General features: G+C 42.4%; 1 protein-coding gene across 1 annotated transcript; it reads left to right on the top strand.

Annotated features, from left to right (window-relative positions):
* The first annotated feature begins 26660 nt into the window (after positions 1 to 26660).
* On the top strand, positions 26661 to 99964 carry SLC7A11 (solute carrier family 7 member 11). The gene is made up of 12 exons (XM_056855206.1): positions 26661 to 27007; positions 30542 to 30668; positions 38296 to 38411; positions 45880 to 46005; positions 50120 to 50219; positions 50838 to 50882; positions 89209 to 89332; positions 89688 to 89791; positions 90577 to 90673; positions 92605 to 92754; positions 95452 to 95629; positions 99876 to 99964. Exons 1-12 carry the CDS (start codon positions 26731 to 26733, stop codon positions 99941 to 99943), a joined length of 1512 nt encoding a protein of 503 aa, XP_056711184.1. The 5' UTR covers positions 26661 to 26730; the 3' UTR covers positions 99944 to 99964.
* Positions 99965 to 144179: the final 44215 nt, after the last annotated feature.

The raw sequence follows: 144179 nt of genomic DNA, 5'->3' as shown, positions 1-144179 counted from the left end.
CACCCACAACTATAAGGCTATCATTTAATTTTTATTAATTTTTATTTCTTAACACATTGTCTAATGTTTTAGGGGCCCACCCTTCTTGAATTCCCTTCTCCTTAAGTATTTCTGACCATGGGATTCTACTTAGCATAAGTTTAAGTTTGTTAAAATTTGCTCTTTTAAAGTCCAACCTATATGTCTGACTACGTACAGGTTTTCCTTTCCCCAAGATTGTAAATTCCAAGAGTACGTGGTCACTACTACTCAGGGTGCCTACTACTTTAACCTCATCGACCAGTTCTTCCCTGTTGGTGAGAATCAAGTGCAGATCCCCTTGTTTCCCTGTCCACTTTCTGGAATAGGAAGTTGTCAGCAAGACAAGTCAGGAATTTATTGGATCTTGCATTTTTAGCAGCGTTGGACTTCCAACAGATATCCGGGTAATTAAAAGGGATTGTGTTGGATTATAATCACTTCCTCCTTCCACTGGACAAATTTTATGCTGATTAATTTCCTTAATGGCATCTTCCTTCCAAAAACAAAAAAAACACATTACTAATGCAGTTTACCACTCTGCGCCACAGGGCTCTCTAATCAAGTATTTGGAACACTTTATGCTTTACAAAGTAGAGAAAAGCCTTCCCACCAGTTTCTTTTTGTTCTTCTAATTGGCATTTTGGTGGTCTTTCCCTGGAAGAAAAGTAAAAAAAATGTGTGACTTTTAAGTGTATTTTTTCTGTCTGGCTATAACTTGCCAAGAAGAGTGAATGTTGAAACATACAAAAGTGATCACCATGCTTCTAGCCACACTTAAGGAAACATTTGAAGTAGGTCAATAAAGCATGTTGGGACAATGGTATTGTAATCCAAATGCTGTAAATTCCTGGAAGCAAAAGATTGACAGACATTTACAACACTTTTATTTTCTTTTATGGATTGCTGGCTAGAATGTTGTCATCACTCTATAGCTGGAAGCTTTCTCCCTCTCTTATCCCCCCCCCCCCCATTCTCCAGGACTATAATTTCCTTTTTGGAAGTAGTAAACTACAATGACAACTGCCCCCAAACCTTTGACTTCCCCTAAAATTAAATGTGTACATTAAAACATCAACAATTCAAGATTCCCTGTTCTTTTATTTAGAATTTTAGCCTGTCCGCTACAAGCTCTTGAGCTGAATAGTAACATAAATCCACATTTGGTAAGAAAATCACCAAATGGGTCTTCAGACATTAAAATATAGTATTGGATTTAAAATTGCTTCTCCCTTCTGCTTAGTACTTGTATCTGTTGCAGTGCTTGTAAACACGTTCCATGATATCTCTCAGAAGCCAGGCATACACATAAAATTGTTATATGAATTTGCCCCACCCATGATCCTTGGAAATGCCAGTGTTTAAGAAAAACTTGTCACCTGTATCAGCCAAATAAGTTTCACTGGTGACCCAAGGAGTAGAGTGCTTAAATAAATCTTAGAAATTTATTTTGCCATATAATGGACAACCTATACATTTCTTGATTAGAAATGACAGACTGAAGATGGCCATTTCTCCACTATCCACAATGACCACAAATACTTTCATTATATAATAAAAGCCAGAGAAGTAATATACATTAAATGATAAAAATGGAGGAAGAAGCAAGGTAAAACAATAATGTGAGAGAATATATATGAAGTATGTATGCTAATATGGATAGATTGTACAGGGAACAATGAATGTAATCATTCTTATGTAGTACTAGAACTATTGGTCTATGACGTTATCAAAAGGGCATTGTCTTCTACAGTGTTTATTTTGTAGATCCCTCCACCACCAGAGCAATGATAGCCAAAATAATAACTGGGGTCAACAAAATGGTGACTCACGGTAAACAACTGCTACTTCAATGGATGCTAAGGAAATCAATCCTAATGATTACTGCCAGAGGTTGAAACTGGATAGCAAGGAAAATGTTCCTCCCCTCTGCAGACCCCCCTTTCCCCAGGCTGCACCCCCCAAATCTCCAAGAATTTCCCAACCCAAAATTCTCAGCGCTATGAACCCACTTGCTTTTGGGTGTGGGGCTTGGTAAAACCATAGAGATTTTAGGGAACACTAGAGCAGGGGTGGGGAACCTTTTTTCTGCCAAGGGCCATTTGGATATTTATAACATCATTCGCGGGCCATACAAAATTATCAACTTAAAAATTAGCCTGCTATATTTGGTCAAACATTTAGCCAAGAGGCAAGACTGGAGACGGCTCCGAGTGTCTGCCACATACAGCGGCTCATGTTTGAGCTGGGCCCGTCCCCAGCTGGGCCAGAGAGATTCAGGCAGGGCAGCAAACGCAAGACAGAGTGAGTGACAAGCTGCTCAGAGCTTGTAGGCGAAGGAGCCCGGTCCAGTAACGCCCTGATCCGGCACTTTCCTGCCCTACGCATCTTTTGCAGGACTTAAAGGGGGAAAGAACCAGAAGGGAGAGGGGGTACCAACCAAGCCCCAAGCAGGCATCTGCCGAGATGACCCCCCCACGCGGGCAAGCAGGCAGGCATCCAACCGGTGGCGCACTCGTCCACCTGGTGGTACAGGATGGTCTGTTGCACCAGTCGGGCGTAGCCGTCCAGCTGCACGTTGGTGTTGCTCCTGCTCTGCATGGGCGGAGCCGGATTCTACAGCCGGCTCCTGCTACCTCCACCTGCAGGGATGAAATGAGGACACACTGGCTAAGAACTCCCCCCCCCCACGCATTCTGGCCCTGCCCCCTTTAACCCCTCCATTGTCACCACTTCCACCCCCAGCCCTCTTGTAGTACAGAGGGAATATGTTTCTCCACAGCCCGGGTGGGAAAGGGTTAACGCAGTTTCTTGGGCGGTCCTAGTAGCTCCACAGCTAATGACTTTTCTACAAGGGGAAAATAAAGTTTTCTCGGCAAAACAAACTCACATCCACCTTGAATAGAGGCTATTCCTGTCTGCGGGAGGGGGCGGATAGCCAGTCTTAGATCCTTCTAAGCTAGAGATCTGCCAGGACCCACGAAGGGCCAGACCAAATGGTTTCGCGGGCCTTATACGGCCCCGGGCCTGACGTTCCCCACCCCTGCACTAGAGCATGGTGGCAACAGATGATGTCACTTCCAGTTATTGCTATGGAAGCAGTTTCCAGAGGAGGTACATCATTAAGAGTGCAATCCTAAACAGAGTTACACTCTTTGAAGTCTATTGAAGTCGATGGCTTAGAAGGGTATAATTCTGTTTAGTGTTGCACTTGGAACCTGTTAGCTGAGATCTGGCCTGCTCAATAAGTATGCTTTTTTTTTTTTTTAAAAGGTCCTTGACAAATGAGTTGATGGTTACTATTTTGGAGTCCTTCACTTAGGGTTACCAACCGCCAGGTGAGGCCTGGCGATCTCACAGAATTACAACTGATTCCCAGACTAGAGATCAGTCCCCCTAGAGAAAATGGCTGCTTTGAAGGGTGGGCTGTATGGTATTATTCTCTGCTCAGGTTCCTCCCCTCTGCAGACCCCCCCTTTCCCCAGGCTGCACCCCCCCCAAATCTCCAAGAATTTCCCAACCTAAAATTCTCAGCCCTGTCTTTATTTGCTGCTTACTGTTTCGTTGTTTTAAGCATTGATCATACCACTGATCTCATGTTTGTAGATGTCTGATTTTAAATATGCTTATATTTTAAATAATTAAATCAACTAGGCCCTAGCACTGATTATAATACTTTTGCTGAAATAATCATTTTTAACATTCAACTCACTTATAATTTTCATAGTGCATACGTGCAGGCCCATTGGTTAGATGCATTGCAGGGCGTGGTTTAGTTTTAAAAGCCAAACCATGATAATTAGAGGTGCAAGTTTCTTGTAAAGTCTGGGCTATATTTTCATCTGCAAATGCCAATTAAAGTCAGTTTGTCCTTACATGTGCAAGGTACATGGTAATAAAACATTTTGATAGACAGGAAAATGTGGAGGGAGGTGGATTGTGGGAAGCCGAGGAGCCTATCTCACAAGCCCCATCCACGTGTTACAGTGAATGCATGTACATCTTACCTATATATGAATACATCTATTTGTAAGAAAGGGCCAATGAGCATTCCCAGTACAAATGAAACTGGGACCAGTACCTGGATAAATGTGGAGTTTCAATCACATGCTCATCTGTACATGTGTTGACTGTAACATGCATGTATAAAGAAAATAAAGTGTACACTTTACACTGAAGCATTGTTCACACATTACGGTGAATGCACATACATCCTGCATTTACATGTGTACATTTGTTTGTAAGGGAGAGCCAATCCTTGTTCACTTAGCAAATGAAACCAGGATAAATGTGTGGTTTCAGTCACATGTTCAGCTGTACCTGTGTTGAAATGCAACATGAAAATTATTCAACACATGTATAAAAAACAGTCAAGTGTACATTGTACACAGATTGTACATATATTCACTGTAATGTGTGAACAGCGATGAATTGAACATGTGTTCGGTGTAACTTGTGAATAGGGCTACAGTGCACCTGTATTTGTCAAATGCAGCTAATGAAAACATTATATTACAAATGAAAAATTAGAGCAGTGAGGGAAAAAACCCTCCTTTCTACCCTCAATTAAGTAAAAATTTTAAACAAAAAAAGCCGGTCAGTTCATAAATAGTAAACAACAATGAAAACATTAAAATACTAAAAATTCAAATTTTAACAAAAATATTTTTAAAATGCTTAGCATGAGAACTTAATTTTTTGTGAGAGGAGGAAAAAATATATATTCTCAGACCAAAAAACTCAGGATTATAACAGTTTGCCTTTAAAAAAATAATTCGTAATGCTTTGCTCTAAGTTATTTGGACCTTGTAATGTTTGGGGGCATTTTGTAGTGTATTTAGCAGTATTGGGTGCCTCAATATCATAAAAACCTCTTCATCTCTTTGGATTTGATTCAATATTGTAGCCAACCCCCCCCCCCCCAATCAAACACTGCTACTCCAGTTGATTCTAATTGGCTTAGAACCATGCCAAACTTTGTGTTGAAATCTGATCTGTTTCTCTAAGAATCTGTATGAAGAATTAGTTCATGGCTTGTGTGAACCAGGCAATGAATCTTGAAGACTTGGCATAATTATTTACCTTTGATGTGATTGCTGCTGGCGTCAGCTGTCTACATTGCATCTTCATTCCATATTAGAACACAAAAGAGTCTCCTAAGGCTATGAAAACTACCGCCAAGGTGACACGAGGTCATACAGTATTGAAAAAATGGATGCCTAAAGAAATTTGCTAAAGACCTCTCAGTCGAAAGTATGGAATACCAATATTTATATTACTTTGCTTGGGGAGTTTTCAGCAAAGAAATGTAGAGATCCTAATATTGCTTCTATTTCATTGCGTTTTGTGAGCTACGGCTGCAAGGCCAAGAATTATACACTGGATTTACCTTCTCTATAACAATAAAAGAGAATTGGCTTAGGCATTTTTTAAACTTAAAGAACCAAGGGCATGTTCCATCTCCCTGTGGGCGCACAGCTGGGAGAACTGCATAGAGCTCAATAGAGCCCTCTTTTCTCTTCCTTGTGATCCTTAGCCATGCCTATGCATGCATTATGCACCAGCTGCTAATTACATATTAAGTCCATACTTATTTCCTGTATGAAATCTTGCCATCTAGCTCTTGATTAAGGGATTCAAGAGCATTGGTCTCTCTACTAAGCTTTTTTTTGTGACCCTCTTTAACATTCACATTGTATGTATTTGAGCATAGCTTTGTAAACTGCATGGGTAGGGCTGCCAATTCTGGGTAAGGAAATTCCTGGAGATCTGGAGGGTAGATTCTAGGAAGGGCGTAGTTTGGGATAGGGAAGGACCTTAGTGGCATATAATGCCATATAGTCCACCCTCAAAGCAGCCATTTTCTCCAGAAGACTTATCTATTTAGTCTGAAGATAAACTGTAATTCTGGGAAACATCCAGTACCCACTTGGGGGTTGGGAACCCTATGCATAGGTCTACTATGGGTGAGAGGCATGTAACAAATAAATAAGGGATGAGGAAGAATGGGGAAAAACTTGAGGTGAGTTGAGACAAATTGATAAGTTTTTAGGTATCAGGCCTGTTTTGGCAGTTTTCCATGTCACCCTATGGAAGACCGTCTTTTTGATAGACTGTCTCTCTGGATATGAGTCCCTGCACCCTCTTTGGCACAGCAACACCTTTTGGTTGTTCCTCCCCACTCCAAGATGTGGTTAGCAACAGTACAGTAGCAGCAGCTGTGGCTCAGTGGAAGAGCCTCTGCTTTGCATGCAGAAGGTCCCAGGTTCAATCCTCAGCATCTCCAGTTAACAGGAGAGCTGGGCAATAGGTGGTGTGAAAGACCTCTATCTGAGACTCTGGAGAGGCCATCAGTCTGAACGGGCAATACTGACATTGATGGGCTGGTGCTCTGATTCAGTATAAGGCAACTTCATGCATGATACCCTTTCAACTTTTCTTGGTGGCTACCCGTGTTTTATGAAAAATCTTCCTACAGCAAGGGTGTCAAAGATAAGGCCCGAGGGCCAGATTCAGCCCTTTGAGCACTGTTATCTGGCCTGCGAGCCGAGCCGAAACAACCACCACCCTGCTCTCCCTGCTCGCGATCTGGGCTGTAGACACTGTTTACCTCTGCAGACAAAGAATCCTCCCTCTTAAAGTCCTTTTTGGTGGGAGTTGAGGGTGTGTTTGTGTGGAAGGGGTTGAACGATGTTGAACTGTGCCAATCGAGGCAGACATTGCATGGGGGCAAGTCACATTTAGCAAGAGAAATGGGAGTAAATTTCTCTATGAGAGATCAGTAGGACATCTTATACATGGGCAAAGTGGTTCTGTCTGTTTCTTTTCTTCGAATGCTTGTCCTGAAAGCTGGGAGAAGACAGAAAAAAGGTAAACTGGACATAGCGCACCAGGGCTGCCGTTTTGGCCTCAGGTGATCTTGGCCACTGGTCAGCCTGCTAGTCCCTGCCCCCTTTCCTTCCTCATTGGCCTTCCTGCCGATCAGCTGTTTGGCGGGTGAGCTGCCAGGTGTGGCATCAGGCCCCGCGGAGGGAGCTTCTATTTTTTGGTGGGCTCCTCCTGCTCTTCTTCTCCTTTCTGTGGTGCTCAGTACCACCCTTCGATCCATGCCGCTTGCCGGCTGGGACTTTCACATGGAGGTCCAAGCACGCAGATAGCAGGGATAGAAAGGTGGGAGCTCAAGCCCAGCATATAGATCTCCCTTCCCCCCCACCCCCAACCAGGGGCTGATGGTGAGGGTGATATACCCACAGGGCTTGCCCTTTTATTGCAGTAATCACAATGCCTCCTGCAGATTCTGCTGTATAGCACACTTGCTGTTGATGCTGCATGAGCTGGTGCTTAGCTGATTGAAGAAGCACATGTTGGTTGCCTAGCTAAGGTCAAACCGGCCATTTCCAATTCTCTCCCCATCAACAGTTTCTTAACTAGCGCTAGACATTCAGGAGCATAGCTCCTGCTTCTTCTGCCCCCCCCCCCAGTCTCTTACCCTGTTTTGATCAGGCTTCAGGAGCCTGTGTTTCTCCCTATGGAAGTAAAGAACACCTAACATTGGCTTTGCCTGTGTTTTCTATATCTCAGGTACCTGGCATTACAATTTATGGTACACATGGCCCGGCTCAACCAAGTGACATTTATGTCATATCCGGCTCTCCTAACAAATGAGTTTGATACCCCTGCCCTATAGAATTGAGAAAGGCTCCTCACCCTTATGGCATTGCAAAAGTGCTGTAAAAATGAAGCTTTCAAGAAGGCTTTTTTGAGGCCTTTTAATTTGTTTTAATTAATATTGTGTGTTTTAACATTGTTACCCTCCTGAGAGAAAGAGGAGTTTATACATATTTTACATAAATATACACACATTCTGAGAACCAGCATTTCTGAAAGCAGAGTAGTGATCTGCTCTGCAGGTAATGAAGACTAGGAGAATTTCTATGGCAATTAAATTCAAGCAACACACTTTATAGGAAATGTTTTGCTCTCTCATCCTTACAATTTATAGTATACACTGAGAAAGAGTAATGACAACTTGCAGTAGTTCATAACATTGGTCTGTTTTTGTCTGTGTTTTGCTTATATAGAGTTTTCCTGGCAATGTTTTACCTCTTTTCTGTTCCTTCATAGGTCCATGGGGACATCCTTATAAACCTCACTAGTTTTTGGTAATAAGCAAATTGTGCTGGTTGCATTTGAATATGAGCATCCTTTTCTTAAGTCATTAATAAAGAGTGTGCAGCACTGCTTCTATTATATTTCCCTTGGGGACATCACAGCTTAGCACTGTCTTTGCTTAAAATTGGCCTATTCAGTTTTTAAATCTATGATAGGACTTCATCGCTCTCCTTTCGATTCCCAAGGCTCCTTAACTGGCTGATGTGAGATGGTTTATAGAAAGGTTTGAAAATTTAAATTCACTTTATGCACCAGTGCTTTTTCCCTTTGGGACTTTCTAATTTAAGACTGTGAGACCGTGAGATGAGTAGTACTGTTGCATTTTATGGATGAGTCATTTTCCAATATTTAGGACTTGGTGGAAGTACTCTCAAGATCACACACTTTTTTATTCTAAATTAGCTGGATGGGGAAAGCTCTGAAAATCTGCCTGTCATGATTCGAGATGCCTCTCCAAGACAGAGTGTGGGCAGCAAGGTTCACTGGAGAATAGAGTTGCCCCCTCCTCCTCAGCTTTCCCTCCTTTTGGAAAACTCCTTATGCCTGTTTTATAGGAGAGGGCAGTAGCAGCTTGTCTGATACTTCAGTATAAGTCCTGTTGTAGATAAAGGAACTATTTTGTATGGCTGGTTGCTAATATCCTTGTACCTGGCTACTCAGCTGGGCCAGCTTTTTCAAGATATAGCGAGAGTTTGAGGGGGAAATGGCCTGAGGAAAAAGGTCGAACAGCTTCCAGCGTCCTCTGGTCTTCTGTTTAAAATGCCATCATTCAATGGCTGCTTTTCATTTCCCAAAAAAGTCAGAGCACAGTCACACACCACTGTGTATCCGTTATAGTCTGACCCTTAGTGGTTCAGACATTTGTGATACTCATACTTGCCTACCTATAAGATTTCTGTTGCCCAGCATCTTGTGTTTCTTTGGTCTAACTGGCAACTCTTATTCTTGATTTCTGATATTTAGCTGCAGTTCACCAGTACCTACTTTCTTCATATCCTAATTAAATCCTATTCTTCATTGAATTTACTATCACCCATCAGTTAGTTAGTTATTTTGAAAATGTTCATGCTCCCTCCCCAAGAGATCTGCTTGAGGTGGCTGACAACTAAAACAATTTCACAAAACGGTTAAAAACAAGTCAAAGTGCTAAAAGGGCATAAAGCTGCACAAAGCAACAATAGAACAGCCTAAAATGATATCCATAAAACAGGCCTTAGACTAGAAGCAGATCATAAAACACACACACACACACACAAAACGTACACACAAACAGATGGAACTCTTCAGTTAAAAAACGGTGTAAAAAGAGAAAAAAATGGCCTGGCATCTAAAAATAGGCACCAGGTGAGCCTTAAAAAGGATGGCATGCCAAAGGTGAGGCATCACCACCGACACTAGTTGGCATGGTTGGGGGCACTGGGTGGAAGGCATGAGAGGATACAATCATTGTTGGAATAGGTCTCTGATGTTCCCTGTATAAAGGAACCGCCTTTCCTGAATTCCAACAAGAAGAAGTAATTTTAGCTTTCTAATCACAAATTGCAACTGTTCATAAAGCACAACCCTATCACATACGCTGCTTTAAATTGTTCTGACATATGAAATCTCTGTGTAGCTTCAGTTTGTCAGTGAGTTCATTTGAACATTCCACGGCCACTAATTTGCTGATGCTGTATTTTCTGTATTGGTTGGCAGACACATTTTCAAATAAAGGCTTCAATTTTCAGTGAGACTGGAATTCCATCTGGCTTGAACATTATTATTTGAGACACAGTAACTTGACTGACCATAATGGAATTTTAAAAACGGGGGTCTTGTTTTTAGACTCTGCCTAGATAGGATAACAGGAGTGTAACTTGCTGAAAAGCACACATATACAATTACCTGTTCTTTTGAACTGGGAGGCTACATAATTAAGTTATCAATAAAATAAATACTGCCAATCTTAGTTGGCGGTGAACATACCTTTCCAGTCAGGGCAAGTGTATAATGAGATTCTTACCATTGGTTGTATGGTGAGGCTTAAGAATAACGTTCTGTTAAAATGACCCTTTAATAAAGGAACCTGATTACAGACACAGGGTTGGATTATATATATCACCTACAGAAGGCTTCTGTAGAGATGGATCTTCTCTGCCTGTCACCTCTTCAAGCAGCCACCAATGAGTGTCCAAAAGATTAGACTGAGGCTTGGGCAACCCACACAGATTAAAAACTAAGCTCGAGCAAGTGGTGGCTATACAACTTCAGGCAGTCTTGGAGGAGACAGATTATCTTTAGGAAGTAAAAAAAGGTCTGAGTTTAGGTATAACAGTTTTTTTTTTTTTTGGCTAGGTTTATGAAAACATTCCAAAGGAAGAGGAATCAACACTGAAATAAAACTCTCATTGGGTGTCTATGGGGCTTTTGTGAGATACTTTATCCATATTCAAACAGTATCTTACTGGCCTAGTCAAACATTCCTGCTTCCAATAAGTGAATGCCTTTTGTAGGGTTTAATTAATGAGGTTCGTTAAAGCTTGTGTGCAAATGGTACTGCAGAAGTAATTTTAACATGCGTAAATATCACAATGACCTCTTGGAATGGTCTTGTATACCCTTGGGTCTCACTTACCCTGGCTTATATTTCCAGCTTGTGAACAATATTGTATCTTAACAAGTGGTAACCTACAAAGACTTGTGAGAGGCATCTCATTTCCTCCACTTTTTCTTCTTTCCCTTTCCTGAATGCCCCCATAGTCTCTCCCCTTTCTCTGCTTCCCTCTTTCCTTCTAGGGTCGCCAACCTCCAAGTGAGGCCCAGAGATCTCCTGGAATCACAACAGGCCACCCAACTACAGAGAACAGTTCCCCCTTAGGGTTGCTAGCGCCACACAGAAAATACTGGAGACCTGGGGGTGGAGCCTTGGAAGGGCAAGGTATGGGGAGGGAAACAACCTCGGCAGGGCATACTGCTAAGAAGTCTACCCTCCAAAGCAGCCATTTTCTCCAGAGAAACTGATCTCTGTCATCTGGAGTTGTAATTCTGGGTGATCTCCAACTCCCCCCCCCGAAATTAGCATTTTCATTCCCATGGAAGAAATGGCTGCTTTGCAGGATGGAGTGTATGTCATTAAACCCTTCTGAGGTCTCACCCCTCCTCAAACCCCACCCTCTCTAGGCTTCACCCCCCAAATCTTCAGGTATTTCCTACCATGAAGAGAAGAAAAGAAGAAGAGCTGGTTTTTTATATGCTGACTTCCTCTGCCACTTAAGGGAGAATCAAACCGGCTTACAATCACCTTCCCTTCCCCACAGCAGACACCCTGTGAGGTAGGTGGGGCTGAGAGAGTGTGACTTGACCAAGGTCACCCAGATGGCTTCGTGTGTAGGAGTGGGGAAACAAATCTAGTTCACCAGATTAGCCTCTCACCGTTCATGTGGAGGAGTGGGGAATCAATCCTAGTTCTCCAGATCAGACTCCACTGCTCCAAACCACAGCTCTTAACCACTACACCATGCTGGAGTTGGCAACCCTCCTCCCCAACTAATAGTCTACCTACCTTCATCTGCCTCTCTGTCTTAAGCTTTCTCATTTCCCCTGGCAGACTCTATGTAGGAAAACTATGGCCCTGTTATGTGGCCACTGGGCAGGCCCACTGGCATGGTAGGGAACCCTCAAGGACCTGTGGCTTGGCACCAAACCTGCCCCTGTATTCCCCAGATCCTCTTCCCTTTCCCTGCCTCATACTCTCCTTCTCAGCTATTCACCAACATAACTTTTAACTGCCTCCCATCTTCACCTATATTTATTATTTATTTATTTCATTTATAATGCAATTTCCTCCACAGTGGGGACCAAAGCAGCTTATATTATTCTTGTCTCCTCTCCTCTTTTTTTCTCTCCTTATGACAACCCTGTGAGGTATGTTAGGCTGAAAGTATGTAACTGGTCCATAATCACCCATTGAGCTTCCACAGCAAGATGGGGATTCAAACCTGGGTCTCCCAGTCCCTACTCCGAACCTCTACCCCTACACCTAACTGGTTTTCATAGGGTGGCTGCTGTTGAACAGTAGCAAGCAGGTAGGCCTAGGTGAGTCCTGCAAGGCAGGTGGCATCAAGTCAACCAGTGGTTGCTGTCAGGCCTGGTTCCGATGATTCTTTCCTCAAAAGCCAAAACAGCCCCAGAAAGGACCCTGTCCCTCCCCTCCTTTTACTCACCGAAACCAAGCCTTGAAATGCTGTGGTTGTCTAGCAACAGCCACTAAAGGAATCTCTTTGTTAAAGCTACAGGTGCTCCTTTTTTCATTTTCTGATTTTTTTTTTAAACCCAAATGTATTTTTTTAAGATTTCAGATTTTTCTGCAAACCTGGGGCATTGGCTAACTTCATTATTATTATTAGATGAGTGCCCCTTCATGAAACTATATAGTTCCAATTCTGCAGAGTTTTAAAAAACAAATTAAATCAGATAGAAATTTGATGTCTCACTGGTGTAAAGGGCCTATTTGTTTTTATAAGAGAAGTAATAATGTATCCATAATTAGTTGCTCTCCTGTTTTCTATATAGTTCCAATTCTGAATTACTGTCTAGCACACTGCTGGCACTAAGACAGGTTGAACAGCAATAGTACACAATAATTTGCTTAATTAGATTGCTGGGTGGATGTTGACCTAAGGCTTTCTGTTTGATCCACATTGAAAGAATGCGACAACATGCACACAGCAGAGGTGTTAATAACTAACTTACAGATTTAAGGTGTTGCAATCTTGCCTTTTTTTTTCAGAGGGTTTTTCCTGTAGAGTACACCTTCTGAAACTTTGTGTAGTCCCACAATCTTAAAACATTACTCACACGGAAATGAAATTATCTAGAAGCAGATCAGACTAAGATGCAGGCAAGAAGAGGAAGGAATGGCTTTTGCTAGCAGGTTGAGCCTATTAAGTCTCTTTAATCATGTGGAACACAGTGCCTTGAAAATCTCTCAAAATGAGTCTCCACTACCTCTTAAGAACTGTTTAAAGCACTCCTTAATATTTCTGTAGTTTGCCTTCTGAATTATACTACTCAGTTCCGGGATCTCACAATAAAAACATCTAAGTTATGGTTTTATGTGAAATTATTTAATGTCTTATTCATAAGAGGTCTTTCATTAGAAACTGACATAATCGTAATTAACATTTGGAGGAACTGAAATAATAAGCAAGATGCTTTAAAGAAAATAACTGGATAGTTTTCCCAAGAGCTGAGCAAAATTTACTGTGAAGTCCTAAGCAGAGTTACACCCTTCTCAGCCCATTGACTTTAGCTGGAAATGAATGGACTTAACTGTGTTTAGGATTGTGCTTTTACAAGTTTGGCTTATTAAGCAGTTTCAGATATTGTTGATTATAAGGTGTGATAGGTATGGTCATCCTAAATGCTTGTTTTAATGGTTTGATTGTTCCTTGCCTTTGGGGGCCTAAGTTGAATGGAAACCATATAAATGTTTTCCCCCCAGCTGTCTAGTTGCAGCTGACTTATGGTGGCCCAGTAGGGTTTTCAAGGCAAGAGGAATTCAGAGGTGGTTTGCCATTGCCTGCATCTGCATCCCAACCCTGGACTTCCTTGGTGATCCCCCACCAAATAGTAACTAGGGCTGACCCTGCTTAGCTTCCAAGATTTGATGAGACCCGACCGTCCTGGTATATCTTGGTCAGGGCAAATGGTTTAAATAAACATAAACAAATAAAAACCTTAGCTGAAGTTTTGTGACTCTGCAAACAAGGAGAGCAAGACTAAGCAAGTCTACTAGGGTTGCCAACCTCCAGGTGGTGTGGAGAACACTAGTTAGCCTGCAGTATTGTGTTTTAGCAAACTTAAACCAGCAGTAATGCCCAAAACAATTATATTATCAAAGTGTATTTTACAACTGTGCATAAAAACCAAAATTATAACATAGCATAGACATTTTTTTTCTATTTTACAAAGCAGCCTTACTGTTAGGATTGCTTATTACATAGTTCAATAGTCCAATAGAAACTTTGTTACACCACCAGGACCATATAACAGCAAATAAGTGATCTTTTGAAGTGGCATTTCCCTGTTGTTCTTCACACTCAAGAATGAAATGTGGGGTGTATGGAAGCCATCAGTGTAAGTAGATGCGAGCAGTCAAGATGTGGGGTATCATGGCTTACAGGGGTCCAGTTATTGCTCTGTTTTGACCCCTCACCAAGGTCTTCTTCAGAAAGCAACACTGGCTATTCAATGATAAGCTCCTGTGTTGACCGGGGAATCATCGAGAAGGACTTGATTCTCCAAACCCCACCCTCCTCAGGCTCCGCCCCAAAAACCTCCAGGTATTTCCCAACCTGGATCTGGCAATCCTAAAGTCTATTCAGAAGTAAGTAACATTTTATTCAATAGTGCTTACTCCAGATAGAGTTGCCAGGTCCCTCTCTGCCACCAGTGGGAGGTTTTTGGGGTGGAGCCTAAGGGGGGCAGGTTTTGGGGAGGGGAGGGACTTCAGCGCTGTAGAGTCCAATTGCCAAAGCAACCATTTTCTCCAGGTGAACTGATCTCTATCAGGAGATAGAGATATCAGGAGATCTCCAGCTACCACCTGGAGGTTGGCAACCCTACTCCAAGAAGGTGTTCCTCAGATTGCAGCATGGGAATTCCATGCATGCAGAGGCTTCCTATTCTCTTCCAAGGGTGTGGAAATGCTTTGTGCTTTTAAAAAAATGTGCATACCAATGTTAGGGACTTTCTTCATAGAATGGAATGAAGTGGCTCTGGATCAGACATATCAGATGGAAGTCAGCCTTATGGGAAAGACAAGACTGCTTGTTCACAGAATGTGTTGCTTATTCTCTCCCTTCACAGGTGTAGAACTGCTTTCTTGCTTCCTTTTTCTCAGGCTTTCTTATTCTAATATGAAATGATGGAAGAATTAGAATTTTTGTTCGATAGTCAGTAGTTGAGATATAGTACTGCCGTATTTGTTTCTAAGGGTTCTTCCCCGCCTTCACCTGTCTTGACAGATCTCTTAAATAAATCATGAGAAAAATATTGGTTCAGTGAGTACAGTCCTGTAAAGTAATTGCGATACCCGATGTGCTGGCCACATGAGACTGTGTCATAGTGATAGTAGGTCCTGAAATGGTGCTTCCATTACAAGCATCTCATATGGAAGGTCTCATAAAGGCAAGCCGACTAGCCTGGAAAGTGAATGTTCATGTTATTTTTCTCCAGAGTTCATTGCTTTGTGCTGTATTGGAGGCCAACAGTTGAAAGAAAAGACAGGCAGCTGTGCTGCTTTATAACATAAAAACAGCAATCTAAACTAACAGTGTATTGGTTTGAAATGCATTTTTTTTCTACAGTTGTAAAACACCAGCCACCTTGTCCCCAAACGCTCTACTTTTCTGCAACAAGTAAAAGAATGTTTAAATAATGTTTGTTAGAAAATTGTGTTACTTATAGTGGGTGGCTTGCTAGGCCTCTCCTCCTCTTTTGGCCTTGGGCCGACAACAAAACCCCCTGGCTTGGATCCAGACTTATATTTCTATGGGTGCAAGGATATCTGCCCACAGATTTGGATTTTTCTGCCTCCTCTCTCCTGCAGCAGTCCAACCCCCTGAAATCCCTTGTGGCATTTTGGACTGCCACAGGTGGGGAGAGTTGGGAAAATCATGCTTCGCAGGTGAGAATTCTTGCACCTATGGAAATGTTAGTCTGGATCCAAGCCTCAATCATGTATCAATGCTGAAAAGCTTTCCTTCCAGTTCTTCTAGCCCCCTCCCTTTTTAGACCTGACATTTTTAGAAAGTCTGGAAGATTTGAAACAAAGCATTCCATCCCTTATCAGTTACTTGAACTGTCATTTTTGATTTGCAAATTTGAGGAATTTCTCTGCACAGTTTAATATGGCATAAAAGAAGGCCTTCAGTGAAATGGAGGTGGATATATGAAAGCCATGTTTGCTGCCCAATTTTTTTCCAGTGCCAGGTCTAGTCCCATTGCTTTAGCAGAGGGTAGTAACAAACTAGCAAATGAAATACAAAGTCAAAATACCCAGAAAATAAAACTTTTAAAAGATAAAAGAAGAAAAGGTTAGAAGCATATTCTACTGCTATGTATCAAATCCAAAGAGTGTCACAGTAGAGCCTTTTATATGTTAAGTGGTCTGTGATTTTACAGTAGAAAAGAGCAAGAGACCAGTAGCACCTGAAAGACTAACAAAATTTCTGGCAGGGTATGAGCTTTCGTGAGCCATAGCTCACTTCTTCAGATGATTTTACAGTCTTTCCTTCTCTAAACCTTACACTAAAATAGAATAATGCACTTGGGAAGTAGTCCTCTTTTTTACTTCTCTAATGTCAGTAGGGTTGCCAGGTCCCACTTCGCCTTTGGGGTGGAGCCTGAGGAGGGCAGGGTTTGGGGAGGGACTTCATTGCCATAGTGTCTAATTGCTAAAGTGTGAACTGATCTCGATTGGCTAGAGATCAGTTGTAATAGCAAGAGATCTCCAGCTAGTACCTGGAGGTTGGCAGCCCTAAGTGTCAGGGTTATTACATGTCCTTTCTGAGCATGGTATTGATAGTTTTTAGTAGATGTATGCTGTTGTTCACCCATGCTGATGGACACTGCCCATATTAGTAAACACAGACATGGTTTGTATCAAGAAGCCACTGCGGATCAACTCTTCACAGCTGTTTTCAAAACGGCTGCTGTAATGTCAAGCAAAAATATCAGTTTTTGTTGACTACTGCCTGTGACCTCCATATACATTGCCAGCATCCCGTGTAATATCGAGCCAATTTCCACTGCTGTTCTTTCAATTTAAAAGCTTTGTAGAATCAATAATGGAGCTATAGGCCTATTATTGTGCTCAGCACGAAGAGATGCTTCAAGAAGTTGATCTCCCCTGCTTCAAGGTTAATCTAAAGTGGGCGGGGAGTCAACATCTTCCAAAAGAGAGCAGCAGGCTCCTCCCTGATCATGTCATTGGCCATTTCCGCACAAATCACTTACAACAGACTATTCTCATGGTCGATTTGTGAGGTTTGGCAACGCATCCAATTTTTTTGTCTGCATGTTGCCTCTTTAGCCGTTGTATTAGTTCTTCCTGAGAACATTTTACCCTGTCCGCACTTTCCTTGAAAAGAACGATATGTTCCCCTGGGGAGCATGGTGTCATTCGTGACATTGCGGATGCACAGGGAGCTCTCCCTTCTTCCCCTCCTTTTGTTTTTTGTGTGCATGTGTTCTAGCGATGGTGCACAGTGGCTGCTGTCTCACCGAGTTCCATTTAATAAAAATGGATGCCACGACCCGAACTGCATTCCCTCCCACTCCTGACAAACGATCAGAGAGCCTCCATCCTCTCTGCTATGAAATTTGGGCTCATGACAGATGGAAACATTCAGAGTTCATTTGTTAGCATTCCTCCCCCTTCAATCTCTCAAGAGGAAAATCCTGGCCATAGGATTGTTTAGTGCGGGAATGACATACACTTAGCAAATAATCAAAACCAATCCCCCTTCATAGTCTGACAACACCCCCCCCTGCACTTACAAGAAATAAGATATCAGAAAATAGAAAAATCATAACCCTGCGCAAATCAATGGAGAGGGTTACGCCAATGCTCCAATGTACCTTCGCTAGTTAGGGTTGCCAACCTCCAGGTACTAGCTGGAGATCTCCTGCTATTACAACTGATCTCCAGCTGATAGGGATCAGTTCACCTGGATAAAATGGCCTCTTTGGCAGTTGGACTCTATGGCACCGAAATCCCTCCCTTCCCTGAACCCCGCCCTCCTCAGGCTCCGCCCCAAAAACCTCCCGCTGGTGGCCAAGGGGGACCTGGCAACCCCATCGCTAGTCAAAATTCAATATATAAAAAAATTAAAAAGCAGGGGAATGGTTGGTGGGTGGAGAGGAGGGGCATTGTTTCCCCAGCCATCCTGCACGAAAATCAGCTGGGAGGGGGAAATGTTGCTAAGCAGTCTAATGGGGAAAACAGTCAAGCCCTGTTAACAAGTTCCAGTGATCAGGGTTGCCAACCGCCAGGTACTAGCTGGAGAACTCCTGCTATTATAACTGATTTCTAGCCAATAAAGATCAGTTCACCTGGAGAAAATGGCCACTTTGGCAATTGGACTCTATGGCATTGAAGTCCCTCCCCTCCCCAATCCCCACCCTCTTCAGGCTCTGCCCCAAAAATCTCTCGCCGGTGGAGAAGAGGGACATGGCAACCCTATATTTACAGTGTACCTTGATTTTCCTTTGTATGTGTGTTGAGTAATTTTTATATTATGTTCAATGCATGCACAAATCAATGTGTGATTTAAATTCTGCATTTATCCAGGTACTACTCTGATTTCATTTGTAAAGCTCATTAGCTCTTTCTTAGAAACCGGTGTATGCACGTACATGCAGGATGTTCATGTGTTCACAAGTGAACAGAACTACTATGGTCTGGTGTAGGGTACTCACCAAGTTTTGATCCTGCCTTGAGAATGGATTCAGAGCTCTCTGTCTAAGACTTGGAGCAGCCTGATTTGAACTACCTAATCTCTTATGCTCCCAGCAGAGATCAGCCTAGGGAGAAAAGGAAAGGTTGACATGTATGTGCTGCCAGGCGGTAGGCCAGGCAAGGAGAAAGAGTCCAAAAAAAGACAAGGACGGTGTAGGCAGAGGAACAGAAATAAGCAACCAGACCATAGGGCATGGCCAAACGCGGCCAGGGTCAGCCCATCCACAAGGCACTTCAGGGCAGTGGCAAATTATGAGGTCAATCAGAATTGGCATGCTCACCCAGAATTCACACTGGGCTATAAGTAGCTCACACTGACAGACTCAGCCGGGAGGTAGGAGCTTTATATCTCCAACCCAGCCTTTCAGTCCGCTGTTCCGTGCAGCTTTATTGGATTCCTCCAGGCTAGATATGCTTCTTTGGCTGGCCATCTTGTGGAGAATACTGAGAAGCTGGGGAGATTGGCCAGAAGTTCTGAAAGCAGGCAACTGTGATGGCACATAGACCATGACTCTAGGGCACCTGGTGACGCTTGGTTGGGCAAAAACAAGACCACAACTTTAGTAATAATTGATTAAGTACAGTGGGGTTTTTTTGGTCTTGGCATGGACTCAGAGCAGCAGATCTTACTTACAGACCAACTAGTAAAAGTGAACCACCCAACCTCCCTGTTGGGGGAGTTATCAGGAGGTAAAAATGTTATATTGAAGAAGGGGGATTATTGCTTAGACCTAGTAACAGCAATCTGAGGGTGTGGTTATCACATCAGTCCATGACATAGGCTGGCTCATGAGCCTTATTCCCCAAGGTCATTAGAGTATCACCCCTGCTTACCAACTGACAATGGGCCTAGCCCTGGGACCAAATACCAAGGTAATTGTTGGAAACATACAGGATAACGAAACCAACAAATTTATTGCAAACAACCCTGAAGGATTTCTGCCAGTCAGTGCCTGGATAAATCCATATCAACCGCTGCCCCTGCTTCTAACCATGGAGCAATATTCCTACTATATTAGGCAGAAAATCAGTTTGTACTGTGTAGGAAGGTCACTTAGTGTCTGGTACAAGGTCTAGGCCCTCATTTGTCTGCCTGGAATGGAGCAGGAAGAAGTCCTCCTAGTTAGTCTAGCCCTCTTTTGACTGACTGCCAAGTGGAGTGAAAATGTGGGAACTGTTGGTAAGATCCCACATTTCAGGCTGTGTCGCCATCCTCATCATTCTGCCTCTCTAGGCACTGTGACAAGCTCAAAAGGATGGCCATGCTTATTCTGGGGAAACTTTCTTTCTGAGGTTTTGGGAATCTGGCTATACATACTTGGAATCAGGGACTAAATTCTAGCATGGGCATGCCGTTTTTTAACGAGCATTTGAAATACCTTATCAATCCAGCTGATCTGGTTGTGTCTAGTTAACAAACCCTCATTATAGCTTATCAACCTAGATGTTTGCAAATTGTTATAGTTTGCATATTTTATGGATTTCTAATTAGAAGCTTTCTTGTGATCGATTTTTTTTATTTAAAAAAGGGTGACACCCTAGAAGATTAAATGTAACGTTCCCTTCAGATATGTTAATACTGAATGGTAGGCTATTATCTGCTCAGTTGCATTTTCTCATGCGTCACATTGGTTATTACATTTATTTAAAAATATAGATAAATTCCAGTAGCAGTATGGTGAACTAAAAGAATTTTATAATTTCTGTACTTTCCTCTTATAGGGCAAAGTTGCTTCAACAGATATACCGGTATTCATGGAACTAACAGCATTTTATGTTAGCTGAGTCTGTAGGTGCAGCTGACTTTCCCTAAATAGAAAGGCCTTAAGTGGTTCCCTTAGGTGTTCTTTCTATAAAATTTAATTTTACAATAAAGAAGAGGCAAATGTGCACACCTAAAGCAATTCAACAAGTAAACATAATCCCATAATAATTGTTTTTTAAGTCTTGTAACCTAAAGTACAAGACTTTTCTGGATGTTGAGGTGGATTTGGAAGTATTCTGTAATATGTCTGGGAATACCTTGGGGTAGGGTTGGTTTCCTCTTTTCCTACAGTAGTGTGATGCTAACCGTTTAACTTCCAAGAGTTGCATCATGCCTAACACCACAACGTAAAGACCCATTTCGCAGTAAATTTTCCTATTAGATTGCGTGGATAAAGTTTGTTCAGAACATTCCCACTACTTCTTCCCACACACATTTGTGAAATAAGAGAGAAAAATGTGCCACTATATTCATTAATTTCTTATCTCAAAACCTATTTCTTGGTAAATATTTTTTTCAAATCATTCCTCTCATACCCTTATTCCTTAACACAATAAGACCACATGATAAAATTTCTATAGGAATTCTTCTAATTTGTATTTTCCAAAATGAGACTAGCAAGGTCAGAACATAAGAGCCGTTATACTGAACCAATAAAATTACACTAATGCAAATTATCCATATAATCCAGCATCATGTTTCACATAGTGGCCAAGCAGATACCCCTCACCCTGTTTTGCCTCCAGCACTGGGGCTCAGAGGAGTAAATTACTTTGAATATTGATCTTCCATTTAATCATCATGGCTAATAGCTGTCAATAGATCTGTCCTCCATTAATTTATATAATTACATTTTAAACCAACTTTACTTTACCTAGTGGCAGTGAATTCCATAAATTAATTACTTATTGAATAGAGAATTGCTTCCTTTTCCTCTATCCCAAGTCTACTGACTATCAACTCTACCTAGGGTTTGCAGCCTCCAGGTGGTGGCAGGAGATCTCCTGGTATTACAACTGATCAATAGAGATCAGCTCACCTGGAGAAAATGGCTGTGTTGTCAATTGGACTCTACGGCATTGAAGTCCCTCCCCAATCTTACCTCCTCAGGCTGTGCCCCAAAAACTTCCCGCCGGTGGTGAGGGACCTGGCAACCTTAACTCTACCAGGTGCCCCCAGATTATGAGAGAGATACTATCTCCATGCCAGACACATGTTTTTAAACCACCTACTCATCTTTTGTTTGAATTAAAAAAAAAGGTCCAACCTATTTAGCCTTTTCACACAGGAAAAATGCTCTAACCCAGTGGTCGGCAAACTCATTAGTCAACAGAGCCAAATATCAACAGTACAACGATTGAGATTTCTTTTGAGAGCCAAATTTCTTAAACTTAAACTTAAGCTTTGCCGCTCCGTAGATGCACATATTCCCCCATGCGCGTCCTCCAAACACAAAATTAAGCCCCCCCCCCCGCAGAGTTTTGAGAATTTGGATGGGGGGAAATGTGCATCTGTGTGTGTGTGTTAAGTGCCGTCAAGTCGTTCCAACTCATGGCGACCCTATGAATCAATGTCCTCCAAAGTGTCCTATCCTTAACAGCCTTGCTCAGATCTTGCAAACTGAGGGCCGTGGCTTCCTTGGAGTCCTTGGAGTCCGTGGAGTCCATCCATTCTCCGAGGACTGGCCAGCAGAGGGCTGAGACGCTCAAGCTGGAGCCCGGCCAATTGCGCGCCGTCGTGTCACCAAGAGGAAGCCTCCCGTGCGCCTGGTTGTTGTGTACACTTTGGGAAAGATCTCCAGGGGACCCAAAACACCGGGAGGCAGACAGAGGGAGGCAGCTCAAGATGGCGGGGGCAGGGAAAAGGCTGAGCCGCTGCAGATCCCAGCTGGGGAACGGCAGACTCACCAAAAGCGAGGCACAGACAGGGCAGCGTTGTGCAAAAGCGCTCCAAAAAGAGAAGGCGGCGTAAAGGAGGGGGGGAAAACTACAATTAATAGGAGGGTCACAGAGCGGACAAAGGGGTTTCAATGCTGTTGACATGCGGCACCGAAACCGTTCCAGCAGATCTGCAAAGCTCCTTCCTTGGGAAGGGTTCATTTAGCTTGAAGATGACCAGACTCTGTTAGGGGGTGGGGGGGACAAAAAGTGAACTTGACCAGGCGACGGGAACAGGGCAGTTGTTCTGCATGGGGAGCTGCGGAGGATTTTGCCTTTGCCTACCTTGGGTGCAGCCGACTCCCCGCGGCTCCTCGCCCTCTGGCTCCAGGGGGTGTGCTTCCCCAGCCCTTCCTCCGGCCAGCCGGCCCGGCCTGCCTGGGCCGCGACCCCGCACCTCCGCCCCCTGGCGGAGGGCCGTGAGCCAGGGGGGATAGAGGCAAGCGAGGAGCCGCAGCACGCCTCCTCCTCCTCCTCGAGAGCCGCACTCAAGGGGCCAAAGAGCCGCATGCGGCTCACGAGCCGTGGTTTGCCCACCACTGTTCTAACCCATTAATCATTTTGGTTGCCCCTTTCTGTACTTTTCCCAGTTCTACAATATACTTTTAAAGATGCAGACACCAAAATTGCACAATATTCCAAATGTACCCTACAAGGACATTATGAATACAGTCCTAAGAACACTTTCCTGGGAGTACAACCCACTGAATAATCTGGGACTTCTGAGTAGGTCGGTTCAGGATTGTGCTCTTAATGGTGTTGGCTGTTTTGTTTTCAATCCCTTTCCAAATAATCCTTAGCACAGAATATGTTTTTTTCATTGCTGCTTTATGCTGAGTTGACATTTTGATTGAACTATCCGCCATGAGTTTAACATCTCTTTCTTGCTCAGTTACCACTAGTTCACACTCTATTAGTATATATGTAAAGTTATTATTTTGGTCCTAATGTGAACTGGCATATTTTCTGACTGGAAGAAGATGGAAAAGGAGTTTTAGGGACCAAATCTGGTTTTCAAAAGGCTTCCTATCTTGGCCATTGCCATAACCTCTGATCTCATTTATCCACACAATCCTATTTTCCTAAATGGAGACAGAGACGATTAGCTTTGTAAACCTCTCTCATAAAATGTGAACAGAAAATAGACAGTCTGGAGTGTTAAAATTGGGGTTAGCTGAATAAGTGAAAAGATTCTTTAATAAATTTAGATGTACAAAGTTCTGAGGAAAACTATACATATATTTCCCCTAAATTAGGGACCACTTTTTAAAAAAGTACTTGGAGCAAGAATCGGCAGTAGATCATTTGCTGTGCGTACAGGCCCTAGGTTCAGTCATAGGCATTTCCAGTTGAAAGGTGACTTGAAACCCTGGAGAGTCGCTTCATATCAGAGTAGACAGTACTGAACTTGATAGGCAAATGGTGTGACAGAGTATAAAGCAACTTCATGTGTATGCATGATTCCATTCTGTCAGGTTCCCAAGCCATTTCCTATTTCTTATCCTCTGAAAAATAAGAAAGGATGAGAAGGACCTGGCTAGGAAGGCCCATTTTGCTAATGCTCCCTGATGCTCCTTTATTTTTGTGCAGAAGTGAGGAACGATTGCGCTCCTGCTCTTTGATCCTTCCAAAGTACACTCTCAATTTTTAGTGGAAGAAGTTATTAGGAAAAGTGATAATAATAGGAGGACTGGAGTCATCTGGAATCACGAAAGCCTCTTAGGGCCTGACTGAAAGCTATACGAAATGCAAATGGCTGTCCATTAAAGCTCTTAAAATGGGAGCGGAGCTCAAGTATGGATAGACTTGATTTTCTACTCAAATTTATGGTAATGTCAAAGAAGAAAACTGTCAAAGTACCAAGCTGAGTTATTGAACTTTTGACTATTATCTGGATCCCTTTTTGATGTATTTCTGCCTCACAGGGGCTTGCAGCCTGTGTGTCTCTGCAATGAGAAAAAAAATATGGCACTCTGATACTGGACATAACTATCTGGTTTACACAGTGTCAGCCATCTGTGCTGACTAAAAAGAGTCCTTTTAAATAACTTCAGAAATGTACCTCCAGTTTACAAATGGGCACCAGTTATGAAAGAGTGAATGCTTTAGCATGTGCAGGTTTTGTAGCGGGACCCAACTTTTGATTCACTTTGCACTGACATATCGCATGCATGGCTAGAAGTATGGAAGTTAGTTAAATTAAGCAATAGTAGTGAAACTTCTAATGTAACCAACTACCTTTGAATAGGGTTGCCAGGTTTGCCTCCGGCGGGAGGTTTTTGGGGCGGAGCCTGAGGAGGGTGGGGTTTGGGGAGGGGAGGGACTTCAATGCCGTAGAGTCCAATTACCAAAGTGGCCATTTTCTCCAGGTGAACTGATCTCTATTGGCTGGAGATCAGTTGCAATAGCAGGAGATCTCCAGCTACTACCTGGAGGTTGGCAACCCTACCTCTGAAGCTGCCCTATGTTAAAGATAATTAATGGACTGTTTGGAAGACTGGTGACTAGTTTCGTGGAAAAGAGGAATTGCACACCTAATTCAGAGGCAATGCACACATTATGTCTGTGGACAGTTATGTCTGTGGATTGGGGCCACACTGACAGAAAACAGATAGTTCAGCAAACTTGAGGGACACCCCCCCTCAGGTTTCAGAAAAATATGAAAACTTAAAAAAACCCTCCCTACATGAGCATAAGTACAGACAATGCAGCTGCTGTGGCATTATGGGTTGGTGAACTGGCAAGGTAGGGTTGCCAGGTCCCTCTTTGCCACCAGCGGGAGGATTTTGGGCAGAGCCTGAGGAGGGTGAGGTTTGGGGAGGGACTTCAATGCCACAGAGTCCAATTGCCAAAGCAGCCATTTTTTTCAGGTGAACCGATTTCTATTGGCTGGAGAACAGTTGTAATAGCAGGAGATCTTCAGTTCGTACCTGGAGGTTGGCAACCCTATGGAAGGGCATGTTGGAAAGAATGAACTACTGTCAGAAGAGGAGTCAGCTCAGCCATAAGATTTATTCTCAGCTCAGCCTGCTGTGCCTGGGAGGCACTGCATGGATGATGCGAGGGTGCAGGCAAGTGCCTCATTGATGGCCAGGTCCATACTTGCTATCTCTCTGGCTGCAATACACCAGGTGGGGGTAGGGTTGCCAGGTGGGGGTAGGGTTGCCAGGGTGGGTTTTGGAGAGGAGAGGGGCTTCATTACCATAGAATCCAATTGCCAAAGTGGCCATATTCTCCAGGTTAACTGATCTCTATCGGCTGAAGATCAGTTGTAATAGCAGGAGATCTCCAGCTAGTACCTGGAGTTTGGCAACCCTGGGTGGGGGTGGAGAGGAGGAGCTATTGCAGTCAGCAGCAAGCAGGGGAGGGGGAGGAAAAGAGACAATCAGTGACACTGTCCCCTGGTCATTCTTTTAAAAAGTTGGGGTACAAGACAAAGAGATTTGGTTATGACTGAAAGGGCATTTTCATTACTGAGGGATCCATTAAAAAGACATGCAAGCACCAAAATACATATGAGAATTTCCAAATTATAGGAGCAACGCAGGCTTCATTTGACTGAGTTGGCTGTGTTGCTAGGCAACATGGGGTAGCAAAGAGGTTGGCATGCACTTGCTTATGTAAATGTATGTGGTCTTTATATAAAAGGATGAGTTAGATCAAACAAAAATGACTGCCTGTCACCTCTATTAGCCTTTAATAGTTCGGATAAAACATTTGGAAAGGAACTATAAAATGAAACATTCTCCTCGTTTTGTTCCCGTTACAAGCTACGCAGTACTGTGTTTGAAAACAGATATTTGTTTCTCACTGGGAGTCAGCAAATATTTGGGAGTGTGCCCACAGTAACTCGCGAACTAAGGATTGGTTAGAATTCCTTTGTTCCCTCTAAGGAGCTCAGGTTAGTTGCACAACATCCTGCTACTCTGAACAGGATAAGTGCTGAGTAATGCTAGAGCCCTTTTTTCCCCCCTATGGCTGATGCAAACCTGAAGAATTTGCATCATCATTCAGCAAGAGTAACTTGGTATGACAGGAGCTTATATACAAGTCCACGCGGAAGCTGAGCTGGCTTCCAGCAGAACGACACCGACGTAGCTGTGTGAAAGAGCAGGTGCTCCTGAGGATCATTAAGATAGCAGCACAAAAAAAGTCCGGGACACCTGAAGAGTTTTCTACCTGTTGGCCCGCTGGTTAAAAGGCTAGAGGCGGTGAGTTTGTGTGTGTAAAAGCAATTAGCCGCTCAGAGGCAGAGAGAGGAACGGGATACCTGAGGTGCCTGTTGGGGAGTTTTTAAAATTCTTTTGTCTTGGGTGAGTTGGCAGTGTTGAAGCATGTTTAGGAAAACGACTGCGCCGGCAGTCTCTAATGGCGGCTACCTGGAGGAGCAATCAAATGGCAAGTTGGTCTCCATGTGCAACTCCAAGGCGGTGCAGGAAGACAAAGTGGTCCTGAAGAAGAAAATCACTTTACTGAGAGGGGTCTCCATTATAATTGGCACCATCATTGGAGCGGGAATATTCATCTCTCCCAAAGGAATACTCGAAAACACGGGCAGCGTGGGAATGTCCTTGACTGTCTGGACTGTCTGCGGCATCCTTTCACTCTTTGGTAAGTTTGCAAAAGTTTATAATTGATCCTTGGAGGCAGCGGGTGGATTTTAAAAATGTTTGATACTGGATGTGCAAAGCCTGGTTGCAGACTCTGGACTAAGTCCGCTCCAGTATTTGGGGGGCTGTTTTGCTTCTTGTCAGGTGCTATAAACAGTGCCGATTCTCGTGCAAAACTCTGCTGAACAGTGTTATAAGGACCAAATGGGATTGCTTATGACCCCCTGAAGTAGCTGGAGAGAGGAGTTTCCTTTATCGCATGGTAAACTTGCCAATTGTGTTAGCTGGCTGCTTGAGCTCTACGAACAAGTCTGAACACCTGTGAAATGTGTACCTAGATTGACCTGGTTGCCCATTGGATAAATCAAATGGAGTAAAAAGTCTACTGCACAATTTGCTGGCAAGAAGGCAGGAGTGGTGTGAGAAGATTTACATTGTTTAAAAGGCCATTGAAAAGGTTCTGGTCTGCCTGGAACTTGTGCATGCTGACCTCTAACCCTCTCCCCTTGAAGTTTGCTCTAGTCCATGAAAGTTTATGACCCAATAAATCTGTTAAGGTGCTGCCAGTCTCCTGGTTGTATTTGCTGTAACAGACTAACAGCCCATTCCTGACTTCTGAGGACGAAAGTCCTCAGGAGGCCAGGAAGGGGCTGCGCCAGCATTAGCCCCATCCCCGCCAGTGCCTGGGCTATTTATGCTGCCGTGAATGGCCCCAACAGTGGCGGGGAGGCTCGGACACAGGTCTCCCAACGCCGCCCAGGGACAGTGGCTGGGCCTTCTGCCCGTGTCCCACTGGCGCAAATCCCCGCGTCGGCATTCCAGGGGGCATGCCGGCGTCGGGGCGTTCCTGGGGTGTGCTGAGGGTTGGAGCTGCCTTTAGGCAGCCTCCTATCCCCTTTCACCCTAGGTATGCCACCGGGATGAACAGCAAGGCAAGTGCAGCCTCGTTGTTCCCAATGGGATGAAAAGCCCCCCTTTAAAAACAAAAAGCCTCTAAAAGTCTTTTTTCAACGTTTTGGTGACCAGGGAATGGCTTTGGAGGCACCACAGTGGCGCCTCGGCCATGCCGTCCCTGGCCACTGAAATCTCAGGAATGAACTGTAATGCTCTAGAATTTGTTGCCTTAATATATAGTTGAAAACAATAGACAACAGTCTATATATGCCTAGAAATGCTGTTACATTGGTAGTTCCCGCACTGAGTCCTGACATGTGAAGAAGGATGTAGAGCTCTCAGATTAGGTCTTAAGAGCCAGTATTATTTGTTGACTTGGCTGTTTTTAAAATTGACAACACTGGGCTTCTTTAAAGAAAGAAAAAACCAGGTTTCCCCATGTATTTATCAACTACACAAAGAATACAAAGAATTACATTCAGATCAGTTGTATCAAACAATGGGTCCCTTGACTGCTTTAATAAGTTAATCTGAAAGAAGTTGAAGACCCGCATGACTACTGGCGTCCTGATTAGCCCAGACTACTTATTTTCTGTGGGCAACAAGAGTGAGTGTCAAATATCCACTTTGGAAAGGTGGAACATGTGAATGTCTGCCTGTGTAAACTTGTGCACTTCGAACTTCACAGACAGGACTTCATCCATCCTTGCTAAACATACAGCTGAACCAAGTCAAAAGGGATTTTCCTCAGAAACTGAACATATTGTCATTGCTCCAGCAATAATCTAGAGGGACATTTTAGGGATCAGTCTCAAAACCAATAACGTTTTTATAAGCAGAAGACAGAATTTGTTTGTGTCCACGCTACATTTTAATTGACTGAAGTAACAGAAAGAAAAATGCCTTTTTCTGGGATTTGTAAAATTTAGAGTTTGTTCTAAATTCTGTTAGAAAGGTTTGTCTGATAAAAATCCTCTTAATGCTCTCTGAACATTTTTTACTACAATGGTATTGCTGCCGCCTTCAAACATTTCCACCTTCTCCCCATGGACTTTGGACAGAAAGTTCCAGTAATAGAATTTTAAAATAAAAAACAAATAGCTGTGTAACTCTTAAATCTAATTCTTCAACACATGCCTTATACAAGAACAGACCATTGGTCTCTCAAGGTCAGTATTGTTCACTTTGACTGGCAGCAGCTCCACAGAAAAATGAATAAATAAATACATGTGTATTCAGGATTATGAGAAATGTGACATATTAGGCTTTTCATCTATCTTTGGATAACGCCAGTATTTGGCAGATGCAGGTCTTGAGCAGATCTAAACCTGCTCCAACAGAAGGTACCAGTGCTGCTGCTCTTGCTGCTCCAGATCTCCTCATAGGGAGGCCAGCCTCCAGGTGGGACTTGGGGACCCCCTGGAATTACAGCTCATCTCCAGACTACAGATATCATTCCCCCTTCAGAAAAATGGATGCTTTGCAAGGTGGACTCTATGGCATTGTACCCCACTGAGGTCCCTGTCCTCCCCAGACTCCATCCCCAAAACTCCAGGAGTTTCCCAACCTAGATATGGCAACTCTATCCCCCATCCCTGCAGGTGGCTGGGGGTGGGGTGGGGGTGGCAACCTTATCTCTTCAGCACCCTGTGGCTGAATGTATTTGGAAATAATGAACCAACATCTCCCAAGATCCCCTTCTGGAAGATCTGTGTCAAGACAAATCTGAGGACTAAACTGCTTTACTTGGGATTAGATCTCCTAACCATTTAAAACAATAAAACCTGAAATATCCCTGTGGGGCCTCTTGTTAGTGGTGTGAAGGACAGCAGTTTAGGATCCCAGCTTTAGTCTCATTTTGTTCCAGTACAATTAATTGGGATAAAAATATTTGCAAGTAATATATTTGAAAACAACATGTTTATTGACAACAAATAAGAGACCAACTTTTTTTAACCATTAATTATTGAGGTTTTTGATAAACATAGAGGTTTTGACTGATTTACTTTTCCAAACTACTTTTAATATAAACTATGGCAGCGTGTAGGGCCTTCATGTTGACCAGACTGAATATATTTCCTTCAGCTATGGTTAGTGGCAGATATAAGAAAGTACCACACGAGGAAAGGTTTTGTAGTTGTCGTCTTAAAGAACCAGATTCAGTCCATCATATCCTCTTGTGCTGTCCATTCTTTACTCAACAACATTTACAACTAATTAATCCTCGCCTTCAAGTCCAAAAAAATAATAAAAAAAATTCAGCAGACAAGAGCATCAAAGTCAATTTCAATTTCAATTTCAATACCTTTATTGGCATACCATCAAGAACATCAAAGTCACGAGCATGTCACTGAATTTCTTGCAATTGTTTCTTGCAATTGTTATAAGAACAGAGAGAGAGAGATAATATGAATATGATGGTATAGGACAAGAATGGTGACCATAGAGATGTATCAGTGTATTTGTTATTAAAGGGTCCAGATGGTTTTATTAGTTTGAAATATGAGAAGGAGATCTTTCATATGTTAGTTATATACTGATTTTAACTGATTGCCAGTTTATGATGGAACACGATTTTTCCTTTAAGGTGGTTATTATGCCAATAAAGGTTCACGTATGAATATAAACTATGTTTTCAAAGGTGCTCTCTGTTACGCTGAACTGGGAACAAGTATTAAGAAATCTGGAGGGCATTATACATACATCCTGGAAGCCTTTGGCCCATTGCCTGCATTTGTCAGAGTCTGGGTGGAGCTCCTTGTCATACGGTGAGTAAACTCTATTTACATTTTTCATCCTACTAGAGTGCAAATAACACTTTTACATAGCAGGTATGTGGACATAGTCAAACACGGTTTGTCTCTTAACCCGTGCTCCTCCTAGCTGCCTCCCAAAATATTTTTTTATTGTTGGGCCACACAACATAATTTATATCTTTGAGCCAAACTACACATTTTGCCATCCACTAGCTAAAATTTGTCATATAGGATACAGTCCTTTTTCTGGAACAAATGTTCTGAGGAATGTAAATCTTACTACAAAAGCTGCCAGAATTTCCAGTAATTGGCCAGAAATTGAAAAAGCATGACGCGAAATGGGGACTAATATCGGAATCCTATATTCCTGGCTTTTGGATTTATGAAGATTTGTCTACATTCATGATAAGACTATTTTCATTCACAGCGTCTCTATTCTCTTGAATGTTTCATACTGTTATCATTACTGTTCTGACATTGTGTTTTGTTTCATTTCCTTTGGAAAGATTGTTCTTTGCTTGTATTATTTACATTGCCTTGCAGTTTTGCATTGTTCTCATAAATGATTTAGCAACTATTTCATTTAATATTACTTGATGTTCATATATGCCATTAGTGCTTTTTTTTTTTAGCCACTTTCACCTTTTGGCACGAGTTCTTCTTTTTGAAAAACTACACATCATGGCAGACACGGCTTCAACCCATGGCTGCTGACGGTATTTTAGAGGAAAATCTGGCCATTTAAAAATTGCTGCAGGGGCCGTGTGGCCGTGGCACCAGGTGATTTTGTCCACCCACCCCCTGCACCTTTTCAAGTGCTGAAACAGTTGGGAGGGAGATCACTTGTTGCCACCCTGTCGAGAGCCTGAATTTCCCTCTAAAATGGTGTTGTGGTCACAAGTTGGGCCCGTGGCTGCCGTAACGTGTAATTTGGCTTTCTCAAACTGGGGTCAAGGGCCCCCTGGAGCTTCACAAAGCTACTCCAGGAGGTCCACCCAGGGGATCCACAAAGACAGAGGGAGAACCTCTTTCATACCCACCTGGTGAATGGGGAAATGAGCCTTCTCAGTTTTCTAGGAATGGGACAGTAGGTGTAGCGGTTAAATTGTTGAACTAGAGTCTGGAAGACTCAGATTCAAATTCCCACTCTGCCATGGAAACTTGCTAGGTGACCTTGGGCCAGTCATATACTCTCAGCCTAACTTACCTCTCAGGGTTGTTGTGATGATAAAACGGAGGAGAGGAGAATGATGTAAGCTGCTTTAGTATAAATAAATGAAGGCTAAGGAGAAGGGGGACAGAACTGATCTTTCAATGAGCAGGGCTAAGAACTGCCATGATTTGTAGTCAGCTGGCTTCCAGAGCAGAATGCTGTTTAGAAAACATGTTCATTGGTTGCTGAGATCCATTGGCTCAGCCCTATGAATTCTAATTGGTTGAGTGGCCCTAAGGATTACAGTCCCAATGCAGCTATTATAGGAATGACACCATTGTCACTGCCAAAGGAAGAGTCCTACCATTTTAGATAGGCAGCTCTTGTAAATCCCAACCAACCTCATCTCAGATAAGGTTGGTTTCCCTAGGAAGATGCTATTCATTGATCTCTGAACTCAAACAGGTTGATATGGGAGAACATGGTCCTTTAGGTACTTTGGATCTAAGCCATTTAGGCTTTAAATGTCAACATCAGCACTTTTAATTGAGCCCAGAAACAAATGAGTAATTCTTTAACAACTGAAGTTTCAAAGGCAGCACCACTTTCATCAGGTTACAGTAATCTAATCTGGATGTTATTACAGCATGTGTCATTGAGGCTAGGTCCACTTTCTTGAGGAACAGGCAAGACACTGTACTAGCCTGTGCATACAGGCTCAAGAATCATGGTAAATATGTGTAGGATTACTATGCTAGTATAGCTCTTGTGACATATCCAGAGTACGTGTAGGGTGAATATGTGAAGGGTAGTGAGATCACACTGATCTCAACCTTAATGTGTTTGGCTCTAGGGAAAGGTTTTAATCACATAAATCCTGTATGTATGAAGTGGACTTAGAAAGGGAAAGCTGTCCTACTACAGATATAGCATGTGCATACAATGCATAGACACTGTTCACCAAACCTTGGGGACAAGGACAATTTAGGCACAATCCTTCTCCCCCTTTATGTATTCAGCCTACTCGTTCTGATAAGTGCAAGTTGTGTTTCATGTTGTATTTCTACCTAGATAATACCGCCTTGGTAACATTTAAAAATTCAAAATTGATGTATATTTTGGCTCAGTTAGTGGGTTGGGTACAATAGACCTGTGGATCTCTATAGGTGGTTGCAGGTGGGTAGGCAGAGTGCTGGGACAGTAACCTAAAAGGAATTAAAGAAGGTGGTGACTGCCAGAGGTCCCTGAGCAGAGTCTGTTCATTTGGGTCCTTCTTGAACAAATGCACAACTTCATTTGTAGGTGTCTTTCAGTATAATGTGGAAAGCTGTATTATATTCACTTGGAAGTGTATTGGTTGCCCTCAGCAACTGAAAGATATTATGCTTCCTCTACCATTTTATTCCCTGTGTGGAAAAGAAGTAGATCTGACTAAACTGGTTCTGCAGTACTCCCCCCCCTCCGGGATACAACATTTTTAGATGGAGTCTTAGCTGACCAGGCATAATCTTGTCAAGTACAATTGATACTGCTAACCTCCTGCAGTGAACAATCCCACAATGTCCAGTTATGTGAATTACTTCACACATTTATGTGCTAAGTAAACAAATGTGGTTTAAGTGGCCAGCTAGCGAATCAAATGATCTGTCTGGGATTTAGCCCCTTGGTCTGTTTATCCTGGTTCTGTGTCTGATTGTCTCATGTTACTGAACATAATTAACCCAACTGAAGCAAGCTTGCCTATTCATTTCCTCCCACCCCAGTCCTGACAGCTCTTATTGCTACATGCACAAACGTAACAAGCCATAGTACTGAATGATTCGGCTAACCAAACAAAGCAAAACAATAGTGCTAAGTCATGATGAAACTGACATTTCTTTCAAATGAGTCACTCTCCCAGCAATATTATGAAAACACTAAATTAATTATCAAATACTAACATGGATGTCCCAGCTAGCCTGATCTTGTCAGGTTAAGCAGGGTTAGTCCTGGTTAGTACTTGGAGAGGAAACCACCATAGGAATACCCAGTTTGTTATGCAGAGGAAGGCAATGGCAAACCACCTCTGTTAGTCTCTTCCCTTGAAAACCCTACTGGGTTGCCATACGTTGGCTGCAATTTGATGGCACTTTACACACACAGAACATGGGTTTCCCAGAGCATGCAAATGATGCATAAAAAGAAAGGAAAGACCTTTTCTGATGATAAAAATTGCCATGTGACTTGGGAGGTATACTGTAGTTGTCTAACAGTGTCATCCTAAGAACACTTATCTGGGAGTGAGCTCCACTGATAGACGAGTAGGATTATTAATAAATGTGTTTAGGATTTGCACTGAAAATCTCTCTCTTTCTCTGCTTTAGCTATGCATAGATTTCTGATTTCCATTATCAATTACAAGAAAAGTTTGTCCCCTATTATACCTCAGTATACCTCAGTATACATTCCCAGAGGCTAAAAGTAAGTCAGTTTAGAGAGACTGTAATTTTGAGCAAATAAGTAGGGAGTGGTTACTTAACCCTTTATTTAAGTTTATACTCTACATCACAATCCCAGGTGCTTTCCCTTTCCTGGGCACCAAAATGTATGGGAGATGACATGGAACCTACACACCACAATTGCCTCAGAGCTGAGTAGGAGGTACATGGGCCTTTTATGCATGTGTTGTTCCCATCGTGATCACCCTCAACTACTTCAGGGCTTCATTTTAATTATGCATGTATTTTCCGACCTTCAGAAGTAACCTTGCTCTCTTCTCGCATTTTCCCTGCGTTTTCAGAATGCTGTTTTATCCTGAGTTTAAAGTCTGCCTTGATCCCAAACAGAAAGCTGGTCCTGTGCATACTTATCACTTTGGGTTTTTCTCCCCACTCCCATTCTCACTTTTCCCTCCCACTTGCCTGTCCCACTCATCCAACCCCTCCTCCTGAAGCCATTATTGAGAGTACTAGCGAAAGAATAATGTTGAGGCTATTGGTTAGTTTCACAGCCCGTGTGGCTCAGCTTCAGATTGAACAGTTGAGAGAACGCTGAAATAATCACAGACAACCTATGCGGCTGCTTTTGGTCAGTTTCACAGCAAGTGTGGGTCAGTTTCAGTTCTTGGCAGGATGGAATAGAGCCACCCTTCCCATATACACATCACCTTATAGGTGTGAAAGTCTCTCTCTCTCTCTCTCTCTCTCTCTCTCTCTCTCTCTCTCTCTCTTTTTGTGAGTACAAGACTACAGATGGGACAATGAATGTCACAAATGACCCTGTGAGAGTTTTTATGTTCTTATGACCCCTGCATTGAGTTACACAGAAACACATTGGTTGGATGGGGTTGTCTGGACCCTTCTCTGCTTTGGCTGTTAAATGGCCAGTCAGTTCAGCTCAAATGAAAGAATCCTGCTATGGGGCTGGCGGGGGCTGGTGATACACCACAGGTAATTACGAAGCAGCATTTTCAGGGGGAAGGGGCTCACACGTTGTTCAGAAGTTCCACATTTTCACTAGGGATGCATAATTGACCACAAGGTACTCCTGGAATTTCTTCAGGGCAAAAAGCCCCATGTGCATAGTGTTTTGAGAATTTGACTGCAAATACTGCGCAGCTAGAGAGCAGCAGATTCAGTGGAAACAAACCATGCCACTGGAACCTGGTTCCCCCAACACCCATCTTGGCCAGTCAGTCCAAAAAGATGCCAGGATCAGTGGTAACAAAAGTCACCAGGAAATCCAGGAGATTCAATAGGGTCACCCTCCCCCGTCCCTCTCTCAGAGAGAGGTCATCCATCAAGGTAACCAAAAGGTCATCCATCAAGGTAACCAAAGCAGTTTCAAAATCAATCTGGAAATTAATTAAAACTGGTCTGTAATCTGCCTAATCCAAGAAATCTTGCACTCTTATCATGCACTTGGGTATCTCATCCCCCCAGGGAATATTTGCTACTGAATTATAGTTATTTAATCAGCATGGGTGGTTTCTCCAGAGGGGTTTCACAGCCACCTCCCACAAGATGGTTGTCTTTAGCCCCCTTTCAGTCAGGTATTTATTACTCCTGAACTCATCTCCATTGGCAAGAAGTAACTAGCTAGCTTTGATGAGAAGGGCTGTCCCGGGGCGAGCCCCTCCCAGAGGCTCCCGGGCTGTCCGAGGTCTCCCCCCCCTGGAGAAGAGTCCCCACTCACCGGGGAAAGGAGAAGACCCGAAGGCGAAGCGGCCCTGCCCGCCGACGGCAGGCTTGTCGGCGGAATCTCCGCCCTGGCTTCCTCTCCGGGACCCACCGGAGAGGACGGCCCGAGGCGCCCAGCCGCAGCGCCGGCTGCGGCAGGGCCGGCCCACGCGCCTACACCCCGCCCTGCTCAACAGCTGAGCCGCGGGAGGGCGCGGGCGGGCCCGAAGAGGGCGCGCCGGCTCCCCGCATCAAGGCCAGCCACGTGGCCCTGCTGCGGCCCTTATTTGGGCATTCCGGGGCGGGCCTTGAGGAGGAAGGGGCGGGGCCTCTCTGGCCTGGAGGGGATATAAGGCCAGAGAGGAGCCTGGGCCAGGGAGAAGCAGCAGCAATAGGTGGCAAGGGCTGAGCTGACCCAGAGCCACCTGGCTGCCTCCAAGGGGGAGACAAGTTCTGATTCCCCCTCGGACTGGTCTGAGGCCGAAGAGGCTCCTCCGGTCAGACCCTCCTCCAGGGCAGAGACCCCAAAAGCGCCGCCGCCGCCGGGGAGGCGCGACAAGGGCTGAGCACCACTCCACAAGCTTCAATACCTAAAAGCCACTATGGCTCATCTGAGCCTTAGTAACATCCTGTGATTGAACAACAGAATTACTGGCATCTATATTGTAACGGAAGCCACAGCCTTCAATTTGCAAGATCTGAGCAAGGCTAAGCAAGGCTGTCAGAGATAGGACATTTTGGAGGACTTTCATTCATAGGGTCGCCATGAGTTGGAAGTGACTTGATGGCACTTAACACACACACACATATTGTAATGGATATAAGAAATTTTATCAGTGAAACGCTTAGCAAACAAGTCACAGCTAGCCTCCACATTTTGTATAACCAGGGGCTTGATGAAGTGCTTAGTTGGACTGCTTTACACAGACACACTGGTGGCAAAGAAGTAGGAATGCTTTCTTGCCACTGCTGCCATAGAGTACACCCAAAGGTGAGTTCTTATCAGTGCTGGGTTGTATTTCTCTGAGTTCTCCTCCACTTATACTCATACTTATGCTCATAATTTCATCGCCCCAAACTCCATAGTAAGTCAAAGTGCAGAGTGGCCTCTGCAAGATGGTAGGAGCTCCTAGGGGCAATCATGTCTACCCACAAATTGACCAGGGCTTAATGATCGACCGTGACAGAGGTTGACTGAGATATTGTGGTTTGTCCTAATTTTGTAATACTTTGTTCACGTGTTATACCAATACCTGGTTTATGCTAACCATCATTTGCAATATAAATCGCAGTTTGATTTTCCAAATAATCAGGCAAGCAATGTTTAGCATCTGGCGGTGACTTCCAGGGGTTCAGTAATGACTTTATGGTTTGATAGCCCAGACACCTTCAAACCATGGCTCTTGATATTGATTTGCTGCTGATTGCTAAACCACTATTGTTTATACTGAACCCACGGTATTTACCAGTATCGAGGACAAAATGTGCATCTTGCACAGGAGTGTAAACAAACTAGCAATAATTCTAGGCATAGCATGTTACCTCACTCTTACTGATAAGTGTAGTTTACAGCTCACTTTCCCCATCCCATATAGCACTGGCATTTGTTTCATTGTTTTCTGTCACTTGTTGTTGTGCTTCTGGACTGACTAGTAATGGATAGGAGGAGAAGGAAGATCAGATAGTAGCAGGAGTGTGGCAAGAGCTAAAAGGAATGGGGCTAGGTGGGGAAACAAACCCTAAAGTGAAGAGTAGTGTCAGTCTTGAATTGTATTTCTTCAGAGTGGAGTTACTTTCTGGTTTTGAACTGTGCTTTTCCCCTTTAAAAATGCACAGACTACTTGCACAATCAGTTTTCTCTAAAAACAATAGGCCTCTCCCCCGGTTTCAAGGCTTGGTGACTTTATAGAAGAAACAGAAGGGAGGCTTATGAAAGGCTCAAGATTATGAATGGGATAAAAAACACACACCCAGTGACTCAGAAGCATTGAGACTGCGTCACATCAGCCATTACTTCTGCTTTCTAATGAAGAAACAGAGAAGAAAAATTGACGAAATCCTCAAGTCAATAAATTGTTAGTCTGGCTGGACAGTTTGCTCTTTTTTATTTTGATATAGTCTTTTGTCGGTTATTTCCCACTTGTTATGATTTTTGCTCTGTGTTAAGCTATCAAACTATTTGAGAAAGTATATTTTGTATATTAGGCCCAGAAGGTAATTTGTTGCATGCAATGTTTTTGATATAGCCTGCCCTTAATACAGGCATGTATAAAGTAGCATTTCTGTTCATTAGTAAAATGTCTGTTTCTTTCTTTTTCTCTGTTGTCAGCCCAGCTGCCACCTCAGTGATATCCCTGGCATTTGGACGCTACATTCTGGAACCGTTTTTCATGCAGTGTGAAATCCCAGATCTTGCTATTAAACTTATTACAGCTGTGGCCATCAGTAAGTGCCCGAGTTTAGAGAAAACAGAGTGAGGCAAGCAAAACAAAAGTTAATTCAACATCCAGTACTTTGACAAGATACATATTATTTGAGTCAGTCTTCTTGGCACCCAATTTAATACATATTAACATGTAACTTTGTAATTTTCCTGAATGGTTTCAGTTACCTCAAAACACCTGATTTTTGTAGATTCTTCACAGTGACCATACTGTACGTCTAAAATTATAGGAGATGTAAGTGAATCTATAAGAGTAGAGTTGGGAAGGGTGTGGAATATATTCACTTTTAGCAGTGAATAGCAGAATTCACCACTCCTTCGTCCTGGTCAAGAGCTCGTGAGATGAAGTTGGTGATACGATGGGTTGGCAGCTGCTTAATCAAGTACAGCAGAATCCCAGTACAGATGAAAATAAGACTAGGTTAGGCAAGCTGAGGTACAAGTGCCAATGCAATAAAATGTAATGGCTCAGCGGCTGCAGGGAACCACAGTAGGCTAATCCCTTCTGCTAGTCAAACTGAGAGCTCCAAACATGAAATATGTACCCTTGAGGGAAGCAACATAAGTTATGTCAGTTAAATGGTCTTGTTAGCAGGCCTGAAAATTCCACGGTGAGAGGTATCATTTGGCAGTTTTAAGCTCCATATTACAGATGGGACAAAGAGGCTAATTGTGGCTTGCCTAGTGTGGCTAATTCGGGTTGCCAGCTCTGGGCTGGGAAATTCCTGGGTATTTGGTGGCAGGGCCTGGGGATGGTAGTACTTGGGAGGGGAGAAAGCTCAACAAGGACAGGATACCATAGAGTGCACCCTCCAAAGCTGCTATTTTCTCAAGGGAAACTGATCTCCGTAGTCAGATATCTGGATCAGAACTCCAGGCCCTGCCAGGATGGCAACCCTATGGAAATTATTTTTAAAAGATTGAAAAGTTTGAGTCTTTCATCGTTTCCTCCCAGTATTTCTAAGGTTTTTGTTGTAGCTGGGGTTGCCAACCACCAGGTACTAGCAGGAGATCTTCTGCTATTACAACTGATCTCCAGCCAATAGAGATCAGTTCACCTGGAGAAAATGGCCACTTTGGCAATTGGACTCTATGGCACTGAAGTCCTCCCCTCCCCAAACCCCACCCACCTCAGGCTCTGGCCCAAAACCTCCCACCGGTGGTGAAGAGGGACCTGGCAACTTTAGTTGTAGCTCATCATCTGTTGTTTGTTGGTCAACTGTGGGAACTAATGGGGTCCCACCTGATTTCCATAAATGTCTATTTTATGTTCTCTATTCCTGTACAATTAAACTCCATACTTCAGCTTCAGTATAGTGATGCAGAGATATAGTTGGAGACTAGATATGGAAAAGCTGACTGTAACGAAATCCAGCGAATTCTGAAATATTAATGTTTGAAGGTCCTGTGTGATGTAAAGAGCATGGACTCTTGCCATTGGTGGAATTTGGCCTTGTTTTGGAGGCCCACTGCAGGAAGCTTATTACACAAGTGTTTCCAAGTCAGCTTCTGGCTTTGTATAGCGTGCCAAGCAAAATATACTCTTGTTCCTTTTATTTAGACAGCTCTAAATAGCCTTGGCCCTAACATGTGTGAGAAATTCTCTCATTCCCTGCTTGTCATTCTAACTCATTATTGCAAAAAAGGAAAAAAAAAGGCTTATACTTCAGATAATGCTAAAATTAGGTGCCCATCTTTTTAGATAAGATTTAAAGTTTAGTGCATGCAGCAATGTCTAATACTAACAGAAAGAATAAGAAAAAAGACAGATCCACAATTTTTGTTTTCTTACATTTACACCTGCTGCACATATAACTTATCTATTACTGAAGCCTTGTTCATAGTACAATGCTGTGATAATAGGTTGGCCTCCCATACAAACATGCATTGGAAAGCAGCAACCAGGCTAGATACAAGAAAGAAAATAAAAAGCCCGAAAGAGTGGTGAAGTCATGCAAGACAATACTAGTTACATAAGGAAATGCACTCATTTGGCCTTTTCTCGAGTTGAGTTGACCTCGAACTTCCAGCCTCCAAAAGAAAGAAAGAAAGAAAGAACCACCAAGGGAAAAATAGGGAATGAATTGATACTGGCCTGCATTTATTTCTCTTCTAATTTATGTTAAAACTTGTAGATCCATCTGAATAATTGAATTAAGGTTGTGTTTTTGAGGTTAATGCTTAAAATATTTCATGGCTGCAAAATGGATGTTTGAAAACTGCAAGGTCTCTGAGAAAGAATAGGAAGAGGGGGAGGGGGCTTCCATTATAAATAGCTTCCTAAGCATATGTAATTTGCACCCAACAACAGAATCATCTGGTATGGGATTTCATTATGGTTAATGTGAAAATCTTTTGAGATAAACCAGGAGTTTATACAGTAATTTTTTATAAAAGAAATAATCAATACTGCTGGAGGGTGGAGTTTTCCTGTAATAATGACAGTTAGGAGTGAACAGCAAGTAGTTGCCATGGGGACCAACTAAGAGGCTGTGCCGAGCTAGGGAGATGACTTGCTGCTTCAGTGAAACTAGAGACTCCTTCAGGAAGCCCTTTGAGAGCAAACCATACCGCTCTCAGGAGAGGCTGTGAAAGACATGGGTGAGGAAGTAATTACAGCAAAGTGAAGTTAGATGACTCCTACAAGTGTGGGGTGCAACAAACTGCAGGGGGAAGTCAATTTGTCCTTGGAGAACAACAACAACAAAAATCTTTTGCACCTATGACTTAACATGGTAGTATGTCAGCCCCTAAGTTTACAAGTAAGAGCTAAGCTACAAAATCTAAACAAAGGCCCATATAGAGCTGAGCTACAAAATCTAAACAGGGTACACAGTTCGTGCATAAATTGGAACGGACATACACAAAACCTTAATGCAGGGTAATACAACATATTTTAGGGCCATCTTATTGCCACTGAGATTAATCTCTGTGCCAGAGAAAAAAGGATTTAAGGGGAAAGAATTAAAAAACCTAAAAGAAAAAAATATATTTGCCTGCCACTGAAATACTTCAAGAGAAGGCACGGGGTGAAGGGAAAGGGGGCTTTGTAAAGCAGGAAGGCCTGGGGATACAAGGAAGGGTCTGTAATGATGAATGTCCTAACCAGGCATAACTATATATTTTACCCACTGAGATCTAAATGACAATGTAATTTAAGCGAATTCCTTCTATTCTGGCTTGTTTCAGTGTTATGGACTGGTAGGAAATCAGTACAATTGCTGCTTCTCTGGTTATAGTCCATGTTCCACAAACTCAGGGCTGTGTAAGATTGGACTGAGAAATGTAACCAGACAAGTCCTTGTCATGTGTAATGATATATCCGTGGAGTCCTTCTCATGATCCAGATACCTTGTTTACGAAGCCTGCCTTTCCAAGTATGATGCTACCCACCTCTGCCTTTGGGCTTTAGTTGAAAAGCTACCATTAAGTTAGGAACATTGTGCAGCTGGCTGAGCAAACAGATGTAGTTACAAAAGCAAGCCTGTATGTTGTAATATTAATTATACCTTAACCCTCTTCATGTCAAACTGCAATGCCACCATAGAATAGCCACAGAAACAAACTGGCGGCTTCATGACTGGTCTGAACATGGTAGATCTTATAATCAAATCAAACTATAAATGCAGATAAACTGTTCTCATATGGAAGCTGGATTTTTCATTGAAAATAAGCATGATTCATGGCAGAAGCCGGATTTAGGATTCCTTTGCTCGATTGTTCAGATAGAAAGCCATAGGATACTCAGTTCAGGTCCTCCCTAGTTATTATCTACTGGTAAACCTTGTACATGCTTCTACAAGGTGGGTCACTTGTATTGAATTCAAAATGTTGTTTGAGGTCAGTTCTCACAAAAACAAAGCTGCTTCATGCAGCACATTCATATCTGAGTTGTATAACAGAGTTCAAGGCAGAGTAGCTGAACACATCATATTTAGGTGTTAACTTTACATAACAAGCTGGTATTTACCTCTTTACAAACACTTCATCATGGCTTCTGGTCAACCTCTCTTGCAAGCAGCCTTACTAACAGAGATGCTGACCTTTTTCACCACGGACCACATCCAGTCCACTGTGTCCCTGCTTCTTCCTTTCCCTCCTGTCCGATTATCACATGCTTGTGTCTGATACTTGCATTAGGGTTGCCAGACACTAGGTAATTATTAGGGTTGCAAACCTCCAGGTACTAGCTGGAGATCTCCTGCTATTAAAACTGATCTCCATCTGATAGAGATCAGTTCACCTGGAGAAAATGGCTGCTTTGGAAATTGAACCCTGCCCTCCTCAGGCTCCACCCCAAATATGTCCAGGTATTTCCCATCCTGGAGCTGGCAACCCTAGTAATGATGGACAATTGCCCATCAATTAAGGGGGTTTCCCACCACTCCTCAGCTGGCAGGAAGGCAGAAGCAGGCCAGCTGAAGGAGGGGGCATTAATATCACTTCTGGAGTAAACCATAGAGTTTCCGTAGAGTTTTTGGAGGTATGTGCTAGAGCATCCCCATCACTTCGGGGAAATTATTGCACTAATCGCCCCCCCCCCCCAACAGCCCCACCACAATAAAGCTCCCGCTGGTGACAAGGGAGGACCTGGCAACTCTAACTGGCATTCTAACCAAATATGCACTCTTTTTTTTTGGATCTAAAGTAAATCATGTAGTTCCAAAAGTGAGACTAAATTGTGAGTTTTGATATTTCATATAAAAGAACTAAGCTTGTATCATATCAAAAATGACACTAAGCACTGAGATACACTTAAGTTACGGTTGCCAGGTCTTTCTTCGCCACTGGCGGGAGATTTTTTGGGGCAGAACCTGAGGAGGACGGGGTTTGGCCAGGGGAGGGACTTCAATGCCATAGAGTCCAATTGCCAAAGCAGCCATTTTCTCCAGGTGATCTGATCTCTATCGGCTGGAGATCAGTTGTAAAAGCAGGGGATCTCCAGCTATTACTTGGAGGTTGGCAACCCTAACTTAAGTATGTGCTGTCTGTTAAGGTTTATCTTTCAGGGTTTTTCAAGTGAACAGTTTACATTTCTGTCATTATGATACAACTTCATGTGCTGGAAACAAATCTCCACGTTAAAAAGGCAGGTACATAATTTGTGTGTATTAGTACACACACAGCCCTGACCTGGATGGCCCAGGCTAGCCTGAACTTGTCAGATCTCAGAAGCTAAGCAGGGTCAGCCCTGGTTAGTATTTGGATGGGAGACCACTAAGGAAGTCCAGGGTTGCTGTGCAGAGGAAGGCACTGGCAAACCACCTCTGTTAGTCTCTTGCCATGAAAACCCCAAAAGGGGTTGCCATAAGTCGACTTGACGGCACTTTACACACACACACACAGTACACACACAAAGGCTGAGATAGACCATTGAACTGTCAACATCAGTATTGTCTACTCTGACTGACAGAAACCTGACGGTCAAGTGGCAGTCTTAAACATCACAATTAATCTTTGTTACTGACTGATACTGGTTTAACTGTTTTGACTTTTGACTTGAGTTTTAACACTCATTCCCAGGCATCAAAGAACCCTAGAAATTAGAAGAGTTTTGGGAAACCTTCTCAAATTATTATTTCCATATTTTTTGGACAAAGATGTGCACAGGTATAAAGCCAATATAAGTTCAGAATACCGGTACCCTAATAATATACCTTTCTAGGGCTGAGCTGAAAGTTGAAAGAGAGGCGGGGGAGTGTTTTATAAAAGTCTCTGCTCACCTACTTTGCTTCTGTTTCCATGGTCCAAGAAACGAAGCTGCACTTTGATGCTGCTGGCCATCCCTGTTGTTACCTGCTTTTAGCCAAGATATGCCATTGGGGGAGCAGGAAGCACCGGCTTCAACCTGCTTTATTACCACTTAGATCAGCTTGGCTACATGGTACCATCATGTTGCTAATTAAGATGAAGGCAGTACTTCCTACTGGGCCGTGGCTCAGTAGTTGAGCATCTGCTTGGCATGCAGAAGGTCCCAGGTTCAATCCCCGGCATCTCCAGTTAAAGGGACTAGGCAAGTAGGTGATGTGAAAGACCTCTGCCTGCCTGAGACCCTGGAGAGCCACTGCGGGTCTGAGTAGACAATACTGACTTGGATGGACCAAGGGTCTGGTTCAGTACAAGGCAGCTTCATGTGTTCATGTGTACTTTCACTCTGGCATCATTTGGTTGAAAACTGAGCAAAAGAAAAAGTACTTAGTGGCAGCAGAGAGTAGGGTTGTCAGTAGGGTTGCCAGCTCTGGGTTGGAGATTTTGGGGGTGGGGTCTGAGGAGTGGGGTTTGGAGAGGGGAGGGACTTCAGTGCCATAGAGTCCAATTGCCAAAGTGGTCGTTTTCTCCAGGGGAACTGATCTCTGTCGGCTGGAGATCAGTTACAGTGTGAGATCTCCAGCCACCACCTGGAGGTTGGCAATGCTAGTTTTCAGAGCATTGGGAAATTCCTGGAGATTTGGGGGTGGAGCCTGGGGAGAGTGGTATTTGGGGAGGGGAGGGGCCAAAGCAGGGTATAATGCTACAGAGGCCACCCTCCATAGCATCCATTTTCTTCAGGAAAACTGATCTCTGTCATGTGGAGATCAGTTGTAATTCCTGGAGTTCTCCAGGCCCACTTGGAAGTTGGCAAACCTAGCAGAGAATACAACTGTTGCTACCAGTTAGGAGCAATGAGCACTTTGCCCCTTTTAACAGCTCCCCTCCAGATTACCAAAAGAACAAACTGCAGGCTGTAAATGAGATATAAAATTGGGGAGAAGATATCAGTTCTGCCTTCCTTTTTTACAAGTGCTGACCTGCATGTGTCCAGGCCCTGCTACAGTTCTTAATGGGATAGAACCCAGTAAGAGAGCTTTAAGAGATCCACCTCTGCTATATATATTCCATATATAAGACCACTTTTACAGGAAACCAAGCAGGAGAAAATTAATGTGAGCATTAAACTTAAAGACAATGTTTTTGCAGGGCCATAATTGCGAGGACTTGAATGATTATTTTATTCAGTCTTTAATTTTTCAAATGACGTGGAAACCTACAGCTAAATCAAACAAAGATTACAAGTGAAAAGGGATGTGAAATTAATTTTCAGTTCAAAGGCAGAGTTATACCAGTCCATCAATTATCAACCCTGAGCGGTTCTTCCAGTGATGTGCGTGCGTGTGTGTGTGTGTGTGTGGGAGCTTTAATATCTTCCCTTGAAAGGCTGCAAAAAGATTTATGGTTGGGACAATGGGAGACAGAGAGAAAGAGAGTGTTCGCAAAGGCACGTTAAAGGAGAGTGCATGGGGAGAGGAGATGGGAAAAAATGAATTGCAAGAAGGCTGGTGAAGGAAACATTCTGAAAGGCAAGTCTCTTTCTTTTATGAATGCCCAGAATCTATGCTGGGGGAAAGTTCTCTCTGGACAGAGGGTATGGTGCTTTTGGAGAGACACAAGATTTCCTTTAACCATTCTCTCTCTCTTTCCTCCCCACTCCAGCACTTGTAATGCTTCTGAATAGCATGAGTGTCAGCTGGAGTGCCCGCATCCAGATTTTCCTCACCTTTTGCAAGCTCGGAGCAATTTTGATAATTATAGTCCCTGGAGTTTTGCAGCTAATTAAAGGTATGAACTGAAAAGTAAATGCTATTTTAAGTGCTTTTATCTCTCTCCCCCTTCCCGCCTGTGCCCCTACCAAATAATGCTTAAACCAGCAAAATTGCTTAATTAGTCACTGCTTGTTTAACTTAAGCTGCATACTGTCAGGTAAGTGACTGGAAGCGGAACTACACTGAGAATAACTTGTATTTACCACAGCATGCTGATGAGAGGATATTGGGGCTGGATCCATAAATTTTAAAGGACAAGAAAATTGGGCCTCTCAGCATAAATTGTATTGGGAGAATAATTTATTTTAAAGGAACAAAGCCCCTTTGCAATAGCAGATCCCCCAGATTTCTGTTTCTATAGTGGGTCTGTCTATTGACAGTGTAGTCCTGAAGCGGAGATAAGTCAATTGAAGTGAATAGCTTGAAGGTTATAGCTCTGCTTAGGATGGCAATGTTAGTATGTTGCTGGTATTATGAGGTTTTACTTGCTTGGAGTATGTTTGGTGGTGGAACTTGTATGACATGAAAACACAGCACTATCCATAGAGAAATATGCTGTTCACTATAAATCAAACATAAGGAAACCTGAAACCTGGTCCAAGAGTTTATTTATCTCCAGAGTGAGTTTCAGGAACATAGGTGGCTTGTGACTGAAGTACTTTTGCAGCAGTTGTAGTCTTTTTAACAGCCTTCCCTGACTGATCCACTTCAGTGCTCCCTGACTGATTCACTAGTCAAACTTTTGATCTAAAGTTTTCCATCTTCCTCTCTCAAGCTGACACTCCTCTTGATTGGTTTTTACTCTTTGTCTCAAAGCTTCTCTCAGGGTTTTATGCTTCTCTAGCAGATGCTTGACTTGTTAACTTCAAGCTGCTTGTGGGCCCAATGTCCAAGGGAACAGGAGGACAGCAAAGCAACCCACCACCAGGCATGCAAGAAACAGCACACTGCTGAGATGAAAATGGCCACAACTTTGTTGGTTACAGCTGACAGAGCCTTGGCGCTGCATATGAGGCAACAGATCTGGCCATTGGCCAATGCACCTGCCAGCTGATCTGCAGGCCACCTTCGCCAGCCCGCCTGCTGGGGGGAGAACCATGGGATGGCTGTCTGTGGGGCTCCATGTGGGAACAGGCTACTGTATGATTTCCCCTGCCACTTGAAGCGAGGGTGCCTTGACAGCCCCTGAACTGGACATATACTCACCCCCAAATCCCTTAAGAGGGTCCCCAAGATGGGAAAAAAATTCCCCCTCCAAATGGATCTGGCCCCATGCTGACACCACCACAAGAGGCAGGGACCCCAGAGAACCCGCCTGGCACCTGATAAAGCTCCTACAGTTGTAACCAAACCCACACACCATGATGAATCCCGTGAAGCCAGACGTCCTGACCCCATTCTGACAGGTGGATGCCATCTGACCAGAATAGTACCTCCTGCCAGAAGGAAATGTCTGGGTAGCAAATCAGGTGGATCCCCCAGGGTGACAACAACCTTGCCCACTGTGCTTGTAATCTTCCGCCTGGCCACATGCACCTTGTCTGTTCAAATAACCCCACGCCAGGACCACCTTTTCTATAGGTTGGACAGAAAAGCCTGGTGCCCAGCAGCTTAGAAGAAAGAGACTGCAAGTCCATTGCCACTTCTTGTGCCAAGTCCTTGCCCTTGTAGGTGCCCAGGTCATTTTTTCCCAGCTGCTTGACCAGGGCAGCAGGTAGGGTTGCCAACCTCCAGGTACTAGCTGGCGATCTCCTGCTATTATAACTGATCTCCAGCCAATAGAGATCAGTTCACCTGGAGCAAATGGCCACATTGGCAATTGGACTTTATGGCATTGAAGTCCCTCCCCAAAATCCACCCTCCTCAGGCTCCACCCCAAAAACCTCCCACCGATGGTGAAGAGGGACCTGGCAACCCTAGCGTCAGGAGTCCTGCACTGGTGGATGTGCTGCAGAACCCTGGGCAGGAGTGAGGCCTAATGCTTCCCTCACATTGCCAATCCAGGTGACACAAATGGCTCTTTCCAGTCCCAAGTATCCTCCAGCCCAGCGGACAATGCTGTGCTTGCAAATCCACACAGACTTCTGTTTGGGGAAAGGAGGGACTTCAATACCATAGAGTCCAATTGCCAAAGCAGCCATGTTCTCCAGGTGAACTGATCTCTATCTGCTGGAGATTAGTTGTAATAGCAGGCGATCTCCAGCTAGTACTTGGAGGTTGGCAACCCTACGCATGGGTCAGGATGGCTATCGACTTTGTTAAAGAAGGAAATGGCTGCTAGGTGCTTACCTATGGTTTTGGGGGTGAACCCCTGGTCCTGCATTGGAGCCAAGTATTGGAGGACTGTGACCGCAGACAGAGGCCAAGAGCTGGGGCCCTCAATGCTAGCAGAGAAGACAGAAAACTTGCTGCTGCTGTGGAATAACCCCACAGTGTGGATGGTGTGGCCAAATTGAATAGTCTCTGCATTATGGAGTGTTGCCAAGAGACCAACGCTCCTCTGGGAATGGATCTGGGTAGCATTTTGCGCTGGGTGCCAGGTTGTATAACCTCTTGAAGGCGAAACAAGGCATATGCAATGTTGTTATCTGCCCTTGCAACATGCTGTGCTGAGAATGTGATGTTAATTGATAAACCAGGACAAACCTGCCCACCAGGCACCTCACTTTCCCCTCTACCCCCACCCCACAATATTTCCTCTTTCCCTTCTCCTGCCTCATTCTCTCATCAGCCATTCACCAACCTACCTTTTATCTACCTGCCATCTTCAGCTATCATCTTCAGCTATATTTATTATTCATTTTCTTCCTTTTACTCCAGCTTTCTTCATAGTGGGGACCAAATCAGCTTACATTATTCTTCTGAGGTAGGCTAGATTGAAAGTATGTGACTGGTCCAAATTCATCCAGTGAGCTTCCACAGCGAGACGAGAATTCATACCTTTGCCTCCCAGACCTTACTCTGAAGCTCTAACCACTATACAACACTGGCTTTCATAGGGGGGGTGCTGTTGAACAGTAGCAAGTATATGATACAATGAAGCTGTTAACATATCTATGTACATTTGTGAATACTTTTTATTTCATCTTCTGAATATGTATAATTTTTAATGTTGAAAGTAACAAAGCGTGCTTTTTTTTTAAAAAAACCGTGATACTTTTTAAGCGTGCCTTTTTTTGGAGCTGTGAATTATACTGGAGAGTAAATATTCCAAACAGTTAGTGGCAAACCTGGGCACACAGCCCATTATTCTGTTTGTGCAACCATCTCTTCAGCACCCTTTCCAATATATTTACCCTTAGGTGTTTGTTTTGATGGTTGGAGAAGCTTTGCTTAATATAACATGGCTGCCGTCACTACATATTATGTGATCTTTATTTATTTAATTAATTCATTTATACCCTGCCTTTTCCCCAAATGGGGGCCCATAGTTCTTTATAAAATACTAGAATTGCTAATGTGGTATAAATAAAAAGTTAAACTAGAGGCCAAGGGGACATCTGGATCGTTAATCTTGACTTTTATTTATTGGATTGTTTTTTTGCCATCCAGACTCAGCTGACTTAAAGTGACCCTGTAGGCTTTTCAAGGCAAGAGATGTTCAGCGGTGTTTTGCCATTTCCTGCCTTCTAATATTCTTCTAATTCCCTTCCAAATACTAGCCAGAGTCAGGGCTGAGAGTGTGTGACTGGCCCAAGGTCACCCAGCAAGCATCCATGGCATGAGTGGGGATTTGAACCTGGGTTTCCCAGGGCCTAGTCTTATACCTTAACCACTATACCACACTGGCTCTCTGCTTATTGAATACACCACTGTAATATTCAATATTTGGTACTTCTTTATTATTGTCATGGTGCATGATAACCAATATGGTACATTTATTGCAAATCTGTAGTAGATCCATTGATGTCAAAGGAAAGAAGGAGAGTAAAAAGCACACGAAAAAGTCTATACACAAATCAAGTTCTCCTTTCATATGTTTATCCACCTGCTTCAGTTGATTTCTGAAACTGAAGAATGGGAGGTTGAGTAGTAACCGTGAATTAGTGCACTTTTTGTAAAATGGGTTCTTTTGCTGGTAAACTCCACCCTTAACAAGTAGCAATATTTTTTTAAAATCTGTTTTTCAGGTGAAACTCATCACTTTAAAGATGCATTCGTAGGAAATGCAGCCAGTGTCAAAGGATTACCTCTTGCTTTTTATTCGGGAATGTACGCCTACTCAGGCTGGTAAGTAGTGTGGCTGATTGTTTTATGTTGAAGGGTTGTTTGGCTATGAGGTTCAGTACAATTTATGGCCATTTTTAAGTTAGCATACAAAAGGTGGCTGTGATATAGAGATCAAATATACAGTATATCCATATACTTTATATGTGGGATGATTTCAAAGTTGTCATCCCTGCTGTTTCAACCAGAAAATCTATTTCTTTATTTTCATGCCATCTGTTTCATTGCACCATTTGCCCCGTATAATGAACAATTTTTTCAATGTTATTTGTATCAATCAATAAATATATGCATAAATACCATATAAATTGTGCATAAAATCTGTACATGTACAAATGAATCTACAAAACTAGTAGTGGAGATCTGAAACTGCTGGTGAAACAATTTCCATATGAAAAGAAACAAATCAGGTAACATTTGCTTATCTCTCATTGTACATTCCCTTTCCTATGATTAGTCTTCTTTACAAGTTTTTGGGCTGCTGCTGATAGGCTGTAATCTCTGCTCTAACCCTATCCTTCAGCACATTAGTATTGTGAAGATAAAGTCAGAATTGATCATCTTATTGGATGCTAGGAAACACTACGTAAACCACTATTAACATTAACATTGATCTTGTAGGTTTTACCTGAATTTTGTTACTGAAGAGGTGGAGAACCCTGAAAGGTATTTATTATCCCCCTTTCTCAAAATTATCTTAAATTTTCTGCTGCTAAAAAAAAAGGCATATGCAAATATCTGACAGACCAGTCAAGTTGCTCTTCCTCAGCAGAAGTAGCTGTTTGAAAGTGCTGTTGCTTATAGATTTGCTAATTTTTTTGTTGGCTTGACCTGAGGAGGTATATAGCTTTATTACTCATAGAAAATATCAAAGAAACAAGTTCTCCAGAGTGGGATCATTCAGTGGAAGTCACTAATGTCCTTGAGGGGGGAAGATCAGGCTCTGAATGCAGCCTTTTGTGAATGATTTTTGACTGTTCAAAGATTAATTCAAACTGCTAATTATATTGCATGTGTAGGTCAGCACAATCAAAAATGGGATTGTTGACCACTTTACGGTCTGATTTTAACATGGGAAAGCCACATGGAATGCACTGGGGTAAGGGTTTCTGTTGACGCTGCCTCATTTAAAAGGCACTTTGGGTATGCCTGCAGGCCATTCACATGCAATGTTAGTATGCCAACTGTCTGTGTTGCCTGGAAAAATCTGTTGCTGGCAGGCTAACCCTGCACACAAAATGGTCTGGTATACGCAGTGTTCCTTTAAATGAATTGGCAGCTATATGGAACAAAAATATGGATTAGAGTATTCTACATAGCCTTGTCAAGATCAAACAGGGCCTTCATACAGTCAAATAACGTTGTACACACCTACAGGAAAGTGATTTCTTTGTAGTCTTCTTATATTTCAGCTGTGCTTAAGTAATGAATCTAACCCTTATCTGGTTGTTTCAGTCCAGAACTTGTCTAGAACTGTATGGCTTTTGATTAAGTTATTTTGGTGACAATTTTAATAATTGTGTTTTCATATCCTTCTTATACACCGCTGCTACTGTGTTGGACCAAGAAATATAAAATAGGTATTAACTTTTATGGAATAAAAGTATAAGACTAGGAATCTGCAAACTTTCAAGTATATATAACTCTTCCTTAGGCGGAATGGAAATGTAACTAATTCCTCACTAGATGGGAACTATATATAACTGAACGGTTATATTTTCCCCAGTCACTGTGGATAGAGTGCTTTTATCACATTTCGGAGTGAGACTATGCATGCACGTAATCTATCAGTTAAGCTTAGTATCTTTCATTTCTGGGTGAGTAACTCTATGAACGTGCCACTCCCTGATCCTTTGGTCCTTACATATGAAAATCTATCTAGAGCAACACTTTAGAAACACTTATCTTGTTGAATACAAACCACCGCTGGATAGGCATCTTATATTTTCATTTGTCATTGTGTTAAATAGAAATTGTCTTCACTTCATCCTGATTTTAAAAAGGAGCCCCGTGGCGCAGAGTGGTAAGCTGCAGTACTGCAGTCCAAGCTCTGCTCATGACCTGAGTTCAATCCCATCCAAAGTTGGTTTCAGGTAGCCGGCTCAAGGTCGGTAAAATGAGTACCCAGCTTGCTAGGGGTAAAGGGAAGATGACTGGGAAAGGCACTGGCAAACCATCCCGTAAACAAAGTCTGCCTAGTAAACCTGATGTGATGTCACCCCATGGGTCAGGAATGACCCAGTGCTTGCACAGGGGACTACCTTTTACCTAATCCTGATTAGGAAGTACTTCTCCATAAAGAAAAAAAGATAGAGTCTTTTGTTGCTCTTCCTTTTGTTAGAAGAATGTTCTTTTCTTAATGGAAGGGCATCCATGGATCCACCTCTGTCTGTCTGTCTGTCTGTCTGTCTGGTGTATTATCCAGACCCAATGTTCTCCTGTGTGCCCAGAAATCTAGTTTAGAGCTAGCCTTCCAGGACTGTATTTTTGTGTTATTTTACACCCCCATTTTATTCATCAGACATTTTGTCATAACTTGCAGCTACTTTTTCCTACCAAGTAACTGCATGTTGCTTGTTCGGCCCTGACTCACTTGCCTTGAGGAGGAACTGAAGCTGAACATACTGCTGCTCAATACACATTGGATTGATTTGTGGTGTCATCAAAAACTGCAGCTTCATGCTAGCAGTAGAATGGCCAGATGACCCATTTGCACAATCAGGGAATTATCCCAGGCAAAGAACAAAAGCATCTGTCACAAACAGGGTGGTCACACATATTGTCCTTTAGCCCTTTTCACATTCTATTTCTTGAATCAGACTTTGAATTTTGCCTTGTTTGTGTAATCTGAGCTATCTATTATAGTTTTCCTGTCTAAGAAATGGTGCAGTCATCACAGTAGTCTGGTGGCAGGCTGCCATAAATAAGTGCTCATATAAGTGGCTTGATAGTGTGAGCAGTGTAATTGTCAAATGGGAAACTAATGGAAGATCTCAAGAGCTACTTTTATGAGAAGACACATGAGAAAGTGCAGTTTTTCTAATCAAAAAAGGAGCTGCTGTGATCTTGCACACCTAAAAAAGGATACTGCAGAGCTTGAGACGGTGCAAAAAAGAGCAACCAAAATGATCAGGAGGCTAGAGCAACTGTCCTATGAGAAGCAATTAAAACACTTAGGGCTGTTGAGCTTGAAAAGAGGGTGGTTAAAGGGAGACATGATAGAGATTTTTAAAATTATGGGGAGAGTGGACAGGGAGAAGCTTTTCTCCCTCTCTCATAATACTAGAACATGGGGTTATCTGAAGCTGAAGCTGGAGGGTGAGAGATTCAAAACAGATAAAAGGAAGTATTTCTTCACACAGCACATAGTTAAATAGTGGAACTCCCTGGCTCAGGATGTGGTGATGGGATTCTAGTGGTATCTCCGTATCCAACTAGCCTGGCATTTTTGTAGTGACAGAGGCACTTGCCTGAATCATGTCATTAAAAGGGCACTGGATGACAATAGTATTGCTCCATCACCTATTGAAACAAAATATAGTATTTTTAATGGATGTCATTCACTGTTGCCTGAGGCCTCTAATGAGAAGCTGGAGATATAAAGCTTGATTATCTGAACAGGCAGAGTTTGATTCTCTCAGACATAGGCATTAGAAACATAGAGCTGGAAGGTACCCCAAGAGCCATCTAGTTCAACCCACTGTCCAATGCAGGAAATTCAGACCTACCTACTCCCCCCACCAGTGACCCCTGCTGTATGTCCAGAACAAGGCAAGAAAACTCCAGGATCCCTGGGCCAATCTGGCCTGCAGGAAAATTCCTTCCTGGTCCCATACTGGCAATCAGCATAACCCTGGGCTTATAAGAAAAGGCCACAAGAGCCAAGCACTGGCTCATCTCTTCCTGCCCTCCCTCTCACGATCTGCTTAAATTCATAATGAGCCATAGAATCAGCATTGCTGTCAGATGGCAATCTAGCCTCTGCTTAAAAACTTCAAAAGAAGAAGAGGCCACCTCCTCCTGAAGAAGTCTGTTCCACTGGGGAACTGCTCTGTCAAGAAGTTCTTCCTAATGTTCATCCGAAAACTCTTTTGATTCAATTTCAACCCATTGGTTCTGGTCTGACCATCTGGGGCAACAGAAAACAACTCTGCTCCATCCTCTAAATGATAACCCTTCAAATATTTGAAGATGGCTATCATATCACCTCTCAATCTTCACCTCTCCAGGCTAAACATACCCAGCTCCTTCAGCCTTTTCTCATAGGACTTGGTCTCCAGACCCCTACTGTTAGTAGGTATAATAGGTAGTAGGTAATTTGTTTGCTTTATGATAGGTACTTTATTTAAATTTTCTGCAGAAGTTCTCATTGTACAGGTCTGCTGTAGAAGGTCTTCTTACAGATGGATTTAAATGGAGAATGGTTGCTATTGTTACTATTGAATAGAATCAGGTTTTTAATTCTTCCAGATGCATAATTGGTAATGTTTTGTAAAGAGCTATAGAGGCAAATTACTGCCTGGAACAAGAAAAAGTATAATGATTCCTTCTGTCTTGTGATTTGCCAAAGTAAATGCTTGCTTCAGAATCAGTCACAGTTGTATATTTCCAGGTGCACTTCACCACATAGGATAACTGGCGGCTGGTATTTCTATAATCAAATCATGCTCGAACTGTGATAATTAACCTTCTGCAATGTGTGGAATGAAAGTGTGCCTGAAAAGAATTATGGGGTGAACATGGATATCTATACCTAGTCCTAGTAAATCTCAATGCCATAGAGATATGTAGAATCGTTTTAAAAACTATTTTCTGTAGCTCTGCAACCACTGTATTCCCTCCCCCCACATTTGATTTGGACCAAACCTATGAGAAAAATAATGAGGTGGACAGATACCTAGTTGCAAAAGGCCAATGTCTGAATTTGTTAATGAGCATAATTATGCAGGCCTTCCAAGTCCACATCCAAGACAGTATGTAGCAGAGTACACTGGCCTTTGCATTAGGAAACTTCAAGCTATTTGCTATTTAGCAGGGAGACTTGGTGTCCCCCCCCCCACTTATACGTTAATTATGAGTTGTGGAGTAAGTACCACTATGGGAAACATGAAATAAACTGGGGTGCAATGTACAACATATAGCCATTATTGTATATAAAATATTTTATTGTAATAGAATAGAAAATACTGGCCACTGTGCATTCACAAATCAACCAAGGCAGCTTTGAGTAAATTTAGATTTAGATCTTTGCCGAATACATCACTTTGGGATTTGCTAGATTGGTATTTCTTAATTCTTGTTTTCTCATGTGACATGGATAGTTAATTAGGCAATCAAAATATATATAAGATAGTAGAGTGTGTGACAGTGATAATATAAGGACATGAAGAAAGGCATGATGCATAAACTATCCAATAGTAATAAAGGACTTGAAACTTAAATGCACACATTAATCAGTACTTCACATTAATTTTGTTCACATTTCTAAAACAATTTTTTTCAACTGGGGAACTTTAAAGTGAAGCTTCCCAAATATTTAGTACATTAAGCTATGAAAGTATAAACAAAGAAATGATAAGACCCAAAGGCAAATATTCTTTGAGACCTAGAGCAGCGGACACTTCTGGAAACACATTTTTGGAAATGCCTTTGATGTTGTAAAGACTTGCTAGCATTTGCTTTAAACATATATGTAGTAATTCTTTGTTTAAACATAAATAGGCCTTTTTTGAAGTTTGCAAATGTTCTGTTTCTGTTTGCTAAATAAGTTTGAGCCCATACAAGCAATCTATCTTTGTTTTAAAAGTTACACAGTGCAAAGAATGTATTATTGAGATGTATAGTGTTTGTAAGCCTACTCTCCAATTGATAAATCATGTCTAGCACCTGTTGGAATACAGAGAATGAATTGCTTTGCTATGACCTTGGGGTCTGAGATTAGTCAGTTTGTCTATTAGACTTTTCCAGCGCTCTTCTCACTTCATTTATTCCTTCTGTTCTGCCGAGCCAAGATGCAACAGACTTAGAGCAAGTTGCCAGGGCTTGATATCATCCGTCATGTCGGGAAAGCCGAAGATCAGAATGGCTTAAATAATTGTTGTGTTTTTTTAAAAAAAAATATCAGGTTTAAATAATCTGAGCGTCATATAAAATTAATACGCTGTCTGCTCCTAATTTATATTAATTAATGGCTGAAAGTCACATCATCTTGAGTCAATGAGAAATGAATTGAAGATGCATAATACCAGCTTTTTTTTTCAGACTTAAAGAAGGTGATCCAGACACAGATAAATGAGAGTCAAGCAGCTTCTAAAATGTCAGAGCTCTTACAACACATTGGTAGATTCCAGCCCTTTAAGTTTGGGCATACTTCATTTTGATGCACTATCACAGCTGTTTCAATCAATAACTCATATGATGCTTTAAATATCAATTCTGATGGGTTTAGCTTTTCGAAGAAACTTTTCTCAGCTGTACTGAGCTCCCTTGAAAACCAGGAGGGAGACAGAATGGGAACTGCTGGATGTTCAACATTTTTAGTAATGGCATTTACTGTGGGACCTGAATGTTAACAGATCTCCTTTAGAAGTCAGATTTATGCTTTAGGGGTTGAAGTCCTGAGAAGTTTGGTTATGATGACTTTGGAACATATAGGGGATGTAATTAAGCTGTGTTTATGAATAGTGTGTACACCAATACTAGCTTTATTCTAACTTCTTGTGATGTTGTCATCACATAATTGAGGAAGACAACCTCTTGGCTTGCCCAAACTTACCAACTACTTCTGGACCCAAACTGCTTCATTTCTAGAGCATTCACTCTATATCTAGTCACAGAGTACTCTCAGTAGCCAATGAGGGTGTGCTTGCTGTTGAATGGGGTCCTTGCAGAGAGGTTATTGGATATACTGCCTCATTTTAAACACTGTCTCTCACAATGCAGATCTGGGGAACACTCTTTCATTAATGTGTCCACCTTGTCTGCATGCATGAATTAATGACTTCCAAAATGTCCTATAGTTAACAGCCTTGCTCAAGTCTTGCAAACGGAGGGTTATATGTGGCTATATGTTCTACATATAGATTTAAGAGAAATTAATGTGCTTGTCCAATAGTTGCTCAAGTCTTTCATCTTTACAGGGACTGCTTTACAACAACACCTCACAATTTGGTATCTGAAACAGTTTGTTATACTGTCAGACTTCTTGAGTAGTCATATTTCCAGAGCTTGTGATCTTATCATGGAAGGGGCAGTGAGGTGTAGCACTGATTGATGAAGACTGTGCTTATTATCATGGGTTTGTTCTATGGGAGCTGTAGGATGGATTGTAAAAGCAGATTTAGGCTGTGTCCATAAGGTATCCTGTAAGTAGATCAGATATCCATCTCATTTTACTCTGATTCCTACAGACAAGATGCATGAGAGACTTGACCTCTCTGGTCCCACTCCATCCATATGGCAGATAAAGCTCATTGCAGGTCAAGCTCTACAGGTATACTGAGTGCCAGAGTATAAGGAGTGGGATGGGCTAACTCTCTCAGTCCATTTAAACTAGGGATTTAGTCTATAGAAAGGTTAATCCAACTCTGGGAAAATGAAATATACGAGGTGTTGGCTTGCGTAAACTTAAGGGATGGTCTGTTTTATTAGAGACTTCAATTGCTGTTTAAGCCATAAACAAGGTGTTTCCCCACTGTAGTTACACAATCAAGTTTTCCTGTACCTGTAATACAATTAACCCAAAAGAGAATCTGCACGATATAATATACAAAGCAGATTAATTTAAGAAATGCATTTCCTACCCAAATAACATAGTTGCTATTAACTGTTGAACACTCACGTGCTTTTTAATTCTGCATGTGAAAAGCGAGTGAATATGGTTTTAATGAAACTTATTGTATGAAATTAAAAAAGTTCTTTAAGAAAGGGGTATTCATGAAGGCTTTTGCCCAGAAAACTGGCTGATGGCCCAACACTAGCAAAATTAATGATCTGTTTGCATTTCCATTATAGCCACCTATCTTTAGAACTTTATAAATTGTCAATTAATTAGTTCTGCGAGTTGGCTTCTGAGCTCTAATTGGCTTTTGAAAAGCAAAGGGGGATGAGATAATCTGTTTGAAAACTGACAGTACAAAATTGTTAATTTAAATTTTCCCCACAATTTCGTATACTTTTAATGTTACATTTAGATTGTCTAATCTCGCACCTAGACCTGTTTTGGGTTAAACACACCACAAACATTTTTCGATGGTAGAAGAAAATCACCATGTGTTTTTAACCAGTCATCTATGCCTAATATACATTACAATGTTCCTGTACTGAACCATATATAATGTTAGGATCAGATCCCCACAGTGATTCAGCTTACGCAATACGGAAAGAGGAGATGAATGAGACAGGACAGCTTTCTGTGATGCAATTCCCACCTGGTCAAGAAAAGGCCAAGTGATGTGCATCAGCCATGTTGTTACATTATTCATGCCACATGGGCTTTGCATGTCTGTAGCTTCCTGTGAGGGAGACTATAGAAAGGTCTCACAATAAGCATGCAAAGCTCATGACTCATATGAACACAGCCCACCCACCATGCATGGGGGCCAAGGGCTTGATTGACTTTCTGCTGGTGCTGCTTGCTTAGAACTGCAGAAATGGTACATACACTCTATTGCCAATACAAGGCAAAATGCCTGTGAGCTAGATTTGGCTTTATGGGTTAAAGTTCTACAGCCCTGTATACCAGTCATTGTTAGCTGAAACTGTACTATTATGCCAATAATGGGTCTTTACCTACTCTGTGTGTTTCTTTCCTTCTCCTCCTTTTTCTTTTTCTAGGCTTTGTTGGTATATAAATCTGTGCAGGGAGTCATTTGCTGTAATGTCATACCATGTGAAATGGAAATTATCTCCAGTTGCAGCTTTGAGGCATTAGTAATCTCAGCCACTGGAGGGTACTTTCTGAAAAAAAAATTTGGGGGGAGAAAACAGCCAAAAGCACTTTAAAAATCAGATGACTTTCTAACCTTATATCTGCTGCTTCAACAACATTGTCTCTGTATTTTAATGTAAAAATTACAGTTATTCATGATAAAGACTAAGTTGCTCTGCCTATCAAGGTTGATATGTCACAGTGCCAATCTTCATTCCATGCTCTGTTTGAACTGTAGGTTGAATGAATATTAAGTTCAGTCCAAATTTATTTGTGACAGCAACAGCCAATCCATAGAGAGTTTAAAACTCTTTGGACACAAAAAGGTGTATCCCATGCAAAACCTCCACAGATGGGATTTCAACCAGTGGAGCAGGACTTCACCTCCTTCCTCCTTTCGCTTTGGTGCAAAATGGCCCTAAATTATTGCTTCTGGGAGATGGAGATCCCCAGGAACAGTAAAGGGGAGACATACAGTAGGTCTACTGCGGGAGGGGGGAAAGACTCCCTTTGTCAGAGGAAATGTGTCCTGGACCCAACCAGAGTAATGTAATATATGAGCAATATAGTTAGAACTATGGAATCACATACAAAATGCACATCTGGACAACTGGTTCATAAAACTTCATGTTTTACACTTCATAAAACTATCATGTTTCCATGTATCCACATCTCTAATTAGCAGAAATATTTGACAAGTTGACATAGTTTGTACACTTTATTATTTTTTAAAATCATGCAAAGATAAATAATTATATTGGAGTTTTGAAACATTCTAAAGAAAACAGTGTTACTCCCTAGGTTCTATACTGCAGCACTCATCCTGCTGGATAGGCTTTATCACTTGAGGTTCCATGGTCACACTTCTCTCTCTCACATAAACAATAAAGACTAAATGCATCTGAAGCAATGTTCAGCTAATGCAGATAAATAATTTTTATTTTGGCTGCGGAGGAAACCCCATGGACACTTCTCTTTTCCCTGAAAATCCTTTAAAAACCACACAACCCACCGTGAATCCCTAGAATGTGAGTGGACTGAATGTCCTAGCCATTAGTCACCTTTTATGAGCCTTCTAAAAGAAAGCTGAACAAGATTCACAAAAATCAGAATTCATTACACATTCACAATTTGACATTCATCATGCCCTCTAACTCAGTTGCTATGTGGTTCCATTTTATTATTAAACTTATTTGTAAAAATTTAGCTAAGCAAAAATGTGTAATTTTCCTGCACTGAGTAATTTTCAATCAGTTGATTCCTGAGGTGGCTAAAGCACGTGCGTGCGCGCATGCGTGCGCACACACACAAATAGAACTCATAGTAATATGACCATAAAGCTATAAAACTTCCAAAGTATTCAAACAACAAGCCAGCGCAGTAAAAAAATAAAGTGTTAAATAATGACCGGTCAGACAGCTTAAAACATTAAAACCAATTTGCAGCAGAAACCAACATAAAAGAAGTGTAGATATTTAAAAACAATTTTGCAGCATAAAACCAATATATATCAGAATCAACACGAAACAGAATCAACACGGGGCCATTTATAAAATAAACCCAACCAATATAAAAATCAAGCTGGGCCACAAAGACAACTAAGAGAAGCCCTGGTAAAGTTGATGCCAGAAACTTGGAAAATTCAGCACCAGACAGGTGGCTTTGGGGAAAGATCCTGTCCCTTGTAACCACTCACCCCTTTTCTGAAGGTAAGGGAACATGAAACAGTGCCCCTAGCAATGATTTTAATTGATGGTTCGGGTTATATATAGACAGTGCTTTAAATACCTGTTCATTCCCACTCCCTATGTTCCTTTCTCTTTCCATATTTCTCTTTAAAAAAACACCCTTACTATGCAACAAGAGTGAAGAGAAACTGGTGGGTGTGATGCCGATGTGGTCACTTTTGATTGGGTTGTGGCCTACAACCACCAACTGTATTTTGCAATTGACTAATTATTACTTAACTGTGATCTAGAGGAATGATGTTATCTGACTGAAGAAAACTGCTATATATTTCATCAAGTTTTGAGAACAGATAAAGGGATGTATTTCATTAATTCTGGGATGGCCAATATGGAACTCTTAGAACAATTTCTGTAGGCCCATCAGCACTGTTTTGAAATTATAGCCAGCTTGTCTTGGTTCCCCCCACCCCCAGCCTTGAGTTTCTCTTTTGTCTGACTGTGCTCCTAATGTATATCATGCCCAGTTATGAACTCTTGGTGTCAGCGTCTGCTGCCAAAGTGGGTCTTGAATTCTGTAGCAGGCATGTGAGAGTGTTGCTCTGAAATGCTGTAGTTTTTCCAACCTCTGTATCGTACGCTCTTAAAAGTGCTGTTATCCATTTTGATTTTAAACATACCTTGACAGCCAACTATTTAATCACTACTATGTATGTTTCAAGGGGCAAGCATACATATGTGAAGCAAAGTTTACTATTTAACTTAGATACTTCGGGCACTTGTCACCTATGGTCAAAAAGTTGAGATACTAAGTTATCTCTGTATCTTGAGCCAGATACTTAGCTTTGGATGTGTAAGTGTCTTATATGTTTATTTGCTATGATCTGTAAATGAATAGTAATGGCCAATTTCTTGTAGTGTTGGATCCTATCAGCCTTTATGTTGATGCAAGAGGGAGGAGAGGAAATCTTTCCCAATTCCCCTTCTCACTGCAGCCTGGGCTGGCCAATCCTCTAGTAGGACCTATGGCACCAGCAGTAAAGGGCTGCCAACCAGCCCTGTTATCCCTCCCTCATGCCCCTGCCTGCAGTGTCAGCCTGCTCCTTCCTTCCTGCTATTGGGGGAGGGGCAGCAGGCTCACTTCCTCCTTCCCTCCCCTGATGCATGGGGGCAAAAAGAATGTGCAGCAGCTTCCTGCCTCACCATGGTGTGATCAGGGGACGAGGATGGCAGGTGGTGCTTCAGTATGCCTTACCACAGTGCAAGGAGAGGGTGACAAAGGCCTTCTTGCCTTGTTGCACCTCTCGGTGGTGTAAGGGTTTTTTCAAGGGTGGATGGTGGCTTTCTGCCATACCTGTGCAGTGGGTGGCAAGGAGGATGAGGATAGGGATGCCAGCCTCCAGGTGGGGCCTGGGGATGTTCTGGAATTACAGCTCATCTCCAGACCAAGGAGAAAATGGATACTTTGGAGGGTGGCCTCTATGGCATTGTACCCCACTGAGGTCCCTGTCCTCCCCAGACTCCACACTTGGAATGTCCTGGCTTTTTTATATGGCAAAAAAGTTGAATATTTGTTGCAAAATCAATTTCAAGGTACTTAAACTGAATGCCCATCTACATAATATATAGTCAAAAATATTTTAAATTTCTAATTTCTTCAGTCTCAGGGGGAAAGTATTTATGTGCCAGAGTGCCTCTTCACTCCAGCACTATTTTGTCAAAATATCTAGCTTTCAATTCATTTGAAAGTTCCCTTAATGCTCATTAATACACACCCTTCCAAGCACCTATAGATGGTCATTTGAAATGCCTCAGCTACTAAAGTGGTAAATGATAGTTCTGTTTCCATGGAGTTTCTCGTTACCAGTAATGGTGCATTGAGTTTTTGTGAGGTTCGGTTTCTCGCGCAAAACATTCAGTGTTGAAGTATGAAAATGCTTGCCAACGCCAATCTCCACCTATTTTTAGTTGTATTTTAGCAGTATCACATATGCCTCTTGCTGCTGAGGTTCTATGGATTTGCTGCCACGTGGAAAGGAGAGGAACTTTCTCACTGTTGAATCCATGGTTTTGGGATGTGCCCCAAACTCACATTCTGCTGACAGTAACACAGTGCAGAAGAATACCATCTGAACTAAGATCCACATTGGGACGTGCTTAAAAATGCACATCGGAATGCTACTCCTCTACATTTCATGGCTTCCAAGGGCGCACACATTTGGATGCCCTTACCAATGCAATGGATTATTTTCTTGGCTGGTTTGGCAAAGCTAACGCACTCTTGGGAACGATTTCACACTCTTTTGCCAATAGGTGCAAAAGCTGGTGAAAAGCATGAATAGGCTTAGTGTGGATAAGGAGAAAGTGTAAAATGTCCCTGGTGAGGATTGGCCATTAAGGCCACTGGGGAAAATCACAGCGGGCTGATTGTTGAGGGGCCACCCCCCAGCACCACCCTGGCCCCAAGTGAGGGGCAGCCCTTGCCCCATTCAGGGTGGCTCTTGTAGTCACCACTCTGGCAAGCTTGCTGCCCTTGCAGCCATCCATGCTAGAGGCCATCACTACATCACTCAGCATTAACATGAGCTGCTCTTTTCTTCCTTGAATGGCACAACTTTAATTCATGACTAAGTATCAGTGGCAGCATGTAGCAGCAGACCGGCCCTTTATGATCCTTGCTTTTAAAGAATCTCCCTTCATAAGGATTAAGTATCTGATAATATAAGAAATGGGGGGGGGGGAGACACATCTGTTCCATCTGTTTTTACCTTTGTGAACCCAGTCCATCATGCTTTGATGCCCCCAAAACAATAGATTATAAAACACAGAAACATCACCTTTAAAAGACCTCCCCACACTTTTGGAACTCCCATCTCCGGAAAACATTTTGTATCCAGATTACTCTTCACAAAGCTCTGTCTGAAGCTGAGCGGTTCATTTCCAGAATATGTGCGACTCTCCATTGCCCTTTCAATCACAGTGCTCAGGTTTAGGGGTTTGCTATCTACAAGCATTTGAAGCAGATGCATTCAGCAACCCAAACCTCCACAACAGACAAGTCTACATCGACAAGCTCATCTGTAGTCAAAGGACTGCTGTAATTACAGTTGCAAGGAATTGAAAGCTGACAGGCTAGTTTATTTCTAAATGAGATCATCTTCTGTGTGCTGTGTTCTCCCATCTCTTTCCCCTGGCTGTGATGTTATTGATATGCGGCATTTGGTCTCTTTTGGCTCAGTTTCCCAGTGCTGTGAGACCCAATCTGTTCTTTCCCTAGCTCAGATGCCCTTATTTCTACCTTTAAGGTCCACATGAGTGAATGCCAGTTCATTGCCTAGTGCTGTTCATATGAGGCTTCTGGTAAGTTTGATATTAAACTTCAGCAAGCTTCTATTTTTCCCTTCTCCCTACTAAAATGATTTTGGCTGGGGGCACTGTAATTCTTGCTCATAAATCAGGTGCTTAGAGATTTAATCATTCCAAATTCACATGAGAATGTAGTGCAATAAAATATTTCTCCTTCTGTTCATTCTTTCTTTCATTCTTTTTGTAATTGTACCGCCCAACTTTTATTTGTTTTTAAGACTTGGGGAGCATGTGCTTGAAGATAAATCTTGTGGCTATTAGCCCAAGTGTAGAAAAACATGAACTGATTGTTCCAGTTTGGATTAATTATCTGAATGTTATGGGTTTTAAAATACATCTTTAAAAATAATTTGGAAGCTTGCCATTATAATTTCCTCTATTAATATGCAAATTTATTCCAGCCTTTCATTACAAAGTATTCCATACACAGTTGAAGCCATAATGTTGATTCTATCCTTCTTCAAGTGTGAGGTCATGAAGGGCAGATAATTTGATGCTGGTTCTTCATTGTGTTCCAGACTGAAAAATCTCTCTTATGTTGGAAAGACAAAAGTTCACATTTACAATTCCATATCCACCTCTGTCCTCCAGTTGTTTTATCTTAACATAAAGATGAAGAGCACCATGTGTCAGCTTCTGGGCATTCCCTGTGCATTGGTGTCATCCTTCTACAGTATGTCAAAAAGCCAATGTATTGGGTTAGAGCATCCCATCAGAAAATCTCATTGTTTCTTGCTGATGAAACGTTGCCCAGAGGTCTAGAAATCATAAGTTACCCTGTCAATATATGCATATTCATGCATGCAGTTTCCATACAATTCCAGTTCTAAGCAAAAGGTTTTCAAATTATGTTCACAGAAGTATGGGGATTTTGGGGGGAAATTCATTGGAGATTCCTTAATTAATACCCTTATCATTAAGGGTATTATCATTCCTTCTGGTCATTCCGTTTGCTTTGATTATGCTTGCATTTTCTGTCAGTGGTCACCTCGTTCTTCCCACGTGTTTCTGCGCATTTTCTGGATGCTGGCTAAATATGAATTCAGAAAATATGTGGAAAATGTGCAGAAATGTGCGGGGACAGCGAGGAAACCTCTGATGGTGGAAAAATGCAAGCACAATCAAAGCAAAGCCTTGAAGTAGTTGACAGGGGGACCATGAGGAAACAGCCATGCATAAATGGCCATAGACTCCTGAATTTATGTTGCTTCTTATAGAACCTGAAGGGCATCTCAGCCACGACAATTTCAGTATTCTTGAAGGCAAATTCTAGAATCTTCTGTTGTACTTGACACTGTGCCATCTGTTTTGTGTAGCTTTAACATAAACATAGTAGTATTTTCTTAATTGCAGCCTGTCATGCTGTAATGAGAAAGGTTGTTTCTTTTGAAATGCTGTCTTCTGCACAACCAACAAAAGTATAAAGGTTTTTATATGTTGAGTTTATTTTATATCTAAAGCTTCAGAGGTTGTATAGGTTTCTATTCTCTGTGTACATTGCTTGTACAAGCTGAAACACAGAATATACCTGATCCACACATTATGGAATACATGGGTTGGGTTTGATGTCCCCACCCTCTGTAACAGGACAAGGGTTGTGGGTTCTCTTCAGTTCCCTTGTATATGTTGTGGATTTATAGAAACATAGAGCTGGAAGGGACCTTAAGAGTCATCTGGTCCAGCTCCCTGCACAACACAGGAAATTCACAACTATCTCCCCCCCCCACTCTCCCAGTGACCCCTTTTCTATGCCCAAAGTAAAAAAACCTCCAGGATCCCTTGCCAATCTGGCCTGGAGGAAAATTCCTTTACTGATTCCAAGGTAATTGGCATTACCTTGGGCATGTAAGAAACGGCCATGAGAGCTGAGCACTGACTGATCCTTTCCTGCCCTCCCTTTCATGATCTACCTAAGTTCACAGAATTAGCATTGCTGTCAGATGGCCATCTAGCCTCTGTTTAAAAACCTCCAAAGAAGGTGAGCCCACCACCTCCTGAGGAAGCCTGTTCCACTAAGGAACTACTCTGTCAGGAAGTTCTTCCTGATGTTTGTGGGTTTGTGGGTTCTCCTCAGTTCACATGTATGTGCCATCTAATTTGTATCGCCAACCTCTAGGTTGTGGCTGGAGATCTCCCGCTATTACAACTGATCTCCAAGCGGCAGAGATCAGTTCCTCTGGAGAAAACGGCCGCTTTGGCAATTGGACTTTATGGCACTGAAGTCCCTCCCCTCACCAAACCCCACCTGGAGCTGGCAACCCTAACCCAACCCCCCAACTAAAAACATCCCCAAAAGCCATGAGCAAAATGGTAAACATTCTCATTCAGTTCAAGATTGCACTGGCTGCTTCAAGGCCATAAACATTCGATGTAGTTCAGAACTCACTGATGCTGGGAATGAAACGTAAGAAGAGAAAGAGAAGTGTTTTTCGTCTGACACCATTATAACAACCAACATAATAAACAGTTATTGCCTAAAGCCATTAGACAGAAAATTACTACAAATGTATATATTAGCATTTTAAAATATGCACATAAAGCGTCAGCAACATAAAGCGTCAGCAATAAAGAAATATTGTCGAAGGCTTTCACGGTCAGAGTTCATTGGTTCTTGTAGGCTATCCGGTCTGTGTCACCGTGGTCTTGGTATTTTCTTTCCTGACATTTCGCCAGCAGCTGTGGCAGGCATCTTCAGAGGAGTAACACTGAAGGACAGTGTCTCTCAGTGTCAAGTGTGTAGGAAGAGTAATATATAGTCAGAAAGGGGTTGGGTTGAGCTGAATCATTGTCCTGCAAAAAGTATCAAAGGTAATGTGCTAATCATTGTCCTGTAAGTATCAAGATAATGTGCTAATGGGGGTGTGGTGGAACCATTGTATCCTGAAGTGATCTGTTAATGTGTAAAATCCAAAGCTAATCTGCATGGCTATTGTTGACTGTAGTCTTTGTTAGTCTGGAGTAGGGCTGTTGAATTTAAAAAAATTCGGTATAGTTCGGATTCGGCTGAATTCGGCCCATTTAGATTCGGGATATGCTGAAGTCCGAACTCCCCCGCTTCGGGTCCGTGCAATTCGGCAGAAATTCAAAGTTCGGGAAAAAAATTCGGGCGAATAAAGCCATTAAAAACACAACCGTGCCTTTCCGGGGCTCTGGGGGGCATTTTTGGGGGTAGAGGTCCCAAACTTTCAGTGGAGCTTCAAAGGACGTTTCTTGAAAGACCCCCCAAGTTTTGTAAAGATTGGGTCAGGGGGGGCTGAGATATGGGCCCCGAAAGGGGTCCCCCACCCTTAATGTGCATGTCTGAGCAGAGCTTGCCGCCCACGCACAAAGCTCCCAGCCCCGACAAACAGCTGAGAAGTTTGCAAAGCATTGCAACACAACTGAAAAGCAACACGACTGCAGAGCAACACAACCTTGTAAGCAACACCTTTGCAACTGTGCAAAGCAACACCTGACACCTGGGAGTTTGCAAACCATGGAAAGGGACAGAGGCAGCTAGCTATGCATAATGAGCAGGAGGGGTGGAATTTCCCCTTTTGCATGGGACTCCAAATGCATTCTTTAAGTCACCATTTGAAAACCAGTTTTGAGCAAGCATCCAAATAGACCTAACCGCTCTTATGAATGAGGGAAAACCTGAAGACACACAACTGAAACCCCCCCTCAAACCAGGGAGAGAGAGACTCGAGGGGGAACACCCCCCCAGGCAGAACCGGCAAAAGCCCCCTTTGGCTTCCCCCCCCACCACAGAAACTGCTCCCTCCCCACACACACACAGACTCTGCTTCCCCCCCCACACACACACAGGAGAAAAATTATAGATTAAAGCCCCCAAAGGGGTCTTACTGTGGCTGTCTTCTGTTCCATCAGGAGGGGCTGGGGAGGACTTGTAATCCAAGACAATTCCAATTAGGCACGGGACGTTTTGCTCTGGAGATGCATACACGATCAGCTGATCCATTCATCCCAATAGGGAAAAGGGGAAAGGGGAAAGCCCATATCTCGGGACCCCCTGACCCAATGTTTACAAAACTTGGGTGGTCTCTTAAGAAGGGTTGTCTGAAGCTCCGCTCAAAGTTTGGGATCTGCACCCCCCCAAAATGCGCCCCCTGCAGCCACGGAAAGAGAAAAGGGGGGGAGCCAATATTTCTGCCCCCACTGAACCCATCTTTACAAAACTTGGGTGGTATCTTAAGAAAGATTGGCTGAAGCTATGCTGAAAGTTTGGGGGCTGTATCCCCAAAAAAGCGCCCCCTGCAGCCACGTAAATGGAAAAGGGGGGAGGGAAAAGGGGTGGAGCTCATATCTCGAGACCCCCTGACCTAATGTTTACAAAACTTGGGGGTATCTTAAGAAGGCTCATCTGAAGCTCCACTGAAAGTTTGGGGTCTGTACCCCCCAAAATGCGCCCCCTGCAGCCATGGAAAGAAAAAAAGGGGGAGCCCATATCTCGGGACCCCCTAACCCAATGTTTACAAAACTTGGGTGGTCTCTTAAGAAGGCTTGTCTGAATCTCTGCTGAAAGTTTGGGGTCTGTACCTCAAAAAATACGCCCCCCTGCAGCCACAGAAAGGAGCAAATGATGCACAAACACACACACCCCCCACACACGAGGATTTCCCTCTCTCTCTCTCTCCCCTGGGCCGCACATCAGCTGATTCCTCTAGTACTCAATCCTGACTGATTGGCCAGAAGAAGACCCAGCTTGGCCACCGATTGGCCGGGGGAGGAGAATGCTGCTTACTGACGGTTATGCTGCTTACTGCCGCCCCGAATTGGCCGGATTTATTCGCGAACTCCCGAACTCGCTGAATTCGGCTCCCCCGGTTGCCCTCAATTTTGGAGTTCGGTTCGTCCCGAACTAAAAACCACCGAATCAGGGGAAATTCGGCTGTTTTTCAGTTCGGGCCGAACCAAATCAACAGCCCTAGTCTGGAGGTTTTCAGAACAGGAAGCCAAGCCTTATTCATTCTTAAACTCTCTTCTTTTCTGTTAAAGTTGTGCTGATGTTTATGAATTTCAATGGCTTCTCGGTGCAATCTGACAAAATAGTTGGTAGGATTGTCCAGTCTTTCAGTGTCTTAGAATAAGACCCTGTGTCCTGTTTGTGTCAGTACATGTTCAGCCACTGCTGATTTCTCAGGTTGGCCAAGTCTGCAGTATCTTTCATGTTCTTTTAACCTTGTTTGTATGCTGCGTTTTGTTGTCCCAATGTAAACTTGTCCACAGCTGCAAGGTATACGATATACTCCTGCAGAAGTGAGGGGGTCTCTTTTGTCTTTTGCTGATCCTAGCATGTGTTGTATTTTCTTGGTGGGTTTAAACACTGTTTGTAGGTTATGTTTTTTCAAAAGTTTCTCGATCCTATCAGTGACTCCTTTAATAAATGGCAAGAATACCTTTCCTATGGGGGACTGTTTTTCCTGAGTTTTCTGATTTTTGTTTTGTTTAATGGCCCTTCTGATTTCATTTCTGGAATAGCCGTTTGCTAGCTGTGCGTGATTTAGATGATTAGTTTCTTCCTTGAGAAACTGTGGTTCACAGATCCGTCTTGCACGGTCCATTAATGTTTTGATTATTCCTCTTTTCTGTCGGGGGTGTTGGTTAGAGTTTTTGTGTAAGTAGCGATCTGTGTGAGTTGGTTTGCGGTAGACCTTGTGACCTAACTGAAAGTTTGTTTTACGGATGACAAGGGTATCAAGAAATGGGAGTTTACCCTCAATTTCCTTTTCCATGGTAAACTGAATGTTTGGATGGATATTATTAAGATGGTTTAGAAAGTCCATTAATTTTTCTTCACCATGGCTCCAAATAGTAAATGTATCATCTACGAACCTGAACCAGACTGTAGGTTTGTAAGGTGCCGATTCTAATGCTGTCTTTTCAAAATATTCCATGTAAAAGTTTGCTATTACTGGACTGAGTGGACTTCCCATAGCTACTCCATCAATCTGTTCATAAAATTCTTGATCCCATAGGAAATAACTTGTTGTCAAACAATGGTGAAATAAGGCTGTTATATCTTCTGGAAAAATCTGGTTAATCAATGAGATTGTGTCTTTTACTGGAACCTTGGTAAAGAGGGATACAACATCAAAACTAATATATCCTGTGGATTGAGTCTCAACGAACTGATTTTGTTGATGAAATGAGTTGAATCTTTGATGTAAGAAATGGTTTTTCCAATGTGGTCCTGTAGGAGGGTGCTCAAATATCTAGCTAATTCATATGTTGGGGAACCAATGGCGCTCACAATGGGTCGGAGTGGGACGGAATCCTTATGAATTTTAGGTAGTCCATATAATCGTGGTGGTTGTTCGTCTGTCTTGCATAGTTTTCTGTGTGTGTCCGGATGAAGAGTGGAATTCTTGATCAGTATGCTAGTTTTCCTGGTAATTTTGCAAGTTGGATCTCGTTTTAGTTTTTTGTATGTGGCAGGGTCCAGAAGTTCCTCAATCTTCTTTTTGTATTCTTCTGTTTTCATGATCACTGTGGCATTGCCTTTGTCAGCTGGTAGAATAATGATTTCTGGATCTGCGTTGAGGGTCTTGATGGTGTTTCTCTCCTTGCGTGTTATATTGCTAGCAGGGGGCTTTGCTTTTCGTAGAATTCTTGCTGTCTCTCCTCTTATTTCCTCAGCATCTTCTTCAGGTAGATTACGAATGGCATCTTCTACATTTGCAATGATGTCTTCCACTGGAATTTGGGTGGGAGTGACCTCCCTTGGCTAAGATGGAAGTTTCTTCAGGTGAGAGTTGTCGGTCTGTCAGATTGAAGATAATCCGTTTGTTGTCAAGTTTTGGACTGGTCTGTCTTCTTTCCTGTAATTTGTTAAACTTTTGCTTCTGTCTGGAAGTATGGCTGATTCAGCTCAACCCAACCCCTTTCTGACTATATATTACTCTTCCTACACACTTGACACTGAGAGACACTGTCCTTCAGTGTTACTCCTCTGAAGATGCCTGCCACAGCTGCTGGCGAAACGTCAGGAAAGAAAATACCAAGACCACGGTGACACAGCCCGGATAACCTACAAGAACCACCGTAAAGAAAGTTTTTTAAAAAGCTGTCTTTGCAACTAGCTTGTTTATGCTATATCATCTTGTGGGGGGGGGACCTTGTCCTTCATATTCCTATTTCATGTTATTTCCTTTTGCAAAACATAACAATGCTACTTAAGGCTGAAGTGAAGTGCGTGGGAAGCAGAATATCTACTGCTATTGTTTTTACTATAATAATACATCCTTTTAAAAAACTGAATTCAGGAGAAAGTTTAGACTAGAAGGCAGACATAATAATCTGTCCATAACGTTAATCATGTTCTGTGTACAGACTTAAAGTATCATTCATTTTCACCCGGTTCTTGATCTATGGCTCTTGCTTGCATTGTTAGACCAAAACTTCTACCTTTCATTCATTCCTATTTTTTAAAAAAAATCACATAAAAACAAATGTTATTGATTTCCAATAGAATATTCTCTCATGTAACAAGCTTTAGGTTCATAGCCCTATCGTGGTGGTTCAGCTGAGACATCAAATAAAACCATGCCTTATTTTTAAACTGCGATTAGTCTGTGAAAGCAGGATTCAGCTCACAGATGATCAGTCAGCGCCTGAGTTGCTTTGACAAATGCTGGTTTCATTTCCTTTTCTCTGTAGCCTGGGAAAGTATCCCTGGGGCACAAAACAGGGTTTAGCCACAATCTCTATGTTCATGTTTCATGTGAAGCTGTAGTTAACATTTACTGTGCTTAATTAATTGAGTTCAGATTCTGGTTTCCTGGTTTGACGGATCCTAACTACATACTTGGTGGAATGGCTTACATTCCATTACATTCAGATGGTCCTGAGAATACTTGTTTTATTCAGCTATGGTTTCATGAAATGTCCGAACTGAGTCACAATCCCATGCTAGAGCACTAAAGGTCATAATGTTCTCATTTCATTTACTTGGGATTTCAGCTGTGTCCATCTGCTCACAGATTAGTGTCCTGATCTGCAGCTGCTACCTGCATTGTTGTGCTACAGCTTTTCACCTAACCCTTGGAATGACTTAAAATAGCCCTACCCAAATTCCTAAATGGTGTTGGTGAACATGAAAGGAAGGCTTGTGCTTCTCCAGTAATAGTACATAAATCAGGACAGGAAAAACTATTCCAAGATGACCCTATAGGGAAAGGGCTTGGAATTTGCCTACACTTCTCAGTCTCCCATTGCCTGCTGCTGTTCCTGAGGCAGGTGGAAGGAAATACACATTTTAAAAATTGCTGTTGTTGATGGTGTGACATCACTTCTGGGAAAAACCTGAAGTGATGTCAGTCCTCTCTAGGAATCACCAGAAACTCTATAGTTTTACCAGGAAGTTATGCCATGCCATTGCAATGCCTCTTTGTCTCCCACTGGTCCATACTTGGCCACCCTAATTTTGCCTCCATAAATGTTCACCTTTGTTCCACTGCCCATTTGTACTCTAACAGACTCACAACAGTTTGGGGAACAGAGAGACTGAATGAATGCAGACCTATGCAAAAAAGGTTGCTTTTGAAATTCATGCAGGGGCTCCAAAAGGCGTACCTAAGAATTACTCAGAAATCCTCTTCCCATGCTTCTGATAATTTCCAGATCAAAGACTCATGTATCTTCTCTTTGAGAAGATAATTATAAATACTGAAGTGCATCTATATCTTACATACCCTATGGGGTTTTACATGTGCTGTGTGTGTGTTAAGTGCTGTCAAGTCGCTTCCGACTCATGGCGACCCTATGAATGAAAGTCCTCCAAAATGTCCTACCTTTGACAGCCTTGCGCAGGTCTTGCAAACTGAGGGCTGTGGCTTCCTTTATTGAGTCAGTCCATCTCTTGTTGGGTCTTCCTCTTTTCCTACTGCCCTCAACTTTTCCTAGCATGACTGTCTTTTCCAGTGACTCATGTCGTCTCATGATGTGACCAAAATACGATAGCCTCAGTTTAGTCATTTTAGCTTCTAGGGTCAGTTCAGGCTTGATTTGATCTATAACCCACTGATTTGTTTTTCTGGCTGTCCACAGTATCTGTAACACTCTCCTCCAACACCACATTTCAAAGGAATCTATTTTCTTCCTATCAGCTTTCTTCACTGTCCAGCTTTCACACCCATACATAGTAATAGCAAATACGACGGCATGAATTAATCTAGTTTTGGTGGCCAGTGACACATCCTTACACTTCAAAATCTTTTCTAGCTCCTTCATGGCTGCCCTTCTTAGTCTCAATCTCCTTCTGATTTCTTGGCTGCAGTCTCCCTTTGGGTTGATGGTGGAGCCAAGGAATAGAAAGTCTTCACCAATTTCAATTTCCTCATTGTCAACCTTAAAGTTGGGTAATTCTCCTGTAGTCATTACTTTTGTTTTCTTGATGTTCAGCTGTAGTCTTGCTTTGGCACTTTCTCTTTTAACTTTCAGCAGTAGTCGTTTCAAATCTTCATTATTTTCTGCCAATAATTTAGTGTCATCGGCATATCTCAAATTATTAATGTTCCTCCCGCCAATTTTCACTCCACCTTCATCTAAATCTAACCCAGATTTCCTAATTATATGTTCTGCATATATGTCAGGCTGCTATCTCGGTTTCGTTATTGCCTCTGTCTCTGCGCTGTATTGTCTGCCCCCCAAGGTCGCATACCTAGGCCTGGGAACTCAGCTCCTGGGAAACTGTATTCAGCCTGTGCGTGTAATCTCCCACCTTTCCTGCCTTATAATATCTCCCAGCTAGTGAGTCTCTCATAGCTGTCATTTTATTCGTTTGCACTGTATGCCTATTTGACCAGTAAAAGCCATCTGTTTGGACTCTATCTGACTTTGTGGTGATTTCTGGTTCTGTGGGCCAAGGGCTGACATTATGACAGCTATCCCTTCTCTTCACCATTCTACTAGCCAGGCTGGAGCCCAGGGGGGTTCGCCTGCCACTTGGATGGGAGCTGTGCAGCTCTCCAGGTGATCTACACCCTGGAGCCCTTCTCTGAGGATCCTACTCTGTTACAAGACTTAATCGCTGAACTTTTCCGGACGACCCGAGAGGTTTGCCGCTTGAGGGGACTGGTACAGGAACAGTGGCAATCTCTTAAAGGACGTCTCTGGATGTTAACGTCGGAGGATACTGATGCTCGTCTAGATCTTCAGGACTTGGATCAATTACTGGACGATGCCCGATTGGCGACTGAGGATTTACAAATATTAACTGGACTTTTGGATAATCTTATTTTTCGAGAAACTCTTTCTACCATGGCGGGAGCCCCGCCGGAGGGTTTTTCCCTGATCCCGGATGCAGCCAGCTGTCAGGCTGAGGCCAAGCGAGTCGCTATTAGCACCGCTCTTCTCCTTGTGGAATGTACAAAGGACACCCCGGTAGCCACCTTGGCTCAAGTTTTGACCTCGACTTTTGGAGCCGAGGCACCCGCACTGGCGGTTCGAGTACAACCTCTGCTGGGCGGGGAACCCGACCCCCTACTCACACTCCTGGAGACAGAACTTTTGCCGCGCATTACGGCAGAGACTGCCCTAAGACTTGAGAACGCCAAAGTTCTTGCGGATCAGCAAGCCGCCGAAGCGGCTAAGGTCGCAAGAGAGAGAGAGGCTGCGGAAGCAGCCAGGGCGGCTGCAGCAAGGATTAGGAATCTGGCGAACGTGGACACGCGCCCCAAGGACAATGTACTAGGGCTATCGGGTCTGTCTTTTTCCCCGGCGTTTGTCCCGTCGCGCGCGACCCAACGCGCACGCCGTTTGGCTGACCGACGTCGAGACTCAGGAGAGTCTGAAGACGAGGATTTATATGGGGATAGCTCTCAATGGGCCACAAGCTTCCGGACCAGTAAGCCTCATCTTACTGGTGGCCCGAGTGAGGAGGTTCATCTCTTACGAGCCCAGAATCGGGAGCTCTCCGACCGTGTTGATCAACTCCAGGAAGTAATGGAACTTATGCTTCAAGAGAACAGGCAATTACAACAAACCCTGATAGCTCAGAGACAGCCCATTCCGATACCGGGTCAGGGGGTACCCGTACAGCCACCCGCTAATGTGCCTGCTCCACCCTTGCCTCCTGGAGCTCCTGTTGCTCCTCCGCCCGGACCACCCGTGCAACCACCCGCTAATGTGCCTGCTCCACCCTTGCCTCCTGGAGCTCCTGTTGCTCCTCCACCCGGACCACCCGTGCAACCGGGTCAACCTGCGCCCGGCCCTTGGAAGCAACTCAAATTGAGGACTACGTATGACGGATCTCTCGAGACTTTGCCTTGTTTCTTGCATCAAGTGGACAGTTATATGCGAGAACAAGGACAACTTTTCCCCACGGAAGATAGCCGGGTGCGTTACGTAGCTTCCCTTCTGACAGGTAAAGCGGCTGACTGGATGGTCCTCCAGTTTGACACCCGCTCTCGTGCTATTCGTTCCCTCAACAACTTCATGACTGCCCTGAGAAGGAGGTTTGAGGACCCCTTCCTGGGGGAAAGAGCCAAAACGGAACTCTTACAATTAAAACAAGGCTCTGCTACAGTTCGAGAATTTGCCGATGAATTTCAACGACTGGCAAGTAAAATTGTAGGTTGGCCCGAGACCACCCTGATCCATCATTTCAGGGAAGCCTTGCATCCTGACATTCTGAACTGGTCTTACATGCGAGGCGATCCCGATACCCTCGAAGACTGGATCCTATTAGCCGAGGAAGTGGAAAGCCGCCGACGCTTTATTTCTCTCGTCCGTCAAAAGCACAAGGAAAAAGGCACCCAAAAGCCTCAACCCAAGGCACCACTGCTCGTCCCACGAAATCCCCCACGTCCGCCCCAGGAACGTGAAGCCCGATTTCAGAGGGGTGCCTGTCTTACTTGCGGAGAAATGGGCCACTTTGCAGCCGTTTGCCCACGCCGCCAGGAATTATTTCGTCCCAGCACGACAACCCGCGCCCGAGGTCGTCCACCACGCAGAGGCACCGCGGCCACCCGCAGCGCAGCTCCGGGAAGACCCACACCCTCTGCACTCCATGCCGGGGACCCAGCCTCCCTGCCTACTACCAACGACCCCGCCGGGTCTCGGATTACAAGTGCCCCATTGGGGGACGACTTTCCCTCTTCGGATGAGGAAAATCCTTGGATTTCTCCAGCCTTAAACCTGGAATCTCCCCTCGACTTGTCAAAAAACGGCTCCGGTCTGTGGTGAATGGAGCTTCTCCACAGACCTCTCAGGATCTTCCTATCAAACCGAATGCTCCTACCAAAATCAAAGAAGTGGACTCCACCGTCTACGTGGATGCAGTTTTACAACAACTTAACGGTGGCCCACAAATCCCCGTCAAAGCACTAATTGACTCCGGTTGCTGTCGCACTCTCATAAGCGAAACCACTTTTGCTGCACTCAGAGCCGACTCTGAGGCTTTACCCGCCCCCGTCCAATTTGCCCAAATGGACGGAAGCCATTTCCAGGGGGGTCCAGTTGATCACCGCACCATAGGGGTGGCAATGGGAATTGGTTCCCACTGGGAACAAATAGACTTCACTATAGCCCCTATCCGATTTGAAGTGGTCTTGGGAATTAACTGGATTAAAGGACATAGTCCCAGTATTGATTGGGAAACAAACACTATCTCCTTCGCTAGTTCCACCTGCGACCAGCATCGGCAAAACTTTGCTCTGCTATATCCGCCCGTTCCAGCATTAACCTCTACTGCCCCAGCACCACCGGCTCTACCCGCTGTATACCGGGACTTTGAAGATGTCTTCGACCTTAGGGAATGTGATGCCTTACCCCCCCACCGGGCCTCAGACTGTGCGATTGAAGTGGTAAAGGACTGCACATTAACCAAGAGTAAGATTTACCCTATGAGCGCTTCCGAGCGCACTGTCCTCCGGGACTTTTTGGACAAAAACCTCGCCAGAGGGTTCATTCGCCCTTCGAATGCCCCAAACTCGGCCCCCGCGTTTTTCGTCCGGAAAAAAGAGGGCGACCTTCGCCTGTGCATTGACTTCAGAAAGCTCAATGCGGTTACCCAGACCAACGCCTATCCTATCCCATTAATATCCGATATTTTGGGACAATTACAGGAAGGCCGTGTGTTCTCTAAATTAGACTTGGTGGAAGCTTACTACCGAGTCCGTATCCGCGAAGGGGATGAGCACCTCACTGCCTTCTCTAGCTGTTTCGGAATGTATGAATTCCTTGTGATGCCGTTCGGATTAAAAGGGGCCCCGGGGGTCTTCATGCAACTCATCAATGAAATCCTACATGACCTTCTATATCGTGGGGTGGTGGTCTACTTAGATGACATTCTCATTTATTTGAAAACTATGGACGAGCATGTGGCTCTGGTCAGGGAAGTTCTGCAACGCCTGCGTAACCATCAACTTTTCGCAAAACTAGCTAAGTGCGAATTTCACCAAAGCAAACTCACGTTTTTGGGATACATCATCTCCCACCAAGGTCTTCGCATGGACCCCGCCAAAGTCCAAGCCGTCCTCGATTGGACTCCCCCCACCAACCAGAAGCAAGTACAGCAATTTCTGGGATTTGCAAACTTCTATCGAGGATTCATCCCTAACTTCGCCCAGGTGGCTCTACCCATTACGGACCTACTGAAAACTAAGGGAAAAGTAAGCTCGGCTGCCTTGCCCTCCGCAAAAATCCTATGGACTGAGCAATGCCAAGCCGCCTTTCTGGCCCTCAAACGCCTCTTCACTTCGGAGCCGGTGCTACAGCACCCAGACCCAAATCAAATGTTCATTGTGCAAGTCGATGCTTCCGATGTAGCCATGGGAGGGGCTCTCCTCCAGCAAGGACCGGATGGTCTTCTTCACCCTTGCGCTTACTTTTCAAAAAAATTTGCGCACGCTCAATTAAACTGGCCCATCTGGGAGAAAGAGGCCTCAGCAGTTCATCATGCACTGACTCTATGGCGACAATTCTTGGAAGGGTCTAAAGTCCCCTTTGAGGTTTGGACTGATCACAAAAATCTAGCTGCCCTCACGGGGTCCCATAAGCTATCGGCGAAACAACAACGGTGGGCGGAGTTCTTTGCGCAGTTCCGTTTCACCCTGAAGCACGTCCCTGGGAAGCAGAACGTTCTCGCGGATGCCCTCTCCCGTTTACCACAATATCCGGTAAAACTCGAAAGACCCACCAACTCTCTGTTCACCCCTATGCAACGTGGGGCTCTACCTATGCTGGCTGTGCAAACTCGATCCCAGCATCAGCACACCTTACCCAACGTACAAGCTCCGCCAGCCCAACCGACTGCCCAGCCGCCACCGCAACAAACCGGAGTTCCCGCCCTTCCTACCCCTCCGACCGCCCAGCCGCCTGCAGTCTGCGCGCCGCCGCACGTAAGCACTAGCCCCATAACTGTTTCTAAGATCTCCATGGCCGACGGGGGGGCCCCCTCCAAAATCCCCATCTCCGAGTCCTTTTTAACTGTCCTTCGGGACCAGTGCCTTTTAGAACGCACCGCTCATACCCTACCTCCTGGTGTTTTGGAACAAGGAGGCTCCTGGTACAAGGACTCGAAATTGTATGTACCCAAAGCTCTCCGAAAGGACGTTTTACATTTAGCTCATGGAGCCAAAACAGCTGGGCACTTTGGGTTTCTGAAAACCCTTCACTTATTGCGCAGACAGTTCTGGTGGGGGGGAATGCGTTCCGATATTGACTCCTTCATCCGCAGCTGTCCCGTTTGTGCCGCTGCGAAACGATCGCAGGGAAAACCCCCGGGACTGCTACAACCTCTTGAAACGCCCAGCAAACCTTGGGAAGTGATTGCTATGGACTTCATGACTGATCTCCCTCTCAGTGGGGGTAAAACTGTGTTGTGGGTTGTTACTGATTTGTTTTCTAAGCAAATACATTTGATTCCATGCGCAGGGATCCCCTCTGCTCAGAAACTGGCCCGCCTCTTCGTGACGCATATCTTTCGCTTACATTCGTTTCCGCGTAAGATAATTTGTGACCGCGGAAGTGGTTTCGTTTCTAAGTTTTGGAAAGCTTTCCTCAAGTTGGTGGGAGTGGAACAAGGGTTGTCTAGTGCATACCATCCTCAAACCGATGGTCAAACTGAACGTGTCAATGCTGTACTTGAATGTTATTTACGCTGTTATGTTAACTACCACCAGGATAACTGGGTGGAACTGTTACCTTTAGCAGAATATGCCTACAATAATGCCATGCATCAATCCACAGGTTTTAGCCCATTTTTTGCTGTGTATGGACAAGATTTCAGTCCCATCGCTCCTGCAGATGATGTAGAGGGGGAGGGGAACCCCGACATTGCCTCCTGGGCACACGCCCTCCGTACCACTTGGCCCTGGCTCGTTAGCAACCTCGACCGGGCCAAACGTAAATACAAAGCGCAAGCTGACAAACATCGCTCCCCCGGGGGTGATCTGCAAGTGGGTGCTTTGGTTTACCTTTCCACCAAAAATCTCCGTTCCACCCAACCGTGCCATAAGCTCAGTGCTAAATACATTGGCCCTTTCCCCATCACCCGGGTCATAAACCCTGTCACGGTGGAACTGGCTCTCCCCAAATCCTTGAGGCGTGTGCATCCTGTTTTCCACATTAGCCTCCTCAAACCCCATGTTGCTTCTCCACAGTGGCATCCGGACCCACCTCCTGCGCAACCCATCATGGTGGGGGGGGAGGAACACTTCGAAGTCTCCAAGATCCTTGACTCCCGTGTTCACCATGGCAACCTGCAATATTTAGTCCGTTGGAAACATTTCCCCCCTGCCTATGACGAATGGGTGCGCGCACGGGATGTCTCCGCCCCCGACCTCGTCGACGCCTTTCACATTGCTTACCCAGATAGGCCAGCCCCCTTGCGAACTGGGAGGGGGCCTTGAGGGGAGCAGAATGTCAGGCTGCTATCTCGGTTTCGTTATTGCCTCTGTCTCTGCGCTGTATTGTCTGCCCCCCAAGGTCGCATACCTAGGCCTGGGAACTCAGCTCCTGGGAAACTGTATTCAGCCTGTGCGTGTAATCTCCCGCCTTTCCTGCCTTATAATATCTCCCAGCTAGTGAGTCTCTCATAGCTGTCATTTTATTCGTTTGCACTGTATGCCTATTTGACCAGTAAAAGCCATCTGTTTGGACTCTATCTGACTTTGTGGTGATTTCTGGTTCTGTGGGCCAAGGGCTGACAATATAGATTGAAGAGATAGGGAGATAAAATACATCCTTGTCTGACTCATTTGCCAATTGGAAACCATTCAGTTTCTCCGTATTCTGTTCTAACTGTGGCCTCTTGTCCAGAGTACAGGTTGCGCATTAAAACGATCAGATGTAGAGGCACATGTGCCACTACTGTCAATATTACCCCGAGTGGACAATAGGGATTCCTCAAAATATATCAATCAACACTTATTACGATCAAGAGATAAATCAACAACAATTTAACAGCACACTTTACATACAAATGTAAAATGAATATACAGGGGTTAAAATTAATAGCCTTATTATGCTGTAATTAATTATACATAAAGGTTATTAAAAAATTGGAATATCTGTTTTTTTATGGACAAAGTCTCTGCACAGAATTTGGCCACTATAGAGGTGGTCTCATTGGAGAAGTCTGCAAGGAGGAGATACAGTATGTGTAGAATTTTTCAGATCTTCCTTGGAACTTGGACAGAGTAGGGGTGAGATATGTGGAATGGGTGTCCTTGTGAAATGGACAATATAATAACACATGTTCCATAATTTCAGCTTTGTTCAGTTGGCAGGAACACAGACGTTGAGAGTAGAGGATACACAAATATCTCCCGTCCAGTAGTTCTGAGGGCAGGCAATTAAAACAGGGTAGGGTTAAAGCTCTGTGGTATTTGGGGAATTCTAAAGCATAAAGATGGTTCTCTGGCGCAAAAAGTTGGCTATGATTCCCTACTGCCAGATGGAGATGTGCCTGAGCTCTATCAGCATGAAGAAGCTGTATTGCTAAGGGGAAGAAGCCGAGATATTGTATTTTATACTCAACTGCATCTATCCAACCTGAGTGGTCGCTACCTAATATAATTTAGGAGGTTAATCTAGATGGGTTAAGGTTTAGCTTGAGCCAAAAACATATAGCTTGATAGCATCTACGAGCTTAGAGTGACATCTGCAGATATGAGGGTTAAAGGCCAAGAAGGGGTTTGTAAGCGATAGCCAGTACAGTGTATTGAACCTGGTAACTGATGAGCAGCCAATGTAGTAACTGCAAAATGGGGCTAATATGTATTGTCTGCCAAGCTTTTGATAATAACTGAACTGCCGCATTCTGCACCAACTGGAGTCTCACAGTTGACTTTGAGGAGATGCAAAAGTGTATTACAGTAGTCTACATCTCCATGTTAGCGTGACAAGGATCTAGGAGGCCAGACTCACTAAGTCAAGGTAGAAGGCCATCTTCTAGGCTAAACTACGTTGGTAGAAAGCATTTTTTTTGTAGCTGCATTAACTTGCTTCTCCAGTAGTAATGCTGGATCCAGTATTACCCTTAAGCTGTTGACCGAGTCACCAAGGGTCAGCTGAACCACATCGAAGGTGGGAAGCACAATGTCCTTCAAGATCTCCCCTTTCCTAATGAGCATTACCTCTGTCTTGTCAGGATTTAGTTTCAGTTTGTTCACTCCTAACCATTTAAGCACAACAGATTCAGGACATCTACCGTATCACCAGGAGATGTGGGTAAGGAGATACAGAATGATTGTCAGCAGCAGCATATTGATGATAGTCAACTCCAAACTAGTGTCTTAGCTATGTGATTTAATAGTAAATATGGAAAAAGAAAGGAGATTATATTACACTTGAAGGAGTTGGTACTAGGTCATGGGATTTCTGTTAACATAGCTCGATAAATGCCTTTCACTCTGGTCACTACCTCCCTTCCTTGAGCCTGCCATGTAACCCAGCATTTAGGAATGCACTTCTAACGATGAGAGAAGTGAAGCTGGAGAACTCTGGTTGTCCCAGACCCTTCATGGTGAAAAGGGAGATAGATTGTAGGGTAAAGAGTTGGGTGGATGAAGGCATTTGCTTTTTTTCATGTAACTTCAGGTATTTTTGCTTCATACTTAAAAAGAGAAAGGTACTTCAGGCAACGACTTACAGGAAAATGTTAGTTTCTCAATGAAATTCACAGAAACAGCTTGAAATGCCTCCAGTGGTAACATTTTGTTACTCTAAAGTTGTAAATGGTCTAGAAATACAGAATAATGGAAATTTACTTCATTTACTGTCATTATAGTTATGTGAAAGAGCTTAAGACACTTGCTGATTAAGGTTTACTCAGCTGTGACATTAACTTCTGGCCATTACTGCACAGCTCAAATGATACTGGCCTAATTTATTTTGGGTTTGTTTTATTTTGACATGCTAGATTGGTTCAATAATTCTTTGGTGGCTAATCAGCCTAAACCTGCTTAATTTAAAAACAGCATCTAAAATCCTAGCGCTAATGGGTATGGGGCCAAATTTTCTTTATGTTAGCACAGAAAGACAAGAAAGTTAATCTTTTCTGGACTAAATACTGTTGCTAATGGTGATTGTTCACTTTACTGCTTGTGTACTTGAGATGAACTCCAAGATATATTTGCCTTGTGTCATTTGAGAATAACATGCACCCATTTAAGTTATTGCTTTTTAAAAGCAAAAGATAGAGAAATGACAAATAGGAAATGAACGGAGCATGCCATCTTTGTACTGGTGTGGGAGGCAGTAACTTGAGTCAATCAGGTTATATGTGAACATATTGGGTGTTTAATATAAATTGTTCTCATAAGAAAGCTCCCAGTACCCATGGGATAATTGCTGTTTGTTGTGCAGTCTGGAAATGTACTTTGTTACCATCTGTGGCTGTAGTTCCTGCCATCTTCTTTTACAGCTGCTTAGGCATCTTTAAACTGTTTCTCATATTCAAATATATTACGATAGTAGTGCTCAGAGCGCATTTACATAGAAGTGCTTGATAAATGATAATTTTTTAAAAAATATTTTCTATTTCTGCCTGGCCTTTTGTAGTTTTTAATCTCGGCCCCAGAAAATGCTCTACTGTCTTCATTAACTATTTTTACTTTGAATGTATATCTTCACGGGGGAAACCTACTTATTTCATTTTTTAAAACAGAATGCTTATATTGAGGCACAGGGTTATTAAATTAGGGGCTGATTCCTGTGACCAGTTTGGAAAGTTTATGTTTCTGCTGAATAATCATGTCACCACTATCAGGGAGGGATGGTATGGAGAGGGAAAAATGGGTTAAATCCATCAGTAATTTCCACTGACAGATTTCTGATAGTGAAACGGAACTTTGTAATTTCTCTCTTCTCAGTGGAGTCTGAAATGCTTCCCAAAGTGCTGTTTCCAGGAGACAGGTGATCCCAAGGAACAGCATGATTGGGAATGTGCAGTTGGAGGAGCAAACTGGAAAAAGATTGCCCCCTTCCGTTAGGAGGAATTTACCTCTGGGTCCAACCTGATGTCCTAAGAAAGCACTATTAGTAACTGGAGTTGCAAGATTTTCTGTTGGTCTGTGCTTCCCTCTCTCCATGGAGGAGGCTAAGAGGTTTCATGTTACTGAACAAACTGGGATTTCTGCATAGAGATCATAACAAACCACTTAATATGTTACAGTTAACAAATCTGATACAAATCAAGGTTTAGCATCCTCACATAGGACTCACTATCAGTTGCTGGGCAGAATGCATTAAGGCATCACATCAGTTTAGTCAAACCAGTGTGGTGTAGTGGTTAGAGTATTGGACTAGGATCTGGGACACACAGGTTCAAATCCCCACTCTGCCATGGAAGCTTTCTGGGTGATTTTGGGCCAGTCACACATACTCAGCCTAACCTACCTCATAGGGTTGTTGTGAGGCTAAAATAGAAGAGGAGATAATGATGTAAACTTCTTTGGGTTTCCATTGGAGATAAAAGTAGCATATAAATGAAGTAAATAATAATAAAAAAACATAATTTATTAACTGTGGGTGATCCTGACACCTGAATACAGACCAAAACAGAAGTCTCGTAAACATTACTTAGTGGTAGGGTTGCCACGTGGGTGGTTTCAGTGGGCATTTGCCCACCAATCCACCTAGCTGCTGCGGAGCAGCAATTGCGTGTGCGCATGACCACCTGCATGCAATGATGTCACTTTCAAGTTAACCCCTGAAGCGCCGCATCGCAGTGGTGCTTCCAGGGATAAACCTGGAAGTGACATCATTGCATATGCGCAACTGCATGCACACATGGCCGCCCCATCCCCGCCCCTAAAACCTCCTGCTAATCAAGAGGGGGGACCTGGCAACCCTACCTTGTGGTGAATCATGGAACACGAATGCATAGCATATTGTTTTCAAGTTCCTGCTGGACATATGAAACAAATTACCAAATTGAGGTGCATGACCTAATTGCTGGAATCAATTTATTAATCTCCTTCATGCAATGAATTGTTCATTGATAACAGCGGTCACACAAAAACAGGACCCTTGGTTCACTTAAGCTTCCTGTTGTAATCAGGTAATGCCTGAAGAACTATTGAGCTATGTAAGGACAGATCAGAACTTTGAGAAATATGAAAACAAAATATATTTTTTCTTTCAAATTCTGTTGAAGGTGTTGACTATCATTTCCATGCAATTCCATTTGCAGGTGTTAGTGGCCAACATCCTGAATACATACTATGATATGCAGACCACTGGGGATGTTCATAAAACCTGACATATTGTATTTTTCTCATTTCCTCATCTTCTTATTCAGTTTGTTGTTTTCCTGGTGCACTTCTTTGGCTAATATCTATGCTACCAGTAGCTCAACAGGGCCTGCTTGCTCGCCTCCTTGCCTATGCTTCTGCTGTAGCACACTCAGTATCTGTTGTAAATATTGACCAGACCAAACTTTTGAAGAGTCCAAGAAAAGGAAAAAAACTTCTACAGTCAAACAGTAAAATTTGGTGCAATTTAAGAGGGTGGGGATCATATGATTTCTTACATACTGGTTGTCAAAAAACCTAACTAAGAACACTTTCTTATGTGACACATAATGAGAATATTCAGTTATTTGTTCCTTATGTAGTTTCCCAGGTTTGGTATTGGAAATGCTGCAATTCTATAAGCTGACGTTTCAGAGTGAAACCCAAAGTTCAATTTACATTAATCCAGGGGTCTGCAACGTGGTGCCCGTGGACGCCTTGGAATCTGCAACAATTTCTTAGTGTGGGTGGGGCTCCTGCCCAGCAGGGCTTCTGATTGGCCACTGGAGATCTGAATGGCTACATGAATTAAAATGATGCCTTTTTGGAAGCAGCTGCCACCACAATGTTGGTTTTATTTTCTCTCACTCCTCTGTCACCTGCATTTGAACTTCCTCTCTCTGTGTATGTGGTTGGCTCCATCTTCCTTGGCAGCCATTTTGTGGCTGTGCTTACTACTCTGTGTCAGAAATCTAAAGGTGATCACAGGTTCAAAAGGTTGGGGACCCCTGCCCTAATCAAATCAATGAAAATTAAGTAGGTAAGCATTTGAGTCCCACTGATATTAGTGGGACTGATCATATCTAATTTCCTCTGGATTATCCTTTGTGAGAATCCTGCTGTTTTTCAGTGTTTCTCTGAAGTACACCACCTGAGAAATAAGAATAAGAAGTCTGATCTGATTCCATTTTGATTTTCTTCTCCCCCTTGCTTCTTTGTGGCTTTACAAAAAAAGTTGTGTGACTTTTTGTGTTACTAATTCATACTTCCATGGATGTGGAAACTTCATTGTGGACCACGCTACTCCTTTTCCATTTACAAGAAGGAATATATAAATAATTAGTTAAATTGTTTTAGTACTAACATCCAGGCAGTGGGTTTTTCAACTTCTACGACACTGAAACTTCTGTAGTACCGAGAGCCAATATATAAAATATATATGTGCCAAGACATTTTAATTCAGAATGCTCAATTTACAGTCTTAGAGGCAGACAAGACATCTTTTAAAGGTGCTAGACTGCATTTTAACACAAGAGCTGAAATGTGGGCTAATGCATTACATGGTGATTGAAAGGACAATATAACTCTTAAGCTGAAAATGGATATATGTTGGATGGCTTATCCCTTAAATCATAAAACCAGGTCTTTCTTTTTCTTTTTCTTTTTTGTATGTGTCTAAGTTTGTCACTGCAAGCCACCAACTAAAAAGTCACACTTGCTGGTGTTACATGCTAATGGACTGCAGTCCCCTGAAGGCCTGATTGTGTTGGGAGGGAGGGGGGGGGGAAGCAGATGAAGCACGCTTCTACATTAAAGCACTCAGACCTCAGAGGTCACAAAACCTCTTATTCTGCTCAAGGCTTCTGGGAACATGGAGTGTCCCAGTCTTTCAGCAGAGTAATGAATGTCACTTGCTGACTAGCTATTTTTTTTTGTCAGTAGGGAACAGTGATGCTCAGTATAATGAGCCGGGAGCCGGCATGCCAAATAACACAGGTCCGACCATGCTTTCTCTCTAGTTAGTTATGAACTTCAACTTTATTTTTTAGAGGGACTCATATTATGGTATGTACTAGACGTGCCCCATAGTGATTTTCTCTAAAGGTTGATAAGTGCTGTAAATGCATAGCAGAAAGTCAGAGATCAAGGAACTGAAAGTGTGCCTTGTCTGAACTCCAGAGAGCCAAAACAGGTGGGCAAGAGTTATTATACAAAAGAAATGTTTCCAGGGTCTCTTACCTCAGGACTTTTTCTTTTCAGTAATTCATAGCACAGTATTTGCTATGAGCATGGTGCAAGATGACTTCCTTGTCCTTTGCACTGGGCAGCTGGTGTGTGCTGCAGAATACAATTGTTCGATTGAATAAAATAGTTCCTTTCAGGAATTATAAAAAGTGGACTCCATTGACAGAATATGCAAGTCTGTTCATATTAGCTATGACAGGTGGATTTAGATTCAGGGGATCTAAGTGTCAAGCTAAGCTGATATAATAACCTGGAAAGCCCCTAGAAGGCCTGAGACTGAGTTAATGAGTTGCACCTGGAGGGTGACTCAGCCTAATGAGTTGCACCTGGAGGGTGACTCAGCCTGTAACACTAATTGCTGCATGGAGATGGCATCTGTATATAAGTATTTGACACCATGAGTCTAATGTTGGGAGATAGTGGTGGAAGAGTGTGTGTATAGCACTGTGAATAAACAACTGCATTTTCTACAAGCTCTACTGGTACTGGTGGTTATTCCTGGGCGTTGGCACAATCCGCCAGCTCCCGCAACATCCATAGTAAATGTTTGTTTACTACCAGGTCAAAAAGTCTTCATCTAAAGTATTCTTGAGAGCCAACACGGTGTAGTGGTTAAGAGCAGCAGACTCTAATCTGGAGAACCAGATTCGATCCCCCACTCCTCCACATGAAGCCTGCTGTGACCTTGGGTCAGTCACCGTACTCTCAGAACTCTCTCAGCCCATGCAGAGGCAGGCAATGGCAAACCACCTCTGAACATCTCTTGTCTTGAAAACCCTACGGGGCCGCCATAAGTCAGCTGCGACTTGATGGCACTTTCCACCACCAAAATATTCTTAGTGACTACTTTGAGATTCTCAGGTCTTAATTCAGTGATGACACTCTTTACTTTCAAAATTGCAAGTAAGTAGAAGAGACTGCAGCTGCTATTCATCATGCCCTGTTCTTCCACTGGTCCATTTGCCCCCTCTTCCCCTACCTACTGTTGGGCAAAATTAGGACCATGCTTGCTTCAGTGAGTGGTGAAAAAGGGTACTGAGGGAGGGAATGAATAGAAGGCCCAGCTTCAGCATCCTCTACTGCAGCCTAAGGACTTTAATGGTAAGTGTCTTGTAATTGGGCAATCTTACTCTTGCTGATCATTCCATATTGTCCAGGATTGGGTACTCAGAGCACAAAGCATGAACATAAGGGTGCTATTGTTGGGATAACAGAGTATTTAGGGGTAATGCTTATAGCCAATCCAGAACATCTGTTGTGAATTTCTGGAAGTCATTAATTTTGGGCCTTGTTATGTACTGAAACTTTATAATCATTCCAAGGAATTTTTGGTCTACATATCATGTTTGTTCAATTGCTTGCTTGTATGATATTCCACTTAGGTTCAATTTTACCTATCACCATGTCTAGTGAGGTTAATCTGTGATGTAAAGTTATGGATTATTATACTGAATTCTACAAAAGCACCTCCCATATTTCAATTTGATCCTGCAGTGGTTTATTGCCAATGGTGGTGACTATCACTTTAAGAATTTCTAGACTATTCTCTAATATCAAGTAATCGTCTAATGAATTCCTGCAACAATTCTTTGACACACGGAAGTTAAATATTAACACTTTAAAGATAATGAACTGCAACGGTTAATTATTTGATGAAACAATCACCGGATCATGGCGGTACAAGGATTTGAATCCAGGTTTCTCAGGCCCAAACTGTTTGCTCTCATAAATAAATGTGCAGCTACAACTTGAGGATCATTCTTCAGAGTGGTTACAAATATATCACACTGAACTGATTTATAAACTAATTTTATACTCCTTGCAGATGTTTTTAGAATAAATTAGGCTTCATCATCCTCTAACATACAAACAGCAAAGGTAATAGGGTCAGAACAAACCTCTTTGCTATGATGTGCTATTATTTCAAGATACATCTAGAACAGCAGTTCTCTGCGGAGTGACTTCAGTCTAAGACCGTTGAAATTAGCAGTTTTAGCCTGGAATAACTGTGCATAGGATTGTACTGACAGGATTGTACGGACAGGCTTTTTGAGCATAGCTGAAGAATAATTTGTCTTCTGTTTATAATGTGCACAGAAAAGGGTACTCGTACCAGAAAGTTAGAAATAAGCTCTTTTGACCTATGATGTTTGATAATTGTGTACAATCAGGTATCATGTTGCAAGACTAATCTAGTGTGCAAAAGTATACCTGTAATGATGGGGGTCCAATGACACAAACAAAATATTTTTCATAACCAAAAGGCTTCAGTGCAGATGGATAGTAATAATTTTTTTCCTTTTCAGAAATATACCACTTGCCATTTGCACTTCAATGGTTATTGTCACAGTTGGCTATGTGTTAACAAATGTGGCCTATTTTACAACGATCAGCCCCGAAGATCTCCTAACGTCCAAGGCAGTAGCAGTGGTAAGTCATGGTGTAATATATGAGTGAGGATTTTAGACAAAATAGACCAGGTAATTCTGTACAGCATTGTATAACTCCTTTATTTCAGTGTACTAGATTGGAATAACTCTGTTTAGGATTACAATGTAAGTCTTTAATTGTGTGCAAACACAGAATATGTAGGATGCATGTCTTAAAATTGTGAAATGGGGTAGCAGTTCTTTATAATGAATGACATTAAGCCTTAGTAGTAGCTTCCAATTTTATGGAAGTATCAAGGGGTGCTAACTGATTAGGATGCCTTTTTGCTTCATGGGATTTCAGCAGAGGACAAATGTGATTACTAAAAGTGTGGATTTATGTTTCTCTTTTTCAGACTTTTTCTGAACGTTTACTAGGAAGCTTTTCTTTAGCTGTTCCCATTTTTGTTGCACTCTCTTGCTTTGGGTCAATGAATGGTGGTATTTTTGCTGTCTCCAGGTGAGTCAATGTAAATAGCATTTTATGTGAGGGTAAAGTGATCAGCCAGGATAAAGTCTGTAAATTACAGTGTAGAAAAACATTTTAAATAATTTATATTAGTCAAACCATTGGGCCATCTAACTTAGTTTTGTAAGCTCTGATCAACGCTGTCTCTCTAGGATTTCAGGCAGAGGAAGATTTTTCCCAACACCTTTCCTTAAGGAGGTCTGTATGTAAAACATATGCTTTACCATAGAGCCAGATCCCCTCCCCTGCTAACTTCTTCAAAGGAAGTAAATCAATGACGACTTAATAATGGCACAACTGTACAGGGAATTGTGCATATTTTTTCTCCTTGGCTTATCACGTTGTTAATAACATTGAATGCAACAATGGAAAATTGAATGGAAGCTGCAGAAAAATTCATTACATTTTTTGCACAACTTCCATTTATTTTAATGGGACTTAAACAGAAGTTTCTGGTGGATTTTTGCTACAGTACTGAAGTAATGATTGCTTTGCTTAGATGAGAGGAGGGAAAAAATGGAAGTAATGCTTTATAATGTCAGTTTCTGAAGTCTAAGGTGGAGGCTAGGGATCCATTTTAAAGGCCTATTTCCATGATTTCGGAATTTGTTTTCCTATATTCTTATCAGTCAGAACTTCTGATGCATGTGTTAAATAAGAACAAATAGTACTGCTGAGTATAACTTTTGAATGTGTTTTACATCTTTGGTGAGTTACTTCCATTCATCTTGGTAATGAGCATCTTTAAACACTGTCCAAATTTATTTTCCCACCAGGATGTTCTACGTTGCATCCCGTGAGGGTCACCTTCCAGAAATTCTCTCCATGATTCATGTCCGCAAGCACACTCCTCTGCCAGCTGTCATTGTTTTGGTAAATCATACAAACAAATGTCCCTGTAGAAGGCTGTGCAATATCAGCCTCCCCTGCAGGATTTCAATATAACTTAAATACTTCTTGAATCTCCGTTATTTATTTACATTTCATAGGAAGGCTATGCATGGAGAGAGGTGGGGAGCAATTACAGAAGTGATCTATTTCAGAGACTCCTCCTCTGACCCTGTGTTAGTCACATTTGACTCTTTTTAGGCTGGCACCTAAATCACACCTCATTACGTTTTATTTGAAAGTTTGAAGGAGAATGATTAGTTAAGCCCTTCTCAACGGAATGAATCTTCATGAGTACGAATGCAGACTAATAAAATTCAACATAAAAGCTACACTTTAATGTACTGTCTGTGAAGACCCTGAAGTCTCATTATAGATGCCTTGCAGAGAAAATGCAAACAACAGTAACAGATACTGGGTTATTACTAGCATATTCAGGGCACTGAAGCCAGGATTATTATTATTATTAGTAGTATTAGTAGTAATGTAACAACAACAACAATAATAGCTGTATTCTGAATTCTGAGTTTCTCCCCCCTATTATTTATGAACTGGAGAATTCAAGACTTTATGTGGAAGTAAGAGCCAAACTACACGTTTTTATTGAATTGGGTTTGGCTTCCCTGGACCCAACTTGCTGTCCAGCAGCAGCTGTGGAAAATGTCTTTAAAAAATTAAAGAGAGGCCAAATGGGCTGAGAACACCACCCCAGGTGGCGGAAGGGCTCCTATCCCCCCCTCTGTTTTCTAAATGGAGCAACAGAAATGAGGGAATAACTCCTATTCCCTAAATTTCTATAGATTTGCCTTTTTCTCCTGTTCAATGAACTAAAAATCCAGTATATCAATGGGATAGAAACAAAGGAACGTAGGTATCTTCAGAGAAGCCAGACTACTTATATATGGTTAAGAGGTCTGATACGATGAAACTTGCAGTCATTGTTCCCAGTGGGGCTCTATGGATGATCCAGTGTGTCTGTAGCACTTCCATATGCAGTCAAAATTCTTTGGCTGATAGAAAAAGAGATTAGGAGATCAATCTCAATCATCTCAACCACCAGTGATGATTACTTTAAAACCAAATCAAGTTTTGCCAAGGACTAGTGAAGATGCTTTTTTACCGGTTTGGTTTTTGTAATCTCTAAACCTAAATATAAGTAAAATATCATAGCTGAAGGACTGCCTATTCCCTTATGAACCTGCCTAACCACTACAGTCATCTTTGGAGGTTTTCCTTTGGGTGCCCCTGCCTTTTGAGATAAGGTGGGTAGCAACCCTGGAGAAGATCTTCTCAGTCATGGAACCAAAGTTCTGGAACTCTCTCCTCAGGGACATTAATCTGTCTCCTCTTACCATATTCTGCCAGTGGGTGAAGACTTTTTTGTTTGTTTGGCATTCTCTCAATGATCCCACCTTCCCCTAACCAATGCTTTAATTGCTGTTTTTATGTTCTGTATGCATTTTAACTCGTTTTAAATTGGTTTAATGTTGTGTGTTGGGAAGGGTTGATTTTAATGGTTTTAAAAAATTGGATTTTATCATGTATGTTTCAAAATTGTTAGCCACCTTGTAAGAGTGAATAATAAAAATACAAATGATACAAATAGTACAAATTTTGTTAATATAGCTAAGTTGTTGACACGTACCATCCCAAGAACTAACTAATGATTATTCCATTAAATTGGGGGGACGGGGGGAGGTTAAAGCATGCTGCTTCTACTAACTTGTTAACCTGTACATTTCACCTAAAATTGTTTGTTTGTCAGATTCTAGAAATTCCAAATATGTGGCATTTATATAAAATATGTGGTATTCATATAGGTACTTAAGGAGTTTAGAATGTAATGTAAGTATCTGCAATAACATTTGGGACAACAAGACTCACTCATGCTTTATTTTATCTATTTGTTTTGGCAGCACCCTCTGACAATGATAATGCTCTTCACAAGTGATATCTACAGTCTCTTGAATTTTCTCAGTTTTGCCAGGTGGCTTTTTATAGGATTGGCAGTTGCTGGGATGATTTACCTCCGATATAAACGCCCTGATATGCCTCGTCCCTTCAAGGTAACCTCAATAATGTAATTGATTTGCATGAACATGTTCTCTACTATTCCTACTTCCTCCTCTCCCATGAGAAAAGGGTCACTTTCTGAGTTACCATTTAACGGTTTCTTTATAGTAGCATAGTTTTAAAAGATTAATATTATATTAAAATATATTGTTAAAATATTACAGTAAATGGAAAACAAATAAACAGAACAAAGTTATACCTCTGACAAGACTTTATTATCAGGACTAGTCAAATTCCAATATACTCTGAAGGGTTGTTATTGGTCAAACAACATAACGTTTGTTGGGTCTGTTCCTTCCCATAAAGACTTATATGATTATTCTTTTTCATATGGCATCTCATGCATGCAGCTATTTTTCTACGGGAGAGAACAGATTCTTTCCCAACATAATGACAAAAACATACAAGGCTTTCTCAACAAATTGCCCCCAATTACTTCATTTTTTAAAAAAAAATTACTGCTTTAGATACTCCTGAACACTTACCAATAAACTTAACATCACATTGTATCCTCTGATATCTTTGATATTTTAAAACCATATTTTACCAAATAAGAAATTTTAATAAAACAATACATTATATTAGCATTTAGTATCTTAAAAATTGAATATCAAGATTCAGTCTGTTTCTGTATAAGATCTCTGGTTAAGAACAAATTGTTAATCTTTGCATTTATTGCGCAAGTGCAACATTCTGTGTTGTTGGGGTTAGCAGGAAAGAATGTGAAAGTAAAGATCCTTGAGGCCCACATTTATATGATGCACATGCAGCATCATATAAATGCGGGCAAGGAAGAGGTAACCCCCTGCAAAGAACTACTTCATAAAACTGTACTGGAAAATCCTGATGGTGATCCAGACCAACGGATTCTGTTGATCAGAAAATTCAAAAGAAAAAGAAGAAGAGTTGGTTTTTATACCCTGATTTTTCTCTACTGTAAGGAGTCTCAAAACAGCTTACAATAGCCTTCCGCCGCCCCCCCCCCCCCAACAGGCACCTTGTGTGGTAGATGTGTCTGAGAGAATTTTGAGAGAGCTGTGACTGGCCCAAGGTCATCCAGTGGACTTCATGTGGAGGAGTGGGGAATCAAATCCGGTTCTCCAGATTAGAATCCACCACTCTTAACCACTACACCATGCTGGCTCAGAGGGCAACACAAGGGGCCAAACAAGGGTGACACTGGAAATTTTATATGTGGAGCTGTTGTCCTTTCCCTGCTTTAAATAGTACAAAAACAGCATGGGGAGAAGTCCTAACCCCCCCTTTACCTTGTGCCATGGTCCCAGTCTGAATTGAAGCTGCCTAACCTGCTATTTTAAAAAAACCACCAAAACAAAACAAAATGAACAACAACAACAAACAGGACTACCCTTCATAGTTCTCCCAACATCACAAATGGTTTGGCCCTTAATGCTTATAATATTATAGTACTCTGGAGAAACATTTCTGAAACAGGCTTTGCTAAACTATGGTGGACATACTTGGGCAGTCTGTTTCTGTACACACTGACCGCAGTTCCAATCCACCAGCACAAAATATACTTTTCTGAATTGAGCACACCCCTGAATGAGCCACTTTTTAAAACATGGGCCATTATTAAAAGTATTTAATATGCAACAATAATATTTCCTGGATACATTATGTAGGGTTGGATCCAAAGAATCCATCCATTATTCTATGGGCATCTGTCAGATGAAGATTCTCACGTATGGGAAGAAACTCTTTGGAGCTAACCCAGTGTCTAGCAGGAAATGCCCAAATTACATACCTTTTGGGTGCTGTGAGTAAAAGAAAAAACAACAACTTCAGGAACAAAAGCATCTGTTCATTAATCAATAATTCCCATTGATTTTAATGTAACTTGCCTGACTTTAAGGGTGTGCTTTGGATTACAGCTGTGGGCAAGCACGCCAAGTAGAACAAAGCTGAACAGAAGTTCTCAAATGCTCAAGGCATTAAAGCAACTAAATAATACCTAGAGACTCCTATAGCTAGTATCCAGTTGGCAGCATCAAAAGATTTTTCCTTAACAGAGAGTCATAAAGAAAGCATCATTTTTCAGCTTCAGCTTTCAATCTCAAATTGTTCCCCCCTCCATTTAAAAAATTGCCATGATAAATATTATCAGTTGTGATGACAGACACACACATTTTTTCCAAAGAACTTGATGCTATTGACCATTCTTATGCATGGTTTTTAATTGGATTTCTCCTACCAGATTTTGACCCCCCCAAACTTCCTAGTTTTTATAGGTTAAAATGTAGCCAGCAACCTGGGCATCTTGCTCCATTGCACAAGAGATTTCAAAAGGCAATGATCCCAGTCACCACCTTTGCCTCAGTTCCTCCTATCTTCAAATCGAGCAAAGGACTAGGAAAGGGAGGTCATGCTGGAAAACGCATTTACAACTTTCACACTTTAAAGGCTTTGTAGTAGGGTAGTATTTTTCTGGGTAATTACCAGTAGGCAGCTGCTGGAATGGTTACTGCAGAAAAGTGCATTTTAATTTTATTTCTTTAGTTTCTTGCATTTGGAGTGCCTGAAACATACACCTGTATGTTCCACGGGTCTATAGTGGGCTGCTGTGTTTTCTCCAATTTACACTTCATGGAACATTAAATACTGGTATCGTTCAATAGCCAAGGTCAGTGCTATTGCAATAATGTTTTTTATTTTTATGTGTGTTCCAGGTGCCGCTCTTTATTCCTGCTCTGTTTTCCTTCACCTGCCTCTTCATGGTTGCACTGTCACTTTACGCTGACCCTGTCAATACTGGCATTGGCTTTGCAATAACATTGACGGGTGTCCCTGCTTACTACCTCTTTATCATATGGGACAAGAAGCCAAGGTGGTTTAGGCGACTCTTGGGTAAGTGAATGTAGATCGAAGATCATTCTCTCTTTTGTTTATTTCCGGGAGCATGGCAGTCAGTCTTGAAAGCAGTGTGTTGATCTGAAATTGTTCTTACCTTTTTATGACTGCTGCAGTGAAGCCTCTCCCTTTTATTTTTGTGCATTAGCTGTTTTGTGTGTTAAAATTAATACACACTGAACCGGACCTCTGAGGATGATCTTAGTAAGCAGGTGACCAAGTGTGAGAACAGGTGGTCCTTGAAGGACCCTGGACCCAGGCTGAGAAAACCTATTAATGCATACTGCACAGGGAGGAGGAACCAGTTAGTAGAAACTAAATGGCAAGGATCACAATGGAATGTTCTAATGTAGACACACCCTTAAGGATATGTAACTGCCATTTGTAATCACTTCATATTAGAGAATAATTTACCAGGTAACAAATGTTTCTGGTTAGCAGTTTGTCTTCAAAGTCTGTAATCTTGAAAAGCAAAAGTGAAGCTTCCTTTGCTTGAAAGAAAACAAGGGAGCTACACATTTAATGCAACTGCATGCAACAAAGCTCTGGAGGCTGCCGCTCATAGGGAAAAACTGTTTGTAGATGGGAAGATTTGGAGCAAAGAACTGGTAGAAAGTGTGCATCACCTTTCTTCAATCCATTGCTTCTCTTGTGTAAAAGACTCTCTGGCCCCTGGTGGCACCTGGAGATCTCCTGCTATTATTATTGATCTCCAGATGACCAAGATCAGTCCTCCTGGAGAAAATGGCTGCTTTGGAGGGTAGACTCTATAGCATTATGCTCTGCTGAGGTCCCTCCCCTCTCCAAACACCACCCTCCCCAGGCTCCACCCCCAAATCTCCAGGTATCTCCCAACCCAGAGCTGGGCACCCTACCCACCCCCATGGGGATTAAGGTATTAGTTTATCCTTTCAAGGATACTTCTGGAACTGCACTGAGGGGGCAGTCACAGATGGAGACAATCTTAAGCAGGTAAAAGCAATGGGCAGGTCAAATACCAGATGACCCTGGGCTTCTCTGTTTCAGACCACCTCCTCCTGAAGCTGATTATCCTTACATGAGGCAGCCTTGTTCCATGTATTCCAAGGCAGTTAGGTACTGATTTTGAGCTACCACTTTTTCTTTTTGCTTAGTGCTATTCAAGTTTTGCTACTATATATTTTTTAAAAAAATGAGTTTATGTCAATTAACATAAAGATTTCATTGGTAGTATGAAAGTATTAGTGCATTATTTTGAAGAAAATGGTAGCTCCTCCCATATGGATCACACTCATATAAGATGGTTTAAGAGCCGAAAGAATTTCAAGCACTCCTTCCCTGGAGGTTTTTAAGCAGAGGCTAGATGGCCATCTGTCAGCAATGCAGATTCTGTGACCTTAAGCAGATGATGAGGGGGTGGGCATCTTGGCCATCTTCTGGGCATGGAGTAAGGGTCACTGGGGGTGAGAGGTAGGTAGGTAGTTGTGAATTTCCTGCATTGTGCAGGGGGTTGGACTAGATTGGACTAGATGACCCTGGTGGTCCCTTCCAACTCCATGATTCTATGACTAATGAAAAATGATGCTCATCACTTTCCTTCACTATTTAGATTGTTTTTATCATGCTTTTCTTCCTGATGGGGACCCTAAGCAACTTATAAAAACATACTTCTACACAAATTTATATGAAACAGTACAAACAAACAATAGACAAAAAGTAAACAATACATGCTGGGTTGATGCCCATCAGGTTAATCCACCTGGCCAAGGCAACACACCATGTAATCCATAAGCTAACAGCTATATGTACCCACAGTAGGAAAAAAAACCCCATATACTCAGCCTAGGTATTTCAAACATCTTCCCTTAATTCTCACTCTTGCCTATGATATGGCTTCAGGATCTATATCATTATGCAGCCAGTAACATAAAATCAGTTCAAACGTTTTGTGCTCATAAGACAGGAAATCCCAGTAAGCAACGTGTTAGTCCCAAATAGATCCTAAAGAAGTCAGTACTACATTACAGTACTAATTGTACATCTCCGTGAAAATACAGGCGTTGGAGTTTTTCCTTCCCAGTGTTCAAATAGCCATGTCAAAAAAAAAAACAAGAGTTAATAGATGCAATGCTATCATATCTCCGTTCTTTTTCAGATGCAGAAAAGCAACATTTCCCCACAAGCACTAGTATAAATAAAAAAGAATTTACAATGAAAATGTATGATGCATTCTGTGAGAATCACTAGTGCCACTGAAACGGATGTCTGTTGCAATTTGTTTCTCTCCATCTGGGAAAAAGACGGCAGAGGAGATCTCATTTTTTATTTGGTTAACTGGATTTCCCAAGGCTTTGGATCATAGTTTCATGAGTCTGTGTGGCCACAGGATGCCAGTATTGAACCGTTTTATTGAAGCAAGAAAAGGATCCCTTCACCATGGTTATTACGCAGACCTATTTTTTGCTGGCTAGTGGCAATGCAGATGATTCTTCTAACCCTGTGGGAAGAAAAAAATCAGTGCTTTCTCAGCCAGGAGAAAAGCCAAATACCAGTAAATAATACCAGCATGTATAGGATGCTTAAATAATATTCACAGACTTTCCTTGGTGGGTTTAACAGCTTGTTCATTTTTCCTTTGTGATTCAAGTAGCACAAAAATTATGCCAATGTGCTATAGGAAACGTTATTGACCTTTACATTTCAATTGAAGACCTTTTAAAACTTTTGGTACCTTGGACTCCCTGCAGTTTGCAGATTTCTGTTGGCAATAGTTGGGTTGGATTAATTATTCTAGCTGCTGTTCTCTGTTTTGTTGTTTTATTATTATGGTTTATTTTGAATTTGACTGTGAACTGCCTTGGGGGATGAACTGACAGAGAGCTGGGATGGAAATGTTTTAAATAACTACATAAAAATGAAGAAGAAGAGTTGATTTTTATATCCCACTTTTCTTTACCTTAAGGAGTCTCAAAGTGGTTTACAATCACAATCCCATCCTCTTTCCACAACAAGCATCTTGTGAGGCAGGTGGGGCTGAGAGACCACTGAGAGAGCTGTGACTGGCCCAAGGTCATCCAGCAGGTTTCATGTGGAGGAGTGGGGAATCGAACCCGGTTCTCCAGATTTGAGTCCACTGCTCTTAACCACTATGCCACGCTGGTAGGGAGTTGATTATTTGATAGGCAATTCAGAATGCTCATAGAATCCTACCCTTTAGTAATCCTTAAGAGCCCCGTGGCGCAGAGTGGTAAACTGCAGTACTGCAGTCCAAGCTCTGCTCATGACCTGAGTTCGATCTCGACGGAAGTTGGTTTCAGGTAGCCGGCTCAAGGTTGACTCAGCTTTCCATCCTTCCGAGGTCGGTAAAATGAGTACCCAGCTTGCTGGGGGTAAAGGGGAGATGGCTGGGGAAGACACTGCAAACCACCCCGTAAACAAAGTCTGCCTAGTAAATGTCAGGATGTGACATCACCCCATAGGTCAGGAATGATCCGGTGCTTACACAGGGGACCTTTACCTTAGTAATCTTTAGTGATGCTAATGACTGTCAGTTAATTTGAATCAGCGGCATCTTTGTTCATGCGCAGTTTTGGAAAAACCAAAGGCAAATTTGTTCAGCAGGTGTTCACAGCTGTTGAGCATGAACCAAATAGGCTGGATTATTGGCTCATGTCTGATTGAAACCTTTAAACATAGTACATTTGACTGTCAAACATGTTTATGGGGAAACTCGTAGTGTCCCTCAGTTGACAATTACTGTCCTTATAACCACATATTTTTTCCTTACACAGGCCTACTTCGGTAACAACATTTAAAAGTGTCAGTGAATTTATATTTGATTTAAAAAGTGATCTTGAACCCTCCATTCCAATGCATTAAGGGGAAAAATCTGCCTGGAATGGTGATTTGTAATGGTGAAACAGTTCAGAGGAAAGGCCTAAATTTCATCCCTCTGCCACTCTCACTTGTCCCAATTGGAAGAAACCATTCATTTTTTGAGGGCTCTCCCAGCTCCCACGCTATGCATTTACATAAAATATATAATTTGGATTAGGGCCTGAATGACATGCTTTGGTCAATGTATGTTTAGCACGGATGTCTGAAGTTCCAAGTTATTGTGTATAATTATTTGCCATTCTATTTCTTAATGGACCAAGATGATAGTATTATTGTATTTTCAGCTGACAAGCCAATGTAATATTAAATTGACATGCTTTTTTCTTAAATGTTCTCTTAAAAGTCTCTTGTATATTCTGTTTTACAGACTGGACAACGTTATCATTGCAAATAATCTTGGAAGTTGTTCCTGAAGAGGAGAAGCAGATATCCTGATCTTCCAAGCCTTTGGAAGAAACAAGAGTTGAACTGTCATCCAGTTTGTTCATTCATAGAATCAAAGAGGTGGAAGTGACCTCTAGTCCAACCCCCTTCACAATGCAGGGAATTCACAACTACCTCCCCCTCCACACCCTCAGTGACCCCTACTCCATGCCAAGAAGGTGGCAAAAAACCTTCTGGGATCCCTGGCCAATCTGGCCTGGAGGAAAATTGCTTCCTTACCCCAAAGTGGCAATCAGCATTACCACATGGGCATGTAAGAAAGGGCCACAAGAGCCAAACACTTATGTAATGCTTCCTGCCCTCTCTCTCATGATTTGCCTAAATTCACAGAATCAGCATTGCTGTCAGATGGCCATCTAGCCTCTGCTTAAAAACCTCCAAAGAAGCCCACCACCTCCCAAGGAAGCTCCACTGAGGAACTGCTCTAACTGCCAGGAAGTTCTTCCTAGTGTTTAGCCGAAAACTCTTTTGATTTTATTTCAACCCTTTGGTTTTGGGGCAACAGAAAACAACTGTGCACCATCCTCTATATGACAGCCCTTCAAGTACTTGAAGATGGTTATCATATCACCTCTCAGTCATCTCCTCTCCAGGTTTCTCTCCATTGGTCAAGTAAAAGGGCTTTCTCACCACTGAAGCTAGAAAACCTGGGGAAAGCCCATGAGCACTAGTTTTAGATTTTCTGATAAGGAACTACAGATGGAACTGTTGGATGGTGACAAGCATTTTTAGGTGTGGTTATCTGCTACTATAGACACATTGACAATAGTCTTGAAAGAAGATATTAAGAATACTTTGTGAAACAAACTGAATTTTCTCTGTTTATGAGAATTTAGTCAATGTGACATGACATTCCCTTTACAATATTGTGTCATACGAGGAATGCTGTGTTTCACATTAATGATTTTTCTTGTAGTGCAAATGAACATTTGTTTTAAAAATGTTCAAAAGTAGCTAGTAATAATAGGAGTGACGATATTTATTGGGCCCTAAGAAATACAGAAGTATATAAAAACTGATAATACTATTGTTCTTACTTCATTTCTCTTTTGTTTAGCTGAGAACAACTAACACACATGCCAAATGCCTTATACTGATGTAGCTACAGCAGCATCTTGTGCTTGAGATGATTGCGGCAGGTCGGTCCTTCTGAATGATGTCAGTTGCAAATTAATATCATGAATACATTACACATCATGGGCTGGACTTCTGTGCAACATTACTGAAGAGACTGGTAGAAGTGGACCTCTCACCTCTCTCTTTTCAGGAAGCTGATTGCTAGCCTCAAAAGAAGTGATCCCAAAGGTGGGGGCACCTGGGAGGACAAAAAGCCACACAACATGGCCAGCTGCACTAAAAAGGGCAAAGTGAGGAGAACTGTCCTTCTTAGCCTCTTTTGTCAGTGCAACCTACTAGTAGAATAGGAGTGAGGGGTCATTTGCCACCTTCCCTTCCTATGTTTAGCTCCCTGCGTTGAATGGCCTTTCGTTCACATTGGTCTCCCAACACTTGGCATAATCTTTTTGAAGTTCACTGGTGGCTACTGGGGGAAGGGAGAAGCAGGTTTTATCGTCTTCCACCTTCCTCTAATTCTGGTGCTGCATAGAACCTAGCCCTGCATTACATATTTTGGATGGTAGAACCTCATGATGCTTTGATGACTGAAAAATCTCTGTCTAACACTCCAGAGATTTTTCAGTCATCAAAGCATCATGAGGTTCTACCATCCAAAATATGTAATGCAGGGCTAGGTTCTATTATCTCCAAATTAAGACCTTGCCCTGATATCACTTTTCATTTCAATGTTTTGAACATGACCATTGTGCCAAATCTGGTTGTGATGGCTGTTGCTTTTGACCCATTTTTCTACACCAGCAATCCTGAGAGGGTCCCATGAGCACAAAACCTAATTATGTGTTGCCCAAAGCAGCAGTATTGCTGACTGATATTACAAACGTATTGGAAAATATACAGCTCATAGAATTGGGCCAGAAGAGAAATGCCGTACCTGCTAAAAATGTGGTAATACAGTGGTAACTGGACTGTTATTATGTTCTTTACAAAAAGCGAGGTACCTAAGAATCTCTCATGATGGTTTGGTAAATCTAGAGTTTTGAATTTGCTGGAAATACTTCTCTCAGTCTGGAAACGAATTACCGAGTCTGCTCTCATTATATACTTCCAACCTCTTCCCGATAACAACAAAAACTCATTTGAATTATGGCAGCTACCGGTGCATTGGTGATTTGCACTGGGATCTTTGAGATTATTGCCAGAATCCAAGGAACCATGCAAATAGTTTGTTGAATGCACTGGAGAAGTTTGTCTAGAGTTTTTTCTCTAGTAGCAGGTCACAATTTTTGAAAGTGAAGAGAGTCTTAGAAGGTAATTTGTGGTTTGACATCTGTATATACAAAGAAGGGAAAAAAATTACCAGCCTTTGTGTTTGCCAAAGGAGCATTTTGGACAGCTAGGTTCATTTCCAGCAGCAACTTTGATACCGATAAGATTTTCAGGGTATGTGTTTTTGAGAGTCTAAGCTCCCTTCATCAGATACCAGATAAGGAGCATTCTTAATCCCAGGCCATATCTTATAAGCATTTTTTTGTTCATGATAGTGTGGTGTGGTGGCTAGATTGTTGGACTAGGATCTGGGAGAACCTGGTTCAAATCCCCATTCTGCCATGGAAGCTTGGGCCAATCGCTTTCTCTGTCAGCCTAAACTACCTCACAGGTTTGTTGTAATGAGGATGAAATAGAGAAGGCAAGGGGAGTATGATGTGATAAGTCACTCTGACAGTGCATTTGTAAGGAGAGTTACTCCAGTCTAAGCCCATTGAAATGAATGGGTTTAGACTAGAGTAAGTCTCCTTAGGAATGCACTGTGAGTCTCCTTTGGGAAGAAAAACTGGGTATAAACAAAACAAAATAAAATAAGGGTAAGAAATCTTTTCCTGAAATCATCATATTTCCTACCTGTGTTTTTGAAACTTAATGGGGTGATTATTTTAAGTGTCACCCAACACATTTGCATTTGACATGAAGCAGAGGACCCTTCTAAGTAGTTTTCCATTACATGTTAAAGCTTGTTCTCCCACCAGTCACTTCAAGGTACCAAATACAGTGAGGTAAGAATACCATACTGTCCTGAACTGACAATCCTAGTATTAACCCTGCTTATGAAATGTCAGTAAAATATATGGAATTAGTGCAGTGTTCTAAATGGTGCCTATGATAATGTTATGAATGTTAAATGAACACGTTCATTTTTTTAAAAAAAATGAAGGCAACGTGTATTGTGTTATTGAGCTTTGTTATGTATTTGTACATTTTTTTTTACTATGAATAAGGGGGAAACCTCTGAGATGTGGACATACCATACAACTATTTTCCATTCTAAGCCAATTTAGACTTTTATAGAACTTCAGAGTCAGAGTAAAATAAATGGAGTATATGGATGTTGCAATCGACTCCTCATATTTAAAAATACTCTCTCAAATGACACAAAGCATTCTTCTTTCAGGTCCTTGCTGTCTTATGGTCACCTGCTCTTTCTGAATATGCTTTCTTTTTTTCCTGGATGCTCAGTGGTAAAAACTTTGTTTTCAGATACAGTAATCTTACTTGAAACCGAGAGTTACTCAAGTGATGTTACTTATACTAAGTTCTTCTAGTATTCAAGAATGTTTGGTGTTTTACGATTTTAAGCATAATATCAGCCAAAACTCTTTTTAAACCCTTTTCTTAGGTTTAAGGGCACCATTGCAGGTTTAAGAGCACCTCTCACTCGTTAATTGTACAACAGCATATTTTATATATGGTGAAACGATAGTGTGATTTTGAAAAAAAAACACACGTGAGAGACTTATTATTCTAATTAATAATTCTTTTACATTAGTATTTACAATTATAATCACACAAAGCTCTTTTAATGTGGCATCCTTCTGGGGAGAACAGCTTGTGAAGAAATATAATTGCACAAACCCCAAAGAGAAAATAATGTCACATGTATGACAAATCCTTGTATTGGGATATTGATGGACAGAAGATTGGCACTCTTAAGGTTGCCAACCTCCAGGTGGTGGCTGGAGATCTGCTGCTATTACAACTGATCTCCAGGTGATAGAGATTAGTTCCCATGGAGAAAATAGTTGCTTTGGCCATTGGACTCTATGGCATTGAAGTCTCTCCCCTCTCCAAACCCCACGCTCCTCAGGCTCCACCCCCAAAATCTCCAGGTAATTCCCAACCTGGAGCTGGCAACCCTAGGCATTCTAGAAGCATGGTTCATATTCAGTGCTGGGTCATACAGCTGTAAAGCAAGGGTGGGAGGACTGGAAAGTGGGATAAGATGAAATAATATTTTCCCTGCCTACCCCCTGCCCCAAATAGGGTTGCCAACTCTAGGTTGGGAAGTCCCTGGAGATTTGGGGAGGGTGGAGCCTAGGGAGGGACCTCAGTGTAGAATAATGCCATAGTCTACCCTCCAAAGCAGCCATTTTTTCCAGGAGAACTGATCTTTGTTGTTTTTCGGGCAGAGCCTGAGGAGGGTGGGGGTTGGGGAGGGGAGGGACTTCAGTGCCATAGAGTCCAATTGCCAAAGTGGCCATTTTCTCCAGGTGAACTGATCTCTATTGGCTGGAGGTCAGTTGTAATAGCAGGACCTACCTGGAGGTTGGCAACCCTATTTAGAGCACATTTATGGAATGAATGGATTTAAATTTCAAACAGATTAGTTACACACTCTTCAAGGATCCTGAAAGACTCACTGCTAACAATGCTCTAGTTCATTTTCAGAATAATTTTACCTTCACAAACCTATAAAATATGTGCAAAATTGTTTCAATAAATTTAAGATATGATAACTATTGGAGCAATCCTAAACTGGTCCACTCAGAAATAAGTAATTTTCTTCAGTGGGGCTTACTCCCAGGAAAGTGTTGGTAGGACTGCAGCCCAAATTTATTGAACTAATATCATTGCAATTAGTACAGTTAGAAGCAAGGGTGGGAGAAGCGGAAAAAGTAAGGAGAAAAGAAATGATTAAAAAAGGAAGAAGGGGTAAGTACAATAAGTGGAGCTTGAAACTGAATTGGTAATTACACTTTTTGTCTGACAACCTTCAGTTTGTCACAATTCTCATATAAAGAGTTCTATTTAAACTAGCTAAAGGTCTTGAATCCCAAAGCTGCAATTTATGTGTACAATGGACAATAGAGTTACAACTGATTCATCTAACAAAAATTTCATTTCATATTTAAATACAGCTTATTGCAAAAGTTGTATATGTAGAAGTGCTGAATGCATTCTAGGATATACTTGTTCCTTGGCCACAGTCCACTAAACTGTGTTGCCAAACAAGCTCAGACAATTTTGATGGCAACTGCCCATGAATTGTACATTGTTGACCACACCGTATGGATTAGACCTGCTAACTTCCTTCTGCTAAGCGAGTGTCTTTGGCTGATATGCATCACTGCTTATTTGAAGAAGCTGTTAGCAGAACGTAGGATCGGGACCTGGTGCTGTTTGAGCCACTAACCACACCAAGGGGGTGAAAGGAAAAGGTTTCATTTGTGATTGCAAATAGGTGCCCAAGCATCCAAAAGCCAAGCACACTGTCGTTCTATGACACTCACAGTATAGGCATCACATTTCCTCCTTCCATTATGCATATTTGGAAATTTACTGTTTCAAGCCTACTGATTGGCACACTCAACCATAAGTCCTTGAGCATGAATAAAGCTTACTTGGTTATATAACTAAACTCTCACTATGCCTGTGTAAATTCCCCTGGAGGCAGCTAGCTCTCTTCAAGGAGGTGTGTTTCGCCCACTTCCACATCACTAGGTAACTATAGTTCACGTCTACAGAAGGTTTTCTATGAAACCCCAGATGTCCCCTTATCTTATCATTTCCTGCCCGTGCTGGGAACGCGAGACACAGCTTCCCACAGCTAAGCAATTTGCAGCTACGCTCAAACTTTCAAGTCTTCTGCTTATTTTGGAGCAGGGTCTCTCAGGCCCTGGTCTCAAAGCTGATGATTTTGAGGGTGGGCTGCACTAGCCAGCTATCTAGTCTGCCTTTTGGTAGGTCCACCCTGGCTCCAAAATCAGCATGCAATCAATATCAATATCAAAACCTTTAATGGCATCAAAGAAGCAGATTAGGGTAATACAGTACTTATCGAGTTCAGTATAATGTGTGTGTGTTAAGTGCCGTCAAGTTGCTTCCAACTCATGGTGACCCTATGAATGAAAGTGCTCCAGAATGTCCTATCTTTGACAGCCTTGCTCAGATCTTGCAAATTGAAGGCTGTGGCTTCCTTTATTGAGTCAATCCATCTCTTGTTGGGTCTTCCTCTTTTCAGTATAATACAGTAGTTAAATTCATTGTAAACACCAAAGTAACACATACAATTGGCAAAGCTATTACTTGTCAATACAAAGATCCATAGTTAAAATTTTTGCCAAATATTCGGCGACTGCTTCAGTCAAGTTGGGGCACTTATCAGCTAATAAGAGTTGGGTAGTCCTCTTCGCTGGGCCAGGAAAATTCATAATAATTGGGTCTATGAAACGATTTCTTAGACTAGAAAAAAAGGAGGCAGAGCAGTAAAATATGAGTTATGGAATCAGCATGCATTTTTACCAACCTTGCTTGTCACTGCCTGCACAACTGTATGTGCAGAGAGGTGCCCAGTTTTATCCCTCTCCCCTGATGTGCCGCAAGGTTCCTACCAGGTTCAAGAGGTGCTGCTCGAAACCAAGGGCACTCCTTCACAGCACAACCAGCTGCAAGGCATATGATGGCCTGTTTTGGACACCCTCCCATCATGCCATATGTCTCAGGATGCTTGCCGATTAAGCCTACCTGTCCTGAGCAATTCCTTCCAACTAGTTGTGGCCTCTTGGATGCACACCTTAATATGGTGAGGGGGGCTGTGTGTGTTAGCGAAGCTGAGAGTGATACCATAAGGGTCCTAGACTCTGTCAAGAGGCTAATCTCCTAGCAGAGTCACTCAATGCAGAATGGTCACAGCAAAGACACCAGGCTAAGATGCATCCATCTCCTTTAGGAATCAATGGCCACATCAGCAGAAGAGAACAGACAGTTCCAATGGTGATGGGGGTGGAGGAATCCTTGAAGGCTAGCTACTGGGCAGCAGCAGTAGTTGAAGGTGGAAGGTAATGCTGGCGGATGATCTTTCGTAGTCAATGGCAGAGCCACTTCAGCTAACCCTGGTTAGTACTGTGCAGAAGAAGGCTATGGTAAAGCACTTCTGATCAACTCTTAGCTCAAAAACCCTATGATGAGACAAAGCAAAATAAAATAAAAAACATTTTAGAGGTCATTAATTCAGAGGGTCGCCATAGGGTTGGAAGCAACTTGATGGCACTTAACACACACACACGAGTGTGATCTAACCAACTTTATAACCATACCTACTTAATGGGGAAAAACCCTGTTCACAGACACAGCATAGAGCAAGCAAAAAAATGGGTGCACACCTGGCCAATCTGGCAGCCCCCCCCCCCCCACTTGGCCCTAAATATAGCAACCAGTTAGTCCCACACTGCCCACAGGGAAGGTGGATGGGTCAGCCTCAGCAAAAATGGTGTAGGTCAGAGCAGCTGAATGAAGCACCTGCTGCCCTATCCTGACTGACCACCCAGATTTGCTGTAATCCAGTTGCAACTTGTGCCTCATTTGATGTTGAGGCACCGAGGCAAATTGATTTACATCATAATCTGCTGTGAATATCTGTATCAGACAGAAGGGTTTCCTCTCCAATGGAGGTCTTCTACTTTAAAATTTCGTAGCTGTTAACTTCTCTGGCAAGTCTTAATGGACCTCCTGACATTGGTACTTTTGCTTACTGCGAGGCAAGCAAAACAGCAAGGAATGTTTATTTGGAGTTACATATGGATCAGAAGGGACAATATGTCCAGCCACTACCACAAGATTGAGCTGGATTCTCAGACTTTAACGTAATGCCTTAATTAATTAGTACCTTATCATTACCACTGTAATTAATGTCTCTCAGAATAAATTAATATTTCATGAAGAAGCCAATGGTCAAAATGGAATTGTCTGCCAAGCAAACAAAAGTCTTCTGTAAATAATGTTGCGTGAGTTTCCTCTTCTCATCTCTGATTGAAATATTAGATCCTCTCTGCTGGAAAATGACTTTTTACATCCACTCAGTGAGAACTATTGGAGTGGGAAAGGGAGAGGGGCTGTGGTAGTCAGTAAGTACCCACTTTCAATCATATGATCCAAAATACACCATAGCAAGCCTTGCCAGTAGCAAGTTTTGAAATGCAGGCCTAAGAGTAAGCCCCCTTGAATAAAATGGGATATACTTCCAAGTAGACCTACTTAGGATTACTTAATTGCAATACCAAACTGAATCTATGCTTAGGTACAGAACAGCAAATTCTAAGGTGGGTAAGAGCCCAAAGGTCTGACTGAAATGCTCTTTTTGTAATGTATGGGGGGGGGGGATCCCCAATGAACATAGATGCTTTTTAAAAAAAAAATTAAATTGTCAGTATTGAAATGTGATATTTTAATATGTGCAGTAGCTGAATGGTACAGTTTGTTCTGTGCCTGTAAAAGGTGCTGTAAGAAAAACAAGTTTTTGTGGGAATGAAAATTATAGCCAAAAAATAGTCAGGATGAATCAACTTGTTACTATGGTATCATTCTATTAGAAACACTAGAGGGACATCTTTACAATAAAAGCATGTGTATTCAGTTGCCTGTCGTTGGCCTTATTTGTGCTTCTTCACTTCTCCTTAAGAATCTCAGTGGCCCTTTATTGCCTCTATTCAATCCTCTTCAGCAGGGCTATGTTGAGCGGGAGTCTTTACACTTCATCATGCAGAGCCTCTCCAAGCTAGTTAGCTACGTCTCTGGCATGGCAGCTCTCATTTGCAGAAGCTGCCTGCAATGAGGGTCTAGGAGTGGAAACAGGTGTTAAGCATAACAGTGGAGGGTTAAGTCTCTCCACAGAGGATGTTTTTAAATAGCTTCTGCATGATAAATAAGAGCAAGTAATGTGTAGGCTGGCCTATAATCCCAAGGCAAAAGTGATTGGGGCTGGGTAGGATGCCTCATGGCCAATATGGAACGGGTAGAAAGGGCTGGCGATTCAAAATCTGCACTGAAGATATTGGCCACCATTTGCACAGACAGCTGCTTCACCTATTCCTCCCTTCAGAACGCAGTGTGGGAGTAGCTGGTTGCTTTTTGGCATTGAACCTAAGAACATTGCCCTGACCTGGATGGCCCAGGCTAGCCTGATCTCGTCAGATCTCAGAAGCTAAGCAGGGTCAGCCCTGGTTAGTATTTGGATGGGAGACCACCAAGGAATACCAGGGTTGCTATACAGAGGAAGGAACTGGCAAACCACCTCTGTTAGTCTCTTGCCATGAAAACCCCCAAAAAAGGGTCGCCATAAGTCGGCTGTGACTTGACGGCACTTTACACACACACTAAGAACATAAGAACATAAGAAAGGCCCTGCTGGATCAGACCAAGGCCCATCAAGTCCAGCAGTCTGTTCACACAGTGGCCAACCAGGTGCCTCTAGGAAGCCACTAACAAGACGAGTGCAGCAGCACCATCCTGCCTATGTTTCACCACACCCAAAATAATAGGCATGCTCCTCTGATACTAGAGAGAATAGGTAAGGAGCATGACTAGTATCCATTCTAACTAACAGCCATGAATACCCCTCTCCTCCATGAATATGTCCACTACCCTCTTAAAGCCCTCCAAGCTGGCAGCCATCACCACATCCTGGGACAGGGAGTTCCATAATTTAACTATGCATCGTGTGAAAAAATACTTCCTTTTATCTGTTTTGAATCTCTCACCCTCCAGCTTTAGCAGATGACCTCATGTTATTATGGGAGAGGGAGAAAAACTTCTCCCTGTCCACTCTCTCCAAACCATGCATAATTTTATAGACCTCTATCATGTCTCCCCTCATCTGCCTTCTTTCCAAGTTAAACAGCCCTAAGCGTCTTAACCGCTCCCCATAGGACAGTTGGTCTAGTCCCCTAATCATTTTGGTTGCTCTTTTCTGCACCTTCTCAAGCTCTGTAATATCCGTTTTTAGGTGTGGTGACCAGAACTGTACACAGTATTCCAAGTGTGGTCTCACCATAGATTTGTACAAGGGCAGTATGATATCAGCAGTTTTATTCTCTATTCCTTGACTAATTATGGCCAGCATGGAATTTGCCTTTTTTACAGCAGCCGCACACTGGGTTGACATCTTCATTGAGCTATCCACTACCACCCCAAGATCCTTTCTTGGTCTGTTGCTGCCAGCACAGATCCCATCAGTGTATATGTGAAGTTGGGATTTTTTTGTCCCAATATTTTTTGTCACTTTACACTTATACTCACATTGAATCTCATTTGCCATTTTAATGCCCATTCTTCCAGTATGCAGAGATCCTTCTGGAGCTCTTCACAGTCTGATTTTGTTTTAACCACCCTAAATAATTTGGTGTCATCTGCAAACCTGGCTACTTCACTGTTTAACCCCAACTCCAGGTCATTGATGAACAGGTTGAAAAGAACCGGTCCCAACACAGATCCCTGAGGCACCCCACAGCTCACATCCTGCCATTGGGAGACTGAACATTGATTCCTACTCTCTGCTTCCTATTTTTCAGCCAGCTCTCAATCCATAAGAGGACTTGTCCTCTTATCCCGTGACTATGAAGTTTGCTTAGCAGTCTTTGTCAAAAGCTTTTTGGAAATCCAAATATACAATATCCACAGGCTCATTCCTGTCCACATGCTTATTGATGCTTTCAAAAAACTCTAATAGGTTATTGAGACAGGACCTACCCTTACAGAAGCCATATTAGGTTTTGCCCAGCAGACCTTGCCCTTCTATATGCTTGACAATTTTATCTTTAATAATGCTTTCCACTAATTTACCCGGAACAGATGTTAAGCTAACTGGCATGTAATTTCCTGGGTCCCCCCTGGAACCTTTTTTATAAATGGGTGTTACATTGGCCATTCTCCAGAACTCTGGTACAGAGGCTGATCGAAGATATTACATATCTTTGTTAGAAGTTCAGCAATTTCCCATTTGAGTTCTTGAAGAACTCTAGGATGAATACAGTCTGGTCCCTGTGACTTGTTAGTTTGCAGTTTGTCTAGACGGTCTAGGACTTCCTGCCTTGTTACCACTATTTGCCTCAGTTCCTCATTTTCCCCTCTCCAAAATCTCTGTTCAGGAGAAGGAATCTACCCTGTATCTTCAACAGTGAAGACAAATGAGAATAATTCATTTAGTTTTTCAGCAATTGCTTTATCCTCCCTTACAGTTCCTTTACTCCCATTGTCATCCAATGGTCCAACCGCTTCCCTAGCTGGTTTCCTACTCCTAATATACTTAAAAGAATTTCTTATTGTTTGTTTCGATGTGTTTAACAATATGCCCCTCAAAATCTTTTTTTGCATCTCTAATTATCTGCTTGCATTTCCTTTGTTCAAGTTTGTGTTTGCTTCTGTTTGCCTCATTTGGGCAAACCTTCCAGTCTCTGAAGGAAGACCTTTTTTCTCTAATTGCTTCCTTCACCTAACCCGTTAGCCATGGTGGTGACCTCTTGGACTTATTACTACCTTTCCTGACCTGCGGTATACAAGCTAGCTGAGCCTCTAGTAGTGTGGACTTGAGTAAACCCCAAGTCTTTTCAAGAGATTTAACCCTCCTAACTGTTCCTTTCAACTTCCTCTTTACCAGTTTTCTCATTTTAGAGAAGTTCCCTCTTTTAAAGTCAAAGGTAATTGTGTGAGATTTCCCAGTCACTTTCCCACTTGCATATAAATTAAATTTGATGCCATTGTGATCACTATTGCCAACTGGCTCAACTACATCCACATCCCGCACTAAATCACGGGCAGCACCACAGAGTATTAAATCCAGGTTCGCCTCCCCTCTGGTTGGGTCTATGACCAACTGTTCGAGGGCACAGTCATTTAGGATGTCTAAAAATTTTATCTCTTTGGCTTGACTGGAGCATACATTTATCCAATCAATATGAGGGAAGTTGAAGTCTCCCATTATTATAAAAAACCTTGGGGGCTTTTCCCACTTTGCCCAAGGGATAAGCTCTTTTCTCCACCTGCTTCACTAGATGAGATTGGTTAGGCCCTCAATAAAGTTTGGCAGCATTCATATGGAGTAGGTCCTACAATTTAGTTTAGAAGAAGAAGAGTCAGTTTTTATATGCTGATTTCCTCAAGAATCAAACCGGCTTACAATCACCTTCCCTTCCCCTCCCCAAAACAGAAACCCTGTGAGGTAAGTGGGGCTGAAAGAGTGTGACTAGCCCAAGGTCACCCAGATGGCTTCACGTGGAGGAGTGGGGAAACAAATCCAGTTCACCAGTTCACCAGATTAGCCTTCACCGCTAATGTGGAGGAGTGAGAAATCAAACCCGGTTCTCCAGATCAGAGTCCACCGCTCTTAACCACTATACCACACTGGCTAAATCAGCAAGCCCTTGCCCTGATGTATCTAAAGAGGGAGAGTGGTAACCTAACCAGATGCTGCAAACTCACCTGGAAGGGGAGGGGCCTTTTTCAGTGTTGGGCATCATCCCCCGAATTTCCATGCTGACCAGCATAGAGAAACAGAACTGGTATTGAGGATCTCTCAGCATGGCTTCCTGTGCAGACAAGAAGAAGAGAGGCGAAGCTGATTCACCACTCTGAACGTTGAGTTTAGGTGGGAACTTAATTAAATTGCAGTTGAGATATGCAATAATTAGTGCACAATAGTAAAACCCAGTAAGCAATAAACTCTGGTACTGACAATTTGGTAGACATAATTCATCCAACTGTTCCAACAAAAGTAGGTTTAACTATACGGTTTTTGCAGAGTTTGGCTTTAGGTTTCTGATAGCAGAGTGGGGAACTTTCAGTGTGTTGACTGCTACCCTTCAGCAGTGTTAGAAACCAACCAATTAGAACCCACCAGAGATTCATGAATGGGGGAAAATACTTGTAGCAGTACATAAGGTAAAGGTCCCCTGTGCAAGCACCGGGTCATTCCTGACCCATGGGGTGACGTCACATCCCGATGTTTACTAGGCATACTTTGTTTTTATGGGGTGGTTTGCCAGTGCCTTCCCCAGTCATCTTCCCTTTACCCCCAGCAGGCTGGGTACTCACTTTACCGACCTTGGAAGGATGGAAGACTGAGTCAACCTTGAGGTGGCTACCTGAAACCAACTTCCATTGGGATCGAACTCAGATCGTGAGCAGAGTTTGGACTGCAGTACTGCAGCTTACCCCTCTGTGCCATGGGGCTCCTAGCAGGACATAGTGTAGGTAATTTTTTCATGAAAAGGACACAAAACCAATACTTGCATCCTAATGAGCAATACAATTTAATCAGAGAGCTAATTTTCTAGGCAAAAGGTGTAGCAGACATTTCTGCATTTTTACATGGTTTATTAGGACAACAAATTGTTCCTTTGGACAATATGTAAACACCCTGTACTACTTTCTAAAGCTTCTTGTGATAATTAAGTTACATCTCAAGCTGCTTTGTGAGCCCAGATTTTAACAGGAGCATTGATAAGTATGTCTTTCAATAAGCAAGCATGATTGGAACAATCATACAGAGCTCCCACAAGTCTGTTGGAGAAAAAGAACAGGAAATGAAAATTAATCTAAAGTACATATAGTGTAATGAAATATTCGTGTCCAGTAATAGTATTTGCAATTTCTAGCTTAAAGATGGAATGGCAGCATTCTCTATGTAAACAGAGAGATGATCTTGACTGAACCTGATTCCTAGGCTTGTAACTGTGTGAGAAATATGCAATTAGGTTTTATTGTAATGCCGTTTGATTACTAACATTGATGCCTGCTCAGAATTAAACACTTTGAACATTCTGTAGCTATTTATTCTAATGGAGTGGTGGGGGGAATAGAAGATATGGTATCAGACATCCTATGCATCTTTCTGACTTTAGTTCATCATTGTACTGATTGGGGAAAGAACTGATGGTACAGCTGTTACGTACCCCATAATGGAACTGTGGATTTGTGTTTCTCAGACAGCAACTAGCTCTGACATACCTGTAAATATGCATAAACCAAGGCACTTTCACACATCCTGAAAAATGCACATCCAATCCACTTTCAATGCGCTTTAGTGACAGTTTGCAACTGGATTTTGGCATTCCACACAGTAAAATCAAGCTGCAAAGTGGATTGAAAGTACATTATTCAGTATGTGTGAAAGCGCCCCACATGCAAACTATCTTTTTAACCATATGGCCATCTCACAAGGAATTTGCGATATGGCATGGGCTTGCTATTTAAAGGGAGAGGGGTTTTTTTAAGCAACGCTAGTAGGTACAATTTACTAAAAGAGAGCTGAATTACACCCCCCCAAATGGCTTCACTGATCACTACTGACCCCCCTAACTGCTATTCAGCTAAAATATTTCTAGCCCACTTTTATCTCAAAACAAGACTCAAAGTTGTGAAAAAGTCGGACCCAAGACAAGTGGCTGGTTGTTTTCTTTAAACAGGGCTACCATCAGTGCTGAAGAGGGATGGTTTTTATTAGCAAAACCGATGGGTTGGATTCAACTGGCTTTGCACTGCTGAAAGGGGGAAGAGGAGATCCCTTTTGATAGCAAAGAAGCTATCCTGGTCATGGGAGCTGCATGGACAAAGGCCATGCAGGACAGGTAATGTTGTCCGGCAAAGATTTAGCTGAGATTGATTGCTAAAGCTGGCTGGATCAAACCCATTGTAAGCCTTGTCTTCCCTCATATGGCCCTTATCCAACATGGGGCTCCATACAGTGAAACTGCACTTCTCTCATTCCAGTATCTCTTCTATTTGGACTTCAAACCTGAAGGAGTACACACATCATATATCACACACAAGGTGGCCAAGGATCCTTTCTAATACCTTGGCTAGGTGCGCAGCCTTACCCTCTGCTATGTTAGAAGGGAAATTCAAGAAGATACCCAGGGCAGAGAGACTATGCCCCTGCAAATCCAGGGATTTAGAAACCACTGAACATGTTCTCCTGTAGCTTTTACACTATAGCCCGTTCTAAGTTTATTGAGCCCCTCATACTGAGAATGGGACCCGACAGGGAAAGAAAAAAGATAGAATAGCTCCTACAAGGAGATAATCCCTCAATCACCTCTCAGGTAGCAAAATTTTGTACAGCTGCACAGAGTAGTGTCTTAGTCCAAATGGCAGATGTAACTTGGATGTTATTTATTTTATTATTTTTATTTTTTAAAGTGACTTAAGACTCGGACTGTAAACCTTTGTCGGTAAGACCATTTTTGTCCATGTATCTTGTTTTATCTGGCCAAGGGCCGCAAATAAACTATCTGTCTATCAGATCCTTTCTAATTATGAAGACTTCTTTTTATTTCAAGCCATTGTTCTGCATTTTTAGCGATGTTGGGCTCTCAAGGTAATTTGGAAGCCATACTGATGGCAAGCTTTTGGTGACTTTGCACCAAATCTTAATAGATCGGCGTTATACACAACAGTGCATTTGGGGAGGGGGCACCACAAGGGGTGTACTGCCTTGCACAGCCAGCACTAAATATGTTTTAGACCGTAAATGCATCCCTTTCCTCCTCCACACTAGTAGCTGGATTCTTATGAATAAAAGGCTCCCAGAGATTTCAGAATCAATAAAACAATTTCTACAGGAAAAGCAGCAAGTTATTAGGGAAACTGAAATATGTTTTTTGTACTGAAAGGTCTCTTGTTCCATATTATATGGATATTTCAGAAGCACAGCTACTAACATTCTGAAATAAAACAAAATCCTCTGGTGTGTTATAAAACTTCTCTCTTTACCCCGCCAGAAAATGTAGAAGGGACAAAATGCTCTTCTGCGGAACAACTAGCACCATTCTGTACACTAATTCTGGGTCGAAGCCTACTCTCTGCAGGAAAGAAGTAAAGATGCTGCAGCTGGAAACCTTCACCATCTAACGTTCAAGTAAACATGTTATTATCAATGCATGTGCCCTAAAGCATCTTCTGTGGTTTCTGAGATGCTGCTGCTGTAGCCTTTGAGGTTGTACCGAGTGGTAGAATTAGTTGAGCTTGAGCTTTTGAACTATTGGGTGAAACAAGACCGACAGTCCACTTATAAAAAGCATAGCACACCTAACATGGAGATGCAGTGATAGAGAGAGCCATCTAGCTGTCTTGTCATGCAGCTTCCAAGGTCACAACAATCCCACTGGAACAAGAAGGTTGAGGATCCCATTCATCTAACTGGCTTTCAGAATTCACTCCAGCAGTTACGTTATTCAATACAAGCTTGGATTGTTTCACAACTCATTCTAAATGGGATTGTTTTCCAACCTGCTACTAGTTACGCACATGAACTGTCTTTGGGATAGGACTCCCACTGGGAGATGGGCCTAGGGGATCTCCTCCAGGCTTCTGCACTCTCCACACTCCCTGGCTCGTTTCGCTCAATGGTCTGATTTGCAGTGTATGCTTCTACCAGATAGAAACTGGTTTTGGCAGTGGCAGAAGCTAAGCAGGGTCAGCCCTGGTTAGTATTTGGATAGACCACCAAGGAATACCAGGGTTGCTGTGCAGAGGAAGGCACTGGTAAACCACCTCTGTTAGTCTCTTGCCATGAAAACCCCCCAAAAGGGGTCGCCATAAGTCGGCTGCGACTTGACGGCTCTTTACACACACACAAGGTGGTTTACACATTAAAAAGCTATGATGTGTTTTAAGAGTCTGGCACGTACATTTCCTTGTGGAAGTGCCCCCTTGTGGATAGATATTATATAACCGTCTTACCCATTTCATCCAGTTTTTAAGAATAAAGGCAGATTGTGATACTTTCAAGAATGTTATGACTTTTGGCTTTTCTACAATTTTTTTTGTTGGTTCTGGCTTCACACTGCTTCAGTTTATCACCTGATTTCCACATGTATTTTTGTACCTTCAGTTTTGACTTCAGTTTTTTTCTTCCCATGTTTCTGCTTTTTTAGCCCACTTTTACCCCATTCTTTTTCTTGAAGCTGATTTTGAGTCACCTTTTTCCTCGTGCATAATGTTTCTTTCAGTTTATGTGGGCCTGTCCACTCCCACCCACCTCCATCTTACTTTTCAATAAATGGACTGTTGTCATTTTCAAACCAATGGTGCAGAGTTGTTTTCTGTTGCCCCAGAAGGTCGGACCAGAACCAACGGGTTAAAATTAAATCAGAAGAGTTTCCATCTAGACATTAGGAAGAATTTTCTAACAGTTAGAGTGGTTCCTCAGTGGAACAGGCTTCCTCGGGAGGTGGTAAGCTCTCCTTCCCTGGAGGTTTTTAAGAAGAGGTTAGATGGCCATTTGTCAGCAATGCTGATTCTATGACCTTAGGCAATTCATGGGAGGGAGGGCATCTTGGCTATCTTCTGGGCATGGAGTAGGGATCACCGGGTGTGTGCGGGGGAGGTAGTTGTGAATTTCCTGCATTGTGCAGGGGATTGGACTAGATGACCCTGTTGGTCCCTTCCAACTCTATGAGTCTATAACCACTCCCTCTCTTCCCTCTTACTCTGAAGAGTGGTTTTGTTTTTTATTTTCTTTAAAAAAAACCCACAAACCTTATATTCATATATCGATATAAGCATACCCCCACACACTCGCACACCATTTAGGTTAGCAGGTTCTCAGAATTTCCAGCTTTCAAATTTTTGTAATAAAAGATTAAGGCTACAATCTCAAGAGGGGGGGAGATCTCCTTATAAGCTAGCGTGATCCCCTGCTGGCATAGGTGCCACGTGCCACTTCATTGCAGGATAAAGTGGCAAACACGCCAGTGTGGGGGAAAACACGGTGACATCTGGGAGTCATGGAGTTCCCCCAGTCTCTGCTGCCAGTGCAGCCACTCTGGGAACTAAATCCCAGAAGAGAACCACTGCGCCAGCACAGGGGAGGCATTCTCAGGGCATTCCCAGGGGTAGAGCTGCCTTTGGGCAGCTTCCTAATTCCGTTCACCCCAGGATTGCCCCTTGAAACCCCTTTTTTCTCCATGGCAGCTGAGAAGCCTCAGAGGAGGTGGCATGGCTTTGCTGCTCCTGGCCACCACAGATCTAACCCCCCCCTTTAGGAATGGGCTGTCTATCTCTAGCCTCTTCTCTTGCAGATATATGCCTTTTCCCTTATATCTTCATGAGGGAAAGGGCTAGAGACTTACTTAAAGAAAAAAAAGCAAGCAAGCAGGGAATTCAGAGAGCCGTATAAACTTATCATTACAATGTTATCTTGCTTTTATAACATTTTAGTGTAAACCTTTTTAAAATGCAAAAGCCCTGTGTGTGTGGGAAGGGGGGATTCCAGGTCAAGTGTTGAGGTTTTAAGGTGATGAAGCACTTCAAATACACTTCATAAACAGATGGGTAGTAGAGTTGCTCCCCTTTTAGGCTTCCCTCTGCGAAGGCAGCCAGCCATGGGGGGACTTGCGTCAACCCTCCCCAATAGCCAGCTGTATCTCCCTGCCCTGAGAATGCTACCCTGCCTCCCAGCTGCATTGCGTGTGCCAATGGAGTTCCCCAGTCTTCCTGTTTGTCCCTGTGCACTCACATTCATTCTTTTTGAAATTCAGCTATGATATAGATATATCAATACAAGCATGCACAAAAATTAAAAGGGTGCGGGCTGTCATGCCACCGATGATGACAGCACTAGGGATGTGCATTCAGGTAAAACTGAACCAAAAATATACCTGAGAAACACCAAATTGCTATTTTGGGGTATATTCAGCATCCCAAATAAGTCTGAGACGTGCAAAACACACAAACGGAAGAAATTAAGGAATACATTGCGCAAAATCATTTGAAGGAGCTATCTAATGAAGAAAAAGATGCATTAAACCAAGAAATTTCAGCGGAGGAAATACAACTGGCAATCGATAATTTAAAAACGGGAAAAGCACCAGGACCAGATGGGCTGATGGCTAAATATTATAAATGCTTTAAGGAAGAGCTAACTCCCAAATTGTTAAATGTAATGAATGAGATACACAAAACCTGTAGGGTAACTAACACCTGGAAAGAAGCTTACATAACCCTCATTCTAAAAGAAAACACGGATCCCTCACTACCATCTTCTTATAGGCCGATTTCTCTGCTTAATGTTGACTACAAGCTGTTTACTTCGATAATTGCACAGAGGATTCTGGCGAACATCGACACACTGATTAATGAAGACCAAACAGGATTTATTCCAAAACGACACATGAACGAGAATATAAGATTCTTGATTAATGCAAGAGAACTGGTCAAATGCAGAAAAGAAAAATGTGCCTTTATATTCTTAGACGCAGAAAAAGCTTTCGACAATGTCTCCTGGGAATTTATATTGCAAGTGATATGCAGCATAACCGATAAAGGAAACTTTTTCAAATGGATTACCAGCATCTACTCGGAACAGGGAGCAAAGTTACTTATAAATGGAAATTTGATGCAGAACTTCAATATTGGAAAAGGTACCAGACAAGGATGCCCTTTATTCCCAATACTATTCAATTTAACATTGGAAATACTCGCCAATAGAATTAGATCCAACCCAAAAATTACAGGATTGCAAATAGAAGGAGAAGAATTTAAAATAAGAGGATATGCAGATGATGTCCTATTAACAATCGCTCAGCCACAATTAGGTATATTAGAACTAATGGACAATATACAGCAATATGGTGAAATGGCCGGCTATAACCTTAACAAATCAAAAACAAAAATCTTCCTAGAAAATACAACACAAGAAGAAGAGGCAAACATAGTGGTACAAAAAGTCGATAAAATATCTGGGAGTATTTATCCCAAAAAATAATCAAGAATTATTTAAATACAACTATGAAGCGGTCTGGAACAAACTAGAAAAGAATATCCTCACGTGGTCAAAACTAAGAATCTCCTGGCTGGGTAAAATTGCGATTGTAAAAATGAATGTGTTACCTAGATTAAACTTACTATTTCAAATGATTCCAATAAAAATTACTGATACAGTATTAGCCGGTTGGCAACGAAAAATCAACAAATTTATATGGGATAAAAAGCACCCTAGGATTAAGTTCAAAATTATGACGGATATCAAGAGAAGAGGAGGACTTGCTCTTCCGAATTTAAAATTATACCATCAGGCAGCAACTTTGGTCTAGATTAAGGATTGGATAATGCATCCAAACAACAGCATTAAATTAGAACTAACCAACTGGCAAGTTGGGCCTCATCAACTTTTATGGGGGGAAAATCCCAAAAAAAAGCTGGACGAAAAAAGAGATCATCCGATTGTGGACAACATGATCGCTGTGTGGAATAAATTAAAACCAAGACTAAGTCCCAATCCTCCGCTAATGATGGCTCCATTCAGTGTTTATGGTTCTAGAATGGACAGAAAAATGTTTGGATCCATAAGATATGGCGATATAATAAGAAAAGATGAAACATTCAAAACACTTAACGGAAATTCAGGAAGATTATCCACAGATATCTTGGATGACATATCATCAATTAATATCGAGATTTAAGGAGGACTGTACAATTAGAGGTAAAATCAGAAAAGAGACAGAATTCGAACAACTACTGAGTAAACCGCTACAACACCTGTTAGGAAAGATCTATAAACTCTTAATATCATTTGATACAGAGGAAGAACAAGTTAAAGTATGTCAGATTAAATGGATGGAGAACTTAAACAAAACGATAACGATAGACGAATGGGAACAGATCTTTCAGAAAAACTCTAAGTTCACTCTATCCCAAAGTATTCAGGAAAATTGCCTAAAGATGTTGCACAGATGGTACATAACGCCCAGTGACATTCAGAATATGAACAGTAAAGCTTCGGGACTCTGTTGGAAATGTCATAAAATCAGAGGCACCTTTTTCCACTGTTGGTTGGACATGTGAGGGCGTGCAGAAATACTGGGAAAAGATCCATAAGAACCTCGAAGGCATTGTAGGGCAGAGTATAAAATATGATCCCAAACTCTTTCTCCTGAATAAAGCACCAAATACCATGAATGAGGACCAACAGACTGTAGTAAAATATCTTGCAACAGCGGCAAGAGTAGTTCTGGCATCACTTTGGAGAACGAATAAGATCCCAACACTTCAAGCATGGTTAGACAATACTACACGAGAACAGAATCACGAGAGATGGAGATCCTTTTATGAATTTATGAAAAACACCAGACAAAAGATACAATCGAATTAAACTACTACTAGGTTAAAAATATGGAAGATATTACAAACAGGGGTAGTGAATGTTAGATATCAACATAATGATATGTAAATAATATTATTTTTCCTTTCCCTATTTTTCCCTTCACTCTATAAGGTGTTAGTACTAGATATATTAAAGCTGCATAATATCTATGTATTTATTTATTTCTACATTTTTCCCATGCTTATTCCCCCACCCCTCTTTCTTTCTGTATCCCATTTATTATCCAAAATCAATAAAAACATTTATAAAAAAAAACCCAAATAAGTCTGAGAATTTTTTTGGATACTGAAAACATGGTCTCGAAAAATCTAGAAATATTCAGGATTGACCGGGAAGATTGAAAACCAGCATTTGCAAGCTCCCAGGACTGTTTTTCTTTCTCTACCCTGTTTTTCTTTGTTTTGGTGTCTCCCGGTGTTTCTATTGGTTTGCCAGGCTGCTTCCATCTATTTCAAGTCTGTTTGTCAGTTTCAAGAGTTTTTTTCTTTGCCAGAACTGCTTGGTTTCCCACCCCTCCTTCCTTGGATTTGTTCTGCTGTGATTCTCCAGTTTCACATTACTTTTGTTGGGCTTGAACTGCCACAGTAGCACTGGTTTCTGCTGAATTTCTGCACATTGCCATTGGTTCTGTTAGGCTTTCAAAAGTGCCCCCCCCCCAACCTGGAGTTTCCACTGTAGTGATTCTTTGGTTTGATTATGGTTCTGTTTGGTTTGGCACATTGGCTTGTCGTTTTACTGGGATTACTGGGTTATGCAATGGTTCTGTTGGGATTGTTGTGTTGGTTCTTCCTTGGCAGACATTTCACTAGTGATTGCTGTTTGCAGGCATGATTTTTGCTATGGAAGCAGCTTGGAAGGTTCCGCCCCAACATAGGAAATAATGGAGGTTGTCCAGGGGCACCATGTTCAGGAGGGCATAGAATTGGACCCCTTGGTCCAATCTACTTGAAATGTAGAGGCTATTTAAAGGACAGGCAATGGCAGCTCACCTGCAATTTTGTTGCCTGTACCATTAAAAACAACCCTCCCCCAAACCACCTGGAAAGTTTCCCTATAGGGAATAATGGATCCAAAAAATTCAGAACCACCCCCCCCCAAATCCTAATACTGTACCAATATTTGGTATCTGGGAATATTGGGGATATAAATATTTTTTTGGGTCCAATATAGCCAAATCCAAAAAGTACTGATTTTTTGCATATGCCTAGACAGCACCCTCCCTTGAAAATCCTGATTATTTAAGGCACATGCAGAATAAAATAAACTGACTCTGCAACTGTGAAAATGCAGAAGGAGGGCAGACATGCAGATGAACCATGCCCAGATTGATTCCAGGGCTTGTGAATTGACTCCCAGGAAAATCAGGAGTAAATTGAGCATGTGGAATAGTCCTGTATCTCTGAATGTTTCTATCATCACCTGCGCGCGCGCACACACACACACATACGTGAAGCAGTTTTACCATACAACATATGGCTGTAGCCTGCTCACTAGCATACTACACAGAAGTGTATATGTGGCCATAACAATCAGGGGAAAAAATCTGGCTATAATCTAATAAAAGTATATATGAATACTTCCTAAACCAATTAAAATGCAGTTAATTCTAAATCTGACATTTTAAAAGCTATATTATTTATCTTTAAAAGTTTTATTGATCTGTAAAGGAAATTTTTCGAACAAAGGCAGTAACACAAAAGTGAAAAAGCCAACATTTACTAGCCTTAAATCATGAAAGCACCACATGCTCCTTAATGTCATTGTAGATCCTGATGAAACTGCAGATACATTTCCATAATCAAAAGGTTTGCTAATTTCTGATCTGGGAACAAAACTCTTTCTTGTGAGTCACTTGGTTTTATGGGCTGTGTTATGTGGAGATTGCATCACATCATAAATCCATCACATCCATGACAGGTAAATTTTGCTCCCTCTAACAATGGAAGGCAACAGCAATTACACATCTGAATCGACACACCCAGCAATTACATGTCCAAATCACATTTTGTTCTGCTGCATCCAAATCTAAATGGAGAAAGGTTTGGACCTGGGAATTCCCCAAGTGAACTGTGGTTATTAACACTGATGCAAGTTTGTGTGGCAGTATCAATTCGCTTGACTGCACAGAGTTCTTAGAATCCTGCTTCCTCTTTTTCCAGGTATCTCTTGTAGTCCATCTCACCTCCTCTTTCACTCTCTTTCTCTTCCACTGCTATCTTCTTTTTCTTGATCTGCAGCTGCTGGGTTTGGGTTATTGGAGAGACGGACACTACCATAGGTTTGTGCACTTAGTATTATTATTTTAATTAAAAGTTGCCAAAATAGAAATGCACTTGCTCTATCCAAATTCTGGTTCCTAATCATAAAGCAAACCTAATTACCCATGGTGGTTTGAATGCATGGCGTGGAGACTATTTCCATTTGCCTTTGAGAGGACAAGAAATGAAATATTGCAGCAAGAATGGAAATAAGCGGAAACTTGTAATGTTTTCAGAAAAAAACGATCCAACTTAAAGATGGGTTTCATTGCCTCACATCTTTGGCAGCATTCGAAGGAGATCAAGGGACCCCATTCCAGTAACTGTGGTCTGTGAGGTAAACTCGATTATGGATTTTACATTAACATCCTATTTTGTAGAAACTCCATTTCCTTCATTAACAAAACATAGTCCCGATTTGTATCATGGCACTGCTGCTGTTTTGATTTATGAGTCTGTTAGTATAGGAATTGATTACTGCAACTCTGTTTGAGCTGGTTTTGCTATAAATAACTATGTGCCACATTTAATAGGTTTTCCAAACAACAATTCATGTTCACCTGATATGGGTCAGGAAACCTAGTAATATTTCTTAATTTTTTTTTCTTCCTTGGCCTTCAGCATAACAATGTTTACTAGCTGATAATGTTAAATATCTTGAGTATGGCTTCTGGTTGTTTTTGTGTCAGAGAAATTCAGTATCATTTTAATTCACTTGCTACAAAGCTACTTTTCCAGTTCTTTGCCATGGGACTTTCTTTGAGGCAGACTTTTAGCTTACCAGGACAGAAATTTCACTTCACAAAAGCACTGCTCCCTAGGCCTTTTCAGTATTTTCTACTTGATACTCAAACAAAAGACAAATTAAACTTTGTACATATGAAAACACTGGAAGACTGTTCACAATTTCAGTACGGCCGTAATAAGTTAGGGTTCAGTCATATAAAAGTAAATGTAATAGTTTATTGTCAAATAAACACAGTATTCTCCTGGCTTCCCGGAATGCTCTCTGACCCTTCTGTAGCTCCTCCCTCCTAACCAGCAGAGATCCTCTATACACTCTCATCCTTGAGGTTCCTAAAAGGATGTGTCTAAATTACAACAGTCACTACAACCACCAAAGTCCTTGTTCTGTATACTTAGAAATTTCAGCTGGACCCAAAGCATCACGTGTAGGGTTGCCAACCTCCAGGTACTGGCTGGAGATCTCTTGCTATTACAACTGATCTCCAGCTGATAGAGATCAGTTCACCTGGAGAAAATGGCTGCTTTGGCAATTGAACTCTGTGGCATTGAAGTCCCTCCCCTCCACCAACCCTTTCCTCCTCATGCTCCACCCCAAAACCTCCCACCAGTGGCGAAGAGGGACCTGGCAACCCTAATCATGTGTAGCATTCTGCATATGTAAGGGGTTATTTATTTATACATTTATACACATTTATTTATTTACACATACATACAAAATTTATATCCTATCTGGCTATACTTCTGACTATTCACTAAGGTGGCATCCAGTAATTCTCTTATGCCTTTGCCTTTGTTTCTCTGTGCAAGGAGTGAAAGGGAATAATTGGATTCAACTTGGCAGAAGGGAGTCTAACTAAGGTGTGGTATGTGCACATTTTGTGGGAACTTAGTAATAAAGTAGGGTTAAGTATAGTCTTGCCTAATTTTTCCTACAAAGAGCCTCACAGAGAAGGAGTTGGGAGAGCTTCAGCATGCCCTTTTGGATCGATCATCATACCAAGCCCGCAGAGATTTTTGGCTTGGGCCTTTTTTTCTCTTTGACCAGTGTTCGGATGATCTGTTATAGTCTCGACCATTGGCAGCATGTCAAAGGCAGGGTAGACCCTCCAGAGTCTCAACTTTCCCTCATCTTGCTATCACTAGAATAGTTGAATCTGCCTACTGATGTGTTAATCAACTGTGCAATGCCACCAGTGTTTTCCCTTGAGAATACATTCGAGTCAAGCAAACACCAGCTTAATGGATAGACGCTGCAGTTGCCTGCTTTCTCATTGGGTCCCTGGCATATGCTTCACAGGAAGTGCAAAACCTTTATAACAGCCTCTTGTGCAGTAATGAGTAGATTTAATGATGAAACACATCTGCTGGGATGACGTGCTTTTAAGGGAAATGCTTCCTTTTCTGTAGAATTGACTGTAAAGAATGGAGCAATTATTCCTGCGCCAATAAGGAATTATGGGATGTTTTTGGAAGGGATGATTAATTTTATTGCCCCCCTCCTTTGTAAAACATGAAGGATTCTGGACATTATCACTAGCAAGGCTCCTTGTGGCTTATTTGCCAAAGTACTGTGCTGCCTGAAGGCGCTACCTGCCTTAAGGAGGCTTCTGAAAGGGTTTGCTCAAGTTTTATGGCTGCTTTAATGGCCTGGCAAGTGTGCTCTTCAAGAAGGCTCTTGATCTGTCTCGCATTATAGCTCGACTGCATGAAATGATATGAAGCTCCAAGCTGGATGAATAGGTATCAGATCTGCAAAATGAGCACAGTTTTGGACTCTGGCCTTCTCCCTAGTATAGCACAACCAAGCTGTAGAGATTACTTATGAGACAATTCCACTATATGAATTTAGATGACATGCTCTTCCGTCAGAAAGAGCCAAGGCATTCTTCTGCCCACACGGTGGGTACCTCTTGCTGACAAAGCATCAGGACTACTTTCATTTCACTGCCATAAATTTAAGCCAGGGGTAACTACACACATGGATAGGGTAAAGGTTAATGTTGGCTTTAAAACCAGGAATGTTGTATTGCCGTTTGGATGATTTCTGGGGTTAAGTGTCTTAATTGCTCATGTATTTCCCTTAAACACAACAAGTTCTCAGTTAAACAATAAGTAATTCATAGGCTAGGAAATGGATTTCTCAGTATATCTAAAAGTATAGGTAAGGGACTGTCAAACCATTAGTTAGCCGTATGTGCACTTGATTTGGGGGGGGGGGTGGAGCTCAAGGAGGACAGAATTTAGGGAGGAGAAGGACTTCAATGGGGTATAATGCCACAGAGTCCACCTTCCAAAGTGGCTATTTTCTCCAGGTGAACTGATCTATGCTGCCTGGAAATTGATTATAAGCTAAGGAGATCTCTAGCCACCAGCTGAAGGTTGCCAATTCTAGTACTGTAGTTGTTCATTTGGAAAACCAACTTTGAAGATCTGAGGCAGGTGCAGCAGTCCCAAGAACAGTGTCCTGGGAATAAGCACCACTGAATGAAATGGGATTTACTCCTAAGCAGACCTATATAGGATTGCTCTCAAAGATGCTTCAGTTATAGTAAAAATATGCATGAGTGCGACTGGATGTAGCTTTCCTCCTTTGTTGGTAAAGGATTATGAGAGCTGAACTTAGGGCTATCAAGTGCGCTTGCCCTTGGTTGCATTCTGTGGGGCTGGGCATAGTGTTCAAAAGGGTTTCACTTGTCAAGTACCACCAATCCAGGGGGCTCTTGTTATGGGTATTCAAAATTATCAAAACACCTGGGGTGCAAGTCCTTATATCTCAGCAAGGTATCTGCCACCAGTCCTTTTCTCTAACCCAGGGTTGGGGAACATCAGGCCTGGGGGCCGTATAAGGCCCGCAAAATCATTTGAGGTGGCCCTTCATAGGTCCTGGCAGACCTCTAGCTCAGAAGGATCTAAGACTGGGGATCCGCCCCCTCCCACGGACAGGAATAGCCTCTGTTCAAGGCGGATGTGAGTTTGTGTTTGCTGCCCTGCCTGAATCTCTCAGGCTCAGCTGGGGACGGCAGAGCTCAAAAGCGAGTTGTTATGCGTGGCAGACACTCAGAGCTGTCTCCGGTCGTGCCTCTTGGCTAAATGACCAAATATAGCAGGCTAATTTTTAAGTTGATAATTTTGTATGGCCCGTGAATGATGTTATAAATATCCAAATGGCCCTTGGCAGAAAAAAGGTTCCCCACCCCTGCTCTAATCCAAACAGCGAGAAGCCAAGGGACAGACTTCCAGCCTTTCTGGGTTAGCAAAAGACAGTCACCCCTGCGAGACAGGCCACTTGCAGTGTGAGTTTCACCAAATAATTATCTGGTAGGTGTAGCTCTTTGGTCAAAATACTAGAATTAGATTGAAGCCACCTGAAGACAAACGCCACACAAACATAATATAATGAATTAATTACAATTGTGCAAGAATATTTCCAAAAAGAACAAAAGCAAGTGAGGCATTTAAAATAACAAAGCCTAAAGCAAGTAGCACTAGCTAAACAGTAAAACATTAATTAAAGAAACAAGATACAAAATTCAAGGTTTGAAATTCAAGGTGTTACCCATCCAAAGGTCCACTCTGTCCAGAGTCAGAGGCTGACAGCATATCTCGGCCTCATAGCAAGAATCACAAAGTACACAGGTGGATCATGGAGCCTTGGGATAGGATCCAAGAACAAAGCTGAATCGAAAATGCTATACTTTTAAGCCCAAGAGATGCTGAGTTGGCTAGGGGCCTTAACCAATCAAGTCTTTGGTTGATGATCTCAATTAATTGCATTAGCTTGTTGCTGACCAGATGACCAAAAGCATCATCATGAGTTAGAAGTGGGATGTTCTATCTGCAACTAAAAACCTCCCATTCTCTCCCATGTGACAGACCACAATTTCTCTGTTAATTAAATGGAATGGGACCCTTCAGTTCTGTAACCATGAAGATCTAGGAGGGAGTCAGCGTAAAAGTTGCTAGCCTTCCTGCACCTGGAGTTCTAATCTCTGTTGCTAATAGTTACAGCTCGCTAAATTCCAAGCAATGACAGTGCAATTATTTCCCCCTCTTCATGAGCTTTTTATCCTGTAGGCTCGGAAGAGCCTAAATCAGAGAACCAATGTTTGAAAGAATCAGAACAAGAAACTTAAGGGACTCAAGGTTTTTTTTTTTTTTTAAAATATTTCTAAAAAATTAAAGATGACAAAACAGTTAAAATCTAGTACATTCTTTATCAGGTCCAAGAGTGACAAAAATAACAAAACTATCTCACTACATAAAGTGCAGGGGACTCAGTTTCTTGACAAGGTATCTCATGTGTGTGCAGTACTTGCACAATGCTATTGCTACCATCAGCTGCGCCACTATACAGATGGTCCCAAATAGGACTGTCTCTAAAAAGGATAAAAAAGAATAAAAAATGACCTGGCGGAAGTTGGAAAGCAGCTTTCCAAAAACCATCTAATAGTATTACACAACCACATTTTATACTGCACTCCAAACTGCAGTAGTTACATCAGTTTAGGGGGGGGGGGGAAATTCCCCTAGGGGATAAAAATATTGTTGTTTCAATGCTCAGAAATATAATATATCAGCAACAAAAGTGCTACCTTGGCAAATACCCCTGTAGTAAATTAGTAATGATTGTAGACTGGTTGTGCAAAATGAATCCCTTGTAGATGAAAAGGTCTTTACTTTTTCCAAGGCCACTACCTTGTACTTCCAAGAAACAGCAAAATGTAATACAGCTCCTCCAAATACTACTGGGACACCTTTCATAAAATGATTCAAATATGCATCTACTTGCAATCAAAATGTTTTACGCTACATCAAGAATCCTCACAACCACCCTGTATTACAAAGAGAATGCGAAGAGAATGGCTTGCGAAGAGAATGGCTTGCCTAGTGACACCTAGTCAGTTTGTAGCTGAGGCTAGAAGATCTCAATGGGGTTTTCAAAAACCAATGACACATGCAGAATTGGTCGTACTGCAGACCTGTGTGCCAATTTATCAATTCCAGTTCCTGATCATGGGATGAGGAGAGACACTTGGGTTAAAAGTTGGATAAAGGCATATTGCCTTGCTTCAAGGAAAATGAGGAGAGTGAAGCATGAAGGCTGCCGTGGCTGAACACTGTACCTTTGTGAGACAGCAGACGCTGAACGAGATAGTAGCTTTAAATCTATAATTTCTTCCTACATTGTGAATATGTGGAGAGTACACCTAGTTCAATGGATTCCCTCCTTCTTATTAGATGTTCCAGGAGGAGATCACCACTTCCAGTCAGTGTGCATGGCTTATTTCTCTACTGAGTTTTATAATGACATTTTCATTAATCCTGATTTGACAACATGGATAAAGAAAGCAATTCTAAGCAGGCCTACTCAGAATCTTACTGAAATCTCTTCAGTGGGGCTTACTCCCAAGAGAGTGTCCTTGGATTGCATCCATTCCTGACCGGAATGCCTGCGCCGGGCTTAGGAGGCAACACAGCGGTGCTGCCCGGCCGAAACCTCCGCCCGGCTCCAAAAATCTGTGCAACCCTTATAGGCCAAAAAAGGGGGCGTTCCCAAGCTGTAACGGCTCAGGAGGCCACCTAATGGCGGCCCCGCCCCCTGGCCAGTGCCATAATGCCCCAAGAATGCCTCCATCAGCAGGCTCCGTCGGCAGGCCCCTGGCCGGAGCACTAACACCCCGGGAATGCCTCCCCAGGAACACCAGCACGCACCGCCCGGATTTGTTTTCCCACTCCTACACATGAAGCCAACTGGGTGACCTTGGGCTAGTCACACTCTCTCAGCCCCACCTACCTCACAGGGTGTCTCTTGTGGGGAGGGGAAGGAAAGGTGATTGTAAGCCGATTTGATTCTTAAGTGGTGGAGAAAGTCGGCATATAAAAACCAACTCTTCTTCTTCTTCTGCTGCTGCTGCTGCTGTTGTTCCTACTTTCTTGTGTCTTAGCACCCACATCTCTGCATAGATGGTAGGGGCCAAATGTGCCTCCCACATCATTCATGTGGGCAGCATACCTGTGTAGGAGGTTAAATGCAAAAAGTGCAGTTTCTTGTTTGGGTCCCTGAGGCTTGTACATCTTGGGTGACAGGAGTTTTATACCTGTGTGCTGTAAAGGCAGAAATAGGTGAGGCTATTTGGGGGACTGTTAAGATACATCATGAGCCTGGTTTATAAAAAAAAAATCAACAGTGTGCTGATTTACTTCAGATTCATTGATAATTTACTTCTGATATCTCAGGGCAATGAACCAGCAGAACAATTTCATGCATGGATAAAAGCAATCACCTGCAGTTTAATTTGTCTATGGTTGCGAAACATACCACATGCCTATAACACAGTCTTCAAGACTTTCTAAACATGCTTTTCTTATGGAGTTACTTAGAGCTCATTTAGACATCTTTATTCCTTGTATTAAATATTCACTTACATTCCTGATGTCTGAAGGTCAGTAGTAAAAAACACGAAGTTACAAGGTTTGAAAGGACCCTACTTATTCCCAAAATAGAAGACTGCCTCTATTCCAGGTTCTTTATGCCTTTTCCTTTATACTGGCTGAGGTGGTAAAGTGATGGCTTAGAAATGTCATTTTCTGTCATTGTGTGTAACATCTTTCATGGAATATTTGACTTGAGATAAAGGGCTCATAAGAAATTATTGCTCATTGGCCACTGGGTTTCACTTTGTTAGAACAGAAGTAAGGAGAGAAACCTTCCTTAAGCAGCTGAAACAATTCCGAAATCCAACGCTGAGAATGTGGTCTTATCCAAGTATTGATTTTAATTAACTCCTCCCCATAATTACTACATTATTCAGTTTTCATATTTTAATAACTCTCATTCTTTAACAGCATGTTTTTTTAAAAGATTTCCAAATGCTTCATATACATTAATTCAGGTAGTTTCAGAGGGTAGATGTTTTGATCTGCAGTAGAACAGCTAGATTTGCAGCAGCGGTAGACTCCTTTCAGTGGAGGAAATGTGTCATGGTTAGCTGAAGAGGGTGATTGGTGTATGAGTTATCTTAGGGCCAAACTAGACATGACAGCATCCATGAGTTTGACCTGTGGATACTGGCTTCATTTTAAAAGGATTTAAATGCTTCATAGGCCTGATCCTGATCAGGCTCTCAGTGCGCAAGCTGAGGCACTCTTGTCCCCCCCTTCAAGTACCAAAACAGATGGTATGTGTGTGTGTCCTTTAAAATGGTTGGATCCATGGATGACATTATGTTTGGGTTGCCAACTCTTGAATTGGGAAATTCATGGAGATTTGGGAGTGGAGCCTGGGGAGGGCAGGGTTTGGGGAAAAGAAAGATCTCATCAGGGTATAATGCTATAGTATAGAGTCCAGCATCCAAAGCAGCCATTTCACCCAGGGTAACTTATCTCTGTCATTTGGAGATCAGTTGTAATTCTGGAAGATCTCCAGATCCTGCAAGCCTGCATCATATCTAGTTTGGCGCTAAGTAAGAGCACAGCTGATATGTAGTTTAAGCAGATATAATACAATAAACCTAAATGCTACATTTTAAGAAAAATAAATAGAAAAGTAGATCAACCAAGTTAGAAAGCTTCATCACATTACAGGTGATATAGAATCCTATCACCCTGCAAACAGGTAAAACCAAAAGGTGTTGTTGATGATACTTTTAATAAAATAAAATGTAAAAAGAAATCTAAGATCCAGCGGCTATTCCAGTGCCAACATACATGTATCAGCTTGGGACAAAAAACCAAAACGGTACTGTTTTCTCACCACACATGTAGTTTATCTCTGGTGATTTTTTAAAAAAAAATTGAGACAAGGATGTTTTGAACCTAAAGAGCCCTTCAATCAGAGATAGGGATTTAATTTGGAAGCCGTGCTCCATCCAGTTCTGCTGCCATCCCTGGGACAGCTAAGCCAGTGCTTACGTGGATAGGTGCTGTTGGCATCATGGGGCAACCGCTGAAGTTCTCGGTCAGTTCCAGGGCTTTGTGGGACTGACTGAATATCCAGACCAGGTGAGTTGGTTCTAGCATTGACATTTCCTTTCGAAGTCGGCCAACTGGACTTAATCTTCCTGCTGTCTGGATCAGAGATCCCACTGTCACCATCTGATTTTCTCAAGGCTGGAACATGAAAATGCCAAGGAACCTGTGGATGGAGAAATGGCAAAGATTTGCTATCTGAGTACATAGATAAGCTTGTCGTATTCCGACTACATTCACTGCCTGGATTGCTGTAACTCTTAGGTGAATGGCAAGGGGGTAAAGCTGATTTTCAGTAAAACCAAATGTTAAATGAATGACCAAAATTAAAATAAGTTGGACAGGGCACTCCCCAATATTTGAAGCAATTCTTCCTTTAAAATTAATGCCATTATTTGCAATATGTTTTGCTCATTTTCTTTGCAATTGTGGCAAATCCTGTAACCGTGACTGTAATATATTTATCTTGGTTAGATAGAAAGTAACTTGTGAACTCTCAGTCTAAAAAAAATAAAATTTAGATAAAGTTAAAAACATCAAAACAAAATGAAGAAGACCTTTTACTAATCAAGTCACCGAATCAATTTGCTCTTCCTTTATGTTCTGTGTATCTTCTTTTCATCAAAGCTGAACAAGTTTTTGAAAGCTATTGTCATGATTCACATCCCCTGCTTTGTGCAGAGTGTTTTTTTTTTTTTGCTTTGCTCTGGAGATTTCAAATCATGGCTACTCAATATCTCGAGGAATGATATTAGAAGATCCCGTTAGACCAACAGCTATGCATTTGTGGAGCTCAAGTGATTGAGAACATCTGTCATTATATGCTCCACTGATATCTATACTGAACCCAAGGGGGGAATTTATTGAACCATTGTGGAACGGTCTGGTCAAATTCCGATGATACAATCCTTCTAATTTTGAATGTGGCTTCCGCTAAAGAATGAACCGTAAAATATCTTCTAGTAAAGCGAAATAACAGAAGGCAGATTAGACTCAGAATTCCCCAGAGTAGATTGATCGTAAATGTGTGCTGTTTGTTCCGTAAATGAGAGAAAGAAGGAACATAGCATATGTACTGCAAAGAGTTGGCACACAATCCAGCCATTTGCTAAATAGTCTCTGTTGAGCATGTCGTACAGGTGGTAGCGAAGCCACTGGATACAGAATACCAAAAGGTAAAAGCAAAGCAGCACCAACAGCCCAAACAAAATATTCTGAAACAGAAGACCTGACATCTGGTTCAAGGCACGCACTTCTTCAGGAATTTGTAGACTTGCTTCTCTCTTGCGAACCATTCTTCAATGTTCTATGTTGCTGTATTTCCTTATCTACTGCCAGCTAAGTACTAACTCCTAATCTGCAGGCAAGAAATATGTTGCAACTATTTTATGATACAAATGACTGAGCTGAAGTTCACAACTGCTTTTTATTCAATGCCAGTCTGAAAAGAACTTCACAGGCTCTCACTTCCTTTCTGAGTACACTTCAAAGAACCTGTCCTCATCTTTAAAGCCCTAAGTGGTCTGAGACAGACTACTCTTATATGAACCTGCACACCATTAAGATTGACACCTGGGACCCTGATCTCTATGTCTCGGTTTTCTGAAGCAAAATGCACGGTGACCAGAAACGGAACCTTTTCTGCTGTGGCATTTTGATTGTTCAGTGTCCTCCCCACAATAGCTCACAGGTAACTTGTTAGCTTTTTGTATTCCAAGTCAAAATGGTTTCATTCATCTAGGCATTTTGCTAGGCTCTTATTATCTGTTGTTTTTTTTTGTTTTGAGTACCCAGCTTGCTGGGGGTAAAGGGAAGATGACTGGGGAAGGCACTGGCAAACCACCCCGTAAACAAAGTCTGCCTAGTAAACGTCGGGATGTGACATAACCCCATGGGTCAGGAATGACCCAGTGCTTGCACAGGGGACCATTACCTTTACCTTTTTGGTTTTGTTTTACTGCTGCTTAATTGCTGATCTATCCAGATGTTTTTATTGATGTTTAGACTGTTTTTTTGGTTTCTTTTTGCTGCCAAGTCACATCTGACTTATGGCGACCCCTGGTGGGCTTTTCAAGGCAAGAGATGTTCAGAGGTGGTTTGACATTGCCTGCCCCCACATAACGACTCTCGTATTCCTTAGAGGTCTCCCATCCAAATACTACCCTGTGGTAGCCCCTCTCAGTAGCCTTGCATTTAGGATTGATGTTTTTTTTTTTTAAGGGAACGTTTTGTAACATGTGCCTAATAATAACACTGCAATGCCACCAGCATTAAAATCTGTAGGATACAGGTGGCTCTGTGTTGGTGGCGGTATCTGTGCTTGTCTCCTGCCCCTTGTCTTCAGGCTTCCATTACAGCATTACAGATCTTGCACATATATCACTTTCCGTTATTTCTCTACTGCCATTGTTGGTGATAATTTAGCCTTCAGCATTCCTCATACCCATTTTATATGGCAAATATATCTGAATGACACAACAAGAAATGTACACACACACTTTAAATGCCTGTTAAAAGAAGAGAAGGCAGTCATCAAAAGGTTCCGGTTCAATATATTTAGGGTATTTTTTTAAAGGTATATGGTTATAACTCTGTCAAAAATTATTGGTAGCCCCAAAATGAGCTAGCATAACTAATGCCAGCTTACTAGAAACAATTTGTGTCTTGATGTAAAAGATGCATATTATCGGAAGTAATAATTTATGGACTTTAATTGCAGGAACGAAGGCTTCTGTTTCACAAAGCTCATCAACAAGCTGTCCTTCCTATTTTTATCAGTAAGCAAAGGAGAGAGCAAATAACAGATGGAACATCCCTTGGTGTCAGCCATATATGTGTATGAAATATAGTCCAATCTCTTTCCACTGTCTTATGTTTCAAATGGCACAAGATCAGAAAAGGGATAGCTATACTACAAGATGAATGACTGCCTGCAATCAAAGATGCTCGGAGATTGGTGCTATAGTTTTAGAATTGGTGATAACTATATGCATCTGAAATCTAGCTTCCACAGATCCAGGGAGGTTTGGATTTATGAGGTGCTAGCAAAAGATCTGTCATGATGATGGGCAGAAAATATATGGAGAGCAGGCCTCTATACTGCAAGGACGCTTAAGGAGTGCAGTGAATCTGGGTACCTACTGTATCCCTCCCTAGAGGAATCCCATCTCCTGAGACTCAACAGCATCCACAAGTACTGCCCTTAATTTTTCTCCCCATAATTAACTAGCAGCCATTCATTTAAGCTAAAAAGTCTTCACTGAAGAGGCACATTTAGGACACCAGTGGTGTAGTGGAAAGCAGGTGTATTCAGCAATGTTATACGATGTTATGTTTGAGGAGGGCTGTGGCTCAGTGGTAGAGCATCTGCTTGGCATGCAGAAGGACCCAGGTTCAATCCCTGGCATCTCCAGTTAAAAGGACTAGGCAAGTAGGTGATATGAAAGACCTCTGCCTGAGACCCTGGAGGGCTGCTGCCAGTCTGAGTAGACAATACTGACTTTGATGGACCAAGGGTCTGATTCAGTATAAAGCAGCTTCATGTGTTCATGTGTTCAGAACAATAAGATGAAATCAGAGCATTTCCAAATAAACTGCACTGAAAGGAAACCTACATTGGATATGGAAACACAAGGGCAAACAAGATATTACAGTAGCATAAATCATTATTATGGCACAGCCTATATAAAGAGTATGGGTCAAGGAAATGATTTAATGCACAGAATAGGCCAGTGGACACTCAGACCTTTCCCCTTTCACAGTTTCTCCTGAAGCCACTTTCTCTAGTCATTCCCCCCTCCACAGCAAGCATTACTGTTGAAAATGGAACCCCTCAAAAAGAAACTAGCAGGAGTGCAGTAGTATCAATGGGAAACTCACTGTGTCTGAAGGTGATAGCTACCCCAGCCCTTTGTGTACTTTTTATCATTTTTAAGCCTCCCTGTAGCAGCTTAGATTTCCTGCCACTGGGAAGGAGGCCTTACCAGGCAAGTGTGTGAAAACACATTAGCACGTAGGATGAGATTAGATGGAGCCCTCTGTTCACTCAACATGCTGAGTAATACTGAGGCTCTCCAAAATTCACCACTTCCAAGAGATGTGCTGAAAATATAATCAGCTCTTGGCTGTTATACAAACCAAGTGGCATTTTTAGTACTCAAATGTTTGCCTACCATGGATTTTAAAGCCAATAAATATCCTAAATATACCCCCTTCAGCTGGATGCACTGGAACTGCAGTTACTGCAAGGCTGTTGACATGTTTGTAGTATTTGTGCATTTTCTCTACTGAGGCCACTGAAACCTAATGGCTTCATACAGACTATTTTACCACACAAAGATAATCTCATGAAAACCATAGGTGTGGACTATACAATATGTATCTTTTACCACAAGCGGATATCATAGAATCATAGAATCATATTGGAAGGGGCCATACAATCGAGCCCAACCCCCCTGCTCAATGCAGGATCAGACTGACAAGTGTATAGAATCATAATAATTAAGTGCCATCAAGTCGCTACTGACTCATGATGACCCCTCATGGGGTTTTCAAGACAAAAGACGAGCCAAGATGGTTTGCCACTGCATACCTCTGTGCAATTCTTTCCAACGATACTTCATAAGAACATAAGAAAGGCCGTACTGGATCAGACCAAGGCCCATCAAGTCCAGCAGTCTGTTCACACAGTGGCCAACTAGGTGCCTCTAGGAAGCCCACAAACAAGACGAGTGCAGCAGCACCATCCTGCCTGTGTTCCACAGCACCCAATATAATAGGCATGCTCCTCTGATACTAGAGAGAATAGGTATGCAGCATGACTAGTATCCATTTTAACTAATAGTCATGAATATGTCTACTCCCCTCTTAAAGCCTTCCAAGTTGGCAGCCATCACCACATCCTGGGGTAGGGAGTTCCACAATTTAACTATGCGTTGTGTGAAAAAATACTTCCTTTTATCTGTTTTGAATCTCTCACCCTCCAGCTTCTACAGATGACCTCGCGTTCTAGTATTAAGGGAGAGGGAGAAAAACTTCTCCCCTGTCCACTCTCTCCAAACCATACATAATTTTATAGACCTCTTCATCAATGGTGGTTTTCAGATATTTATTTATATGGAAATTATAACTGTTTAGGCAAAATGCCCCGGCCATAAAAAGAAATATGTATGATGCATATGGTAGAATATTCTTCCCTGTTTCCAGTGTTACCAGATAATGGGTTTTGATCTTCATTCTAGTGCTTCTAAATTCCTGTATTTGGTTTGGAACTCTTATCCAAGATAGGATCTTGATCTCCATTTCCTCCCCACACCCTCTCTTTTTTGTCGCTACATAAACCACTCCTTTTCAGGAACATCCAGGACATGGACCTACTCAGGACATGGGTATGTTTAGCCTGAAGAGGAGAAGACTGAGAGGGGATATGATAACCATCTTCAAGTACTTGAAGGGCTGTCATATAGAGGATGGTGCCAAGCTGTTTTCTGTTGCCCCAGAAAGTCGGACCAGAACCAACGGGTTGAAATTAAATCAAAAGAGTTTCTGTCTTGACATTAGGAAGAAATTTCTAACAGTTAGAGCGGTTCCTCAGTGGAACAGACTTCCTCGAGAGGTGGTAAGTGCTCCTTCCCTGGAGGTTTTTAAGCAGAGGCTAGATGACCATCTGTCAGCAATGCTGATTCTATGACCCTGATGCTCTCTTCCAACTCTATGATTCTATGACAGTCCTTGGCCTGGTCTTAATGGACAAGACTGCCCAGTGCAGGCCCCAGGCCATATGCCAAGAACCCTTAGGATTGAGCCCAAGAGCTTGGGTGAGCACTAGGTGTGTGCTTATCGATAAACCCGAATGAAAATAAACCCAAAATTAGCCATTTCGGTAAATTTCCAGTTTAGGTTTACTGAATGGACAAACCTGGGGAGAATGCTGATGCCGAATAGGCAATTCTGGAACAAGCCGAATAATTATTCGGCTTTTTTGGGTCTTGTGGGGGTCATTTTGCTGTTAATTATGGGAAATTGAATTTTCCCACACTTGTAATGGCCCCTTCCTTCTTCCTTCCTTCCTTCCTTCCTTCCTTCCTTCCTTCCTTCCTTCCTTCCTTCCTTCCTTCCTTCCTTCCTTCCTTCCTTCCTTCCTTCCGAACTCAATTTCCCATAATTAACAGCAACCTTGCAATCTACCATGAGGGAGGAAGGAAGCAGACTGGCGGCCATTGCTGAGAACAAGGCTAAAAGGTCAGTACATTTAAAATTCTCTGGGGGGGCATTGCAAACTTCGCAATGCTTGCCTATGGAAGAGGGGGGGGCGACCCCTTCCAAACCACATAAAATTGGACCCCCTGACCCAAACCTCACCAAACTTTGGTGTTTGTGCAAGGACAGCTAAGCTGTGAATTTGGGGGCTCTACCTCAAAAAATGACACCCTCCCCAGTGCTGAATTTTTTCAGGAAACCAGAAAATAAGCCGAATGCCCATATTTAACAGGTATGGGCATTCGGCTTATTTCAGGTTTCCCCCCTAAAAAATCGGGCCCAATAAACCTGAATTATTATTTTTTTTGCACAGGCCTAGTGAGCACCCCAGGCTTGGGTGCTACCAGTGTGCAGGGGCTACCAACTTCATGGCGGGGCTCAGAATTCTCCCTGAGGTACAAGTGATCGCCATACTACAGAGATCAATTCCCCTGAGGAAATGGCTGCTTCAGAGGGCATCTCATGGAGCTCCATCCCCTCCCCAAACTCCGCTCTCTCCAGGCACCACTCCTATGTCTCCAAGAATTTTTCAAGCTGGGGTTGGCAACCCTACCAGGCATTTAGTACCTGCAAGGAAAGGAAGGCAGCTATAGCCCAGATAGAACTCAGATGCTACTAGCTTGCTTCCAGCAAGCCAGCGGGATCTTCCTCACCCCCTCCCCTGCTCTTGTTGACAGCATTTATTTCTGAGTGTTACAATATGCAACATTTTCCCATTGAATTAAATTTTGTGCCAATTCAGTGATCCTTCAGGCAGAATGTTTAATATATTAAATGATTACTGTGTCTAGATACATTAGGATAGTACTTCAAGAATATTAAAGTCAACATTTATCATATACTTGTCTTAAATGGGAAGCCCAGAATTGCTTCCACAGAGGACTATTTCTGGATCGAGGACGAAATCTTCAACATCATATTAAAGTTTCTCACCCCTTTCTGTTCTGCCACTTGTTTATTGGTTTGCATTTTTATAAAACAATCTATTAAAACCTTGCTGAAAACTCTGACATGCTCATCAATATCGCTTTATTAAAGACATGGGAGTTTGTCTATTCCTCGTAGCCTGAGCTCATGTTTTACATATTGCTTTTATGATGTTATCGACCACAAGGTGGCATCATTGGTACAGATGTAACCCCTAAAACGGATGGCATCTGAACTGCAGAGCCCTGTTGTTATTTCTCCCAAATTATTTAAATGGTATGCATCCTAAAAGCCTTTGCAGGCACCTCTGCAGACTGCTGTTGAAGATGGTTATTTCATATGGGCTGACCAATATTTAGTAACAGATTCACTTAGATATCTCATTATATCATTGCTCTGGTAATTTTACCTAACTTAAAGTGGTAAATAAAGATTGTTTGGCCATGACAGACAAAAATGTCAGAATATCAGAATCCTGGTGGACTTAGGAAGATTAAAAAATACACGGAATCAGAGATGCAGATCCCCTCAATGAAATTTCCATAACCCCCCCTCCATTTTATGTATTTGTAGCTGCTTTTCTCCCCAATAGGAATTGAAAGCAGCTGACAATATTCTCCCTCCATTTATTCCTCACAACAATCCTGTGAAGTAGGTTAGGCTGACGCACAGAGAAATACATACGTAAGCGCCATCAAGTTGCAACCGACTTGCTGAACACCCCAGCAAGGGGCTTTCAAGGCAAATGAGAAGCAGAGGTGCTTTGCCATTGCCTTCCTTGCTTAGTTTTCGAGGTCTGAAAAGCGTGGGCTATGCCATGCCAACTTCCCTCTTGCAGAGAGAAATAGACTGTCTCAAAGTCACCCCAGCAAGCTCCCATGGCAGAGGGTTTTTTTAAAACTTGGGTCTCCCAGATCCTAGTCCAATGCTCTAACCACTTGGCAACACTGGCTCTCTACTAAACAAGAAGAAGAAGAAGAGTTGGTTTTTATATGCCGACTTTCTCTACCACTTAAGGGAGACTCAAACTGGCTTACAATCACCTTCCCTTCCCCTCCCCACAACAGACACCCTGTGAGGTAGATGAGGCTGAGAGAGCTCTAATAGAGCTGTGACTTGCCCAAGGTCAGCCAGCTGGCTTCGTGTGTAGGAGCGGGGAAACAAATCCCGTTCATCAGATTAGCCTCTGCCGCTCATGTGGAAGAGTGGGGAATCAAACCTGGTTCTCCAGATCAAAGTCGACTGCTCCAAACTACCGCTCTTAACCACTACACCACGCTGGCTCTCACTACCCCTAATCCCGTCAAACCGGAAAGCTCATATGTTTAATTTTCATGGCCTAATTTTTCATTGGAAGTGAAATTTTTACAAAAAAACTCATTATGGTTTTAGTGTATTTCAAAAACTTTTAATATGTTGCTATTTAACATTTATCCCCCCCCCCCACATATATTTTTAATGTTAAAAGGGAGGGAGGAATCTCTTTCTTTGTTAAACAATACCTGCTTGGGGGATATTTAAACATGTGAAACACAGCATGTCTCCACATTACATGTGGGGCTCCCAGGGCATTTGCCTTTGAGCAGGAGCAATGAAAACCTCTCAAAGGAGGAAGAATGGGTTGGCTGTGAGTGGAGCATCCATAACAGACAGTATCTAGGATTCCAACCTGTCCCCCTTTTAGAAATGTTAACCTGTTTACATACAATGTTTTCTATTAGTTTGAGTAACTGGACAAAAACCTAGGAAGTGATCGCCTAAGAGACTGTGTGATGATAGATGTATGTTTTTTTAAATCTTAGATTGGCCATTAAAAGTATTCAAGACTGCATCCAAATATTTTTTGCTGCAGATGCCTTGGCAGTGCTTCAACACCAGGGGGTAGCATAATCCTAAATTCGCATTCAGTTCTCTCTTAGTTTGCAAGTAGGGCCGCCTAAAGCGATAACTCTGCTTGAAGGGACCCTTGCCAATCCTAACTCTTGTGCCTGGCATGATGTTTTGCTTCTCTCATGCTAGACCGAAACTTTTGTTTCTCAAACTTCCTGCAGCTTAATTACTAAACATGACAACGAGATGGAAGCTGGCACAGTGCCGTATGCCCATTCGGTGCATTGGCATACAGGAGTAATTGCAGTTATTTAGATCTGGCACCCTGCTCACCGAACTAGTGACACAGGGAATTTTTTCGGTGTGCTAGGAATATTGAGGCTTAAACAGGTTAATGTGGCTAGAGCATTTCACCCCCCGGTATCCCCGCAGCCAAAGTACATCAGCCACCTGTTTATTTCCATAAAAATTCAATTACAGAGCCATCCGTTTATTCTTCTTATGTGAGCAATTAACTGCAATTCCTGGCCCATTCCCCCTTTTGAAATTGCTTGTTTTCTTGTCTCTGTTCTGTGGACCGACTCAGTGGATCATCCTGCCTCATACCCCACTGCAAAATGAAAGAAACAGGGTTGACTTCCATTCCTTGGGATGTCAGCGATGTATTCTAATTGAACAGGTAACATTTCCTAAGCAAGGGTTTCTCAGACATTTGATACCTCAAGCACCCCCCTGGTTTAAATGGATTGGCACACTCTTTAACACCCTGTGCTGTATTCCTCATTTGCCCAAATGTTCAGAAGTTCCAGGCAGAACACAGTCCATGTCTGGTTTTCCTTTGGATGAGATAGCAAAGGATATTTATGGTGGGTTTTTTGGAACAATGGCTTTATTTACAGATACAAAAGTAGAGCACAGATGGGGGGGGGAGAGGCTCTCCTACAAAGGCAGCAGATCTATTCCCTCACATCAGATCCCCAGAGAGTGGGAGACAGCGAGAGCAAGAGAGTGATCCTGTATCCTAATATGCTTCAGCCAACTCACAGCTTAGTCTCTTTTTGTTTCTGTTCCCTCCACACTCAAACAACTGCCCCCTTTCCCTTCAGCTAGGAGTAGGGTTGCCAACCTCCAGGTACTAGCTGGAGATCTCCTGCTATTACAACTGATCTCCAGCTGATAGAGATCAGTTCACCTGGAGAAAATGGCTGCTTGGGCAATTGGGCTCTATAGCATTGAAGTCCCTCCTCTTCCCAACCCCCTCCCTCAGGCTCTGCCCCCCCAACCCCCCCACCAGTGGCGAAGAGGGACCTGGCAACATTGAAAGCCCTACATGACTTGGGGCAGCATACCATAAAGACCACCAACCCAATAACTCCAGTCATCACCAGGGGCCCTGCTTCTGGTGCCCCCACCTTCTGAGGTTACACAGGTGGCCTCTCAAGAAAGGACCTTCTCAATTGTGACACCAAAAAATGGAGAACTCTCTCCCAGGGAGATTTGCCTGAGCCCCTCTATCATTGTCTTCTGCCAGTAGGTGAAGATTTCTGTTTTGTTTGGCATTCCCTCATTCACTTCCAGCGCCCCCTTCCTGTTTATGTGTCTGTATTTTATTACACTGTTTTAAATGTATATATATATATATATATATATATATATATATATTCATTTGTATTTTAAAGCTTGTTTCAATGTTGTGATTGTTCACTACATTAAAGGTAAAAGGTAAAGGTCCCCTGTGCAAGCACTGGGTCATTCCTGACCTATGGGGTGTTGTCACTTCCCGACGTTTTCTAGGCAGACTTTGTTTACAGGGTGGTTTGCCAGTGCCTTCCCCAGTCATCTTCCCTTTACCCCCAGCAAGCTGGGTACTCATTTTTCCGACCTTGGAAGGGTGGAAGGCTGAGTCAACCTTGATCCGGCTACCTGAAACCAACTTCCGTCGGGATCGAACTCAGGTTGTGAGCAGAGCTTTTGACTGCAGTACTACAGCTTACCACTCTGCGCCACAGGGCTCATACCTTGGGGACCCTTAATTAGCTGAAAAGGAGGCATGAAATATATTAAGTAAATAAAATGAATAAAATAAACTGGTGGATGTCCAAATTAATATGGCCTCCTTTAAACTTATTTCCCCCTTTATCTGTCGTTTTTAGCTAATAATAATAAATGTTCTGGGATTCAACTGTGTTTCTCATGTTTAGTTAAGGCTGCATCAGGAAACTATTCTTCCTCTTTTTGGATAATGTTCAAACATATTTCAGGGAGGAGCATGAAGCCTTCATGTTCTTAAGTGCACCAAGTACAGCAAGGGTCCCTACGTTGTTCAACCTGTGGGCACAATTGGAATTTTGAGAACAGGTAGCGGGCACCACAGCAAGATAGCTGCTGAGGTGCACCAGTCAACCACAAATGGCTTTGGGAGCAGAAGCCAATCACAAAATGTTGGGAGGTTCCAAGCCAAGCATCCTTTTGTGTTGGAGGTAGTTATTTCCAAATAGGCACTCCTTGAAGACAGAATGAGGATTCCTCTTGAGCTCTTCTGAAGCACGCCATGCTCCAATGAAGCAGGAGAAAGCAAGGGTTGGCTTTTTGTTTTGGCAAGGAAAGGCATAGGCACCAGGAAACACAATGGCGGGTACCATGTTGGCAATCCCTGGAGTAGTGAATCAGTAAAAGGCAACTTTATATGTTTTCTTGGTAATAGTGATTTTTGGCTTGAGTATTTTATGATAAATTCTATAGTAAAAAGAATTCAGTGCAGTTCTGTCTCAGTATCTGAAAGATACAGCTAGGTATTTCTGTACAATGCAGAGAACTCTGCAAAGACGCAGTAGTAGAAAGGATCTGCAAAATCCACACAAAACCTTTACAGCTATGAACAAGTACAGCTTCTGAATGGGGTCATATAACAGATCATTTTTTTGCATGTGGTAAAGCAACTCTGAAAATTTATTAC

This window comes from Euleptes europaea, chromosome 9, assembly GCF_029931775.1.
Source record: "Euleptes europaea isolate rEulEur1 chromosome 9, rEulEur1.hap1, whole genome shotgun sequence".
Classification (NCBI taxonomy): Eukaryota; Metazoa; Chordata; class Lepidosauria; order Squamata; family Sphaerodactylidae; genus Euleptes; species Euleptes europaea.
Note: the sequence above shows the minus strand (reverse complement) of the source record. Positions and strands in the feature narration are given on the sequence as shown.

What these genes read in the sequence shown, in the direction of transcription:
- SLC7A11 (XM_056855206.1), top strand. Translation starts at nt 26,731, where the DNA reads ATGTTTAGGAAAACGACTGCGCCGGCAGTCTCTAATGGCGGCTACCTG. An exon ending in GAGGTGGAGAACCCTGAAAG is followed by an intron (nt 50,883 to 89,208) that starts GTATTTATTATC and finishes TTTCCTTTTCAG; the next exon opens with AAATATACCACTTGCCATTT. An exon ending in TGCCAGCTGTCATTGTTTTG is followed by an intron (nt 90,674 to 92,604) that starts GTAAATCATACA and finishes TTGTTTTGGCAG; the next exon opens with CACCCTCTGACAATGATAAT.